General features: G+C 50.8%; 5 protein-coding genes across 6 annotated transcripts; 4 read left to right on the top strand and 1 right to left on the bottom strand.

The window, feature by feature from the left end:
* Nucleotides 1–557: 557 nt before the first annotated feature.
* On the top strand, nt 558–22426 carry LOC117059451 (zinc finger and BTB domain-containing protein 4-like). Of its 2 annotated transcripts, none has more exons than XM_033171196.1 (2): nt 558–878; nt 18689–22426. In XM_033171196.1, the coding sequence occupies exon 2, from the start codon at nt 18704–18706 to the stop codon at nt 22409–22411; it is 3708 nt and encodes a 1235-aa protein (XP_033027087.1). In that variant the 5' UTR covers nt 558–878; nt 18689–18703; the 3' UTR covers nt 22412–22426. The 2 variants fall into 2 exon arrangements, with proteins under 2 accessions (XP_033027087.1, XP_033027086.1); XM_033171195.1 differs by lacking the exon at nt 558–878 and adding an exon at nt 12545–12624.
* Nucleotides 22427–32219: 9793 nt separating this feature from the next.
* LOC117059454 (sex hormone-binding globulin-like) lies at nt 32220–47304 on the top strand. The gene is made up of 8 exons (XM_033171199.1): nt 32220–32440; nt 34957–35072; nt 36641–36830; nt 38445–38606; nt 41302–41470; nt 44351–44484; nt 45182–45401; nt 47091–47304. The coding sequence occupies exons 1-8, from the start codon at nt 32234–32236 to the stop codon at nt 47267–47269; spliced, it is 1377 nt and encodes a 458-aa protein (XP_033027090.1). The 5' UTR covers nt 32220–32233; the 3' UTR covers nt 47270–47304.
* Nucleotides 47305–54086: 6782 nt separating this feature from the next.
* On the top strand, nt 54087–61389 carry LOC117059455 (sex hormone-binding globulin-like). The gene is made up of 5 exons (XM_033171200.1): nt 54087–54271; nt 56861–57029; nt 58485–58618; nt 59263–59482; nt 61171–61389. The coding sequence occupies exons 1-5, from the start codon at nt 54113–54115 to the stop codon at nt 61347–61349; spliced, it is 861 nt and encodes a 286-aa protein (XP_033027091.1). The 5' UTR covers nt 54087–54112; the 3' UTR covers nt 61350–61389.
* A 4328-nt stretch (nt 61390–65717) lies between these two features.
* Nucleotides 65718–79438, bottom strand: LOC117059453 (rhodopsin kinase GRK1-like). Its single transcript, XM_033171198.1, has 7 exons — nt 78749–79438; nt 72464–72591; nt 71364–71521; nt 71041–71124; nt 70758–70882; nt 67690–67891; nt 65718–66013 (listed from the first exon to the last, which is right to left on the bottom strand). The coding sequence occupies exons 1-7, from the start codon at nt 79436–79438 to the stop codon at nt 65718–65720; spliced, it is 1683 nt and encodes a 560-aa protein (XP_033027089.1).
* A 35270-nt stretch (nt 79439–114708) lies between these two features.
* ATP1B2 (ATPase Na+/K+ transporting subunit beta 2) lies at nt 114709–132392 on the top strand. Its single transcript, XM_033170177.1, has 7 exons — nt 114709–114855; nt 123060–123188; nt 124109–124213; nt 125820–126022; nt 127145–127201; nt 129886–129984; nt 131062–132392. The coding sequence occupies exons 1-7, from the start codon at nt 114744–114746 to the stop codon at nt 131224–131226; spliced, it is 870 nt and encodes a 289-aa protein (XP_033026068.1). The 5' UTR covers nt 114709–114743; the 3' UTR covers nt 131227–132392.
* The last annotated feature ends 6771 nt before the right edge of the window (nt 132393–139163 follow it).

The raw sequence follows: 139163 nt of genomic DNA, 5'->3' as shown, positions 1-139163 counted from the left end.
TTTACACTCACCCCCGTTTCTTTTCCTTTGTATCCGCATACGCCAGACAAGTTTGTGTCGTCCTGACGCGTGAAGGCGGAAAGGAACTCTGCACATGCTCAGTGGCACCTCCTAGAAGCCCTACTTGCTTCCGAGTAAGCCCCAATTCACAGTATATTTGCCCCCCTCCCTCTTCTTTTGTTGGCATCGAGAGGTGTATGCGTTGTGGTTACGCGCAAGGCGGAGGCGAAAAGGCACTCTGCACATGTTCGGCGACACCTTCCAGAAACCCTACCTACTTCCGAGCAAGCCCCGTTTCACAGTATCTCCCGCCCCGCTCTCCCCTTTATTCCGCTGCTATCCCCAGAGTGCGTTGTGCTTACGCGCGAGGGCGAAAAGGCGCTCTGCACATGATCAGAGGCGCCTCCCTTTGCAGGGACGAACGCGGGAGGGGGGGGCAGGAGAAAGCCAGCGTTACGTGTGATTCAAAAGCGTGTGTCTTCTCTTCTTTCCCCCGCACCGCAACCTCCCCAGACCCGGGATGTAGACAAGCGCTCCCGACGTGCGCGCTCGCTCGCTTGCTTCTCCTGGGGGGCGTCCTGGGGGCCGGAGGGCTGGCCCGCACCGAGGGCGAAGTTGCGTGCGGCTGCCGTGGCGGCGCCGAGGCTGAGCCGCTCCGACTCGGCTGAGCCTTCGATGATGTCAGAGGGGGAGGCAGCGGCGGCGGCGGCGGGCTGAGCGGAGCGCCGGAGCCAGAGGAGAGCGCGGAGCGGCGGCGGCGGCGGCGAGCGAGGGGAGCGGCGTCCCGTGCCAAGCAGGCTGCGAGCATGAATGGCGGGGCGAGAAGACTCCATCTTGGGCTGCCTCGCCGCGCCGCTGCAGCAGCAGCAGACACGCAGGTAGGAGCTCGCCGACCCGACGGGGGGAGCCTCCCACCCGAGGCGCCCCGGTCCCGTGCTCTGCCCTCGGGGCGCGCAAAACAAGGGCGAGGCTGCCCGCGGGCGCCCGGAGAGGGCCCCGGCCAAGCGCCCTTTTCCAAGGCGGCCTACTCCCCGGGATCGCCAGCTGGGGTGGGGTTGGGGCCGGACGGGGATCGTTCCGGGGCCCCGTGGTGTTTGGGGAGGGGTGTCCAAATGGGGCGCGCGGCGACGGCACTTTTCTCCCCGTGACGCGCGCCAAGATCGCCGCCGGGGCGCGCCGCCCTCCAGCCAGCTGCGTAATTGGGCATCCGGATCTCCGGAGCTGGGAACGGAGGGAGGGGGGTCCTTGCCAGTCCCGGGAAAGAACCAAGGGACATCCCACCCCCCAACAAACACACCCAGCCACCCAAGAAAAGGAAAGTTTTTTTCCCCTTCCAGGGCGGGGGTTCTAGAACTCTCCAGACACTTGGAAAGTGGTCGGCCCGGGGATTCAGGAACGGGGGTGCGGGGTGGGGAGAGCCTGCTTGGCAGGGTGTTATTTTTTGGGGGGTGGGAGGGGTTCAGCGAAAGAGCTGGCGAATCTGCGCATTTAGCATCCTCGCCACGAATTGCTTGTTTCGATCTCTCTCTTTTGGAGGGGGCGGCGGGGGGAATGGATGGGAGACCTTGAAGGGTCCTCCCCCCCCCCCACACACCTATTCCGGAAATGACCCCTGGGCGATCCGGGATATTTTTGGGACCCATGGGCCGAAAAGTCGGGCCTGTGGTAGTGGATCTGGCTTTCTTAATTTTAATTCTGGAAGCAACCCTCATATATATAGAGAGAGGGGGGGGGGATTCCGCGGATTTCCTGCAGCCATCCTATACACTGGATCTGGGATCCTAGCGAGCGGAGCTGCGCGCTTGTGCGTGCCTTAGCGCGGGGTGGAGGCGAGTAGCGCTGGGTGCCTCCGGCGGCTTTGGGCGATTCTCTTCGGGTGCTGGGATGGCGCGAGGCTCACGCACTCCTGTGCTTCTCATGGGTTAATAGAGAGGCGTTGGATCTCGGCGGGGGATCCTTTTTTGGAAGTGTTCGGGGCGACCTCGATATTTGGGGTTTGGATATTTGCATGCGAGTTTTTTCCATCACAGCAGTAATACAAAAATACTGGTAAAGGGCCAGTTTTGAAGTGGGTGGGGATGGGCAGCCTGGAACAGCACCCCCCACCCCAACATTAAGGGGGGGGGAGGCTGTGAGGGTGACCTCATTAGGAGAAGGGATCCTGTTCATCCTTCATCTCTTTGCTTGGTCTTCTCCTTGGTTCTCTCTTCTGCAAGGGAACGCTGAGGGTTAACGTGGCTGAGGCTCTGGTTGTTTTCCTGACCCAACAGTGCTTATCCTATGCCCAAAACAGCACAGGCTTGGTGCACCTCAGAAGTTTGCCTCCCGCCGATGGTCCCTGTTTTTCAGGCGCTGAGCACCCTGCCTCACGTACATGCCCATGTGCCGTTTCTGAGACCTGCCTTTGCCAATCTGGTGCCTCCTGGATGTTTTGGACAACGGCTCCCACCAGCCCTTACGCTGCCCTCAAAAACCCGGAGGGCACCAGGTTGGCAGAGCCTGCCTTAGATCCCTGCATTGCAGGGGGTTGGGCTAGAAGACCCTCGGGGGTCCCTTCCAGTCCTACCATTCCATAAGGAAAAACACTGCCTGTTAATGAAACTGACTCCTTTCTTCGTAATCTCCTGTTTACCTCCAAAAAAACACCTCGCGTGTCTTGGATGTGCGTGTCGCTATCCGGTGCTGTTCAGTTCCTCACAACAACCTCGCCACACGCCTGTCAGTTCTTGTGCGCACCACATTCAGCAGACCCTTTCTGTTTCCTGTCATCCCCTCTCTCTTCGCCTGCCTTTCTTGTGCGTGCCTCAGACCTGTTTTCCCTATATCCCTTTCTCCCTATATCGAATTTCTCTCGGTGTCTTAACTCTATCCCACTCCTGCGACGGACACAAAAATACGTGCCAAATCCTAAACAGAAACCTCCGAGCCACCCAGGACAATATTCTAGGCCTGAGGAAGAAAATCCAAACTGGGTGTCACGGCAATCTTGGCTAACATCATCATTCTCTATTCACGTTATTAATTGATTTATATTCCGTCTTTCCTCCAAGGTGGCGTACGCCATCCCTTCCCTTTTGTTCTCACAACAACCCTGTGAGGTAGGCTTGCCCGAGAGCCAGCAACTGTCCCAAGGTCACCCAGCAGCAAGCCTTGCGACTGAGTAGGGAGTTGAACCCTGCCGTCTCAAGCCTTAGTCCGGTACTCTAACCACTATACCGCACTGTGGGGATCTCTGCCTTGTGTGAGGGCCCTGCTGTTTGCAACCGGCTTAGGGCAAGGCTGCCGGCCTGCTGTTCGTTCCTCCTCAGCCGAAAACACAGGACCGTCACACTTCCGTATGCTGTCATCCCCTCCTCAGCCAGGGCTGGGGAAAATACTTCACATTTTTGGTGGCCGGTTTCAGCTTTCAGCGGGAAGCAAAGTGGGAGGGAATATCAGGGTCACATCCAGATTCCTTTTAGCGGCGCCGTTACGAAACCCTGAGGCTGGGGATTCCCCCCCCTCTCGAACTGGCTTTAATAACCCCATATCCCTTAGGCCATCGTTGCAGCCTCATTTCCACACACACGGCCACATCTTGCACGTACGCTTACACACAAACACACAAAAAAATTCTTCCCCTCTCATATCTTCTCTCTGCCACCGAACACACCCTCTCGACACGCCCCCTGCCCTCATCCACACATGTTTATTTCTCTTGTTTATTCCCCGCCTTTTTCCACCCCGCCTTTCCTTCCGAGGAGCTGAAGTGCATGGTCCTTCACCTCCCCAGTTTATTCTTACAACACCCCTGCAAGGTAGGGTAGGCTGAGAGAGGCAGCGGCTGGCCCCAAGGTCGCACCCGGTGAACTTCGTGGCTGTGGGGGGAGGGGGGAGGATTTGAACCCTGGCCTCTTACCCTGGCTTCCTCAACCTCGGCCCTCCAGATGTTTTTGGCCTACAACTCCCATGATCCCTAGCTGGCAGGACCAGTGGTCAGGGATGATGGGAATTGCAGTCTCAAAACACCTGGCGGGCCGAGGTTGAGGAAGCCTGCTCTAACCACTGCACCGCACTGTTTGTAAGCATCGTCCTCACCCGCGTCCCCCTCTCGTTGGCACCTGCCGCAATCCCTTAACGCTCTTCTCTGCCCCTATTCGATGCCCTTGCCTGCATCAATCACTTAACGCTTTCTCCTCTCACGACCTGGCCGCCTCTTTCGCACCTGGGGCTCTGCGCGGGTGCAGAGCGAGAGGCCGTCAAATGCACAGGCGCGTGAGGTGACACGTATGAGGAGGCATGTTCCCCTCTTGATCCCGTAAGAGCAGCCCTGCGCATGCATGGGAGAACGTGGCTGTGAGCGGATGTCCGTACTTAGTGCGCAGCCGAGAGGCTTGTTTTGTGGGCGCACAGAGCTCTCTGGTGCGCACATGCTTACGAATGACGGTGTGCCTTTTTCCCCTGCCGCCAAAGCACAGTGTGATTCTGGGTGCCCCGAATGCCATTGTGAGAAACGCCTGGGGGGGTCTTGAGATACTGTGCGGGGTTCTCCGTGATCTAAGCATGTCGGGCGGCGAGGAAACGCAGCGCAAAAATGGCACTGTCCCTCGAGGCAGTGCTGTGGAGACCCCAGCTTCTGTGTTTGTCTGTGAGCTTTTGAAGGGTCTGCGATGCAACGGGGGAAGATGGATGCATGCAAAACTACACCCCCCCCCCATTTTTTTAAAAAAAGGACTTTGGGTTAGCTTCTTGGAATATCGGTAAAGGGTAGAAAACAGCCGCTTGCTTTCCTTCGTTTGAAGGGGCCTGTTTTTAAGATGCATGTTGTTGAGAATGGTTTGCCATTTTTCCGGGGGTAGTGTGTGGCCCCTGCAGACCTGCTCCTAGCCCTATCATGGCCCACTCCCCGGAGGACTGCAGGGCTGGCCCAGGCCGAGCGGCAAGCGGTGAGGAAAGGTTTGCCAAGGCCAGGCGGCTCGGCTGTGAAGCTCTCTGGGTGACCTTGGGCCCATCCCTCGCTCTCGGGCTAACCTGCCTCTCGGGGCCGTGGCGAGGATGTCACGGCAAAGAGCTGTGTGTGCCAGCTTGAGCTCTTTGGAGGAAAGGTGGGATCTAGAGGCAATGAATCGTAGTATTGCAGAGTTGGAAGGGACCCCCGAGGGTCATCTAGCCCAACCCGCTGGACACTTTTGCCCAACGTGGGGTTCGAACCCAAGATCCTGAGATTAAGAGTCTCGTGCTCAACCGACTGAGCTATCCCAAGTAAACAAACCTGACACAGCCCCTTTTCAGCCCTTTGGGTTCAGTAACATTTTTTTAAAAAATCATTTTAAAATAGGAAAAAGTATGCTTTAGAAATAAAGGGCCGTGCTATAATTCTCATGAAAATGTTGCTGAACCAAACAGATACACATGTGAGGTAAGTCGCTATTATCACTTTTCCTCACCCACCCACCCCCATTTTGCAGGTGGGAGGACTGAGGACTGAGAGAGAGAAGGGTTGGCCTAACGCCCCCTCTGAGTTCATGGAAGAGGCGAGATTTGAACCCAGGACCTCCTGATCGTAGCTCAGTCGGTCGCTTAGCCACTACACCGGGGAAAGGATGGGTGCCAAGCAAGCTGGCCTAGTGAGGGGTGTGGCCTGGAGAAAGGGGGTGTGGCCTGGGGAGCGCTTTGTGGGCCACACTGGAGGACTGGAGGGCCGCATTCGAAGGGTAGCTCCCTCATTTCCACGTACTACCCGTTTTCACAACAGTATTTTGGGGCCAAACAAGGCCCAAGACCAGAGTAGGAAACCCGGCAATCTTACCAGTGTGTGTGTGAATATTTCGTAGGAAGAATAGGCCGGGTCCCACAAGATTTGCCCGTGGTTTCCATTTTACACGGACGCCCTCCCTGCGAGGGGCCCTTGCGTGGCCGGCCAGCAGCCATCTTGTCCCGGTGCCAGCCCTGGCAGAGGGCATTTCCAGGGGACACTCGGGCTGGGCTGGGCTATGTTTTCGCTGGAGGGATTCCAACGTCCTCCTGATCTCCATTGTTATGCTGGCTTCTTGTTGTTTTTCTCCTCTGCCGTTGGTTTCATGCTGCTGCGTGAGGCAGGCAGGCCGGCCGGCCGGCCGGCCTCCCCGTTGCTTGTTTGCATGCTAGCTAGCAGGAACCACGCTCTGCCTCTCTCCGAAAAGGTCATTCTTCCAGGAAAAGCATTGGGGTGTGTTTGTTTCCAGGCCTTCGCTCAAAACCCAAACGTTGCATGACGGGCCCCTAGGACAGGGGTCAGGAAACTTTTTCAGCCGTGGGCCAGTCCACCATCCCTCAGACCTTGCGGGGGTCCAGACTGTATTTTGGGAAAAAAATATGAACGAATTCCTATGCCCCACAAACAACCCTGAGTTGCATTTTAAATAAAAGGCCACATTCTACTCATGTAAAAACACGCTGATTCCCGGACTGCCCGCGGGCCAGATTTAGAAGGTGATTGGGCTGGATCCGGCCCCCGGGCCTTATTTTGCCTACCACTGCCCTAGGACATGGAACACAACTTTAAAGCTGGGTGTAAGAGGATTTGGTGCAGATAAGGCACTCCAGAACCAATCTCCCTGCTCCAGTGTGGTGTAGTGGTTAAGAGCGGTGGACTTGTAATCTGGGGAACCGGGTTCGTGTCTCCACTCCTCCACATGCAGCTGCTGGGTGACCTTGGGCTAGTCACACTTCTTTCTCTGAAGTCTCTCAGCCCCACTCACCTCACAGAATGTTTGTTGTGGGGGGAGCAAGGGAAAGGAGAATGTTAGCCACTTTGAGACTCCTTCGGGTAGTGATAAAGCGGGATATCAAATCCAAACTCCTCTTCTTCTTCTTCCTGAATCTACGTGCTTCTGAATCGGAGCACCTACTCCCAGAACCGCTGCAAGATTGGAATTTGGGGTCCGTTGGGTCATCTACTCCAGCCCCCTGCAATGCAAGATCGTTTCCCCCGGGGATTTGCCGCTCTTCCACACGCGCACGCTGGTTACCCTTAAAAAAATTATTTTAAAAGCATTGGGTTTCACACACATGCACCCTTCCTGTCATCAGTGTGTTGTTTTTTTCTTTTTTGTGGAGAGAGCTGGGAGGGTTTGGGTTTCAGAATGGCGAATCTGCTTGCAGGCTTTCCCATAGGGAAGAGATTTGGGGAGACTGTGGCCCATCCCTGACTATGGACCACGTTTTGGGAGGCAGTGCCCCACAACCAGTGTTAGTAATCAGCCCGGCTTGTTCTGCGACTGGCGTGGGTCCAATTGCGACCTGTGGAGATCTCTGGGTGCCAGGTTGGCGACGGACATCCCCCTCTGGTTGGCCCCTCCAGGTTTCTTAAGCAGGTGAGCAGAAGAGCTCATTTACTGTGTCCCCCGTCCCCCCGATCAGTTAATCCTCACAACGACCCTGTAAGGTAGGCAAAGAGGCTGCGACTGAGTCCCAGGTCACCCAGGGTCCCTCGTGACTGAGTGGGGTTTTGAACCCACATCTCCCAGTTCCCAGTCCGACACTCCAACCCAGGCTTCCTCAACCTCGGCCCTCCAGATGATTTGAGACTACAATTCCCATCATCCCTGTCCACTGGTCCTGCTAGCTAGGGATCATGGGAGTTGTAGGCCAAAAACATCTGGAGGACCGAGGTTGAGGAAGCCTGCTGTAACCCATGGATAGGCAGATTAAGGCCCAGGGGCCAGCTGCAGCCCAGTCGCCTTCTCAATCCGGCCCACGGACGGTCTGGGAATCTGTGTTTTTACATGAGTAGAACGTGTCCTTTTATTTAAAATGCATCTCTGGGTTATTTGTGGGGCATAGGAATTTGTTCATTTTCCCCCCCCTTCAAAATATAGTCCGGCCCGCCAAAAGGTCTGAGGGACAGTGGACCGGCCCCCTCCTGAAAAAATTTGCTGACCCTTGCTCTAACCACCCCACCCCACTGCCTTCCTAGAGTCCTTCTGCTGTTGGGCAGCTCTATAAAGTAAGTCAGTAAATGAATATGGGGAAAGCAAAATGCCACTTAGAAAAGATCTGGAATATTTTCCTTGACGCTTGCATTTGCTTTACTCCAGATGGTTTTATTTGATGTTTAATGTGCTGCAAACCGCTTTGAGATCGTTTCTTTAAACTATACAGCAGTATACAAATGAAACGAACAACAACAGCAACGCTTTGGGGCTTCTGTTTGTGTGTTTATCTTTCAATATGGTTGCGCTGCTTTAGTGGCTCTCACAAGAACAAGAAGAGAAAGACCTACTCAGAGTAGCCCCATATAAATTACTAAACCCAAGTCAGCGTTGTCCCTTAATTCCAGCAGGCGGATTCTAAGAAGCGTTGGCTGCCACCCAAAAATACAGAACGAAACAAGTCATTTTTACTTTAAAAACAACCTCTGTTTACAAAACAACAGGCTTTGTTACTTGCAGGTATAGTTGTTAATGGTGCATAGCCATTGCTCAGAGGGGCAAATCAGTGCATTATTGAGTTGTGTATTTTGGCCAGGGGTGTGTGTGTGTGTAACCTGGGCTGGAGGAACCGGGAGGCGACGATTTTCCTTGAGGGGTTTGTGGTCTTTGCTGTTTTAAGGCCCATGCCTGCCTCACCCCCACCCCCCAAAAAAGCATCTGGTTGCGCGAGGCAGCAGGTTGTAGCTCAGCCCCAGCCGCCTTTACGGAGCATTTCTGGGTCACTCTCCTTCGCTTTATTCCCACGCCCAACGAAGGAATGCATGTTTCTGCATCCGCGTGTGCTGTGCTAGCGCATTACCGCTGGGTTAAGATTTTGGGTGCTGCAAGCATCTTAAGACATTCCAGTAAGCGACAGCATCATCTGCGGGTGCTCGGAAGACTTTTTTTGCGCGAGAGAGATCTTGCAATCCCTGGTTTTTATTTTATTTTTATTTTTTTAGCACATTCTTTGCATTGGGTTCGCTGCGGGGATTGCCTGTGGAAATGTGCAAACAGGCCTGTTGGTGCGATAGTTATTTTTAACGGCGTGCGCATCTGTAGAACGTCGAGTGTGTTTTCTTAAGGCAGTTTTTCTTGAGTCCCTGCAAAAAAACGGGGGCTGTGGTGGTGTGTTGCGTTGGAGGAGAATGAAGGAACCGGCATGACGTCATGGCCGACTTGGCCAATCGCAGCTCAGGATCTCTTCCGTGCCTTTGCTCTCTGACGTACCCATTGGCCACGGTTGTCGTGAGTCTGCGCTTGCAATTGTTTTTATTTTCCCCCAAATAAGCAGTTGTGTCAATATCCTCCGCCCCGGGATAAAAGAAGGGAGCCTTTCCTCCCTTTTCCCAGGACCTGAGTTCAAGATCTGGCAGCTATGCCGCAGGACCTCTCCTGCCCCCTCTCAGAGCTGCTGGATGGAGCTGGCCGTCGCCCAGGAGGACTCCCAAGCCTCTGTCAGGGTCGTCAGCGACTTCCGAAGTGTTTGGCGTTTCTATGGCGACGCCTGGTGTTGTTTTTCGGTTAATGGTTTGCGAGCGCTTGGCTACTTCCTTTGGCTTTGGAAGCGATTTTCTTGTCTTTGCTTGAAAGGGAAAAATAATCCGTCAGAGTTATTTATTAGCTCCGTAACGGCATCGCCTGGACTCTGCCTGACGCACAGTTACGTCAGGCGGCGGCTGTCCGTCACCCCCCCTTCCACCTTAACTACAGCTGACTTGCACCCCTTGTTGTGATTTCCCCTCTGCCGCATGCAGATGCATACTTGTTTTTTCACACACACACACACACACACACCGATTTGACTCGGAGCTTCGCCGAAATTGTACCCGACTGCGCCACTTAACAGCTTTTCTGAACCCTTTCACTCTGTTCTGCAGCGATCTCTGGCTCTATCCAAAACCTCTCCCATCAGACTGTGGCTGTAAGATGCGCAGAAAAAGTTCCCGACTGCCTTCATTTCGTGCGGCTCCGATGATGCACATAGCGCCATTGTATTTCAGATTTCCTGCAAAATCGACACAGGATGCACCCTGCCACCCTCCTCTTTTCCTCCAGTCCCCAGAAGCGCGCCCTCCGAGACATCTGCCTGCACCCAACACACTCCATGCCGGGCCGCCGTCATCTCGCGCTCCTGACCACATTGCCCGTTCTGGAACCGCATCGTGCCTGCTGCACGCCGGGCGCAGAAACTCGCTGCCGAAGGCTCCCCGCACAGGCCGAATCCAATTGGGTGACTCCTGTCGGCCTCTCGGCCTGACCCACATACCCAAACAGCGCCTGGCTCGCTCCTGGTGGACACCCGCCATTTTGCAGAGGAATGCGCACCCATGCTGTTATGACAATTCAGCGGAGCAACTGCTGCGCAGAAGATACGCTGAGGAAACGACACGTATTTAAAATAATTAAGAGGATGCAAAAACAGGTCCTTTGCTTGGTTTTTAATTATAGAAAAAAGAAGTTAACGCTAAGATTACAAAATCCCACAAACCGTGACCCAACCAGTGACCCACCCACCAAGGGACAGAGAGGAGTACACAAGGCTCCTTATATACTACATTTACAGCTCAATTTACAACGCCTGCTGTACCCTCTCACATCTGCAAAACTAGGTCATGAGATTTACAGCAACTTTTAAAGAGGTATACATTTTGTGGAATAATAACGAACCTTGATATCTGAACTAATCAACACACGCAGCGCCCCCCCCCTTCTGCAGCTGACACCCAAGACACCTGAAGCCCATTTCGGCCCGACGGTGTTGGTGTGGCGGATCGCGTCCCCGTCTTCGGTTACGCTCATCTGTAACACCCGACAACACGCACTCAACAGGCTGCAGATCCCGACACGCGCTGACGCAGGCCGATCGCAGCGATCCTCGCGCCCCGGCCCTGTTGCGCAGCAAAGGTTACGCTGCCTGGACCTGTCAGGCAGCGACTCTTGGAGGCTGTGGCCTCTCGGGCAGCCAGGAACGCTTTTTATTTCTCCTCTCCTCTCCTCTTCCGCCCTCTCTGCCCTGCTGCATTCTTCTAGTGCTGAGCTTGAGAGGAGGATGTTAACACAAGGATGTCCGCGCTGCTGAGATCACAGGCTCTCCGGAAATGGCAGGGGATCGGGTTCCTTTGGGTGTGCAAGCTCGGAGGCTCAGCTCTCCCCACCGCTCCTGGGGAAGCATGGTGGGGGCTTCGATTCCGGGAGGGGAAATCTGTGGGGTAGGCTACTAGGATATTCCTCGACTTTGGGGTTTTTCTGAAAGCGGAGTGGGCGGTTTTCTGGTGGGAAGGGAGCCAGGCCTTGAGATCCCGCATCGAAAGGGAATGGCATCTTGTGCTTAGAAGCAGAATTGAGCCCAAGCCTGCTGGAGTCGCAGCAAGGCCGCCTTCTAAGGGTTCTGGATTCGAATCCAGGACTTGGTTTTAGAGGGGCAGGCAGGCGTTTGTGGCCCAAAGCTAGTGAAAAACTGGTGCCCCCTCCTCTGAATGCTGCACGGAAGAGGCAGCCAGCAAGATGGGAAAAGGGAGGGCCGATTCACCCCCCCCCCCAGCCACACAACCTTAAAAAAAAAAAAAACCTCCGCAAATCTGTGCTCAAAGGGGTACAGAAATAGCAGCTCGGCAAGCTGGTGACATCCTTTATTTTATTTTAAGGTTTCTGGATTTTTCAGGAGGCGTAAGAGCAATTGAGGCTTCGAGCCTCTCTCGCTGTTCGCTCCCGTTATCTGCCATTTAATTAGACATAAATATATGTGACTCTCTCTTTTTTGTAATCTAAGTGTACTGAAACCTGTGAGTTTGGGCTGGAAGGTGTTAATCACAAAGTCCTTTTTACTGTGCGAATAGGGGCAAATTTTTCCATGATGTACGTATGAGGAACGGATGCAACTTTTCTGCCGAAATGGCGGGCAAGCATTCAGGGAAAGGTGATTAAAGCTATGGTTGGTTGTTGTTTTTATTTTTATTTTTAAAAAATGGAATGACGCTGTGGAAAAAAATGAGCGTTTAAAATATTTTTAAATGCAGTGGGTATTGTTTTCGATCTTATTTCTCTCTTCAGTCAGAAGTAACAGGAATGGCACATTAAAAACATAAGTCCTGGTTGATACTGCTATCTGTCTTATTTGACAGAGGGGAAACTGAGAATTTCAGACCTTCTTAAGCTTTTTCTTCCTTGGAAGGATAATCAGTCACCCACTCGGGGTTTATTTTTTATTTTTTAAATAAAGCAAGTTTCTAGTTCTGATGAATGGCGGCGGGGGGGGGAATAATTGAATTCATTCCTGCGCCTTATAGAATCAAAGAATCGCAGCTAGATTGAGGGATGGGTGTGTTTTATGGAGAGTGAAGTACCTATTGAGGCCTGGAATCCTGTTTCTGACCCCAAACGCAACACAGCCTCAACTCTGCCCGCCATTTGGCCATTTCTGCCCTCTTTTTTTTAAAAAAAAATCCAAAACCGAAACGAAAAGCTGCATGAGTTGTAATGGCTTGGCTGCGGAAGGTTCCTTTTCCAGCGGCAAAATTTAAGGTGTTTTGGGCCCAGGGATAACAAACAGTTTAAATTTGGGGTAACGCGTCGTCTCTTTCTTCTTCTCCCGCCCCCCCCCCACCCAGAGGGTCCCGCTCAGGCAGATTTGGAGACGGCGTCTTGAGCAACAGGGACACAGACACCCAATAGATGTGGTCTACTCGTGTAGGTAAGGCTGGCGTCCATCACCCTACCTTTCCTTTCCACTGGGTCTCCTTGGGGTGCTGTCAGAGGGAAAGAGGTGCTGGCTGGGGCTTATGGGAATCGTAGTCCAAACCACCTGGAGGGCGCCAGGTTTGGGGTGGGTCTCCATGGAAACGCCACCATGTTTCCCTGTCCCGGTCGCCATAGCGACACCGGCTGTTATCTAGGCCAGTCACCACCCCATCTGTGTCTCCGCGGCAACGGTGCCTGGATCTAGGCCAGCCCCTAACTTCTAGCTCTGGTCCCCATGGCAACCGCCGCCGGGTTGCCGTGACTCGGCTCGGCCTCTTTCTAGGGCCTTCGCCTTGGCTCGTTGCCCCCTTCTAGAACGTTCCGTTTGGCTCGCCATTTTTAACCCCGTGGGTTTGTTTCCAAGTCCTCCCGGCCTGAAGGTTGCCTTGCAAAGCAAAAGTCTCCTTGGCTGGGTGGTCTAGGCCAGAGAACCTGCTCTGCAGACACTGCCAGACGCCATCTTCCTGGGCCGCACTCCCGCGGGAGCCATGCCACTCGCATTTTGTGACGCCATGCTTTTCCGTGCGGGAGAGCACGGTGCCCAGAATGAGCCTCTGTGCTCTCGCGGGTTTTTTGTCCAGGACAGTTGTCGGGTATGGACTCCAACTCCCATCAGCCCCATGGCCAGTACAGTAGTTAGCAATGATGGGCCTTGGAGTCCAGCCATATCTGTAGGGCCACACATTCCCCGTCTCTGGTCTAGAAGCGTTTGCTTCTCGAGGTTGGCTGGGCCAAATTTGGATTAACGGGAGTCCTGCCTATGCCCTTCCAGGCATCCAGCCCCTAATATATTTCCAGCATTGGGACCTCAACCCTTTTTGCTGGCCTTCATATTTCCATGGAGACTGAATTGTCTGGTTCTTCGTTGAACTCTGAATCACTCACAATTTTTTTGGTTTTTTTTTTTAAGAAAAGGATGAGGCGCAAAAGTGCTTTTACTGCTTTTCTGTGCCCTTTAATTGCTCAGACATAGAATCCTAGAATTGGAAGGGACCCTGAGGGTCATCTAGCCCAACCCCCATGCAATGCAGGAATTCTGCCCACAGGTCCCTTTCCTGGGTGGGCTCGAACCACCAGCCTTCTGGTTAACAGCCAGATGTGCTGACCCACTCCACCACTGCTTTTTTTGTTTCTCTGCCCTAGAGGGTCCCCACCCCATGTTTGCAGCCTCTTAATATTTGTCCAGCCCCATCAGCATACAAGCCTGGTCTGTTTCCTCCCGGATCTAAATGATCTCTTTCCTCCCGGAGCTAAATGGCAAACAGAAATAGACTTTTAACGGGAGGAACCTATACAAATTAAATGTTTCTTGTGGGACCTAGTGAGGTGTCCACAGGCTCTGACTCCAGTCTCAGGCTTCCTATCTTGATGAGACATAAGGCCGTTTGGCAGCCATTTTTATTGATCTGTTTTGGTTGTCATGTGGCTGGCTGCGATAGCCATCTCAGCCCTTCCCAATTGCACAAAGAGCTAGCCTTTTCCTTTTAAAAAAAAGAACGAGACCTCGTTGCGTTTGGGAGGAAGACTGCTACATTTGGGGGGGGGGGGTTGTTTGTTTTTAATGGGGGAAACTGAGGCAGAGAGTGGAGAGAGGGCAAATGAATTTTGAGACGGCAGTAGCAGGAACTTGTCCGAAAGGCTCTTGAATTTGCCACCTCCTGCCAGTAAAGCGAGATGAGCGCCGCAACCCCAGAGTCGTCCGCGACTGGACCTAATGGTCAGGGGTCCCTTTACCTTTTTAAGGCTGCAGGGTGGCTTGTGAAGAGGGCCTCTGAGCATGTGTGAATTGCATTTCCCATGACCACAAGCCTGCGCATATCTGGAATTTCTAGAGGGCGAGGCTGCCTCTACCAAGACACTTGGAACAAAATACAGACAGATTTTTCCTGTTTCATCCTTGCAACTTCCCTGCATGGCGGGCTTGGCACAGAGAGAGAGAGAGACCTTAAGTGGCCGAAGGTCACTAAGTGGGGATTTCAAACCAGGCTCAAGAACCCAACATTTTAGGAGATTAAAATTTGAGCAGACATTTGGTAGCAAGCCTCAAAATTCCTGCAGCAGAACGTAGGAACCTATGGGTTTTCCAGCCTTGGGACAGAGCGCTTTCCCCTGCCTCCTGCCACGGAGCGGGGTGACTTTGGTAGGTTTTTGGTAGTCGGTAAGGCAGATTTGCCAACTCGGTTCTCATCGCGGGTTTCGGACTGCAACTCCCAGCCAGCACAGTGGACGAGAGTTGCATTCCCAAAATATCTGGAGGGCACCAGGTGAGCAAAGGTTGCAGCAGTAGGCTGTTCCAGATGGGGGTCTTTTTTCTATCCTGGCCTTTCTCTCTCTCTCTCTTTCTCTCTTTCTCTCTCTCTCTTTCCAGTGCACAGACCCAACATTGCAGTCCCCCTCATTCCGCCTCCCCCTCCAGCCTCTTCCAGGCTGCTGTGCTGTTTCCTGCAATCTGCTGACCTCAGCCTTCGTGACTCACGGGGCCCGCAGAAATCCATCGTGCCTCGCATCTTGTTTACGACCCGCCAGCCTTTCTCTCTCCCCACCAGTTTCAGAGCCCTGTTTCGGTCGCAGCACCCTGGACTGCAGGCGGACGGAAGTGGCGGGCGAGGCAAATCAAGTTTTTTGCTCCCCGCTTCCCTTCCTGTGACCGTTCCATTTTTTGGGGGGGGGGGACACACACGTTCATTTCCACATTTGGGGCAGAGAGAAAATGCAGTGTCCATGGAAGGGTCCACATCAGTCGCCCTCCGGATAGGATGGACACAGGGACCCTACCCAACCTCATTAAATATATGGACTTTATTCTCCTATACCTTTCTCTCTCTCTCTGGTGTATTTACAGATGTTCTCGAAGCTTCAGGTTTCAGGCGCTGCCAACATAATGGCATGTTCCGACGGGCATGTGCAGAGTGTATTTCAGCTGTGAAAGCAAAGCCTCCCAGCTCCTGTGGGGCAGGGCTCAGGGAGGCAGAGTGGTTCTGTGTTACTCTTGCCCTAGATCTCTTCAACATTATTATTATTATTATTATTATTATTATTATTATTATTATTATTAATTTTTTCCTGGCCATCTGGGGTGGTTTCAAGCACATATAAAGAACTTAATAGAACATCAAACCTTAAAAACCTCCCAAAACAATAATAATTTTAAGACCCAGGACGCGATTTTGACGCCATCTGGGGACCCGCTTCTTAAGCTTTTGCCCACATATATTTGCCAGGTGCTCCTATTGTAACCCACCTTGGATCGGGCTGCAACCCGCCAGTGCTCTCAGTTGAAGGTGGGGATCAGGTTTCCCCAAGATAACTCTGGGATCTATGCTTGGACACTGGGGGACAGTTGGCCCCGGTACCAGAGCCTGTAGAGGATCCCCAGGGACCCATTTCAGGCTCAAGAGATGGGGATGAAGGGAGATGCCAAAGGACGTCTGGTTGACTGCAGTTCAGGTCCAGGTGGGGTCCAGGATCTCCGGGCCAGAGAGAGATCCTGGGTGCTGGACCTGTTGGGACTCCATCCCCCATGCCCCCTCTCTCTGCGTTTACCCACAGTCAGCCGGGCCCACACGTCTCCCCCCTCCTCAAATCCTTGCTCTGTGCCACAGAGCGCTGCCTCTTCCTTCTCCCTCCCTCCCCAACCCCGCTCTTTTTCTCTCCCTCCGTCATCCAGGCCGGTTTCCATAGAAACTCCCTTTCCGTTTGGGTACTCCTGTCGCAGCCGGGAAGGGAGTTTGTATATGTGTGTGTGCGTGTGAGCGCGAGAAAGAGAGACCCTCAAGGAATTGTTGCCGTTGTGCTATACGCACGCACGCATGCACACTCGCCGTGCATGCAGGCACAAGCCCATCCGCACACACACCCCGTGGCCTGAAATTGCGCCCGGCTTGACGTCGTCGGGACGGTCCCACCCAGGTCGAGGGAGGAGGGAAGTTTGTGAAAGGCGGGCTTTGAAGAAAAGAAAACAGGGTGGGCATCCCTATTGTTCTCTCTCTCTCTCACACACACACACACACACAATATTTTCTCCCACGCCTCTGCATCTCTGCAGCGGGGAGAGGGCAGAGCCTGCCTTCGGGGGCCAGCCCTTGACACGAGGGGGCCGGCCGGGCCAAAGGAGGCGCCTGATCGTCTGGGGGCAACGAGGCGAGCCTCTTGGAGCGGCTTCCGCGCTGAGCTCCGGAGAGCGGGCCGGGCCAACGCATCAGCTGCTTAATCCGAGCTGGCACCGGGAATTTGTTCCCTTCAGCCATTTTAGGCTTGCCAGCTGGAGGAACGAGCTCCTTGAGCAAAATGGCTCCCAAACGGGTGGAGTGGGGAGGGGGTGGGCGCCCGGGTGGGTGCTGCAAGCGCTGAGCCAGGCCCACTGGGGTGGGGGCTTCTCCGCTCAAGCCAAACAGGCCGCTCTCTCTTCCCCTGCTGGGCTTCGGCCTGCCCATGCCAGCTTCAACCTCGCTGCTTCCCTTGGTGTGACTCATGTCAACGGCAGCCAAGTGACATTTCGGGACTGATGGGAAGCAGAGGCCTGTGGTTCTCCTGCCCGCTGGGGCCTGGCTGCCTTCTCACAGCCCTTCCTATGCGGGGGTTCAAGTCCCCACTCGCTGGGGGGCCTCGGGCCGGTCGCTCGCTCTCGGCCTGACCTGCCTCGCAGGGTTGTTGTGGGGCTGATAATGGGGAGGAGCAGGAATTACGCCTGCCACCTTGAACTCCGGGGAGGAAGCGGTGGGATTTGAATGTAACAAATAGAGCAGGCGTTCCTAGCCGTCAGGCAGACCCCCTCCTGAGACCTCTCCCCCAGCTGTGGCGCCCCTCTTCTCGAGAGGTCAGGGGCCATGGCTACTAGGCACCATGGCCATGTGTAAGAGCCTGGACGTTTCCAAGCACAATTCAAAGTGTTGGTGCTGACCTTGAAAGCCCTAAACGGCCTCTAAGGCCCAGTACACCTGAAGGAGCGTCTCCACCCCCACCGTTCAGCTCTGACACGGAGGTCCAGCTCCGAGGGCCTTTTGGCGGTTCCCTCCCTGCGAGAAGTGAGGTTGCAGGGAACCAGGCAGAGGGCCTTCTCGGTGGTGGCGCCCTCCCATCAGATGTCAAGGAAATAAACAACTATCTGACTTTTAGGAGGCATCTGAAGGCAGCCCAGGGAAGTTTGTAATGTTTGATGTTTTAGTTTGTTCTGTGAGCTGCCCAGAGTGGCTGGGGAAACCCAGCTAGATGGGCGGGGTTTAAGTAAATAAATTATTATTATTATTATTATTATTGACAGCTCTGTTGGTTAGAGCGTGGTGCTCACCACGCCAAGGGTGGCAGGTTCGATCCCCGTATGGGACAGCTGCAGATCCTTGCTTTGGAGGCCATTGGATGAGATAAGCCTCAGGGTCCCTTCCCAATCTGCGTCTAAAAGCAATCCATTCAATGAGGTGTTGTCCTATTGTCTGCGCTTGGATCAAAGGAGCATCTTTCCAATGAGTCAATACCAGTCTTTTGACTACATGGAGCAGTTGTCAGGCCCCCTACAATTGGTATGTGGTTCGGGATAATGAATTAGTAATAATAATTTTATTTTTTGCACCCCACCCACCTGGCTGGGTTGCGCCAGCCACTCAGGGTGGCTTCCAACGCATATAAAAACATAGAATAATCATAATCATGCATAGTCATAGAATCATTGTAGAGTTGGAAGGGACCCTGGGGGGTCATCTAGTCCAACCCCCTGCAGTGCAGGAATAATATGCAGGTGGCCCATATGGGAATCAAACCTTGTTGTTACCAGCACCACGTGCCAACTAACTGAGCTGACTGGCTTCTCTGGCCTATCATATGACAACTTTAAATTCCCCACCCCACCCCACCCAAAAGTGCATAAACACGTTTCAAAGAGGCAGTCTCTCGATCTCAAAAAAAATCAGATTATTAATAATGATAACAGCAGCAGCAGCAGCAACAACTAAGCCTGCATGTTCCCCCTCTTTGTCGAGAACCTCAGACATTACTGCCCCCTTTTCTCTCTCCCTCTCTTGCAGGTCTGAGGCAGCTGAATGGCTGCAGCAATGGAGCTCACGGACATTGGCCACTCCAGCTCCCTCCTGGTCCAGCTGAACGAGCAGCGCCTCCGCGGTCAGTTCTGCGACATCACCATCATTGCTGAAGACACCAAGTTCAAGGCCCACAAGAACGTCCTCGCGGCCTCCAGCCCGTACTTTAAGGAGGTGCTGTCGGAGGAGTCCACCTGCCAGCAGCCCAGCCAGATCCTGGAGCTGCCCGACGTCCAAGCGGAAGTCTTCTCCGACGTCCTCAACTTCATCTACAACTCCCGGCTCTCCGTGCCCAGCCCGGCCGCCGCCAAGGAGATCGGGGCTGTCGGCCGCCGCCTCGGCATCTCCCGCCTCGAGGACCTGGACGACCCCTTGGCGGGCACCAAGATGGACGACTCGGGCGGGGCCTCTTCCAGGCCGTGCAGCTCGCCGATCGACCTCACCTGCCCTTCCCGCTCGGCGGAGCCTTCCAGCCCCCTCAGCTTCCACGATTTGGCCAAAGCCTCCAGCCCGGCGAGCGACGGCCAGCCCGACCCCGAAACAGAGACCGCCAAGATCCTGTACAACCTCAGCTCTGTCGCCGCCGTGCCGCCACCCCAGCCAGACCTGGCTTACGTGCTGAAGGGAGGCGTCAGCTGGGACCACGACGATTCCCCCGGAAACCCCTCCGCCGCCAATGGCGAGGCGGACCACCAAGGGCCGGCCTCCTCTTGCTCGCCCCCGTCCGGAGCTTCCTACCCGGCCGCCAGCTCCTTCTGCTGCGGGAGCTGCGGCCGCTCCTTTACCACGTCATCGGCGCTCAGCCTGCACATGAAACTGCACCGGACACGCCGTTCTCTCTCCTGCCGGCACTGCGGCAAGAGCTTCATCCACATCAAGCGGCTGCAGACGCACGAGGTCTTGTGCAAGGAGATGGAGAAGGCCGAGGAGGGCGTCCCCGGGGGTGAGGCGCTGCCCAGTCCCGGATTGCCTCCCAAGCCGCCGCCGCCGTCTTCCAAGAAGAGCGTGCTGTTCCGCCACCGCGGGCTACAGCGCATGGACTACATCTCGGACCAAGACCACTTCATCAAAGTGGTCGACGGGCACATCATCTACTTCTGCACCGTCTGCGAGCGCTCGTACATGACGCTCTCGAGTCTCAAGCGCCACTCCAACGTCCACTCGTGGCGGAGGAAGTACCCCTGCCGCTACTGCGACAAAGTCTTTGCTCTGGCCGAGTACCGCACCAAGCACGAGGTGTGGCACACGGGTGAGCGCCGCTACCAATGCATCTTCTGCTGGGAGACCTTCGTCACCTACTACAACCTGAAGACCCACCAGAAAGCCTTCCACGGGATCAACCCCGGCCTGATCTCTTCCGAGAAGACGCCCAACGGAGGCTACAAGCCCAAGCTCAATGCCCTCAAGCTCTACCGCCTCCTGCCCATGCGCTCCCAAAAGAGGCCCTACAAGACCTACAGCCAAGGCCTGGTGCCCGAGAACCTCCTGCTCCCGGCTCAGCCCATCCCCATGGCGCTGGGCGACGGGGACTCCTTGGATGGCAACCTGGTCTCCTCGCTGGGCAACGGCGACATTGCTTCCGTCTTCACTGCCAACGGCGGCTCCCTGGAGATGCCCGAGCCAGAACGCTTTCCACGGCCGCAGGAAACTGCGGCAGGCCCGGAGATTGCCGCACTCCCAGCTGCGGGCGAGAACACTCCTTCGGACAAGAAGCCGGGGCCCCTGAGCGCAGAGGCCGCCTCCGTCATTGCCTATGGCCGGCCCGCCTCCTCGGTCATCGTCCACAGCACATCAGTGTTGTCGCAGACGCCCTCGGTGATCACCTATAACAGCAAGTCTTCGGAGGCAGGGCCTCTGCCGCCGACACAGGTGCCATCTTCCGCCGTGGCCCGGCCTATCAAGAAGCAAGTGCTGAAGGAGTACATCCAGTCGCAGAAAGCAGATGAGCGGGCTCTGGAAGAAAGCGGCGAGCCCAGGGCCAGGGGGCCGCGGTCTGGGCGGACCATGACGTACATGGCAAAGCCGGCATATGTTGGGGCCGCCTCTGAAAGCCGCGCCGCGCCACTCTGCCAGATCACTGTGCGCATTGGCGAGGAAGCCATCGTCAAGCGGCGGATCTCTGAGACTGACCTCATGCTGGACAAGGGCGGCCGCGTCGGGGGCAAGCGCTTCGATTTCGGCAGGGAACAGAGCGGGAAGGAGGCAGCGTCGGAAGCCCCCCACGGCAAGCACGCCGGCAGGGGGTACGCCAACGAGAGCGGCGAGGAAGAGAGCGACAGGGGCGACGCCGAAGACCAGCTGTGGCGGCCCTACTACAGCTACAAGCCCAAGCGAAAAGCCGGCGCCGGCGCCAACACACTGCCCAAGATGAAAAAGTCCCGGTGGCACCGCAAGCTCCGCTCTCTGCGCTGGATGAAAAGGACGGAGAAGGCCGGGGAGGAAGAAGAGGAGGAGGAAGAAGAGGAGGAGGAGGATGTGGTGACCAGTGAGTCGGTGCCGGCAGAAGTGTCCGCCGGCCGCGGGGCCGTCTCTGAAATTGAGGGGCCGAGCCAGCCTCCCAAAGCAGTGCGCGGCTCTGAGTGGAAGCACGAATGTGGTGCCTGCGGCAAGCTGTTCTCCGCGCTCAAGAAGCTGAGGAAGCACGAGCGAGTGCACGGGCGACTCGCCAAGGACAACCCGCCCCTGGCGCCCTCGCAGGCCCACCGCGTAGGCCGCAAGCCCCTGGTCAAGTTCACCTGCGCCCGCTGCACCAAGGTGTGCAAGACGGCGGCGGCCCTCAGCCGCCACATGAAGCGCCACGAGGGCGAGCCGCCCGAGCCACCGCCCTTGCCAGCCCTCACCACCGTCATCACCTACTCCAAGAAGGCAGAGGCTCCTCCCGTGGCCGTCGTGCCGGCGCCTGTCGTCAAAGAGGAGACCATGCAGGAGATGCAGGTGTCGTCCTCCAGCGGCGAAGCACCTTTGTGCCCGCAAGAGGTCCCTGAGGGGGAGGGGGAGGAAGGGCCCGTGGCGGTGGACATGCAGCCTTACGGACGCCGCACCCCGGTGCCGGAAGAGGAGGCCGTGCCCCTGGCAGGAGGGAACAAGTCCCCGTTTCCGGAGGAGCTCAGTGCCCACCCGCCCGTGCTGGAGGCGGCCACCAGCCTCGCCGAGCTCCCAAGGTTACCGCACTCCCTGCAGGACCCCGTCATCTCGCACACGGGCCTCGCTCTGAAAGAGGCTTTGGCGCCCGAGCTGGAGGAGGAGCGATACCCCGTCCAGGAGTACCCGCTGCCCTTGCTGGTGCCAGGCAGCTGTCGGACCCGCAAGGACTTAGAGGACAAGCCGCCCTCGTTCCTCGCCTACCCCAGCGCCATCCAGTTCAGCGGCGTGGGCAAGGCGGGTGGCGGTGACGGTGGCGACGGTGGCAAGGTCTGCTTCTACCCGGACCCCTACCCCCTGATGTACGGCCACCAGCTGCTGGCGGCCTACCCGTACAACTTCACCCTCCCGGTGGCTCTGAACATGGTCGTCCCGGACGAGAAGGGGCAGCCGCTCCCGTTCCTGCCCGGCGTCTTCAGCTACTCGGTGAACCCCTGCCGCGGCGAGGTCCACGACGGCTCTGCCGCTGCGGCCTCCAGCGTGGCCATGGCGATGGGGGCTGGCCCGGCCCACGAGGGGAGAGGGGAGCTGCCTGCCCCAGAGAGGCTGAAGAAAGGGAGCCTTCTCTGAAGGGGGGGACCGAGGGAGGTTGGGGCGGAGGGGGGCAGCCGGAGGCAAGGGGTGGCACCGCTCCCGCCTCTCGGCCTCCCCCAAGATGGCACCCTCCCATGGCTTTGGACTCCAACTCCCGCACAGCCAGTGAAGGGATTGGGGCGCTCTGGGGTTGTGGAAGGCGCCCCCCTCCTCCTGGAGAAGGGATGTTCGGGGCGGGGGGGGGCAGAGTGCAGTGGCAGCGCTGTGGCAGAGAGAGAGACAGAGCTGTGGAATCCGGAGGTGAGCGTTGATGCCGTGGCGGTGGGGAGGTGCCACAGCGCAGCCACCTGACCCACAACTTCACATCCCAGCGGTTTGTGGAGTGGGACACATCGTAGATAAGACTTTTTTTTTTTTAACAAACAAACAAAAAAAGAAGTAGCAGCGAAAATAGGTACAGGGTAACCCCTCTTCCCCCCACTCCCCTTCTCCCAACCAGACCCCCATATGAATGTCTTCTTGCTCCGTATATATATTTCCAGAGTGAACTTGCACAAGCAAATCTTCGTTGTCGTCTCCCCCCTCTCCGTCTTGGCTCTCCCTGTTACCCCTGCCTGGGAAGGTAAGGCTGGGAGGAGGAGCCTCTGCTTTGGGGGGGCGGAGCTCTTTTTTGGCTCCTCCCACCAGCTGTTTCCCCCTTTTCTCTTTCCTTCCCGGGTCTCTTCCTTGCCTTCCTTCCCCAAATCGCCATTTCCCCCCCTGCCGAGGGGAAGAAGGTCTCATTCCGCAGAACTGTCTCCCCCACCTCCCTACCACCCTCTCTCCCCCCCTTTTTTGGGGGGGTGTGTGTGTGCCCTCTCAGCTCCCCCCTCCTCCGGCCCAGCGCCTCGGATCTCTTGCGCCTGCTTTTAACAGCTGCGTTATTTCTCCCTGTGTGTTTTTGTTTTGCAGCTTGAAGGAGATGAATCACATTTTCCTTTCGGCTGGATGGAGGAGGAGGAAGGGGTGGGATTGGTGGAGGAGGAGGAGGAGGAGGAGGAGGCAGGGTGTCCTGTTGAGATGGTGAGCAGCAGCAGGGAGAGGACGGTTCTGTAGGATCTGGTCTTCCAGGGTTTTTGCAACAACAGCTTTTGCATCGCATATGCACACACTTTGCAGGAGGGGAGGTGCCAAGTTTGTTGCCACCGTGGTAGCATGCCCTTCCTCCTCTCTCTCTCTCTTTTTTGGGGGGTGCCCTTTCAGCCGGAGTGGGGTGGGCGAACAGACCGGATTCCACTGTGTACTGTGATTTTAATTTCCGCCAAGCTCATCCCACTTACGCCGCCTTTGCAAAAAAAGAAAAGAAAAAAAGAAGGCCCATAACCCACCACCCTCCCAGTAACACACATTCCCTCCCACTTCTTCCGTACTGGGATCCCCCCCCCTGCAAAAACATACACAAATGACCTAAACTCAGCAATAGGGCAATTGAGTTGCGTTTCGCAGTCCAGGAATTAAAAACCCCAACCCCTCCTGTGCTCTCTCTCTCTCTCTCTCCCCCCCCCAATAAATAAATAAATTAGCCCTACCTAATGCAAGAAAGCATTTTCCAGCTGTGGCTTAAGCGATCTTTGAGCCTCCTGAGGATTGAAAGGCATTTGTCATGGCAATCAGCATTCTGGACCGCTTAGGTTTACATTTGCATCAGGGGAAAAAAAAACTCCTTTTTATTTTATTTTATTTTATTTAAAGCCAGCCCTGGCCATAAGGCAGTTGGGCAAGTCTTCAGAATGGTTTAAGATATGGAAAAGGTTCCCTTCCTCACCAGGAAGGCAATCCAATGCTGCCCCCCTCACTCTTCCCCTTCTCTTGCTACAAACCCAAATAAATAAGTAATGGAATATTTTTTAGGATTTAGGGAGAACTGAGTGCTGCATTCCAGAAGGCCACTCTGCATATTTTGGAGTGGGTTTATTATTATTATTTTAGATTAGAGAATATGGGCGGGGGACGGGGTAGGTATGGCAATTGTCCCGTTATTTTAAAAAAGCCTTAGGTGTTTTCTTAACCTGGAGGTAATGGGTTCTGCCTACTTCCAAGATGAAAAAGCAGAACAAATTTAAATTGGGGGGGGGGGGTTCATTTTTGTTTACGAAAGGACCAAAACAGTGGGGATTTTGGTTTTTTTTTTTACTTTAAAAAAATAATAATCCACCAACCCCTAATTAGAAGGTGGTGGAGAAAGAAAACTCACCCTTCTAGGCAAAACTGCATGAACTTTTAAAAAGCAAGCAGAAGGATTTTGAAGAAGCAATATGTGGAGGTTTTCGATATCAAAAGCTTTTTAAAGGGCCGGGCATAGTTTTGCCAAAAGGCTTAGGACAATAGGGATTCCGGGAAGAGGAGGAGAGGAGAGTTATGCATGACAGATGTTTTAGTGCAGGCATGTCCCAACAGGTAGATCGTGATCTACCAGTAGATCACTGGACATCTGCAGTAGATCACTGGTAGATCATTGGCTCCCCCCCCAAAGAAGCCGAACAACTGCGGCTCCCCTAAAAAAAGCTCAACAACTTTAACTTGAACCCCCAAAAAGAGGGTAGATCACTGCTAGTTTTTTAACTCTGTGATTGCAGTCTCTTGGGAGTTGGCCCCCTCTGTTTTAGTGCACCTTTCCCAAAATGGGCTGGTCCCCTCCAGGTCTTTGTGATTCAAAATATCTGAAAAGCCCCAGGTTGGGGACAGGCTCTTTTAATGCAGAACTCCAGAGGATAGCAGGGATCTGCTAGTAGATTTCTGGGTGTGATGAGGTTTTTGGCTTTCAAAGGTTCCTAATGAACAATAGGAACAAAGGAGCTCCTGCCCTCCCCCAAAATATAAGATAACCGTGATTACCCACATTGCAGTGGGTTGGACTGGATGACCCTTGGGTACTTTTGACAATTCTGCGCTTTCCATAAGCTTGCAGAAACAGAGAAAGTTCACCCAGGAGTGGAGTTTCCTGCAAAGAAAGGGACACTGCGAACTCGGTTCGTTTCTGGAATCGAAAACAAATTCCTGAGCTCAGAATCCGCTCACGGCTGAATCCGGATGGGAGGCCTTCCGGGTAAAAAGCAAAGTAGATCTGACCGAAATCACTCCTGACTACCTTCTTGCCATTTCCTTACTGCTAAAATGAGCTTAAACTTTGCCCCCACCGTGAAACTTGCAGCTTTTCCAGCGTATTTTTGCCTGCACAAGCTCCTTCCGGAAACTAGCAAGTTCTGGCGAAGGGAGGTGGCGGGGGGGGGGGTACCTTAACCCCCCCCCGCCTCCGCCAGCCTCAATTATCAGCTTTAAGTGTTAAAACCTCTCTAGACTTCCCTTGATATTTTAAGGGATGCAAAAAACGCCTCCTTCGTTGCCCCACAAGGCCTTTCTCTCTCTCTCTCCACCCCCCCAGTGCAACCGAGGCATCTCCATCCTCTGTGGGCCTTGCCAGGCCTGTTTGGAGACGGCGCTTGGGGGGGGGGGTGCAAGGATCAGAAGGGCTTCCAAAGAAAGGCTGGCTTCCGGCGGGGGGGGGGGGGGCGGATTGAGCTGGTGGCCTCTGACCCCTGTTTGGAGACTCCGAGGCGGTGGCAGCAGGGGGTGGGGTGGGGGCGTGGAGAGGGAAAATTGCGGCATGCAAAATTGCATTGACACGCGCGAGCTCCAGTGCAGGGAATGTGCTGCGGGCCGCCTCTCTCCCCTTTCCCCCCCTCCCCACGCACTGCAGCACAGCCAGCCCCCCCCCCACTTCTGTTTGCAGCAAGCCGAGATCAGCTTTGCTCTGCAAAAGGAAGCCACACTCTCCTCCCTGCAACAGCAGCAGCAGCAGAGCAGAAACACGCCATGCAGATTTCTCTTCTCTCTTCCACCCCCCCCAGCAAAACAACCCCAGTTTTGTCCAAGCAGTGCTGATAATGCCTCCTCCCCCCCTTCCCTCTCCCCATGCAGAGCTTCCTCTAACACCCCCCCCAGCACTTTAGCGCTGCAGCGCTTCCATGCATTCCACCTGGCCGCATCCCTACTGCTGCGGCTCACCTGCAATGCAGCAAATGCACATTCCTCCTTCCCGGCTGCTGCTGCGCCACCGATAAGAAGGCACTGCTTGGGGCAAGGGGTGTGCGTGGTTTTTTGGGGGGGGGCGGACGACTTCTTGACTCTTTCTCTCACCCCAAAACCCCACCCTGCACCCCGCTCACAAATTCCTCTAGCATCATAAAGGCGCGTTATTCTGGATACCTGGAGCCGACTCCTTGAAAGGGCAGGCCCCCTTCCTGTGTAACTCCCCCCCTTATGCTGTGGGGCTGCAGGGATACAGGGCCCCCCCACCCCACCCCAGCTCTGACCCAACCCTAGGATGGCACCCGGACAGCAGGCCTGGGGTCCTGGGGTCGTTTTCTCGGCCTGCAAAGGTTGAAAGGTCACGGGGGGGGGCAAAGCCTGCGCCGAGGGACTTGCCCCATGCATTGGCAGCGGGGCGCAACTCCCGCTGCGATCTAGCACTGGCCGCGAGTTGCCAGCGAGGACCCTTGGCATGCCTCGCCACAGATGCGCTGGAAGAGGTCCCTGCGGGTGGAAACCGGTCAGGGTTGAGAATGGGGAGATGGAGAGAGAACCAAAGTTGTTTTGGGGTCCCTGCGGCAGCGGGGGGGGGCACTCCGGGCCACCAGGGTGGGGGGGGCAGAAGGGCGGTCACTGGCGTGTACATAGCTGTCCGTCTCTCTGATCTTTTGCACTTTTTCGCCACTGGGGGGTGGGGCGCTCTCGGTGATTGTTGACCGTTTGCTACTGAATGTAAACTTGTCTCTCTCTCTCTCTCTCTCTTTGGTTTTTAATTTTTGTTACTCTCTAGAAGCACCTCTAGGTAGTTTTATGGCACTTTAGAAGATTTGCTGAAACCGTTTTAAAGGGGCGGGGGAGGGTGGAGAAAAAAAAACAGGATACCAAGGGTTTAAAAAACAACAGCAAATAAATACAGTATGCGGGCGGGTGGTGGGGTGGCCGGAACCGTTACAAAAAATGTTAAATGACGAGGATGAAATAATAATAATATTTTTTTTCCTGCCGCTTTCTCCCGGTCTCTGTTCCAAGTGTTCCAAGTGTGAAGAGTCCGTTAGACAAAAAAAAAAAAAAATACTGTATTTATCTCTCTGCATCTGTGTGTGTAACTCAAATAACTTCTTCAAAATAAAAAGACAATTATACGCTCCACGAGAAACTGTTAAGAAAGCAGCAGCAGCGAGCTCCTGTTGGCTACTCCAGTTTTGTGAAAACGGTGGGCACATTTCATTACCTTTCATTACCTCCCAGGGGGTGGTTGCGGCCAAGAATATAAATATGTAAATATTCCAGCTTTTTCTCCTTTAATCCCCACAACAAGAGCCCTGCAAGGCAGGCAGTGACTGGCTCTACAGGGGATAGAATTCGAACCCCGCTCTCCCAGGTCCTTGTAACCCGACACACTAACCCAGGCTTCCTCGGCCCTCCAGATGTTTTTGGCCTACAACTCCCATGATCCCTAGCTAGCAGGACCAGTGGTCGGGGATGATGGGAATGGTAGTCTCAAAACATCTGGAGGGCCGAGGTTGAGGAAGCCTGCACTAACCACTAACCCACACTGCCACAGTTAACATCACCTCCTGTGGCCTTGGGGGATGGGGTGGCCACCGCTGCTTGAGTGTGCTGCTAAAATCCTAAAAATAGGATTTTTTGGGGGGGTAGGAGGGGGCCTTATTCTTCAGAGTTGCGCTTGGCCTGTTGGAGAAGCGTTTTGGTGAACGTGTCGGACCCCCAGTGAAGACCTTGGGGTTGCAGGCTAAAAGCCGGGGGGGGGGGGCGAAGGCGCTGAAGGGTGTTGGGAGGCAGGAGGGGGACAAGACCGGTGTGTGTGTGTGTAGCACAGAGTATATAGAATCAGAATTGTAGGTTTGGCCCCTAGGGACCCCCGAGGGTCATCTAGCCCAACCCCCACTGGCCTTTGGGGGTCCCTTCTCCCGACCCTTTGATTCTGTAATTCAGAGGAGAGGGGCTGGAACGATGAAATCCTGCGTCGTTGCTTTTTCCTTGCAGGTTTTAAACCTGCTGGGATTTTAACCTTTTTGGGGAAATGGCAATCCTGTTAAGCAGCTAATGTCTCCTCTGGATTTCAAACTGACCCACCTTGGGGTGTTTGTTTGGCCTTGTTTTTTGGGGGGGGACTAACTGTGGGGTGGGTGGACTTCAGCCTGTTCCCCCCCACTCAACCACCAACCTGTCTCTGCCCAGAAAAAAAAATTAAATCAGATTCTGGGGCCTCTGGGGTGGGAAAAACACCCTCCTTTTGTGCCATAAGTCTGCTCCCTCAAGCCCCTGCTTTTAAGATTTGTTCCTGGCTTGCCGAGGACCAATCCTGCCCTAGATGCTAGATCTTTGCCCCACTGACACTTAATCCTTTGCTGCTGTTGCAACAAGGAGGTAGACAAACATAGCCTTTTACCTCTGCGGATGATGACCGATTCACCTTGCTGAGAAAGCAAGGAAGGTGTGGGGTTGCTGGCCCAGAGTTGGGGGCGGAGGGAGGGGGCACAGCCTGTCCATGCAGGGCAAGGGTCTGTCCCTATGTGTACTTTAGCCCTTGGGGAATCGTCTTCCAAAAAGGGAGTTGGGTGGGGGGTGGAGAGGAGAGGAAAGCAACATCTGACCGCTCGGTATGTTCGGAAGGATGAGTGAGAAGCAAGGTGCCTCTGGGCATGTCCAGAGAGCAGCGCTACACATCTGTGCCAGAGATCCTCTAGCTGTGATTCCTGCATCAGAGGAGGGCTTGGACCGAACGACTTCTTCCATCTCTACATTTCTGTGATTCTAGCACAGTCCAATTTCTGCCAAAGCCACAAACTCGTTATTTGCCCTCTCGCAATGTTGCGCCTTCACACAACTAGTTGGTTGATAGATCAAAAGGTAAAGGGACCCCTGACTGTTAGGTCCAGGCGCGGATGACTCTGGGGTTGCGGCGCTCATCTCGCTTTACTGGCCGAGGGAGCCGGCGTACAGCTTCCGGGTCATGTGGCCAGCATGACTAAGCCGCTTCTGGCGAACCGGAACAGTGCACAGAAACACCGTTTACCTTCCCGCCGGAGCGGTACCTATTTATCTACTTGCACTTTGACGTGCTTTCGAACTGCTAGGTGGGCAGGAGCTGGGACCAAGCAACGGGAGCTCACCCTGTCGCAGGGATTCGAACTGCTGACCTGATCAGCAAGCCCTAGGCTCTGTGGTTTAACCCACAGCACCACCCGCGCTGATCCTGGAGAAATTTGTGAATGGTCCACACTCCTCATCCTTATATATAGAGGCATTTTCTATACCACCCTTCATCTGAGGATGACGGGGCAGTTTACAGTTTAAAAGCACCAAAACAAACAAACAAACAACATCGTAACAAACAAAACAACATCTGCCACCCCCAAACAATTTTAAAGGTCATCAATGATTTAATTAACCAACAGCCTGGTTGACAAGGAATGTTTTTTCCTGGCGCATATAGTTGTACAGTATAATGAAGGCGCCAGGTGAGCCTCCCTGAGGAGAGCATTCCACAGATGAGGAGCCACCGCAGAGAAGGCCCCGTTCTTGTGTTGCCACCCTCCGGACCTCTCGGAAGAGGAGGCACACAAAGAAAGGCCTCCGAAGATGATCTCAGGGTCTGGGGGCGGTTCATATGGAAAAAGGGTGTCCTTGAGGTATTGCGGTCCTGGGCCATTTAAGGCTTTATTGGTTAAAACCAGCACTTTGAATTGGGCCCGGAAACTAATTGGTAGCCAGTGCAGTCAGGCCAGGATCGGTGCAATATGTTCCGGTGAGCAACCTGGCCGCTGAATTCTGCACCGGCTGAAGTTTCCGAACCGTCTTCAGCCCCAGGTATAAAGCGTTGCAGTAATCGAGCCTAGAGGTCACCAGAGCACAGACCTCAGTTGTTAGGCTATCCCTGTCCAGATATGGTTGCAGCTGGGCTACCAGCCAAAGCTGATGGGACACATTCGGGACCATTGAGGCCTCAAGCAATGGCAGGGGATCCAGAAGGAACCCCAGGCCGCATGCTTGCTCCAGAAGGCGTGTAACCCCATCAAGAGCAGGCCGACTCCCATCCACCATCCAACCTCTGCTTAAAAACCTCCAAGGAAGGAGAGCCCACCACCTTCTGAGGGAGACCGTCCCGCTGTCGAACAGCTCTTACTGTCAGAAAGTTCTTCCTGATGTTTAGCTGGAATCTCCTTTCTCGCAACGTGAGAAGCCATTGGTTCCAGTCCTACCCTCCAGAGCGGGAGAAAACAAGCTTGCTCCCTCCTCTATGTGACAGCGCTTCGGATATTTGAAGGCGGCTGTCAGATCTCCTCGCCCAGCTCCTTCAACCATTCCTCACCAGGCTCGGTTTCCAGGCCCTTGACCATCTTGGTCGCCTTCCTCGGCACACCACCCAGCTTGTCAACATCCTTAAATGGTGGCATGCCGAACGGGACACGGTATTCCCGGTGTGGTCTGACGCAGGCTGAACAGAGTGCTCCTGTTACCTCCCTTGAGTTGAACACTATATTTGAGCTTGTGGTCCACTCAGACCCCTAGATCCTTTTCACATATATTACTGGCAAGACTGGTGTCCCCCATCTTATATCTGTGCAGCTGGCTCTTCTGTCCTGAGCGCAGATTTATCAGTTGCCTAATCCTAGTGGAGGGACGCGGGTGGCGCTGTGGGTTAAATCACAGAGCCCAGGCCTTGCTGAATCCCCGCGACGGGGTGAGCTCCCGTTGCTCGGTCCCTGCTCCTGCCCACCTAGCAGTTCGAAATCACGTCAAAGTGCAAGTAGATAAATAGGTACCACTCCGGCAGGAAGGTAAACGGCATTTCCGTGTGCTGCTCTGGTTCGCCAGAAGCGGCTTAGTCATGCTGGCCACGTGACCCGGAAGCTGTACGCCGGCTCCCTCGGCCAGTAAAGCGAGACGAGCGCCGCAACCCCAGAGTCGGCCGCGACTGGACCTAACGGTCAGGGTTCCCTTTATCTTTAATCCTAGTGGGAGTATCCTCCATTTCCCCCTCAATGGGGAGTTCTCAGGGTCTCGCACTCACCCCAAACCATATGGGAGACGAGAGGGATCTATGACTCCTGCCCTCACAATACTATGCAAGAGGATGGTAACTCAGTTGGTAGAGCATGAGAATCTTAATCTCGGAGTCGTGGGTTCGAGCCTTGCACTAGGCAAAAGATTCCTGCATTTAAGGGGTTGGGCTAGATGACCCCTGGGGGACTCCCTCCCGGCTCTACAATTCTATGGGTCATGCATGGAGTGAGGCTTGCCTTAAACGGAGCAGCTCCCAACCCCCTGCTTCTTTCGCTTTTGTTTCGCGAGGAGGCCTTGCGACGCAGCTGCTTGACATTATAAGATTGCAGTTGTGCGTCTTGCTGTGTTGTATCGCGGCACCAATCCGCTCTCCAAACCAGCTTCTTGCAAAGCGCATCTTTGCAAAGAAGCTCTTTGGCTTGCAGGGGGGGAGAGGGAGGCCTTGCTTCTGGCTTGGCAAAAGCTCCCCTCCCGCCTCTTCGCTTGGAAGCTTGGACAAGGCTTACCTCTCCTATATCGTCTGTTCAAATAAAACAATTTGGAGCAAAAGGGAAAAAAACGCTGTGGTCCGGGGAGGCTGGCACACGGAGGAGACGGGTCCAGGTTGGCGATTTTTGGAACCAGGATGGAGGACGGAGGAGCACACCTGGCTGCGTCGAGGGACTCCAGAGAGCCGGGCTCAGGCTCCGGGCCCCCACATCCCGTCTCCCTCCCCCCATGGCCTGCTACGTCCACGCAAGCCTTGACCCCAATGAGTTTATGTCAACAACCTTTCCTGACAGTGCAGAATCACCGCTGTTTGCCCACCTCATAGCCCGGCTGGAGCTGCAGTCTCTGCCAGACCACTGCTGCGTCTTGACACCCGACGGAGACATGATCCCCATCTCGCCTTGGCTGGTCCTCCTGGTGGTCGCAGGACCCCCTCGGGCGGCCGGGGAGGGGCTGCAGGACATCCTGGGGGGCCGCGTTCCCAAGGTGAGTCGGGGAGCTTTGCCGGGTAGCAGGGAGCAACCGTCTGGGAGAGGGGTGTTTGGGAAGGTCTCGGGGGGTGCTCCTGGGCCCTGTATACCCCAGCCGTGCCTGGATCCGGCCTCAGGGCGTTTTGCGCCGGAGATCCCTCTGAGCATGTCCAGAGGGCTTATACAGCAATGCCGGAACCGGGGCAAATGCCGCCCGCGTCATAGGATGGCGCGACGGAGGTTTCTAAAAGTAAGCCTGGCCTGGAGAATTTCCTCCCTCCCGTCCCGTAACACTAGAACTTTTTGGCTACACATTGGAAGAGTCAGGCCAGGCCAGGCCAACGAAAGTCCCTTCTTCGTGCAGTTGAACTGTGGAACTCTCTGCCACAGGAGGAACTGCAGGATTCTTCTGATGGGAGTGGCGGACTCCTCCTTCTTCCCTGACAGAAGACTGGGCTCGGGGTGGGCTGCGATCAACCCCACATCTCCCACTGATCCTTTGGGTTCAGCCTCAGGGGACATTTCATGCTGGAGATCCCCCTGAGCATGTCCAGAGTGCCTACAGCAGCGCCAGGGAAAACAATGTCCGGCTTGTAGGATGGGGGGGATTAAGCTCTCTTTAAAGAAGAGAGGCACGTGAAATAAACATCGGGGGCTCCTCCGTAAAATGATTGTTCCGCCCTCACAAAACCCCCAGCGCCTTTTCACAACTGCGCCACAGGCAGGAGCCCGACAGGTGAAGTTTTCCCTGGAGGCTGTCTTCGCAAGGCATCATGGGGTTTGTAGTTTCCTCCCTGAAACGGAGAAGCAGTGGGTGATGGGAAATTACTTCCCGCCACTTTTTACTGCTGCAGGCTGAGTTTTTGTAGAGTTTGGGAAGGGTTTTCCCCACAGGTCTCCTTATATTTTGAAAGTAAAGAACTGAAATCCTTGGTCCCTGCCATATTTTTTTTCCCCTGACAGGGGCTCCTAGCCCCTTTCACAGCTGTGCTGCCCTTCATCTGAAGATCACAGGGAGGTTTACAATATAAAAAGACAAAAATACATAACAAACAAAAACAATACCCCCCCTTCCCCAAAAAACACTGTGTTTATTTTTTGAAATAATAATTGCCTTACAGCTTTGTGGGGGAGGAGAGAGAAGGAAAAAGAGAAGCGGAAGGAAGGAAGGAAGGAAGGAAGGAAAGAAGGAAAAAGAAAGAAAGAAAGAAAGAACGAACTAAAAATGTTAATTGAAGTGGTGGTATCTACCTACCTTTTTAAATAATAAAAGTAAAAATAAAAGGGTATATACAAAACCCCTTTGGGAGAATGAGGGGAAGGAAAAATCTATTGTTATTCACTAATCTGTTTTATTTTGTGTGTGTGTCTTTAAAAACAAAAAAAGGAAAGATAAAATAAAAACGACATTAGCAAAGACAGTAAGGTGAAATAGTAAAAAAATAGTGATGGTAATGATGGAAGGCCGGGGGGAGGACCCTGATAGATCCCCCCCACCCCCGATTTAATTTTAAAGCTAATGATAATAATAATAAATAATAAAAGGAAGAAGAAATCAGGGCTGAAGCTGCGGTCCCAGGAAGTGGCCTGTGTTGGTTCAGGCCTCCTTGGTGGAAGAAGAAGAATAGGAAGAAAAGTTTGGGTCTTGGTGTCCCTTCCCCCATTTCCCCCTCTTTTCTTCCCAATCCAATACTGCATGCAACACTAACGTCTCGCAACAAATGAAACTGATCTGTGGAAAACGCAATGCGCGTATTTCTGTAAACTAATAAATCTAATAATTATAATTATAATGACAACAACAAGGGCCTCTCGAGCATAGCTGCTCTTCCTCACAGCCGGAAGGGGCTTTGATTGACTTACATCTAGTGGCCTCTGTTTGAGGGGCAAGTATATTATGGGGCCCCTGGGCCTTCCACAGCTGTGCTACAGGCAGAAATTCAACAGGTGAAACCCGCCATCTCCACTTCCTACTGACGAAAGCTTTATAGGTTGAAATTGCTGCCTATTGCACAATTTAAAGGCGTAGAAGCCCCCTTCCGGGTGGGTGGGGTAAATGGAAATAAGGCGTCTTTTGTAGCTGTTTTGTTTGTTTGTTTGTTTGTTTGTTTGTTTAAGGCAAATAAAACAGAATTCTGCTTCCAAGAGTTAATTTTTCTTCCCCAGCGGAATTAACCCAGATTTCATTCCCACGAGACGCCACCGCAAGAAAGAAACGCCGGATTGACCACCACTCGGAGCTGCAGCGAAAACCGAGCCCTGCTATTAATTAATTACAATTCGTTTTCTAAAGGAGTTTACGCAAGAAAATAAAATGTACATATTAAATTTTAACGGGGCAACATCGCCACCTGGTGGCGTTGAGGCGTAATGACCTCTGAATATTCTTTATTTGCAGCAGCAGCAGCATCACCACCTACCGGTCAGTTCTGGTAATTCACCGGTTCCCTATCTCTTTTCCGGGTCGGTGCTGCCACCTAGTGGACAATGGTGGTTAATGGCCATTATCTCTCTTCCCTCCAGTACGGCCAGTGCTTCCAGTCCGTCTCTGGAGAGGCAGGTGCTTTGAACCTTGGGCAGAGATGGGGAGACCCCTCCCCAACAGCCACATTGTCCATCGATCCGCGCACGGTGACAAGGTAAGCGCTTGAGTCATGCCGCGAGGTCCTGAAAGCCATTGGGGCAGTGGCGTAGCAAGGTCAGGTGGTACCCGGTGCAGAAAATTTCGCTTCCCCCCCTGAAATTATTAAAATATTTTCAGTGCGTTTATAAAACTGGTGGAATGGGACTGGGGGGGGGGGCAGGAAAGCGCCTCTGTGGCTTTAACAAGGGCAAGAAAAACAGGCGGAAATTGAACGGGCGCAGTATCTTTTGCCACAAGGATGAACTGATATGGGGTGGACTCAGGCCGTAGCTCAAGTGGTAGAGCATCATGCAGAATGTCCCTGAGGGCTGGGATTTCTGAGAAAAACTCTGCTGCCAGTTAGTGTAGACAATACTGAGCTAGATATGGCTCTGCCTAAGACAGAAAGATAGGGGTGCCTGGCGTGCTCTGGTCCATGGGGTCACGAAGAGTCGGACACGACTGAACAACAACAGCAAAGACAGAGTCTTTGCACAAGAAGTAGCTGGTTCAGTTTTGGGCACCTCTCATTAAAGGACGGCAGGGGATACGGTAAATATCTCTTGGGAAATGTCTCTCAGGGAGACGTTAGGGAACCAATGCCAGTCAGAAGAGGCAATACTTGGAGAGATGGGCCAATGATCTGACTCGGAAGGAGAAAGCTTCATGAGGTTTGTGAGGCTTCACCTGTTGGATTTCTGCCTGCCTCGGAACAACCCTTTTTGTTGTTGTTCAGTTGTTCAGTCATGTCCGACTCTTCGTGACCCCATGGACCAGAGCACGCCAGGCACGCCTATCCTTCACTGCCTCTCGCAGTTTGACCAAACTCATGCTAGTCGCTTCGAGAACACTTTCCAACCATCTCGTCCTCTGTCGTCCCCTTCTCCTTGTGCCCTCCATCTTTCCCAACATCAGGGTCTTTTCTAGGGAGTCTTCTCTTCTCACGAGGTGGCCAAAGTACTGGAGCCTCAACTTCAGGATCTGTCCTTCCAGTGAGCACTCAGGGCTGATTTCCTTCAGAATGGATAGGTTTGGTCTTCTTGCAGTCCATGGGACTCTCAAGAGTCTCCTCCAGCACCAGAATTCAAAAGCATCAATTCTCCGGCGATCAGCCTTCTTTATGGTCCAGCTCTCACTTCCGTACATTACTACTGGGAAAACCATAGCTTTAACTATACGGACCTTTGTCGGCAAGGTGATGTCTCTGATTTTTAAGATGCTGTCTAGGTTTGTCATTGCTTTTCTCCCAAGAAGCAGGCGTCGGAACAACCCTACCACCCTTCTTAAAAAAAACAACAACCAAGAAAACAAGGGAGGACAATTTTAGAGTTGAGATAACTCCTGAACCCCTAATAATAATAATAAATAATAATAATTATACCCCGCCCATCTGACTGGGTTGCTGCAGCCACTCTGGGCAGCTTCCAACATATATAAAAACACAATAAATCATTAAACATTGAAAAGCTACCTGCATTGTAGGGGGTTGGTCTAGATGACCCTCAGGGGTCCCTTCCAACTCTAACATTCTAGGATTAAGTGGGGCCTAGCTGATCTCAGCAGCTTCTGATTCCGTCTCCCCAGTGCCACCTCCTATTTCGACTTCCGCACCTTCGACCCGGAAGGCGTGATCTTCTACGGGGACATGAGCCCCGGAGTCAACTGGTTCGTCCTGGCCCTGCGCAACGGCAAACCCGAAATCCAGATCCACAACACCGTGACAAACGTCACCGTTTCCGGGGGGCGGAGCATCAACGATGGCCAGTGGCATCGGGTATGGTGTGTGTGTGTGTGTGTGTGTGTGTGTGTGCTCCTGTGACAGATGCAAAGTTTAGGTAGACGAAGACGCAACTCGCTCTGCGCACACAGCCCCCCCCTGAAATGCCCCAAATGTTGGGGCACGACCCACAAGTGGTCTCGGACTGGGAGGTGCCAGGGAGGAATGGAGCCACTGTGGTGCCAGTTAACAGGAACTAAACCAGCAGTCCCCAAACCATTACGAGCCCCTGACCCCTTGGTTTCATAAACCAACCCCACATTTGTTCAGGTGAAGGTAAAGGGACCCCTGACTGTTAGGTCCAGTTGCGGACGACTCTGGGGTTGTGGCGCTCATTTCGCTTTCAGGCCGAGGGATCTGGCGTACAGCTTCCGGGTCATGTGGCCAGCATGACTAAGCCGCTTCTGGCGAACCAGAGCAGCGCACGGAAACGCCGTTTACCTTCCCACCGCAGCGGTACCTATTTATCTACTTGCACTTTGCGCTTTCAAACTGCTAGGTGGGCAGGAGCAGGGACTGAGCAACGGGAGCTCACCCCGTTATTGCAGGGATTCGAACCGCCGACCTTCTGATCAGCAAGCCTAAGAGGCTCCGTGGTTTAGACCACAGCACCACCCGCATCCCATTTGTTCATAACCCACTTTAAAACTGTTGAGTTTAACTAATTCAACAAAATGGATCCAGGGGTGCCAGCGTTTCAAAGCCTGGGTGCCACTTGCCGCCCCCTTGCTTCTTAGCGCCCCCCCCTAGGTAAGCCCACCGCCCTCCAGGGGGTGCCACCCATTTTGATCTAAAGGAAGGCGGAGGGCTGGAGCTCCGTGCGAGAGCATCTGGGTCCCAGGTTCAGTTCCTGACAACTGCAGGTAGGGCTGGGAGAGGTCTTGGCCGAAACCCCGGAAATCTGCTGCCAGTCAGTGTGTAGACAGTGACCTGGCTCTGAATAAGGCAGCTTGGCCCCTTTGCAAACACCCCAATAAACACAGCCCCTTGGCTATTTGCTTCTGATCAAAAAGCCTCTGAGTTAATTGAGCAACACTAAAGCGCATTGAAGGGCACGGTTCATATTAAAATCGGAGGACTTTTGTTCCGCTCTTCGGGGGGAAAGGGGGCTCCCAGAGATGTCTGCAAATGTCAGTGGCAAAGCGCTCCCTGTTCTTAGTCTTACAGTCTCAAGCTGCTTTCACAATTTTTGGGGGTCTGTTTTTGAAGTGGGATCTTTGCCTTTTGCGCACACGCGTGAATTCATGCGTAGTCTCTGCATGTCATAACTGACATTCCAGTCCATATCTCTCTCCCCATTTGTGCTTTAGTTCAGATCTCCCTTTTCTGGGGGGAACCTGCTACGATTAAAAAATAACAACAACCCATTTGCGACAGCTCAGCGACCTGTTTGGGATATTTAAGCCTCCCATGTGGAAGACATGGCACAAGAGGGAAAGGAGTGGGGAGGGAGGAGGAAAAAAGAAAACCCCAGCACTCTTCCCCAGCTTACAGAGTGACGACGCACCTATACAATATCAACCGCCCTTGTTCCTGCCAGGGGAGAGAGACAAGGAAAGGGGGCATTTCGAGCCTTTTCTGTTCCTAACGCCTCCCTGCTCCGCTCGACAGATCATGGCGAAGAACGAGGGGCACACCGTCCTGCTGGCAGTGGACGGCGATGACCAGCTGACCCTCAACCACGTCTCCGAAGCCATCGTGGAGGCCCCTGTCTTCGCCCTGCGCATTGGCGTCGGGGGCTTGCTGATCCCCACGGAGGAGCTCCTTGTCCCAGTAAGAGAGCCTGCCCCCCTCCTTGTACGCTAGAAGGGGCTGCAGGTGGTGGCCGGAGCTCCTTGGCACAGGTGTGGCTGGAGGAGCCAACAGTAGGTGGCGCCAGAGGGAGCGGTTTCTGCAGCAGGATCCCCGTCTCCGGCAGCACAGAGCTGAATGGTTTGCTGGGGCTGCAATATCTGGAGATTGGTCCTCTGGGCAGGGCCAAGCATCGCTGTGGAATTGGGGTGTGTGTGTGCTTCTTGAAAATATTGGGGGGCTGCCCCTTGGCCCCCCCAGATGGTGCCCCTGACTCCCTCTGGTGGTGGCGGCTAGAAAGAACATCAGGCATGGGTAGAGTCAAGAATCCTACACTGTTCTTCGTGCAAACAGATCCCAGGGCAGAGCGCAGGAACACCATTCCTATCCGTTTAATATTTATTTTTTTATTAAACAAAATAAAGCAAAGATACGGTTTCAACACAAGGTTGGACACATTATCTTTGAACTTGCTGTTCCAAAAGAAGTCCAAAAAGTACCCCTTTTTCCATAGCTCAGTCAGTGGAACATTTCGGAGTCGTGGGTTCGAGATCCACGTTGGGCAAAAGATTCCCGCATTGCAGGGAGTTGAGCTAAATGACCCTTGGGATTTTGTGATTCGTAATCCTGCGAGGCTGGTTTATACGTGTAATTTTGTAGTAAACCAGCTTAATCAAAGTTACTATGGGCCAAATTTTCTCAATCCATTCAGATATAGCAGGAAATACGCTCCCCCCCATTTTTATTTTTTATTTTAAGCTTTTACAATCTTAGCAGCATTTGTAAGGTTAAACATTATAATTGTACTAAAGCGTCATAATAAATCTGCTCACGTACCATCGGAGCAGCAGAAGCCAGATTTGACTTTCTGTCGCGGCAGCTGCCTCCGCAGAAGAAGAATTAGCTGCGCCCCGAGGCAGAAGAAATCTGGACGGCCATAACATTCCCTTAATCTCTACGGTGAAAAGCAAAACGCAATTTCCTCCACCAACGGTGCGAGAGACTGTTGCCTATCACAACAGTCCCACAAATAAATGGGGGGGGGATAGATTACGTGAAACTAGGAGCGCAAAGTAGTCTAGAAAACCCGCACTCAGAGGAGGGGTGGGTGGGTTATTTTGAAATGAATTGCTGCTAGCAATGCGCCCAAAGGTCATCCAGTCCAACCCCCTGCGATGCAGGAATCTCAACTAAAGCATCCCTGACAGGTGGCCATCCAACCTCTGCTTAAAAACCTTGAGAGCCGGCGTGGTGTAGTGGTTAAGAGCGGTGGACTTGTAATCTGGTGAACCGGGTTCGCTTCCCCGCTCCTCCACATGCAGCTGTTGGGTGACCTTGGGCTAGTCCCACTTCTTTGAAGTCTCTCAGCCCCACTCACCTCACAGAGTGTTTGTTGTGGGGGAAGAAGGGAAAAGGAGAATGTTAGCCGCTTTGAGACTCCTTCGGGTAGTGATAAAGCGGGATATCAAATCCAAACTCCTCCTCCTCCTCCTCCTTCTTCTTTGGAGTCCGTTCCACTGTCGAACGGCCCTTACTACCAGAAAATTATCCCTGGTGTTTAGTCAGAATCTCCTTTCTTGAAACTTGAAGCCACTGATTCGGGTCCTACCCTCCGGAGCAGGAGAAAGCAAGATTGCTCCATCTTCCATGTGATACACCTTCAGACATTTGAAGATGGATCTCATATCTCCTCTTGGTCTCCTCCAATCAAAACCACACCCAGCTCCTTCAACCGTTCCTCATCAGGCTTGGTTTCCAGGCCCCTGGTCATCTTGGTCACCCTCCTCTATGCAACTTCCAGCTTGTCAAAATCCTTCTTAAATTGTTGCACCCCAAACTGGACACAGGACTCCAGGTGGGGGTCTGACCAAGGCAGAGAAATGCAATATTATGACTTCCCTTGACCTGGACCAGGGGTCAGCAAACTTTTTCAGCAGGGGGCCGGTCCACTGTCCCTCAGATCTTGTGGGGGGCCGGACTATATTTTGAAAAAAATAATAATGAACGAATTCCTATGCCCCACAAATAACCCAGAGATGCATTTTAAATGAAAGCACACATTCTACTCATGTAAAAACACATTGATTTTGGGACCGTCTGCCGGCCGGATTGAGAAGGCGATTGGCCCGGATCCGGCCCCCGGGCCTTAGTTTGCCTTCCCATGGGTTAGAAAAGGCTTCCTCAACCTTGGCCCTCCAGATGTTTTGGGACTACAACTCCCATCATCCCTAACTAACAGGACCAGTGGTCAGGGATGATGGGAATTGTAGTCTCAAAACATCTGGAGGGCCAAGTTTGCTGATGCCTGCTCTAGATCAGGCTTCCTCAACCTTGGCCCTCCAGGTGTTTTTGGCCTACAACTCCCATGATCCCTAGCTAGAAGGACCAGTAAACAGGGATGATGGGAATTGTAGTCCCCGGGACTTAGTTTGCCTACCCATGAAGTGGACACGAGGCATTTGTTGATGCAGCCAAGAATAGCATTAGCTCTTTATGCCGCAGCACCACACCACTGTGATCCCCTCGGACCCCTGGGTCCCTTTCCTCACGCGCTGCTGTCAAGCTGGGTGCCCCCCCACCCTTTATCTCCACACCCGGTTCTTCCTGCCTAAGCGCAGAATCTGTTTCTCTCTCCCTGCCCTTCACTCTCTTTTGCTCCCTTTGCCCCCCCCCCCAGCTGAACCCGGCCATGGACGGCTGCATGAGGCGATGGAACTGGCTGAACAAGAGCACCGAGTGGCTGGAAGGGACGTCCCTGGAGGACAAAGACACCAAGGTCTGCTTCCCCACCGTCCGCAGGGGGAGTTTCTTCCCAGGGAATGGACTGGCCACCTTCTCTCTCTCAGGTACCAGCCGGGCAGGACCCCCCCCCGAGTCTCTCGCTCCCCCAGTTCCAGCCCTAGATCTCTGTTCCCTTGAGCAGCTGAACAGCAAAAGCCACAGAACTTCCTTGCGACGGTGAGCAATCCTGACACAGGTTGCCTTAAGACAGAAGTCGGCAACCTAAGGCCCACGGGCCACAAGCGGCCCACGGGGGTTGTTTAACCGGCCTACGAGCTGTCCCCGAACCAAGCCACCTGCTCGGTGAGTCCCCATGCACTGTGCTAAAGCAGAACAGCACAGCATGGGGGACTCACTTCTGCGGCACCGGAAATCGTGTCTGCACAGACGCCGGAAATCGTGGGCATGCACGATCTGGCCCATGGAAGGATCTCTGCTGGAGTGAACCGGGCCAGGCGAGGTAAACATTGCTGACCCCTGCCTTAAGACCAGGCGGCCGCAATGCCCTCACTGTGGGGCTTCCCTCGCACTCGATATGGAAGCTGGTGTGATTACGGGATGCTGCGGCCCGATTGCTGCCCGGAGAGAGGCCTTGTTAGCGTTTAACACCGACTTCAGGGTGTTCCTGTCAGCATACAGCTGTACCTTGGTTCGCGAACGCCTTGCGAGTCGAACGTTCTGGCTCCCGAACGCCGCAAGCCTGGAAGCAAGTGTTTTGGTTTGCAAACGTTCCTTGGAAGCCGAACGTCCGACGGGGCTTCTGATTGGCTGCAGGTGCTTGATTTCCGAATGTTTTGGATGTCAAACAGACTTCCGGAACGGATTCCGTTCGACTTCAGAGTTACCGCTATACAAATCCGCAAACAACTTGGGAACACTTTACCCGCGAGATTGCATGGCCCCCATCTCTCCTCACTTTTGGGATAGAGCCACATTATCCATTTAAAGCATAAAGGTAAAGGGACCCCTGACCATTAGGCCCAGTCGCGGACAACTCTGGGGTTGCGGCGCTCATCTCGCTCTATAGGCCAAGGGAGCCGGCGTTTGCAGACAGCTTCCGGGTCATGTGGCCAGCATGACTAAGCCGCTTCTGGCAAACCTGAGCAGCGTACAGAAACGCCGTTTACCTTCCCACTGGAGCGGTACCTATTTATCTACTTGCACTGATGTGCTTTCGAACTGCTAGGTTAGCAGGAGCAGGGACCGAGCAACGGGAGCTCACCCCATCGCAGGGATTCGAACCGCCGACCTTCTGATCAGCAAGCCCTAGGCTCTCTTCCCCCATTGCCTTGCTAAGGGTGTTGGGGACTGTAGCCCTGTGGGGGTAAACTACAGCTCCCAGAATTCTTTGGGGGAAGTTACATGATGCATGGATTTAGGTGGGTAGGAGAGGATATTTAATTTATCAATTACCATATTCTTCCTCTTTTTCTCACTTGTGTGAGAATTGCAAATGCCTATTTCAGCAGAGTAATAGCACCACCCATGAGCGGCTTATCCTTAGAAGCTTTTGGGACGAGTTGCCTAGCCTTCTAGAACAGGCATGACCAAACTTGGCCCTCCACGTGCTTTGGGACTACAACTCCCATCATCCCTAGCTAACAGGACCAGTGGTCAGGGATGATGGGAGTTGTAGTCCCAAAACATCTGGAGGGCCAAGTTTGGCCATGCCTGTTCTAGAACAATTATGCTATTCAGGGACTTGGATGACTTCTCCTTTCTACATGTCCCTCATAACAATGAGATCACTCTCAGGCTGCTTAAGCAAACGAGATAACACAAGGTTTACTCACGTTAAAAGTCTTGCCGGGATTCAGCAGTTAAAAGTTGCAAATGTCCCGTTCCAAGCAGAGAGCGCCCCCCCCCCCATTCCACCCATCCCATCGCAGGTCAGACAGGAAGGAAGAGGTAGAGATTAACCCATTGATTCCCCCCCACCAGGTTTGGGCATATGGCATCATCAAGTCTCCTCTGTGCAGGTCCTGAAACTCCATGGTGCCATGGCCCCAGTCTGGGACTGTCTAGCAATCATGCATTGCTGTGGGTTAAACCACAGAGCCTAGGGCTTGCCGATCAGAAGGTCGGCGGTTCGAATCCCCGCCATGGGGTGAGCTCCCGTTGCTCGGTCCCAGCTCCTGCCCACCTAGCAGTTCAAAACACATCAAAGTGCAAGCAGATAAATAGGTACCACTCTGGCAGGAAGGTAAACGGCATTTCCGTGCGCTGCTCTGGTTCGCCAGAAGCGGCTTAGTCATGCTGGCCACATGACACAGAAGCTGTACGTCGGCTCCTTCGGCAAATAAAGCGAGATGAGCGCCGCAACCCCAGAGTCGGACACGACTGGACCTAACGGTCAGGGGTCCCTTTACCTTTACCTTTATGCTTTGAATATATAGTGTGGATCTGCCCTTGGTTCAAACAAGATCGTTATCCTCTTTTCCTTTTGGGAATGGCTGCGTACTGTGTATCTCTCTCTCTCTCTCCCCACCCAATAATTTTTATTAGTTTTAAATTACAAAAAACCTAAACAAACCTCATGATATGCATATCGAATCATAATGCCAAATCAAATAACCAATTAATCAAATATCCAATTGTATAATTTGGATGGCCTCCCACTGGTGGGATTAAAGGTTCAGCAGTTATTTTCTCTCTTTTTTCTGCTTCCAAAGTCTTATTTATTCCAGTCTTATTATCTTATTCCCTTGCTCAACAGCTGCGATGTTTGTGACTTCCACTCGTATTAACCTATTCCATAATTGATTAATCCACCAGTGAAGATCTACATCCCTTCGTCCTGCGTGCAATAATTATTTCCCCATGTTTTTTCTTCCCCCAAAATGCTGTGTTGATCCAGTCGTTGTCTCTTCTCTCAATTATGAAGTAACCTGAGACTTCCTTATTTACCTCTCTTTCTCTATTCCCCCGCAACCCTCACCCTCCAGGCCTCCCTACCGGAGTCATCTCTGCCAACCGGAGCTGGTCCCTGACTGTGGAGATGTGGATCGGGGCCGCCCCGCAGTCAGCGCCCTTGCTGGCCACCTCCGCTTTCCCCCTGCACTTAAGCCTGCATCGCACGGTGAGACCCCTGAGGAGGGGGGGACGGGGACGGAAGAGGCAGGGACGTGGCCCCCCAAAACAGCACCGCCGGGACCCCAGAGACCATGAAATAATGGAAACATGGGTGTACGAAATGCAAAAGGCATTGGCCGCACGTGAACCGCACGTTCAACAAAGAGTTTTGATGCAGGGGGAACTGTCATGGCTTCCTTCTCCAAAGAATTCTGGGAGCTGTAGTTTCTTGAGGGTGCTGGGATTTGTTAGGAGGCCTCCCCTATCTCCGCTTGCAGAGCTACGTTTCCCAAAGTTCCCTGGGAAGAGGGATGGGTGATTAAACCACTCTGGCCAATGTGGCCATTCTCCCATCAGCCCTTGCAACACAGGTGTGCTGGCTCGGACTGATGGGAGTTGTAGTCCAAAAGGAATGGAAGACCCCAGGTTGGGCTGTGGACCAATCGCTCCGGTGTGACTCCACCAAGCATCTCGCCAAAGATGCACGGGAGAGCCTATGTGGGTTGGAGGGAAATTCTTTGGTCATAGTACCGGCCAACACCCACCTTGGGGAGGGGGGGGCATCAGCTGGGCCCTGGGATTTCGCCACCAGCCATCTATTTCCTGCCCGTCATGTGTTCATGAGTTCCAGAGATCTTTCTCGGATGGGCAGGTTCCTAACCTCCTGCCATTTCTCTCTCCCCCGCCAACGTTTTGTGCTCCAGGATCTGACGGCTCACCTGGGGAACAAGACGGTCCTTCAGGTGCCCTTCCCCCCGGGGGGCTGCCTAGACGCCCCCCTCCACCTGAGCATCACCCCGTCCCACGCCACGCTGCGCCTGGGCGACGCGGAGACCTCGAAGCCCACCCAGAAACTGGATTTCGAAAGCCTGAAGCACATCTGGCTGGGGAAAAAGGGGGGCTTCGTCGTCGGGGGGCTGCCTGGTACGTTTCCCCCTAAGAAGTGTGTGTGTCCCCCGCAAAGGGCAGGGAATCTCGGCTCCAGGATGTGGCCCCCCAGACCTCTCCACCTGGCCCTCCTAACCTTCCCCCAGGCTGCACCCCTTACCATCCCCCTGGAGGAGTTTTTACCTGGCCAGAAATGCCCCTTCCTTGCCGGAATGGAGGCTAGAGAAAGCTGTGCACAAAGGTGCAATTTGCATCCCTTGCTCCGCCCACATTTGCCTGTGGCCCCGCCCACCGCTGCCATGTGGCCCTTGGATGGCAGCCCAGGCGGGAACGTGGCCCTCGGTTTGCAAAAGGCTCCCCCGGGCTCCCTGCTTTACCGTTTTCGTTCTAGTCCAAACCCGCGCGTTGTTTTCCAGCATGCTTTTATATCCCGCTCTAATTTTTTAAAAAATAATATTACAGTGGTACTATAATTCTCACACGCCTTGGTACTCAAACAACTTGGAACCCAAACAGCTGCAACCCCGGAAGTAAGTGTTCCGGTTTGCGAACTGTTTCCGGAAGCCGAACTTGCTCCGTTTCGAGTGCCGCACTTCCGTTTTGAGTGTTACGCTGAGGTCGGCCTGTTTTTGCTATTTATTTTGCGTTTTCGTTTTCACGGCTCTGTTCTTGTGACCGTGTGGAACCCGGTTCATCCACTGATGGATTGGTTGTGTGACCGCAGCACATTGTTTACTGCTTTCATTTCATGGATCGGGGCCATTCCATTGTCACGGGCGGGACACTTTGACCATGTTTTTTGGTATTCACACATGTGTAACAATGTAAATATACATAAAAATTAACAACCAAAATTTAAACTATGTTCTTAATAAGATGCTGAACATTTTACTCATTTTTTATTATTTTTATGGATATTTTTGACAATTTTATTAAATGTTAAAAGTGTTGTCACGGGTGGGACAAAAAAAGGACATGGAGCTTGAGATAAGTTTGATTTATGGAAAAACTCTGTGAGTTGGGAGGTGAATCAATGATAAACTCAGCATATCTGTTTAAATCAATGTTTATTGGTTACAACTATGCAATCAGGAATTAAGTTTAAGAAATTTAACGATACAAAATTAAGGAAAAAATGCTGTCACGGGTGGGACAATCACCAGAAAACTTTTAACTTGAACACTTCTGTGAAGACTACGTGGGTGGACTTTTGAAAAGAAGGTCCATAAAATAAACTTCTTTTGTCTTAAGCTTTTAAAAAAAATGGTTAGACTTGCACGTTTGGAATCTTCCTCACCAAAGTCCAGCGCTCATCTAGCATTCTTATCAGGCTCATTTTTCAAGGAATGGCCCATCGGTGGTCTCGTTAGAGAGTTAAAATTCGTGTTTAAATGGCTGATTTTAGGGGTTGTTTTTAAAAGTCTGGCACGGATTAACCCGTTTTGCGGCACTTTCTATTGGAAAGCAGCGCGCCTCGGTTTTGGAACGCTTTGGTTTTGGAACGGACTTCCGGAATGGATCAAGTTTGAGAACCAAGGGAACACTGTACCCGTTTTTTGACTGGGTGCCCTCCTGCGGTGGCAGCCAGCTGATTAATAGGGCATTTGGTGCAAAAAAAAAAAGTGGTCTTTGTGGGGGGTGAATGGCATAGCCCATCGGTGTATATAAATAATCTTCCTCGTGATACCCATCCACCCACTCTGTTCCATTTCTATTCCGTTGCAGGACAGGAAAAATCCCCGCTGGCCCAGGAGAGGAATTTCTTCCGGGGCTGCCTGCGTGGGATCCAGGTTCAAGGCCACGAGCTGGACTTTGACGAGGTGCAATCTAGGAGCAACTCTATCTGGCCCCACAGCTGCCCCGGAGCCGACGTAGGCCAGGCCAAGGCAGACCAAGAGGAGTAGGGAGCACGTCGCCGGCGCATCTTTTCCCGCGGAGTCGCCCTCCTTTTCCCAAGCAAAAGCGCACCCGGCCGTCTCCTGCCCCCCGCCCCCCGCTCACTAAGGCCCCCTTTGCACATTTAACGCACAACCAGGCCTCTCTCAATGCTCATGGCTTCTTCCCCCAAGGGATCCTGGGAAATGTAGTTTGCCACGGGTGCCGAGGACAGGAGAGACAGGATGCCGGTGCGACATGTCCAGACCAGCTTCCTCTTCTCACGGCGGCCACGAGCAGGATCCGAGTGCGAGAGTCGCTATCCCTTTCTGCGGTGTCCAGATACCGGTATTCAGAATCCTTGCTAGGGCCTGTGGTGTCAGCGCATAGCCATTGCGGAAGGAGCCCTGGACAGCTCTCTCCTCCGTGAGGGTTGTGAAGGCCGTCTGTCATCGAATCCTAGAGTTGGAAGAGACCCCAAGGGCCATCCAGTCCAACCCCCTGCCAAGCAGGAAACACCATCAAAGCATTCCTGACAGATGGCTGTCAAGCCTCCGCTTAAAGACCTCCAAAGAAGGAGACTCCACCACACTCCTTGGTAGCAAATCCCACTGCCGAACAGCTCTCACTGTCAGGAAGTTCTTCCTTATGTTTAGGTGGAATCTTCTTTCTTGTAGTTTGAATCCATTGCCCCGTGTCCGCTTCTCTGGAGCAGCAGAAAACAACCTTTCTCCCTCCTCTATATGACATCCTTTGATATATTTGAACATGGCGCTCATATCACCCCTTAACCTTCTCTTCTCCAGGCTAAACATACCCAGCTCCCTAAGCCGTTCCTCATAAGGCATCGTTTCCAGGCCTTGGACCATTTTGGTTTCCCTCTTCTAGACATGTTTAGCTTGTCAGTATCCTTCTTGAACTGTGGTGCCCAGAACTAGACACAGTATTCCAGGTGAGGTCTGACCAGAGCGGAATACAGTGGTACTATTACCTCCCTTGATCTAGATGCTATACTCCTCTTGATGCAGCCCAGAATTGCATTGGCTTTTTTAGCTGCTGCATCACACTGTTGACTCATGTCAAGTTTGTGGTCTACCAAGACTCCTAGATGTCATGGATGGGATTCCTGCATTGCAGGGGGTTGGAATAGATGACCCTCGGGGGTCCCTTCCGACTCTACGATTCTATGATTCCAAGGAGACCCTATACCCCTCAGAGACTTACAAATCCCATAGCTGGTGGTTAAACTACTCTGCGAATGGTTGCTCTGTGAACAGAGGTCCCTCCTTTTTCTTTTTCTTTAAATTTTATTTTGACAAAGTAATCATCATAAATAAATGAGAATAAAAATGTGCACCCCACACCCCCGAGGCCGTTCCGTTGTAGCTATCCAACCTCCCAAAATTTCAACCCCTCTTGCGATGGTTTGACCCCTTTCCGTTTTGACGCTACAAATTCTACAAACATCTTCCGTATCTCCTCGAAATCATTTCTCCTGTGTATTCCCCGTCTTACCTTAACGGCGCATGTTAAGTTATCATAAATAGCTGTACCCCACACCTCTTCATACCATTCTTTCGTTTTATATTCCCCTTGGCCCTTCCGCTTCCTAGCTATAATAATTTGTGCAGCTGTCAATAAATTTGTGAGCACATCCTTCCTAGCCTGTGAACCTCCCCATCGTAAATTAATAATAATGCTATTATCGTAAATTGATAATAATGCTGCCTCTGTACTTTCTGTCATTTTTAAACCAGTGATTTCCGTTATCTCCTTAAACACCCTTCGCCAAAAAAATTGTACATATTTACGCCCCCACCACATGTGAACGTAATTCCCTGTTTCCTGGCACCCCAGAGGTGTCTCCGAAGGACTCTCAGCACCCTTAACAAACTACAGCTCCCAGGATCCTTGGGGGGGGGCACTGTTTAAAGTGCCATGTTTCTGCATTAAATGCGCAGTGCAGACGAGGACTCGGTCCGATGCGTTGTTGTGCGATTGCTGAGTGGCTGGGAACGGCCTGACCAGATTTCGGTTGTGATTGTGGGCAGTTGTGCGAGGTTTTGCGTGTGTGTTGTGTGTAGGGACAGGGCGGCGATTGAATCTGGCAGTCTCAGCTTCCTTTCCTTTCATGGTTTCCCCCCACCCCCCCAGTCCTAAACTCGGTGCTACCCATGTTTACGGCGGTCTGCCATTTTTTAAAAGAAAAGAAATCCTTGTGGAAATTCATCAGCATCTCGGTGCAAATTTAATTTCATGTACACGTTTTTTTAATGCTGTTTTGCTTGATATAGACATTTTTGCAAAGCGAATTCCCCTAATTTAGTGCAATTTGGTGAGATAATATATATATATATATATATATATATATATATATATACACACACACACACACACACACACACACACACACACACACACACATATATATACACACACACACACGTTTATGTATATGCATTTATATGCACAATTTAGCTTAGTACAGTATGTACGCATTGTTTCTCCTGTACACATTTCTTGGCTGGAGAGAACGGCATTGCAAACTCAAAAAGAGAAATACAAATTTCAAAGGATGGTTGTGTTTTTGTTTGCATAGCATTTTTGCAGTAGCTAGGTTCTCCTTTGAATTATAGTGCTGGAGGAGACTCTTGAAAGTCCCATGGACTGCAAGAAGATCAAACCTATCCATTCTCAAAGAAATCAGCCCTGAGTGCTCACTAGAAGGACAGATCCTGAAGTTGAGGCTCCAGTACTTTGGCCACCTCATGAGAAGAGAAGACTCCCTAGAAAAGACCCTGGTGTTGGGAAAGATGGAGGGCACAAGGAGAAGGGGACGACAGAGGACGAGGTGGTTGGACAGTGTTCTCGAAGCGACTGGCATGAGTTTGGCCAAACTGCGGGAGGCATTGGAGGATAGGCGTGCCTGGCGTGCTCCGGTCCATGGGGTCACCAAGAGTCGGACACGACTGAACGACTGAACAACAACAGGTTCTCCTTTAAATGCAAACTGAATTGAATCTCTCCCCAGTCCCTTCTGGGTGTGGGAACTAGCCCCTGGCAAGTGAAAATTTCTCCTGGTTTTGACTGAACTTAGCCTACCCAAGAGAGTGACTGTATAAAAAGGACGCAGAGGGCCGCCGGAGATCATTCACCCCACTCCTATTTACTCAGGAGTAAGCCCTGCTGTTCTCAATGGGATGCGTAGGATTGCAACTCGGCCCTCCAGCTGTTTTGGGACTACAACTCCCATCATCCAGTGGCCAGGGATGATGGGAATTGTAGTCCCAGAACAGCTGGAGGGCCGAATTTGGGGATGCCTGCGCTAGGCAGCGCAATCATATTGCCTGTTTGCTCAGAAGTAAACCCTGGAGTGGGGCTTTAAACCCCCCCCCCCCAGTCACAATTCTTGGTGACAGAATGGGAGTCCCTTTGAAAACCTGAGAATATGCTGCGTGGACCTGCTCTGTCACTGTGGACAACCCCGCAAAGTTGTTGTGGTCGGGACCCAGATGTGCGATTGCAGCCGAAGTCCCTTTTGATTCAAACTCTGCATCTTTGCTGGGACTGCAGCATTTAACTGTGTACGTAATAGGAATAACAGATCCGTTGCAAGAGTGTTCCCAATTAACTGGGCTCTTTGGTGCCTTTTAAAAAAACAACAGCAGCACCCAATTGTTTCTAATACAGGTCCTTAAATCAGAAGAGCCTGTTGAATCAGGCCAGCAGGCCATCGAGTTCAGCATCCTGCTACTCACAGTGACTATTTTGGGAAACCCACAAACAGGATTCGAACCCAAGATCCCTCTCCCCTCCTGTGGTTTGCAGCAACTGGCTTTCAGGAGCATTGCCGCCTCTGACCGTTGAGGCAGAGCGTAGGGACATCCTGGCTTGCAGCCTTCGATAGCCCTCTCCTCCATTAATTTGTCCAATCCCCTTTTAAATCCATCCGAGTCGGTGTCCACCCATGCAGCCTCCTGTGGCAGGGAGTTCCACCGTTCAACTACATCCCGCGTGAAGGACTTTCTTGGAATCTTCCAACAACAGGAGAACGGAGGGTGCCTTAAAAAGAGTAGGGTGCCTCTAATGTCTCTCACACACACAACAGGGCACTGCTACCCCTCTAGGTAGCTCCATGAATGTGTGACCCCGAAATTCTGGATCCCCCAAACCAATACCCAAATTCAGCGAACCCCGCATTTCGTGCCGCCGCCCCCAAACTGCGTAATTGACAAATCAGGGTCACACGTTTAATGCCAAAAAAATTCCAAACTTACCGGATCGACTCCAAGCAGGTGCCGAGGTTTTGTGTTAGTTCAGTGCCGCAAACCCTGCTTTCGATGCTGCCCCCCCCAAAAAAAACTGAGCCTGTCTATGTTTTGGACCACATCCGCCAGGCCGAGAGGCGAAACCGTCGAGCTTATATGACCCTCGCTGTCCCTTCCAACTCTACGACTTGTGGGGAGAGGCCGGGAGCTTTCTAGGGCCCAGATTCCCTGCCCTGTTTCCGCCAGAGATCCCCCCCCCCCCAAACCGGGCTTTCCGGCTTTGGAGAGGTCAGCAGACATTCGCCGGCAAAACTCAAAGCCCATGAGGACTAGAAACCTGCGTTGAAAGGGAGGCGAGAGCAGGGGCGGAGCAAGGTGGGTGTGGTGGATGCGGGCGGCCCTGGGTGTCATCTCCGAAGGGGGGTGACATTCGGCGCGCAGCCCACCCGCGACTCCCACCTACCCCAAGCCGTCAGGGGGGGGGAAGGGGGGAAGTTGCGCTGCTTTTCACGGCTTTGTTTTGACAGTCCCACGCTCCCGGAGGATGGAGGGAAGGAGAAGAACAGAAGCTCTCTCAGCTAAGGACCCAAACCCTGCTACCCCCCCCCCAAAATCCTCAACTACTTTGGCCAACCCTCCCCTAAAAACTCAACAACTTTGGTCAATCCTTCAACAACTCCTGGCAACGGCAATGGGTAGATCTCAGCCAGTCTTTTTATACTGTGAATAGATCTCAGTCTCTTGGGAGTCTGACTAGATTTCATAGAATCATAGAATCCTAGAGTTGGAAGAGACCCCAAGGGCCATCCAGTCCAACCCCCTGCCAAGCAGGAAACACCATCAAAGCATTCCTGACAGGCGGTTGTCAAGCCTCCGCTTAAAGACCTCCAAAGAAGGAGACTCCACCACACTCCTTGGCAGCAAATTCCACTGTCCAACAGCTCTCACTGTCAGGAAGTTCTTCCTAATGTTTAGGTGGAATCTTCTTTCTTGTAGTTTGAATCCATTGCCCCGTGTCCGCTTCTCTGGAGCAGCAGAAAACAACCTTTCTCCCTCCTCTATATGACATCCTTTTCTACATTTGAACATGGCTATCATATCACCCCTTAATCTTCTCTTCTCCAGGCTAAACATACCCAGCTCCCTAAGCCGTTCCTCATAAGGCATCGTTTCCAGGCCTTGGACCATTTTGGGCAGTCCCCAAACCATTACGAGCCCCTGACCCCTTGGTTTCATAAACCAACCCCACATTTGTTCAGGTGAAGGTAAAGGGACCCCTGACTGTTAGGTCCAGTTGCGGACGACTCTGGGGTTGTGGCGCTCATTTCGCTTTCAGGCCGAGGGATCTGGCGTACAGCTTCCGGGTCATGTGGCCAGCATGACTAAGCCGCTTCTGGCGAACCAGAGCAGCGCACGGAAACGCCGTTTACCTTCCCACCGCAGCGGTACCTATTTATCTACTTGCACTTTGCGCTTTCAAACTGCTAGGTGGGCAGGAGCAGGGACCGAGCAACGGGAGCTCACCCCGTTATTGCGGGGATTCGAACCACCGACCTTCTGATCAGCAAGCCTAAGAGGCTCCGTGGTTTAGACCACAGCACCACCCGCGTCCCATTTGTTCATAACCCACTTTAAAACTGTTGAGTTTAACTAATTCAACAAAATGGATCCAGGGGTGCCAGCGTTTCAAAGCCTGGGTGCCACTTGCCGCCCCCTTGCTTCTTAGCGCCCCCCCCCTAGGTAAGCCCACCGCCCTCCAGGGGGTGCCACCCATTTTGATCTAAAGGAAGGCAGAGGGCTGGAGCTCCGTGCGAGAGCATCTGGGTCCCAGGTTCAGTTCCTGACAACTGCAGGTAGGGCTGGGAGAGGTCTTGGCCGAAACCCCGGAAATCTGCTGCCAGTCAGTGTGTAGACAGTGACCTGGCTCTGAATAAGGCAGCTTGGCCCCTTTGCAAACACCCCAATAAACACAGCCCCTTGGCTATTTGCTTCTGATCAAAAAGCCTCTGAGTTAATTGAGCAACACTAAAGCGCATTGAAGGGCACGGTTCATATTAAAATCGGAGGACTTTTGTTCCGCTCTTCAGGGGGAAAGGGGGCTCACAGAGATGTCTACAAATGTCAGTGGCAAAGCGCTCCCTGCTCTTAGTCTTACAGTCTCAAGCTGCTTTCACGATTCTTTTTGGTCTCTTTTTGAAGTGGGATCTTTGCCTTTTGCGCACACGCGTGAATTCATGCGTAGTCTCTGCATGTCATAACTGACATTCCAGTCCATATCTCTCTCCCCATCCGTGCTTTAGTTCAGATCTTCCTTTTCTGGGGGGAACCTGCTACGATTAAAAAACAACAACAACCCGTTTGCGACAGCTCAGCGACCTGTTTGGGATATTTAAGCCTCCCGTGTGGAAGACACGGCACAAGAGGGAAAGGAGTGGGGAGGGAGGAGGAAAAAAGAAAACCCCAGCACTCTTCCCCAGCTTACAGAGCGACAACGCACCTATACAATATCAACCGCTCTTGTTCCTGCCAGGGGAGAGAGACAAGGAAAGGGGGCATTTCGAGCCTTTTCTGTTCCTAACGCCTCCCTGCTCCGCTCGACAGATCATGGCGAAGAACGAGGGGCACACCGTCCTGCTGGCAGTGGACGGCGATGACCAGCTGACCCTCAACCACGTCTCCGAAGCCATCGTGGAGGCCCCTGTCTTCGCCCTGCGCATTGGCGTCGGGGGCTTGCTGATCCCCACGGAGGAGCTCCTTGTCCCAGTAAGAGAGCCTGCCCCCCTCCTTGTACGCTAGAAGGGGCTGCAGGTGGTGGCCGGAGCTCCTTGGCACAGGTGTGGCTGGAGGAGCCAACAGTAGGTGGCGCCAGAGGGAGCGGTTTCTGCAGCAGGATCCCCGTCTCCGGCAGCACAGAGCTGAATGGTTTGCTGGGGCTGCAATATCTGGAGATTGGTCCTCTGGGCAGGGCCAAGCATCGCTGTGGAATTGGGGTGTGTGTGTGCTTCTTGAAAATATTGGGGGGCTGCCCCCCGGCCTCCCCCCCCAGATGGTGTCCCTGGCTCCCTCTGGTGGTGGAGGCTAGAAAGAACACCAGGCATGGGCAGAGTCAATGTTGGATGGATGGATGGAGGGTTTCTGAGAATCCTACACTGTTCTTCGTCCAAACAGATCCCGGGACAGAGCGCAGGAACACCATTCCTATCCGTTTAATATTTATTTTTTTAATTAAACAAAATAAAGCAAAGATACGGTTTCAACACAAGGTTGGACACATTATCTTTGAACTTGCTGTTCCAAAAGAAGTCCAAAAAGTACCCCTTTTTCCATAGCTCAGTCAGTGGAACATTTCGGAGTTGTGGGTTCGAGATCCACGTTGGGTAAAAGATTCCCGCATTGCAGAGAGTTGGGCTAAATGACCCCTGGGATTTTGTGATTCGTAACCCTGCGAGGCTGGTTTATACGTGTTATTTTGTAGTAAACCAGCTTAATCAAAGTTACTATGGGCCAAATTTTCTCAATCCATTCAGATATAGCAGGAAATACGCTCCCCCCCATTTTTTATTTTTATTTTAAGCTTTTACAATCTTAGCAGCAGTTGTAAGGTTAAACATTATAATTGTACTAAAGCGTCATAATAAATCTGCTCACGTACCATCGGAGCAGCAGAAGCCAGATTTGACTTTCTGTCGCGGCAGCTGCCTCCGCAGAAGAAGAATTAGCTGCGCCCCGAGGCAGAAGAAATCTGGACGGCCATAACATTCCCTTAATCTCTACGGTGAAAAGCAAAACGCAATTTCCTCCACCAACGGTGCGAGAGACTGTTGCCTATCACAACAGTCCCACAAATAAATGGGGGGGGGGGATAGATTATGTGAAACTAGGAGCGCAAAGTAGTCTAGAAAACCCGCACTCAGAGGAGGGGTGGGTGGGTTATTTTGAAATGAATTGCTGCTAGCAATGCGCCCAAAGGTCATCCAGTCCAACCCCCCGCGATGCAGGAATCTCAACTAAAGCATCCCTGACAGGTGGCCATCCAACCTCTGCTTAAAAACCTTGAGAGCCGGCGTGGTGTAGTGGTTAAGAGCGGTGGACTTGTAATCTGGTGAACCGGGTTCGCTTCCCCGCTCCTCCACATGCAGCTGCTGGGTGACCTTGGGCTAGTCACACTTCTCTGAAGTCTCTCAGCCCCACTCACCTCACGGGGTGTTTGTTGTGGGGGAGGAAGGGAAAGGAGAATGTGAGCCGCTTTGAGACGCCTTCGGGTAGTGATAAAGCGGGATACCAATCCAAACTCCTCCTCCTCCTCCTCCTTCTTCTTTGGAGTCCGTTCCACTGTCGAACGGCCCTTACTACCAGAAAATTATCCCTGGTGTTTAGTCAGAATCTCCTTTCTTGAAACTTGAAGCCACTGATTCGGGTCCTACCCTCCGGAGCAGGAGAAAGCAAGCTTGCTCCATCTTCCATGTGGATACACCTTCAGACATTTGAAGATGGATCTCATATCCCCTCTTGGTCTCCTCCAATCAAAACCACACCCAGCTCCTTCAACCGTTCCTCATCAGGCTTCGTTTCCAGGCCCCTGGTCATCTTGGTCACCCTCCTCTACGCACCTTCCAGCTTGTCAAAATCCTTCTTAAATTGTTGCACCCCAAACTGGACACAGGACTCCAGGTGGGGGTCTGACCAAGGCAGAGTAATGCAATATTATGACTTCCCTTGACCTGGACCAGGGGTCAGCAAACTTTTTCAGCAGGGGGCCGGCCCACTGTCCCTCAGACCTTGTGGGGGGCCGGACTATATTTTGAAAATAATAATAATGAACGAATTCCTATGCCCCACAAATAACCCAGAGATGCATTTTAAATAAAAGGACACATTCTACTCATGGAAAAACACGCTGATTCCCGGACCGTCTGCTGGCCGGATTGAGAAGGCAATTGGCCTGGATCCGGCCCCCGGGCCTTAGTTTGCCTTCCCATGGGTTAGAAAAGGCTTCCTCAACCTTGGCCCTCCAGCTGTTTTGGGACTACAACTCCCATCATCCTTAACTAACAGGACCAGTGGACAGGGATGATGGGAATTGTAGTCCCCGGGACTTAGTTCGCCTACCCATAACCTGTCCTGGACACTAGGCATTTGTTGATTCAGCCTAGAATTGCATTAGCCCTTTATGCCGCAGCACCACACCACTGTGATTCTCTCGGACCCCTGGGTCCCTTTCCACACACGCTGCTGTCAAGCTGGGTGCCCCCCACCCTATATCTCCACACCCGGTTCTTCCTGCCTAAGCGCAGAATCTGTTTTTCTCTCCCTGCCCTTCACTCTCTTTTGCTCCCTTTGCCCCCCCCCCAGCTGAACCCGGCCATGGACGGCTGCATGAGGCGATGGAATTGGCTGAACAAGAGCACCGAGTGGCTGGAAGGGACGTCCCTGGAGGACAAAGACACCAAGGTCTGCTTCCCCACCGTCCGCAGGGGGAGTTTCTTCCCAGGGAACGGACTGGCCACCTTCTCTCTCTCAGGTATCAGCCGGGCAGGACCCCCCCCCCGAGTCTCTCGCACCCCCAGTTCCAGCCCTAGATCTCTGTTCCCTTGAGCTGAACAGCAAAAGCCACAGGACTTCCTTGCGACGGTGAGCAATCCTGACACAGGTTGCCTTAAGACAGGGGTCGGCAACCTAAGGCCCGCGGGCCACAAGCGGCCCACGGGGGTCGTTTAACCAGCCTACGAGGCGTCCCCGAACCGAGCCACCTGCTCGGTGAGTCCCCATGCGCTGTGCTAAAGCAGAACAGCACAGCACGGGGACTCACTTCTGCGGCACCGGAAATCGTGTCTGCACAGACGTCGGAAATCGTGGGCATGCGTGATCTGGCCCACGGAAGGATCTCTGCTGGAATGAACTGGGCCAGGCGAGGTAAACCTTGCTGACCCTTGCCTTAAGACCAGGCTGCTGCGATGCCCTCACTGTGGGGCTTCCCTCGCGCTCGATCTGGAAGCTGGTGTGATTACGGGATGCTGCGGCCCGATTGCTGCCCGGAGAGAGGCCTTGTCAGCGTTTAACACCGACTTCAGGGTGTTCCTGTCAGCATACAGCTGTACCTTGGTTCGCGAACGCCTTGCGAGTCGAACGTTCTGGCTCCCGAACGCCACAAACCCTGAAGCTAGTGTTCCGGTTTGCGAACGTTTTGGATGTCGAACGGACTTCCGGAACGGATTCCGTTCGACTTCGGAGGTACCGCTGTACAAATCCTCAAACAACATGGGAACACTTTACCCGCGAGATGGCATGGCCCCCATCTCTCCTCACTCTTGGGATAGAGCCACACTATCCATTTAAAGCGTAAAGGTAAAGGGACCCCTGACCATTAGGCCCAGTCACGGACGACTCTGGAGTTGCGGCGTTCATCTTGCTTTACTGGCCGAGGGAGCCAGCGTTTGTCTGCAGACAGCTTCTGGGTCATGTGGCCAGCAGGACTAAGCCGCTTCTGGCAAACCAGAGCAGTGCACGGAAACGCCGTTCACCTTCCCACCAGAGTGGTACCTATTTATCTACTTGCACTGACATGCTTTCGAACTGCTAGGCGGGCAGGAGCAGGGACCGAGCAACGGGAGCTCACCCCGTCGCAGGGATTCGAACCGTTGTATAATTTGGGTGACCTCCCACTGGCGGGATTAAAGGTTCAGCAGTTCTTTTCTCTCTTTTTTCTGCTTCCAAAGTCTTATTTATTCCAGTCTTATTATCCTATTCCCTTGTTCAACAGCTGCGATGTTTGTGACTTCCACTCGTATTAACCTATTCCGTAATTGATTAATCCACCAGTGAAGATCTACACCCCTTCGTCCTGCGTGCAATAATTATTTCTCCATGTTTTTTCTTCCCCCAAAATGCTGTGTTGATCCAGTCGTTCTCTCTTCTCTCAATTATGAAGTAACCTGAGACTCTCTTTCTCTGTTCCCCCGCAACCCTCACCCTCCAGACCTCCCTACCGGAGTCATCTCTGCCAATCGGAGTTGGTCCCTGACTGTGGAGATGTGGATCGGGGCCGCCCCGCAGTCAGCGCCCTTGCTGGCCACCTCCGCTTTCCCCCTGCGCTTAAGCCTGCATCGCACGGTGAGACCCCTGAGGAGGGGGGGGGGCAGAAGAGGCAGGGATAATGGAAATAATGGAAACATGGGTGTACGAAATGCAAAAGGCATTGGCCGCATGTGAACCAAGAGCTTTGATGCAGGGGGAACTGTCATGGCTTCCTTCTCCAGAGAATTCTGGGAGCTGTAGTTTCTTGAGGGTGCTGGGATTTGTTAGGAGGCCTCCCCTATCTCCGCTTGCAGAGCTACGTTTCCCAGAGTTCCCTGGGCAGAGGGATGGGTGATTAAACCACTCTGGCCAACGTGGCCATTCTCCCATCAGCCCTTGCAACACAGGTGTGCTGGCTCGGACTGATGGGAGTTGTAGTCCAAAAGGGATGGAAGACCCCAGGTTGGGCTGTGGACCAATCGCTCCGGTGTGACTCCACCAAGCATCTCGCCAAAGATGCACGGGAGAGCCTATGTGGGTTGGAGGGAAATTCTTTGGTCATGGTACCGGCCAACACCCACCTTGGGGAGGGGGGGACATCAGCTGGGCCCTGGGATTTCGCCACCAGCCATCTATTTCCTGCCCGTCATGTGTTCATGAGTTCCAGAGATCTTTCTCGGATGGGCAGGTTCCTAACCTCCTGCCATTTCTCTCTCCCCCGCCAACGTTTTGTGCTCCAGGATCTGACGGCTCACCTGGGGAACAAGACGGTCCTTCAGGTGCCCTTCCCCCCGGGGGGCTGCCTAGATGCCCCCCTCCACCTGAGCATCACCCCGTCCCACGCCACGCTGCGCCTGGGCGACGCGGAGACCTCGAAGCCCACCCCGAAACTGGATTTCGAAAGCCTGAAGCACATCTGGCTGGGGAAAAAGGGGGGCTTCCTCATCGGGGGGCTGCCTGGTACGTGTCCTCCTAAGAAGTGTGTGTGTCCCTAACGCAAAGGGCGGGGAATCTCGGCTCCAGGATGTGGCCCCCCAGACCTCTCCACCTGGCCCTCTGAACCTTCCCCCAGGCTGCACCCCTTACCATCCCCCTGGAGGGGTTTTTACCTGGCCAGAAATGCCCCTTCCTTGCCGGAATGGAGGCTAGAGAAAGCTGTCTACAAAGGTGCAATTTACATCCCTTGCTCCGCCCACATTTGCCTGTGGCCCCGCCCACTGCTGCCATGTGGCCATTGGATGGCAGCCCAGGCGGGAACGTGGCCCTCGGTTTGCAAAAGGCTCCCCCGGGCTCCCTGCTTTACCGTTTTCGTTTTAGTCCAAACCCGCGCGTTGTTTTCCAGCATGTTTTTATATCCCGCTCTAATTTTTTAAAAATAATATTACAGTGGTACTATAATTCTCACACGCCTTGGTACTCAAACAACTTGGAACCCAAACAGCTGCAACCCCAGAAGTAAGTGTTCCGGTTTGCGAACTGTTTCCGGAAGCCGAACTTGCTCCGTTTCGAGTGCCGCACTTCCGTTTTGAGTGTTACGCTGAGGTCTGCCTGTTTTTGCTATTTATTTTGCGTTTTTGTTCTCACGGCTCTGTTCTTGTGACCGTGTGGAACCCGGTTCATCCACTGATGGATTGGTTGTGTGACTGCAGCACATTGTTTACTGCTTTCATTTCATGGATCGGGGCCATTCCATTGTCACGGGTGGGACACTTTGACCATGTTTTTTGGTATTCACACATGTGTAACAATGTAAATATACATAAAAATTAACAACCAAAATTTAAACTATGTTCTTAATAAGATGCTGAACATTTTACTCATTTTTTATTATTTTTATGGATATTTTTGACAATTTTATTAAATGTTAAAAGTGTTGTCACGGGTGGGACAAAAAAAGGACATGGAGCTTGAGATAAGTTTGATTTATGGAAAAACTGTGAGTTGGGAGGTGAATCAATGATAAACTCAGCATATCTGTTTAAATCAATGTTTATTGGTTACAACTATGCAATCAGGAATTAAGTTTAAGAAATTTAACGATACAAAATTAAGGAAAAAATGCTGTCACGGGTGGGACAATCATCAGAAAACTTTTAACTTGAACACTTCTGTGAAGACTACGTGGGTGGACTTTTGAAAAGAAGGTCCATAAAATAAACTTCTTTTGTCTTAAGCTTTTAAAAAAAATGGTTAGACTTGCACGTTTGGAATCTTCCTCACCAAAGTCCAGCGCTCATCTAGCATTCTTATCAGGCTCATTTTTCAAGGAATGGCCCATCGGTGGTCTCGTTAGAGAGTTAAAATTCGTGTTTAAATGGCTGATTTTAGGGGTTGTTTTTTAAAGTCTGGCACGGATTAACCCGTTTTGCGTCACTTTCCATTGGAAAGCAGCGCACCTCGGTTTTGGAACACGCTTTGGTTTTGGAACGGACTTCCGGAACGGATCAAGTTTGAGAACCAAGGGAACACTGTACCCGTTTTTTGACTGGGTGCCCTCCTGCGGTGGCAGCCAGCTGATTAATAGGGCATTTGGTGCAAAAAAAAAGTGGTATTTGTGGGGGGTGAATGGCATAGCCCATCGGTGTATATAAATAATCTTCCTTGTGATACCCATCCACCCACTCTGTTCCATTTCTATTCCGTTGCAGGACAGGAAAAATTCCCGCTGGCCCAGGAGAGGAATTTCTTCCGGGGCTGCCTGCGTGGGATCCGGGTTCAAGGCCACGAGCTGGACTTTGATGAGGTGCAATCTAGGAGCAACTCTATCTGGCCCCACAGCTGCCCCGGAGCCGACGTAGGCCAGGCCAAGGCGGACCAAGAGGAGTAGGGAGCACGTCGCCGGCGCATCTTTTCCCGCGGAGTCGCCCTCCTACTCCCAAGCAAAAGCGCACCCGACCGCCTCCTGCCCCCCGTCCCCCGCTCACTAAGGCCCCCTTTGCACATTTAACGCACAACCAGGCCGCTCTCAATGGGCACGGCTTCTTCCCCCAAGGGATCCTGGGAAATGTAGTTTGCCACGGGTGCCGAGGACAGGAGAGACAGGATGCCGGTGCGACATGTCCAGACCAGCTTCCTGTTCTCACGGCGGCCACGCCCACGAGCAGGATCCGAGTGCGAGAGTCACTGTCCCCTTCTGTGGTGTCCAGCTACCGGTATTCTGAAGCCTTGCTAGGGCCTGTGGTGTCTGCGCATAGCCATTGCGGCAAGGAGCCTTGGACAGCTCTCTCCTCCGTGAGGGTTGTAAGGCCGTCTGTCATAGAATCATAGAATCCTAGAGTTGGAAGAGACCCCAAGGGCCATCCAGTCCAACCCCCTGCCAAGCAGGAAACACCATCAAAGCATTCCTGACAGATGGCTGTCAAGCCTCCGCTTAAAGACCTCCAAAGAAGGAGACTCCACCACACTCCTTGGTAGCAAATTCCACTGTCCAACAGCTCTCACTGTCAGGAAGTTCTTCCTTATGTTTAGGTGGAATCTTCTTTCTTGTAGTTTGAATCCATTGCCCCGTGTCCGCTTCTCTGGAGCAGCAGAAAACAACCTTTCTCCCTCCTCTATATGACATCCTTTTATATATTTGAACATGGCTATCATATCACCCCTTCACCTTCTCTTCTCCAGGCTAAACATACCCAGCTCCCTAAGCCGTTCCTCATAAGGCATCGTTTCCAGGCCTTTGACCATTTTGGTTGCCCTCCTCTGGACACGTTCCAGCTTGTCAGTATCCTTCTTGAACTGTGGTGCCCAGAACTGGACACAGTGTTCCAGGTGAGGTCTGACCAGAGCAGAATATAGTGGTACTATTACCTCCCTTGATCTAGACGCTATACTCCTCTTGATGCAGCCCAGAATTGCATTGGCTTTTCTAGCTGCTGCATCACACTGTTGACTCATGTCAAGTTTGTGGTCTACCAAGACTCCTAGATGTCATGGATGCTTTAGCTGGGAATCCTGCATTGCAGGGGGTTGGATTAGATGACCCTCGGGGGTCCCTTCCGACTCTACGATTCTATGATTCCAAGGAGACCCTATACCCCTCAGAGACTTACAAATCCCATAGCTGGTGGTTAAACTGCAAATGGTTGCTCTGTGAACAGAGGTCCCTCCTTTTTCTTTATTTTAAATTTTATGTTGACAAAGTAATCATCATAAATAAATAAGAATAAAAATGTGCACCCCACACCCCCGAGGCCATTCCGTTGTAGCTATCCAACCTCCCAAAATTTCAACCCCTCTTGCGGTGGTTTGACCCCTTTCCGTTTTGACGCTACAAATTCTACAAACATCTTCCGTATCTCCTCGAATTCATTTCTCCTGCGTATTCCCAATCTTACCTTAACAGCGCATGTTAATTTATCATAAATAGCTGTACCCCACACCTCTTCATACCATTCTTTCGTTTTATATTCCCCTTGGCCCTTCCGCTTCCTAGCTATAATAATTTGTGCAGCTGTCAATAAATTTGTGAGCACGTCCTTCCTAGCCTGTGAACCTCCCCATCGTAAATTAATAACAATGCTATCATCGTAAATTGATAATAATGCTGCCTCTGGACTTTCTGTCATTTTTAACCCAGTGATTTCTGTTATCTCCTTCGCCAAAAAAAATTGTACATATTTACGCCCCCACCACATGTGAACGTAATTCCCTGTTTCCTGGCACCCCAGAAGAGTCTCCTAAGGACTCTCAGCACCCTTAACAAACTACAGCTCCCAGGATCCTTTGGGGGGGGACACTGTTTAAAGTGCCATGTTTCTGCATTAAATGCGCAGTGCAGACGAGGCCTCGGTCCGATGCGTTGTTGTGCGATTGCTGAGTGGCTGGGAAAGGCCTGACCAGATTTCAGTTGTGATTGTGGGCGGTTGTGCGAGGTTTTGCGTGTGTGTTGTGTGTAGGGACAGGGCGGCGATTGAATCTGGCAGTCTCAGCTTCCTTTCCTTTCATGGTTTTTCCACCCCCCCCCAGTCCTAAACTCGGTGCTACCCATGTTTACGGCGGTCTGCCATTTTTAAAAAGAAAAGAAATCTTTGTGGAAATTCATCAGCATCTCGGTGCAAATTTAATTTCATGTACACGTTTTTTTAATGCTGTTTTGCTTCATATAGACATTTTTGCAAAGCGATTTCCCCTAATTTAGTGCAATTTGGAGAGGTATGTTATATATATATATATATATATATACACACACACATATATACACACACACATTTATGTATATGCATTTATATGCACAATTTAGCTTAGTACAGTATGTACGCATTGTTTCTCCTGTACACGTTTCTTGGCCGGAGAGAACGGCATTGCAAACTCAAAAAGAGAAATACAAATTTCAAAGGATGGTTGTGTTTCTGTTTGCATAGCATTTTTGGAGTAGCTAGGTTCTCCTTTGAATTCTGGTGCTGGAGGAGACTCTTGAGAGTCCCATGGACTGCAAAAAGATCAAACATATCCATCCTTAAAGAAATCAGCCCTGAGTGCTCACTGGAAGGACAGATCCTGAAGTTGAGGCTCCAATACTTTGGCCACCTCATGAGAAGAGAAGACTCCCTGGAAAAGATCCTGATGTTGGGAAAGATGGAGGGCACAAGGAGAAGGGGACGACAGAGGACGAGATGGTTGGACAGTGTTGTCGAAGCGACTGGCATGAGTTTGGCCAAACTGTGAGAGGCAATGAAAGATAGGCGTGCCTGGCGTGCTCTGGTCCATGGGATCACGAAGAGTCGGACAGGACTGAACAACAACAGGTTCTCCTTTAAATGCAAACTGAATTGAATCTCTCCCCAATCCCTTCTGGGTGTGGGAACTAGCCCCTGGCAAGTGAAAATTTCTCCTGGTTTTGACTGAACTTAGCCTACCCAAGAGAGCCAAACGCCACGTGGTGAGTAACTTTATAAAAAGGACGCAGAGGGCCACCGGAGATCATTCACCCCACTCCTATTTACTCAGGAGTAAGCCCCGCTGTTCTCAATGGGATGTGTAGGGTTGCAACTTGGCCCTCCAGCTGTTTTGGGACTACAACTCCCATCACCCCTAGCTAACAGGACCCAGTGGCCAGGGATGATGGGAACTGTAGTCCCAGAACAGCTGGAGGGCCAAATTTGGGGGTGCCTGCGCTAGGCAGCGCAATCATATTGCCTGTTTGCTCAGAAGTCAACCCTGGAGTGGGGCTTTAACCCCCCCTAGTCACAATTCTTGGTTACAGAATGGGAGTCCCTCTGAAAACCTGAGCAACGGGCTAATTGAATATGCTGGGTGCTAAAGAGGGCAAAAGATGAATTAAGCACCCTGCAAAAAAAGAAAAAGTGGTCCAATGACCTCCACTGGCAGGATCCGAACCAGTGGATTCATATTATAAGGAAGGAGATTCCGACTAAACATCAGGAAGAACTTTCTGTTTGACTCCTGCAGGAGGTGGCAGGCTCTCCTTCCTTGGAAGTTTCAAAGCAGTTGCACGGCCCTCTGTCGGGATGCTTTAGCTGAAAACCCCTGCATTGCAGGGGGTCGGACTAGATGACTGTTGGGGGTCCCTTCCGACTCTACGATCCTTCGCCCGTCGCAGGGCCCACGCAAAGAAGCCCACAGCGTTCTTCAGCTACACAGCAAACCCTGTTTATTTTCGTCGGGTGTGAACTGCGGCTTCACAACAAAGAGCTACCTTGCACACACACACCCCACCCCAGCTGGACTGGAACCCCCAAACTGCCACCATTGTGGGTGTCCCAGACCCCTCCCAGATACCACCCCTTCTCCCTAACCTCTTCCTCTAACTCTTGAGGGGGGGGATAGGCGGGAGAAGAAGTTAAACGAACGAAGATAAATGCCGGTGATGGGATCAACGGTTTCGTGAACCCCCTTGCAGACTGAAATTTTAATTAAAATAAGGGAGGGCCTCCCGGGTGTGGGTGCCCCAGCTCTAGGAAGGTTGCAGAGCCTAGTGGTCAGAGCAGGCCAACCAGAACCCAGTTCGAGTTCCCTGTTGCCCCTGCCACGTAGAGAAGCAGAGTCCGGTCTCTCGTAGAGAAAATGGGGCCCTGACGACTTGGCTTCTTTCCGCCACCCCCCAGCTCTGTAAGGGCAGTGCTGCCTAGTGGGCGTCGTCCGCCAGCCGGAAGCCGGTCCCTCTTGCGTGTCCGGCAATAGCCGCCACAGCGGCCGGAGTCCTGGTGTCCAGGGACACACATACACCCCCCGCCTCTCTTCAGAGCAGCAGGCAGGTCCCCGACTTGCTGGAGGTGGTGGTGGGGGGAGCGTTGCGGTCCAGATCCTTGGGGGTGGTGCCCTTGGCCCAAGAGACGTTGAGCTCTCCGAAGACGCCCGTCTCGACCATCTCCTCCTGCCAGGGGATGGGGATGTTGCCGGTGGAGAAGTCGTCGTAGAAGGCCTTGTCCGTCTCGTCCAGCACAACGCCTTTCACCGTGGAGAAAGCGCCCACGTCGCCAATGTCTTTGGCGTAGACCACCTTGGGGTCCGGCACGAAGGGGGGCTCCACCATTCCTGAAGGGGAAGGGAGAGAGAGAAAGGAGTCGGAGAGCTCGCCTCGGGTCCCTTCTCGCCTGGCACTCGTGCCAGGGCTGCCCCCCCAGGCGGAAACCGTTCGGTAGTCTTTCTGTGAGCAAGGGTATGGCTGGGGGGTCTCTAAAAAGTCTGACCCCTAACTCAGGCAGTGCCGGATTTACGTATAAGCTAAACAAAGCTGTAGCTTAGTGCCCCACTCTCTTGGGGGGGCCCCCAAAAATTTAAAGGGGAAAACAACTGGATGTACCGCATATTTCCAAAATAAAGATAAAAAACAAATAAAATGAAACCTACAGGCAGCAACAGTGTTTTGTGTTGTGTAGGCTCCTAGGATGTAAGTCATGGGTCCTGCCTGCTAGATATCCCAGGTTTGCTCCTTTCTATATATAGGGTGCCTACATTCTGCATGGACTGGTTGTAACAACTACTTTGATAAAATGCATATTTTGTTACTTGCAAATGGCTTTAGATACCTATTAGGTCCATAAATTACCTGAAGAGGCTTGCCGATCTTGCAGACAAGTCTAAACTAAATTATCTCCTCTTAGGCAAAGACCTGATTCTGTGCCCAGATTTGTAGGCACAGATCATTCTCTAGAATAAAATCGCTTACTAGGGAAAAGCCGAAGTCCCTTTTTGGGGTGCCTTAGGATCAATTTTTAGGGTAGCGCAAATCTCGGTCGTGCGGATATATGTATATATTTCAATTTTAACTCATGAGCTATTGCTGCAATCTATTCTAATTGTATATATATATTTTATGAATGCTGTCACTATTGTGTTATGCGATCTGCTCTTTGACCGTAATAAATCACCATATATATATAAATATATATATGATCAACACACACACAAAAAACAGTGACCATTTGTTCTTGACAAAGGACAGCTGGACATATAGAGGGCCCCATTGCCTCCAGTAGCTTAGGGCCTTATCCAGCCTACCGTAAATCTGGTAACACCCATGCTGCATTTATTTGCTTACTTGATCCCATGAAATTTGCTTGTTTGTGAAAAATACCCCAAAGCAGTTTTCATTATGTGTTTTCGGCTTGTATATTTATGCCGCGCACTGCCCCGAGGTCTTCAGGTGAAGGGCAGGGAACAAATTTAATGAGTAATAATAATGCGAGGAAAAACCAAGGAAAGTTCACAGCCGTACTTTAAAACATACGAAAAGTTAAAATGATAAAAGGGATTAGAGTCACCTCGGCTTCCTAAGCACCCGGGGAGGACTGCTGGAACAAAATTGTTCTCAGCAGGCACCGAAAAGAGCACAGCGAGTGTGCCTGCTTGAAATCAAGAGGCGGGGAGTTCCAAAGTTTAGGTGCTGCAACGCTAAACGAATGTGTCCTTGCAAATGCGAAATGGGTATTTTTGGCAGCTGTAGCGGTGCCAATTTGGCCGACTGGAGTGGCTCAGTGGGCACACATATTTGGAAGAACTCAATCTTTCAGTGTGGTGGCAACTAAACTTTGGAACTGCTTGCCGATTGACACCAGGCAGGCACCTTCACCGAACCTTTCTTGGCGCCTGCTAAAACTACGCTTCTCCTAGATGCTTAGAAAGTTGGTGCGAGTTCTAATCTAAGCCTATTGCACTTTTAACTCCTGGAAGTTTTAAACCATGTGCCCGCCTGGCCTGGAGGTCGTTACCTGCCTCGAGGCGGCCCCAGTTTATCTTCTGGAAAACGGGGTGCTTCTTCAACTCAGCGCATTCGTTGTCCTTGAACCCCAGGCGAGCGGCCGGGTCTTTCACCATCAGCCCCTCGCAACAGGACTTGCACTCGGCGCTGAACTTTTCCGGGTACGTGACAGGATCGTTCAAGATGCGACGGGTCACTTCCTTGTTCTCTACCTGTGGCAGGAGGGAGAAAGGTGCTGGGCCTTTTTTCTAAAAAAACTTTTTCTGCCCCCCCCCCACCCCATCGCATGCAGACAGGCGGAAAATCTTTATGCAGGATATAAAATAAACACGCGGTCTCATTTTTTGTTAATAATAAGTAGAATAATATTTGTACCCGTTTGGGAATATTAAGGTGCAGTGCTTTTTTTCTGGGGGTGTGCATGGGTATGCATACCCCTAAACATTTTGTGAATCTAAGTTTGGCCTCATTGAGGGGCAGTATTTCCATATGGTAAAGGTAAAAGACCCCTGGACGGTTAAGTCCAGCCAAAGGTGACTCTGGGGTTGCGGCGCTCATCTCGCTTTCAGGGCGAGGAAGCCGGCGTTTGTCCGCAGACAGCTTTCTGGGTCATGTACCCAGCAGGACTAAACCGCTTCTGGCGCAATGGTACACCGTGGCAGAAACCAGAGCGCACGGAAACGCCGTTTAACTTCCTATTAATCTACTTGCACTGGTGTGCTTTCAAAGTGCCAGGTTGGCAGAAGCTAGGACCGAGCAACGGGAGCTCACCCCGTCACGGGGATTCGAACCGCTGACCCTCCGATTGGCAAGCCCAAGAGGCTCAGTGGTTTAGACCACAGCGCCGCCCGCATCCCTAATTCAAGAAAAATGAGAGTACCCCTAAACATTTTTTTAAATAGAAAAAAAGCACTGTTAAGGTCCCAATGATTATCACACTCTTTGTACACGTCCAAAATCTTTTCTTCTTTATTGCCTAGTAATTCGTAGAATCATAGAATTGTAAAGTTGGAAAAAGCCCCTGAGAGTCATCTGGTCCAACCCCCAAGAATCTTTTGCCCCATGCGGGACTCGAACCCATGACCCTGAGATTAAGAGTCTCGAGCTCTACCAACCGAGCTTTGCAATAAACTTGGGCACCGCTTCTCATTTATGGTGGGAATGTAAGTTGGTGCGAGATTTCTGGAGTTTAGTTTTGATGCTAAACATTACTAAAAGGAGCGATTTGTTTGTCGTCCAAAATCGATGCCGCTGAATATTTTTGACGTAGGCATGTTGTCAAAATAATTGATCGTGTATATATGATCTTGGCAGCTGAAATAGTAATTGCGACTCAACGGAAAACATACCAAAATGCCCCTCACTCTGGAATAGAGCAATAATGGGGGAGAAAAACTATGCACGTTTTGAGATTTTGACGACTGGGAACCTGCAGACAATTTAAAGATGGTTTGGCATTCCCTTCACATATACAGAGGAACTATTATTTTCAAGACGAGCTTTGGAAATCTGGAACTAGACTTGATATCTAGAATAATAATCTGATAATCTTTATTTGGACTTTGCTATTTTAACCCATGTGCGTCTGAATTCGTTCTTTGCGCTTGTTTTACAGTTTTGTTTTTCATCTGTTGTTACAATTGTTAGCTCTGTTTTATATACATTATAACATTAAGAAAAATAAACCTTTTTGGGGGAAGGGGGAGATGCTATTGACTAATATCAATAACTGTACACTTTAAGTCTCAAACTTGTATGTGCGGCACAACGTAGTGCGATCACACAGCAGCCTTGTCGTATTTGCACGGGGCTCGCCTGTGAAAATGCGATTTCACATCGTAAGATGAGGCGAGGCTGTGCTATCACTCTGTCAAAGCAAAGAAGCAAATGGAAAGGAGGATATTTAAGAACCCGCAGAGTTTGCTATTCCACCCAGTGGCCATACACCCACCCCTTCTTACGTTTACCGTATTTTTCGCTCCATAGGGCGCACTGGACCATAGGGCACACCTCGTTTTTAGAGGAGGAAACAAGAAAAAATAATATTTTTCTGGTTTTCCTCCTCTAAAAGCCCTGTTTTTTTGAGGATCAGCTAAAAGTTTTGCAGCTTTTTTTGCAAAGGAAAAGCCCTGTTTTTTTGAGGATCAGCTAAAAGTTTTGCAGCTTTTTTTGCAAAAGGAAAAACCCTGTTTTTTTGAGGATCAGCTAAAAGTTTTGCAGCTTTTTTTGCAAAGGGGGAAAAGCAAAGCTCCTTTTGCAAAGGGGGAAAAGCAAAGAGGAAAAGCCCCGTTTTTATGGGGTTCAACTCACATTTCTGCAGCTTCTGAAGGAAAGGGAGCCTTTTCTACAGTTTCCAGACAGATAATCTAATCCGCCAGTCACATGTTGCTGGGGAAACAAACAACCTCCCTCTGCAGCACATTCAACAATGGAGGCCTGGGCAAGAGGGTGGGGCTGAAAGGGAGCTGGGGACTCTTATCTCTCTCCCGATCTCTTGCTGATCAGCTGCTGAACGGGGTCCTTTCAACACCCCCTTTTCTCTTTGTAAAATAAAAAGCATGATCCTCTTTTGGCCCCTGGGAAATTCAGCTCCAGGGACCACCATTGGCTCCATAAGACGCACAGATATTTCCGCATACTTTTTAGGAGGAAAAAAGTGTGTCTTATGGAGCGAAAAATACGATATATCCCAACATTTTCTCTCCCCCTCCTCCTTGGAGAACAAAGTGCCAATCGATCAATAAAATAAGATCAGCTTTTAGTGTTAGTTCAACTTTTCGATAGTCTTAAATTATCGCCTTCAAGTCTTGCTGTTGTTGTATCCTTTGTGTAAATGAGGGTTTTGGCCAACAGAACCAGGACGTGTGTGTTTGAGTACCATTCTGTGACTTTTTTTGGTGCGAATTCTAACTTTTGAGCTTGACAACTTTTTGGGCGATTTCCCAACAACTTTTTTGTGTGCAGATTTTTCACTTCTCGAAATATGGCAACCCTAACTGCCATATTTGATTTTCCGTTTCCCCGCAGTCAAGCGAGTGCATAAATTTGATGACACATAAAACGAAACAAATGCCGTACTTTCTCCCCGCGGCTGCGGAAAGGTCCTTTCGCGGCGACCATCTCAAAGAGGGTTACTCCCAGCGTAAAGTAATCCACGCTCGAGTCGTATTCCTCTCCCTTTAGGAGTTCCGGGGCCATAAACCCTGTAGGGAAAGGAGAGAGGAAGAACCGCAGAATCACAGAGCTGCAGAGCTGGGATACCCCAGCGGTCATCTAGTCCAACCCCCTGCGATGCAGGAGTCGCAGCTAAATCGTGGGAACTGCAGCTGAAGGGGAGGACCCTGAATAATGGCGTGCCCACCTGGCGTGCCCGCATAGCCCTTGGTCTTGTCTTTCCCTTCTGCCAGTTCCACCGCAAGGCCCAAATCTGACAGCCGCACGTGCCCTGAATGGGGAGGGGATGGGCAGAGAAAGAAGAAGCCGTCATAAGGAATCCAGGTGACAGGTTGGGTGCTACATTTGGAAACGGGAATGAAAAGTTACACTTATTTGGAAATGTTGGAAGCCACCCGGGTTGGAGGCCAACCCCTGCCTCCTGTGGCAGGGAGTTCCACAGTTTAACCACACATGGGAAATTCCTCGCTTTTACCGGTCCTGGATCTTTCAGCGTGTGGCTTCCCTTACCTGCATCGTCCAAAAGGACGTTCTCTGGCTTGAGGTCGCGGTAGATGATGCGGTTTTGGTGCAGGTGTTCCAGGCCGCAGATGATCTGAGCTGTGTAGAAGATCGCCCTGGATTCCGAAAAGCCGGGGTTTTTCTCGTCGACGTTATAGACGTGGTACCTGGGGAGGGAGGCAAAGCCCCAAATCAAATCCAGTCGCAGGTTTCCAAAACGCGGGATCCCCACAGGGCAAAATATCTGTCATTTGGGTCAGAACTGAATACAGACTTCCAGAGTTAACACATTGCTTCTGGTAAATGAGCCACCCTAGCCGCTAGAGGGCCGTGAAAATTTCATAGAATCCTAGAGTTGGAAGAGACCCCAAGGGCCATCCAGTCCAACCCCCTGCCCAGCAGGAAACACCATCAAAGCATTCCTGGCAGATGGCTGTCAAGCTTCCGCTTAAAGACCTCCAAAGAAGGAGACTCCACCACACTCCTTGGCAGCAGATTCCACTGTCCAACAGCTCTTACTGTCAGGAAGTTCTTCCTAATGTTTAGGTGGAATCTTCTTTCTTGTAGTTTGAATCCATTGCTCCGTGTCCGCTTCTCTGGAGCAGCAGAAAACAACCTTTCTCCCTCCTCTAGATGACATCCTTTGATATATTTGAACATGGCTATCATATCACCCCTTCACCTTCTCTTCTCCAGGCTAAACATACCCAGCTCCCTAAGCCGTTCCTCATAAGGCATTGTTTCCAGGCCTTGGACCATTTTGGTTGCCCTCCTCTGGACACGTTCTAGCTTGTCAGTACTTTTAAGGTTCGTCTTCCCATGTACCCAGCCAGATGGGTGGGGTATAAATTATTATTATTATTATTATTATTATTATTATTATTATTATTATTTACCACACACACCCCGGCAATCCTACCGCACTAATCTGACAGCATTAAGTTCTCCGGTGGCAGAATCTGTAAAAATGACCCGGCAGTTCAGGATTTGCCCCGGGACAGAAGAGGTCTGTGTTGTATCTCTGCGTCGGCTGCACTACAGGCAGAAAACCCAGCCCCGGTTGGGAGAGCACCACCCTGACATTTTTGTCCCGCAAAAGGGTCTCCCACCTGAGGTCGCCGCCGTTCATCAGGGTCATGACGAGACAGAGGTCAGTCTTGGTTTGGAAGGCGTACGCCAAGGTGACGATGAATCGGCTGTGGACTTTGGCGAGAATCCTCTTCTCCACTATGGCACCCTGGGAGAAGATGGGCGAGAAACAGGGGACGCCGGTCACTGAGGGTGTGTACACATGCTTTGGCTCAGACTTCAAGTCTTTGTATTAATAATAATAATAGTAATAGATTTCTTTATTTATATCCCACGCTTTCTCCACACCAGGGCTCAAGGCGGCTAACGCGAATTCAAAAAACAATGCAAATGCAATGTAGAAAGCTAAGAACATACAAAGGGAACGACTAAAAATCACTTTTGCAGAATCAAAATGATATTTTTTAAATTTAAGAATCTGTTAAAATGCAGATTATAGCACAGCACTTTTAAAAGCCGTTTTCTTAAAAAGAAGAAGAAGAAGAGCCAGTTCCCCCAACGGCCTGTGGGAATAAAAGCATCTTCTCCTGCCAGCAGAAGGACAGCAAGGATGAAGCCAGTTTGGCTTCTCTCAGAAGGGAGTTCCAAAGTTGTCTGGGAGGAGCCACCACTGAGAAGGTCCTGTCGCACGTCCCCACCAAGAGAGCCCTGTGAGGGTGGTGGGACTGAGAGAAGGCCTTCTCCTAGAGACCCCGGATCCCAGGTGGGTTTGTTGTCCTTCAAATAGTCTGGGCCTCAGCCCCATTTCAGGATTATGCTCTGCGACCCACAGAATCAGGCGGCAAAGGGGGACAAGTAGGTCCAATGGACTGGTTCCAATGGACTTTACCACTGGGGAAGCCCAGCCAGATAAATGATAAAATTATTATTATTATTAATTATTCTTCCACAGCTGAGAGTTGGGGTACCGCGGCCCATATGAATTACGTAGATTAAGAAAGCTTCCATAATTTTAATCTGATTCTGCCACTCATGGGGTGGCGAGACCAGAGTCGCCTGAAATAAAGGTAAAGGGACCCCTGACTGTTAGGTCCAGTCACGGAGGACTCTGGGGTTGCGGCGCTCATCTTGCTTTACTGGCCAAGGGAGCCAGTGTACAGCTTCTGGGTCATGTGGCCAGCATGACTAAGCTACTTCTGGAGAACCAGAGCAGCGCATGGAAACGCCGTTTACCTTCCCGCCGGAGCGGTACCTATTTATCTACTTGCACTTTGACATGCTTTCAAACTGCTAGGTGGGCAGGAGCAGGGACCAAGCAACGGGAGCTCACCCCATTGCAGGGATTCGAACCGCCAACCTTCCGATCGGCAAGCCCTAGGCCTAGCGGTTTAGACCACAGCGCCACCCGCATCCCTGCTTAAACATTCAAAGTGTTCTTTAAATGTATGGCGTGGGTGCTGCCCTGCGTTTGCAATTTGCATCCGTTGACTGCTGTTAATTAATTTGTGAAAAGGAAGCTCTTCTGCAGGGAAATAGCCCTGGAGAGTTTTCTGCTGGGGCCGCACTCTTGGGTGAACCGCGGGTTAGGAAGGAGGTCCGGTGCCACTTTGCAGATGGTCACCTGTCAATCATCCGCAACCCAGTGTCCAGGATCTGTTCTGGAGTGGCTGATCCCTCTTCCCAGTTACAGCACCCACTTCCTCTGCTGCAATACTGTCATTTATTTATTTTTTTGTGAACTGCCACCATATCTATGGGTGTCTTGATGGAGCAAGGGTCATGGGTTCGAGTCTCACCCTGGGCAAAAGGTGACCCTCGTGGCCCCTTCCGATTCGACATGTCCAAGATTCCTATCTCGCACCACCCTCCCCGCCGTGAAACCGCTGACGCTGATGTTCTCTGACACCTCTTTCGCCAGATCCGCCATCGCAGCCAGCAAGCAGCTAAACGGCAAGCTTCTTTACTGGGGAATAATTGGCCGGGGGGGGGGGGGATTAAGGTGGCTAATTTGCTTCATCTGAAAATAATCCCGGGATGGGAAGCAGGGGGGTTCGCCTGAGAGAAGGAGATACGGTTGTCGTGAGCCGGCCAGGCACGTGCCTCACCCCACGGGACACCCGGCCAGGGAGGAGATCACGCGCACGGCTGCGCAGAGGCCGTTCCCAACGCCTCGCACAGAATTGCCGAGCCGGATGGGACCCCTGAGGGTCAACTAGTCCAACCCCCTGCGACGCAGGGACACGTGACTTCACTCATTTTGCACACCTTGGATGGTGTGGGCATGCAATGGCAAAGCTAGAAATTCACCTGTGCCCAGTGCCGGATTTACGTGTAAGCTAAACAGGCTATAGTTTAGGGCAGGGGTAGGCAACCTAAGGCCCGGGGGCCGGATCTGGCCAAATCGCCTTCTCAATCTGGCCCGCAGACGGTACAGGAATCAGCATGTTTTTACATGAGTAGAATGTGTCCTTTTATTTAAAATACATTTCCAGGTTATTTGTGGGGCCTGCCTGCTGTTTTTACATGAGTAGAATGTGTCCTTTTATTTAAAATGCATCTCCGGGTTATTTGTGGGGCCTGCCTGGTGTTTTTACATGAATAGAATGTGTCCTTTTATTTAAACTGCATCTCCGGGTTATTTGTGGGGCCTGCCTGGTGTTTTTACATGAGTAGAATGTGTGCTTTTATTTAAAATGCACCTCTGGGTTATTTGTGGGGCATAGGAATTTGTTCCTTTTTTTCTCTCTTCAAAATATAGTCCGTCCCACCATACGGTCTGAGGGACGGTGGACCGGCCCATGGCTAAAAAAGTTGCTGACCCCTGGCTTAGGGCCCCACTCTCTTGGCCCCCCCCCCAAAAAAAAATTAAAGAAAAAAAAACCCTGGATGTACATTTCCAAAATATAAGATAAAAAACAAATAAAACCTACATACAGCAACAGTGCTTTGTGTTGTGTAGTCTCCTATTTTGTTATGTGCAAATTGCTTTAGATGCCTATTAGGTCCATCAATTGCCATATAGCGTATATTCAACACAAAAAACAGCGACAATTTGTTGTTGACAAAGGGCAGATGGACATATAAAGGGCCCCATTACCTTCAGCAGCTCAGGGCCTCATCCAACCTAAATCCGGCCCTGCCTGTGACGTGATGGCACCGCACAGCTGCCAACTGCTCTCGCACTTTCCCCACAATTTGCTGCGCGATACAGCAACAACAATCTAGGCATTCTGGGGTTGTAGCTCTGCAGTGGAGCGGTTCATTTCCTTCTCCTTCCTTGGAGAAGGAGGTCGGGCAGCCATCTGCCATGGGTGCTTTAGCTGAGATTCCTGCATTGCAGGGGGTTGGACTGGATGATCGCTGGGGTTCCCTTCTAACTGAAGTACTATGGTTTCTGGCCTTGCTGGGACAGCATCCTGGGACAGCATCCTGGCTGAAACCCAGTACCCCAGTAGCCTTGGAGGCAGCCTATGCCTCTGAATAACGGTTCCAGGGATTCACAGTAGGGGAGAGGAACTCTTGAACTCGGGTCCTGCTTGCAGGCTTCTCACTGGGGGGGGGGGTCTGGTGGGCCTCGGTGAGAACAGGATGCTGGAATGGACGGGCCTCGGGCCTGATCCACTCAAAGGGCTCTGCTGTTCTCATGCACTGTCTCCCAGCCTGGTCTACCTCAAAGGGTTGTTATCAGGATAAAATCGGAGAATGCTTGGCCCCGAGTTCTTGGGAGGAATAAGAATTTCACACACAACATCCCACACATTTCTGGTACATTAATTCCTCGCCTCTTCTCTCACTCCTGCACCTTTCAAGGACCTTTTTGAATCGAGGGCTGGGGTTGCGCAGAGGAAGGAGAAGGAGGATATCGAAGTGGGTTTTAACATGTTTTTAATTTATTATTGGTTGATTGACTGAATTTATATACTGCACTATACCCGGGGGTTTCAGGGCAGTTATCGCTGGTGACTAATTTTTTTTTTTAATGTTCTAATAGTTGCTTTTAACTGTTTTCACCAATAATGTTATTTATTTTATCTTGCAAGCACAGGTGGACTTGGTAATAAGGTGCCCTGACCAAGGACAGCCCCACCCTAAATATTTATTAATTTCCTAATGATTCCTTTGAGTACAGTTGCCTTTTTAAATAGATTCTTCTCGGTAAGCACCTGTATAAGTATGGGGTTGCTGTTTTGCAACCCCTCGGCCGCCCTGGGTTCAGGGGTGCCAGCCAGCCCCCAGCCCCACCTTGCTGATGGCTCCCCACAACCAGAATGGCCACCTTTGGGCCAGACCCAGGATATTTATACAGGGCTCTCAGCCAATCAGAAGGCTGGATGCCTGGGAGCCAATCAGGGCCTTCAAGGAAGACGCCCATTGCTTTTTTTGATTCTCGGTGGTTCAAGAAATGAGTAAAAATGTGCACCGAGGAGCAGATACCACGCTGTGAATTTTGTACCCACTTCCTGCCTGCAGGAAAAGGATTTATCACCCTTTTCCCGATTCTGCCTGCATGCTTTCAAGGCGATAGTACCCTCCGCGCTCCTGCAGCTGCCCGAATTTGAAGCCAGGTAGCCTTGAGACAACCTCACGACTACATTCACACAACCAAGTGCAAAATGCAAGACCCTGGAGTAGGTTTGTGGTAGGCATTTTTTGCACTGAAAGAGGACGGGGAGAAAGAGCTCAGTCAGTAGATCATGAGACTCTTAATCTCAGGGCTGTGGCTTCATGCCCCTAGTTGGGCGAAAGATTCCTGCATTGCAGGGGGTTGGACTAGATGACCCCCAGGGGTCCCTTCCAATTCTACAATTCTGAGATAAGGCAAACGGACAGCTTACTAAAGAAGAAAGGTTTTCAGTAGCTCTCAAGGAAGCCTCCCCTTACTTCTTGTCCCACTGGTCTCCCAGGACCAGGAGAGGCGTGAAAAGGGCAGAGGAGAGCTTGGCTGCAGGCAGGCACAGTCTCCGATTGCTTGGGGAAAGCCCTGGAGAGGAAGGGAGTTAGGCAGCTGTGGGGAGGTGGGCGCCTTCATTCTCAGCAACTGCTTCATGGGGCGAGTTGATGAGTTGCTGTGAGGTGCTGTGCTTACTAGGCCTCACAGCCCTGCGTCAATTGTGTTTTGGCTAATAAAGACTTGCACATTGTGATCTACTGCTGCCTCGCTCCTGACACTATGTAATTTTTAAAATATGCTGCAAGCAGCCTTTGGCACGGTTCTAACTTTGGAAACCACAGAACCTAGGGATGGCCGATCGGAAGGTCGGAGGTTCGAATCCCCACAACGGGGTGAGCTCCCATTGCTCGGTCCCAGCTCCTGCCCACCTAGCAGTTTGAAAGCACATCAAAATGCAAGTAGATAAATAGGTACCACTCTGGCAGGAAGGTTTTCCCAGTAGTAATGTACGGAAGTGAGAGCTGGACCATAAAGACTGATCGCCGAAGAATTGATGCTTTTGAATTATGGTGCTGGAGGAGACTCTTGAGAGTCCCATGGACTGCAAGAAGATCAAACCTATCCATTCTCAAGGAAATCGGCCCTGAGTGCTCACTAGAAGGACAGATCCTGAAGTTGAGGCTCCAGTACTTTGGCCACCTCATGAGAAGAGAAGACTCCCTGGAAAAGACCCTGATGTTAGGGAAGATGGAGGGCACAAGGAGAAGGGGACGACAGAGGATGAGATGGTTGGACAGTGTTCTTGAAGCGACTGGCATGAGTTTGGCCAAACTGCGAGAGGCAGTGAAGGATAGGCGTGCCTGGCGTGCTCTGGTCCATGGGGTCACGAAGAGTCGGACACAACTAAACGACTAAACAACAACAACTGGCAGGAAGGTAAACGGCGTTTCCGTGCGCTGCTCTGTTTCGCCAGAAGCGGCTTAGTCATGCTGGCCACATGACCCGGAAAAACTGTCTGCGGACGAACGCCGGCTCCCTCGGTCTAGAGAGCGAGATGAACACCGCAAACCCAGAGTCATCTGCAACTGGACCTAACGGACCTTTACCTTTAACTTTGGAAATACAGCATGCAAATAAAATGATTGATTGATTCAGCGCTGTCAAACCAGAGGGGTATGAGGGCCTATGTGTGCCAATATCTAAGATGCAGTGGTTAAAGGTAAAGGTAAAGGGACCCCTGACCCTTAGATCCAGTCGTGTCCAACTCTGGGGTTGCGGCACTCATCTCGCTTTATTGGCCGAGGGAGCCGGCGTACAGCTTCCGGGTCATGTGGCCGACATGACTAAGCCGCTTCTGGCGAACCAGAGCAGCGCACGGAAACGCCGTTTACCTTCCCGCCGGAGCGCCACCAGGAACATCTCTAATTTACTCCAAGGCCACCAGGAACATCTGCCACCTAGCAGCCCCCCTCACCTCGTATCCCTTGCGCTTCTTTAGCCTCTTCTTGTTGAGTTTCTTGTTGGCGTACATTTTGCCCGTGGCCTTCATCTGGCAGGCGCACACCTCCCCGAACCCCCCTTTCCCCAGCACTCGGAAGTCCATGAACCACTCTTCCGTCACGCTCTGGGCCTCCAGCCACTTGAACTGGAGGAAGCGGAAGAAGAAGAGGCTCTCCTTGTAGGGGCCGAAGGCCTTCTCCTCCAGGTGCTTCAGCAGCTGCTTCTCGGACTCCTTGAAGAGGTCCCCGTGGCTGTGCTTGCTGTCTTCCTTGACCCTCATGATGGCCTTCTCCTCTAGGAAGGGGCAGAACTCCTTCGAGGCCGAGTCGAAGTATTTGTTGATGGTCACCTGGGCGGTGGAGCCCCTCATGGCCTCCTCGGCCGTGTTGTACTCCTCGATGCTCTCCCACAGCCCCGCCGCCGCCATGAACTGAGGCGTGTCCTCCAGGAACTGCTGGAAGATCCTCTTCCCGATGGGCTGCCTCAGGCAGGTGAATTTGAAGTCCAGGTCCAGGGTGTCCTTGAGATGCTCGCACTGGGTGATGTGCGGCAACTTCAGCTTGGCCCGCATCTTCTTGTCGCGCCCCGAGGACGGGCCGCCGTCGCCCCGAGCCGACACGTAGGCCGAATTGGCCACCACCGTCTCCAGGCCTCCGATATCCATGGCGGCTTCGCGTCACCTAGCAAAGCAAGGAGAGAGGGTGAATTCCAGGCCCTCCAATTACTGGGGGACGATATATAATGAAATGAAAAGGACGTTCAACAGCCTTCAGAGGGGTGAAGGTACATGGATCCACATGTGGTGGAAGTGTAAAAAGATTATAGACCAAGGAACCTTTTTCAGCCATGGGCTGGTCCACCATCCCTCAGACCATGTGGTGGGCCAGACTATATTTGGGGGGGGGGAATGAACGAATTCCTACGCCCCACAAATAACCCAGAGGTAGATTTTAAATAAAAGGACACATTCTACTCATGTAAAAACACCAGGCAGGCTCCACAAATAACCCAGAGGTAGATTTTAAATAAAAGGACACATTCTACTCACACGCTGATTCCCGGACCATCCGTGGGCTGGATTGAGAAGGCGATTGGCCCTCATCCAGCCCGCAGGCCTTAGGTTGCCTACCCCCGTTATAGACCATTTTGGGAAATGATTTACAATGAATTGAAGAAAATGTTCCAATGTTCCTTCCCTAAAATACCCCGAAGCCTTCCTGCTAGGAATTATGGGTAATGAAATCCAAAAAAAAAAAGTTTAGGAAAATCTTCAGGTACGCTAGTAGCCGCCAGAATTTTAATTGCAAAAGGTTGGAAGGGAGAAACTGGCAAAACAAACTAAGAGAATATGTAGAATTAGCAAGGCTATCAGCAAGGATACGAGACGTCACCGGGGGGAAATTTGCCAGAGAGTGGGATATATACTGTTAAGTAGTGGGTGGACACAGCGGACGACACAGTGATTTTCAAGCAGCTCTTGTTTATTTTCTCAGACTGAAACAGAAGTGGAATGAAGGGCTCATCAGCCTGCTTATATAGAACTCAGCTACAAGCAACAGTAACAACTTTCTGTAGTTACCCAATCCCTGAACGTCACTTTCAATCCCTCATTTGCATGTCCGGACCTGAGTGAAAACTGCAGCAGAATGAACTATATACACACACCCCTGGTGTCCTAGGGTGAGAACTTCAATACATATGTAAAACAGGGGTCAGCAAACTTTTTCAGCAGGGGGCCGGTCCACTGTCCCTCAGACCTTGTGGGGGGCCGGACTATATTTTGAAAGAAAAATATGAACGCATTCCTATGCCCCACAAATAACCCAGAGATGCATTTTAAATAAAAGCACACATTCTACTCATGTAAAAACACGCTGATTCCCGGACCGTCCGTTGGCCGGATTTAGAAGGCGATTGGGCCACATTACTTGCCTAAAATGTTGTATGTCGCTTTGAGTCGCCATGGCCAGAAAAAGGGACCGATGTGTTTAATCAAAAAATAAAAAATAAAAAAAATTCCTTCCAGTAGCACCTTAGAGACCAACTAAGTTTGTTCTTGGTATGAGCTTTTGTGGGCATGCACACTTCTAACTAATAATGAGAGTAGCAATAATAAAATGCTGATGAATTTATATGAGAATTTTTTATTTTTATTTTTATTTTTATTTTTTTGCAGGAGCAGAAATGCAAGGAACTGAATTTCATATTGGGGACGTGAGAGCCCGAGAGCAGCGAAAACGGACAGCTCCTTGTCTCCTTGGCTCAGAAGCAGATTAGTGGGCGAGAGAGGGCAAAACAGGTGAGGCTATAAGGCTGCCAAGGAAGACCATAAGGAGAGGAGGGGTTAAAGGAGGTGGCAGGGGAGGGTAGGGGAACAAGCTGCTCCAGGACTTAGGAGATTGGCATATTTCCTTACGCTTCCGGGCTTCTCAAGGATACTTGCCAAGCGATGGCTGACATCCCCACTGCGCCTGCATTCCGGGGAGGGAGCTGCACCGGTTGAACCTCGGCCCATCCCGCAACTGCCAAAAGCAGCCTCGTGCATGCAGAACTCTCCCCCGAGGCCATGCTAGCACTCTCACATTGCCCTAAAAGGTCCCCCAAAATGTCCCTAAGAACCAGGGCTTAATCCCCCAACAACAACCCAGCGAGGTAGGTTAGGCTGAGAGAGGCAGTGACTGCTGCCCCGAAGTCACCCATTGAGCTTCATGGCCAAGTGGGGATTTGAATCCTGGTCGCCCAGGTCCTAACAATCTGACACTCTAACCACTATGCAACACCGCCTATTGGGAGTTGGGAAGGAAGGAAGCACAACACAACACAACACAACACAACACGGCATCCTGTTATCACAGGAACAGTCTCCCTTGGGCAGATCAGAGGCGAAGGAAGCCGCTTGGTCATTCGGGGCGGCAAACCTGGGGGCCCGGGGGCGGCGCGTGCCGCAGAGCAGCGTGCATATGCAACATAGCTCCATACAGTGCACAGAACATGCACCACTGTGCACGGTGCATGCCGCATGCGTGTCATGCCGCTACATAGCACCGCCGGGCCGCGGGCTGGAGCGGCCTCGCTCCGTGGCTTGCTCAGGGCCCGCTGGCGGGGCTCGGCTCAGGTAGGGCGGTGCGGGGCGCATGCCAAGTGTCACTCCCCTCCCCTGGAACCCAGGGCGCCCCCATCGCCCCCATCTTGCTACGCCACTGGGGCAGGTGTCGACTCTCCTTCCCTGGAGGGTCATCTGTCCGGAGTTCTTCAACTGTAATTCCTGCATCGCAGGGGGTTGGACTAGATGACCCTCCGTGTCCCTTGCAACTCTATGATTCTATGAGCCTTCTGAGACCCGCGCACAGCATAAGAGTCACAGGGTGCTTTGACCCTGGCGGCCCTTTAACTCTGCTAAGACACTGTTATTTCACAAGGAAGGAGAATGAATTTACCATCTAGCAAGGCCCACAATGTCCTCCTCAGCAAAGATCCCCTGCAACATTAGTTAGGAGCTTCCTCCTTGCATTTTCTATCCCATCTATTTATTTCTACTGGTTCTCTTGATTGCTGCTGAACACCTTCTTAATCATCCCAAAGTCAATTTATGAGGTCCATAAATGACCATACAGCATATATTCAACACAAAAACAGCGACAATTTATTGTTGACAAAGGACAGCTGGACATATAAAGGGCCCCATTACCTTCAGTAGCTTAGGGCCTCATCAAACCTAAATCTGGCCCTGGGTGCAGCTTTGATTCCCTACCACCTCACCCTCATTTTATTTTAATTCTTTTCATAGTAAAAGCATTGTTGTTTTGCGGGAAGAAATAAAACAGTCAGAAGTTTCCAGGAGAAAAAAAAAACCCAAAGGGCGGTGAGGAAGCTACTAACTAAAGGTACAGGAGGGATGAAGAGGTTCGGTAGCAATTTGCCTGAAGACACTCGACAGGGTGCCACTGGAATCAGGTCTGGAAAAAGGCAGGAAAAGAAGGTAGAAGATTCTAGAATGCAACAAGCTGGAAACAATATCAACTAGATTCGCTGGGGGGGGAGTGGATGAAGGATATTTGTTCCAGATTAAATGGCTGATGCGGAAGCAACCATTCTTGGGTGTAAAAGAGTCTCTCCGACTGATGGTTCGCCTCAAATACGGCCCCCCAATCATCTCTATCAGGCCCTCGGGACTTTCTCCAGGCCACACCCCCTCTCCCCTCCTTGAGTGTTTCTGCCTGGCTGGAATATGCATTGCTCCGCCCACACCCACCTCTGGCCCCGCCCACCACTGGCATGCGGCCCTCAGAAGCTTGCACAGAAGGCAATGCGGCCCCCGGGGTGGAAAGGGCTCCCTGCCTCTGGCACAAACAAGCATTCACACCCAAGTCGGACGTCTCCCTGATCTGGGTTTTGGAAAAAGACCATCCGCCAGGGGCTCTAACCAGCTCTTTTTGCCTCCCAGAGCTAAGCAAGGCACAAAAACATTTTCTGTCTCAGAAATAAATGTCATAGAGTTGGAAGGGACCCCGAGGGTCATCTAGTCCAACCCCCCCCCCCGCAATTCAGGAATCTTTTGCCCAAAATGGGGCTCGAACCCACAACCTGGAGATTAAGAGTCTCATTCTCTGCTAACCGAGCTCCAACAAGATTTACTCCCAAGTAAACAGGTGCAGCATTCAGCACGGGCAGAATGACATCCACTTGCTCTCGCCAACCCGGCCCCTCCAGATGTTTCGGACTACAACTCCCATCATCCTGAACGAAAGGTTTGATTTAAGCCAGCCACCCCCAAACTCGGCCCTCCAGATGTTTTGGGACTACAATTCCCATCATCCCTGACCACTGGTCCTGTTAGCTAGGGATGATGGGAGTTGTAGTCCCAAAACATCAGGAGGGCCGAGTTTCGGGGTGCCTGGTTTAAGCAGAAGCACTGGAAGTCGCAAAACGAAATGGGGCGCTATCTCCATCACACAAAACCACAGGAAGAGTTCCTTTCCTGCCCTGCGACTTCCTGAAATTCCCACACTTGTGGGGCTGAGATCCCAGGACAAAGGCTTAATTATTCCCCCCACTTCCTTGGGGAAATAGGTACAGTACTTTGGAGAATGGCTGTTAACCCAAAGGTTGGTGATTGGAGCCCACCCAGGGGCGGCTGGGGGGCAAGGTTCTTGCGGAGCGAGGGGTTGGGCTTGATGACCCCTGGGGGTCCCTTCCATCTCTGCGATTCTATAAAAGCACAGAAAGCAGGGAGATCAAACCGGGGCTGATGTGGGGAGCCAAGGACAGGGTGTGGACCACGGAGGCAATTGTGGGTTTTTACTTATCTTTTTGTTTCTGAGGGTCAAAACAATCGGTCGGGGTGGGGGGTGGGGAGGCAGTTGCCTTTGTCGAGTTGAGTTGGCACCGCTCTGTCTTGAGAGACAATGGAGTGCGCCTCCAGGGGTGAGGTCAGACTGCTGCACCAGCAGCACTGAAAGGATTTCCTCAGGTGCAAGCCTGGGCAGTGTGTGTGGAGGTCCTGGGCTGCCCAGACGACAAGACCCCCCCCCTCGGCCTCGCAGGTGTGGCCCAAATGAAACCAGAGTAAGATGCTTGGCACCAGTTTGGCTGCAGGAGTTGCCGGAAGGAGGTGTACAAGGCCTCATCCAACCGCCTTAGGGATTCTGCTCTGTGCAGGGTTTAATCCAGAGCCTTTTATTCTCCCAAACATGTCCCGCAAGGCAGCAGAGGTTTAGTGTGAGGGCCGGATTTAGGTTTGATGAGGCCCTAAGCTACTAATTTCGTGACTGCTGTCACCATCTGCAGTGATCATGGAACCCAAGAAAGTGAAATCTCTCACTGCCTCCATTTCTTCCCCTTCTATTTGTCCCATCACCTCCTGGCAAATGGAGGCAGTGAGAGATTTCACTTTCTTGGGTTCCATGATCACTGCAGATGGTGACAGCAGTCACGAAATTAGAAGACGTCTGCTTCTTGGGAGGAAAGCAATGTCAAACCTAGACAGCATCTTAAAAAGCAGAGACATCACCTTGCCGACAAAGGTCCGTATAGTTAAAGCTATGGTTTTCCCAGTAGTGATGTATGAAAGTGAGAGCTGGACCAGAAAGAAGGCTAATCGCCGAAGAATTGATGCTTTTGAATTATGGTGTTGGAGGAGACTCTGGAGAGTCCCATGGACTGCAAGAAGATCAAACCTATCCATTCTCAAAGAAATCAGCCCTGAGTGCTCACTGGAAAGATAGATCCTGAAGTTGAGGCTCCAGTACTTTGGCCACCTCATGAGAAGAGAATCATAGAATCATAGAATCATAGAGTTGGAAGAGACCACAAGGGCCATCCAGTCCAACCCCCTGCCAAGCAGGAAACACCATCAAAGCATGCCTGACAGATGGCTGTCAAGCCTCTGCTTAAAGACCTCCAAAGAAGGAGATTCCCCTACATTCCTTGGCAGCAAATCCCACTGTCGAACAGCTCTTACTGTCAGGAAGTTCTTCCTAATGTTTAGGTGGAATCTTCTTTCTTGTAGTTTGAATCCATTGCCCCGTGTCCGCTTCTCTGGAGCAGCAGAAAACAACCTTTCGCCCTCCTCTATATGACATCCTTTTATATATTTGAACATGGCTATCAGATCACCCCTTAACCTTCTCTTCTCCAGGCTAAACATACCCAGCTCCCTAAGCCGTTCCTCATAAGGCATCGTTTCCAGGCCTTGGACCATTTTGGTCGCCCTCCTCTGGACACCTTCCAGCTTGTCAGTATCCTTCTTGAACTGTGGTGCCCAGAACTGTACACAGTATTCCAGGTGAGGTCTGACCAGAGCGGAATATAGTGGTACTATTACTTCCCTTGATCTAGATGCTATACTCCTGTTGATGCAGCCCAGAATTGCATTGGCTTTTTTAGCTGCTGCATCACGCTGTTGACTCATGTCAAGTTTGTGCTCTACCAAGACTCCTAGATCCTTTTCACATGTACTGCTCTCAAGCCAGGTGTCACCCATCCTGTATTTGAGAATACTCCCTGGAAAAGACCCTGATGTTGGGAAAGATGGAGGGCACAAGGAGAAGGGGACGACAGAGGATGAGATGGTTGGACAGTGTTCTCGAAGCTACTAACATGAGTTTGGCCAAACTGCGGGAGACAGTGAAGGATAGGGGTGCCTGGCGTGCTCTGGTCCATGGGGTCACGAAGAGTCGGACACGACTGAACGACTGAACAACAACAACAACAAAGCTACTGAAGGCAATGGGGCCCTTTCTATGTCCAGCTGTCCTTTGTCAACAACAAATTGTCGCTGTTTTCTACGTTGAATATATGCTATATGGTCATTTATTGACCTCATAGGTATCTAAAGCCATTTGCAAATGGAGAATGTAGCCACCCTATATGTAGAAAGGAGCAAAGCAGTGATTTTTTAAGGGAGCAGGCTAGCAGGCAGGGCCCATGACTTACATCCTAGGAGCCTACACAACACAAAACACTGTTGCTGTATGTTGGTTTTATTTGATTTGTTTTTTATCTTATATTTTGGAAATGTACATCCGGGTTTTTCCCCCTTTAAATTTCTTGGAGCCCTCCAAGAGAGTGGGGCCCTAAGCTATAGCTTATTTAGCTTATACTGTACGTAAATCCGGCACTGGTCAGAGTTTTCCTTCTCCTAGATGGGCTCCCTTCCCAGGTGGATGAGCCCCACAAGCCCTTCTAGGAACAATTTTTTTTTTTATAAAGGGCTTCCGGTTGGTCGCAACTCCATTAAAGGATGAAAATTCCTTCGGCTGAAGGAATTCCAGTACAGTGGTACTTCGCAAGACGAAAAACTCGCTAGACGAAAGGCATTCGCTAACGAAAGGGTGACTCGGAAGACAAATTTCCCTATGGCCGCGACTCACAAAACGAAAAGGTTTTGTGGTTTGTTTGTTTTTTCGTCAAACCGCGCTTCCTCCGACCGTGCTTCGCAAGACGAAATTTCCGCTATATGACAGCACTCGCGGAATGAATTAATTTCGTCTTGCGAGGCGCCACTGTATTATAAAGGCAAGGGAGAACCACAAGGGCGCTGTGGACTCCTGGGAAAAACCCATTTTGGGGATTCGGCAGATTCCTGTTGCGACTCCCGAGAGCGAGAGGGGTTGGAGACGTGGGAACAAAGGATCAATTGCTTCTTTTGTTATGCAAAGCTCCAGGTCTTTGGGAGGCAAGAGGCAAATTCTCCAAAACAAAGAAAGCTCTGAAATCTTCAGTAATCAAGATTTGGACTTTGATCCTAGCAATTAGGACACAAAGAGATTAAAAAAACGGGGGCCGGTCTCTCTCGCTGAATAAATTGGATGGCAGTTGTAATAGAGCCGAAACCAAAAGACTGAGAAGTTAAAGGTAAAGGTAAAGGGACCCCTGACCATTAGGTCCAGTCGTGTCCGACTCCAGCGCTCATCTCACTTTACTGGCCGAGGGAGCCAGCGTACAGCTTCCGGGTCATGTGGCCAGCATGACTAAGCCGCTTCTGGTGAACCAGAGCAGTGCACGGAAACGCCGTTTACCTCCCCGCCAGAGCGGTACCTATTTATCTACTTGCACTATGACGTGCTTTTGAACTGCTAGGTGGGCAGGAGCAGGGACCGAGCCACAGGAGCTCACCCCGTCACGGGGATTTGAACCGCTGACCTTCCGATCGGCAATCCCTAGGCTCTGTGGTTTAACCCACTGTAGGGAAACTTGCCGTTTAGGCGTATATGACACAAAACCACAAACTGCCCTTATCAGAAAGACCATGCACCAACGTGTACCACACCTACTAGGCGCAGTGAAAATCGCATACACACAGGCCCATTGATTTACGTAGACATGGCATGTTGAGCTACGTAACCAGAAATAGGTCCACCCTACCCATATATGGCATTTCCATATCCTATGGCTGATGCAATGTAGTCCAAATATGATGAAATATTTCTGTATGCCTTTTTGTAACTGCCCCATAAATAAAGGCTCTTGCAGCCCTAAATTTATCAGACCCTTTGAACCCACACTGTTGCGAGACTGATCATTTCGCCCATGACGGGCTGGCTCCCGTCAACGCACAGCGCCACCTGCATCCCAAGGGCTTGCTGGTCAGAAGGTTGGCGGTTCGACTCCCCATGACGGATTAAAAAATGGGCCCTGAAAACTGTGATGGGGTGATCTTAGACACTTGCTTTTGCAAAACAAACCTGGTAAGTCTTCAGATGTTCAGGACGGCAATGCCCATCGGCTCTGGCCGGCTGAACATCTGGAGGGCTCTGAGTTGGGTGGGGGGAGGCTGTGCCGTGCCATCAACTCGGCGCAGGACTTTGGTCATTTCTGGGATGTGGGCTAATTTTTATAACAGGCCGAAAGGCACTCCTTTCAATGGGGAGCTAGAATTGGCCTTTGCTATAAACAGCCTCTAATGCAAATAGACAACCTGGGCTGGTTAAGATTAGCCTGTTTCTATTCCGTCCCCCGCGCATTAACAGGACTAACTCCTCATGGCAAAAGACCAGGGAAGATTATTTCACATCTTTGGCCCATGCCCCGACGTCTGAAGCCTGCTTAGAGATCTGGGTCCAGATCTTCTGATTTATTAATAATAATAATAAATTAAAAGAAGGTTTAAAGCGGCGACCAGAAAAACCAGTGGGACCAGAAATTCTTGAAAGATTGGAGTAAATACCAGTATACAGGTTACCTGAAAGGCAATTGTAACCAACTGACTACGCTGGTAGGAATACAAGAAGTCTTGTAAGGAGAATTATGTGAAATATTGCAGAGAAGATTTATGAGAATGGATTTTAAGCTACGGATCATTAAAAGTAACAGGATAACAAATGTAAGGTTAAGAGATGAGGTTTGAAAATCATTAGACGTGGCTGATGGAAGTCTCAAGCTAAAATAGCCAAAACGTTGTATGAGATGAGATGAGATATGTTCCGTTTGGAAAATATATGTTAAAAACTAATAAAAATGTATTTTAAAAATAAATAAATAAATGCCCATATTATGGGATGCCTGGAAGCAGGATTCGAACGCAAGATCACCCCCTCCCCTCTGCGTTTTCCAGCAACTGGTATTCAGAAGCAATCCTGCCTCCGATTGTGATGGGAGAGCGTCGCCACCTTGGCTGGGAGCCACCCATAGCCCTCTCCTCCTCCAGGAATCTCCCTGATCCTCTTTGAAAGCCAATCAAGTTGGCGGCCATCCCTGCCTCCAGTGGAAAGGAGTTCCATAGGATAGCTCTGCTCTGCGTAAAGAAGCTCTTCCTTTTACCCAGCCTGAAACTTCCAGCAAGGTATTGAAGGTTTGGAGCTACTTCCTCCAAGCACAAAAGTGTTTTGCGCAAGAGGAGGGGGAATCTAGCCAGGAATGTGGACTTCTGGGTTCTTCCAAAGGGCTAGGCTACTTTTGCGGGTCAGAGGTGATGGGCCCCCTATATGGGTTCTCTACCCCTATATTACCGAAGCGTTGCAGGAAGAGCAGGAAGGAAAAGCTGTCGGGGTTCTAGGATACACTAAAGAACATCTCCTTAAACGGTTCTAGATTTATCCTCTAATGCTTTGGCGAGCTAAGAGCTTACCTCGTGCTTAGACCGGGGTCTCTGAACGCACATATTATTGGGTTTTTTTTTTTTAAGAAACAAGGAGATGCTGAAAGTTAAATGTGTTTGGGACCTGAGAAAATGCGCTCTGCGGTCGCATGATGTGGGCGGCAATGGCTTGAGAAGCTCATTCCCCACACAGAGTAGATTATAATGGCATGATGCGCATCGGGTGGGCGAGTAACATGGGAATCAGGATGGCATGGGGGTGACATCATGCGCACAGCACCCCCCCAAAAAAGGTATCTTCACCCAGCACCACTTGCGAATGTTGGGCAATTCAGGCCAGATAAATGAATTTCTTCACGGAGCACAACTATGGAACTCCTTTCTGCAGGAGGCAGAGATGGCCACCGACCTAAACGCCTTCAGGAGAGGATTGGGCTGCTATGCTATGCCTCCACACACACACACCCTGGTTCAGCCCTCTGAACGACTGCGCTAACTGTTACACCGCACTGCCTGCGGTCTGGGCAATGTGAGAACAGGATGCTGGACTAGGTGGGCTACTGGCCAGATCCTGAAGGTTGTTCTTGTGTTCTTAATATGAAAGAACCGGGCAAATTTGGAAGCCTTTGTACCATTTTGTATCGATACCACTCTCTTTTTTCGAAATATTGCAAATATATATCTATATAAAGCTAAAGGGACCCCTGACCATTAGGTCCAGTCGTGTCCGACTCTGGGGTTGCGGCGCTCATCTCGCTTTATTGGCCGAGGGAGCCGGCGTACAGCTTCCGGGTCATGTGTCCAGCATGACTAAGCCACTTCTGGCAAACCAGAGCAGCGCACGGAAACGCCGTTTACCTTCTCGCCAGAGTGGTACCTATTTATCTACTTGCACTTTGACGTGCTTTCAAACTGCTAGGTTGGCAGGAGCAGGGACCGAGCAACGGGAGCTCACCCCGTCGCGGGGATTTGAACCGCCGACCTTCTGATCGACAAGCCCTAGGCTCTGTGGTTTAACCCACAGCGCCACCCACGTCCCTTTAGATATCTATATAAATCTACACAAATCTGTATAGCCTGAGAACATGCCCTCTGCATACAGACAACGCAGGCAGTTGCCGTTTTAGATGACGTTGCCATGGAAAAGCACGTAAAACTGCAAACCACTGGGTCACAAAAGCTCACTGTGAAAAAGCAAGAGACCCTGTACATTTCGAAGGGAGAGCATGGGGTTTGGATCCCCACTCAGCCACAGGGAGCTCACGGAGAGACCTGGGGCCGGTCACCGACTCTCTGAGCCTACCTCACAGGATTGTTGCGACAATAACACGGAGAGCTTGAGGACGGTGAGCTCTCTTGGAGAAAAGGTGGGAGCAAAGGAGCCGTCTTCCAATAACCGAAGGGCCGTTGAGTAGAAAAACCAAAGGGCTGTCAAGCAGAAGACGGAGCCAGCTTGTTTTCTCCTGCTCTGGAGGGTAGGACTCGAACCCGTGACCTCACGTTACAAGATCAGAAATTCCGACTAAACATCAAGAAGACTTTTCTGACAGTAAGAGCCGTTCAACAGTGGAACAGACTTTCTGGTCGGAAGGTGGGGGACTCTCCTTCCTTGGAGGTGGGATGGCTCTCGGCCAGGGCTGTGATTCCTGCATTGCAGGGGGTTGGACTAGAAGACCTTTGGGGTGCCCCTCAACTCTATAATTCTATGAAATGCGTGTTTTCATAGGCCTTGCTCCTTCCCTGTGTCCCTTTCCGAGCGCTGGCTGAGATGGTCACCGGTTTGCTGCCCCACCTCTCTCTCTCTCTCGTTTTCTCTGGGGGGGGCAGCTGCAGGAGACCCTCACGTGCTGATCTTGGTGCCCCATGGACAGGGGAAGGGGAGATCAAGGCCACCCCCAACTGCTTCAAGCCTCCTACACCTGAGATGGAGGTTGAGAAGGAGCTGTCCAAACCCATTATCTTACAGCCAGCAAAATGTTTGATAATCCCCACCCCATAAGCCGCTTTTGAGGCGTAAGCCTGGCTCACGCCCTCTCCGGGGGGGGGGGGTGCTACGGGACCCCCCCAGTTATGGGATTGCCTCCCTGGGCGAGGTCTCCTACTGAGTCGCTCTTGCAAAGGGTTCTGGGGGATGCCCGCCTCGAGTCGCCAGCAAGGATGGCCTGCGTCCGACAGAGACCCTCTCCTGCTTCTCTCTGTAGCCCAAGTACCGCTGCAAAGGCTTCTGGGAAACTCCCTCCTGGCTTTGCATCCCATCCTCAGTCGCTTCTGCTCTCCCTCTTTGTGGGAAGAAGGGGCTGCCCTGGAAAAGGCCGCTCTACCCAGCTCTTGATGCCCTGGAGGACTAAAGGTGTATCAGAGCAAGGCAAGAAGTGAGGCGGTTGCCCACTGGGCGGGCAGCAGGTTCTGGGTTCGAGAAAAGGTGGCACAGAGAGAGAGAGAGAAAGAGAGGAAAATGCAGATCTGGCTGTGGCCGGGCGCACACACTATCAGAGTGCTCCCTCCCTGGCCTAGTTGAAATTATTTTTCATTTATTTATTGTGGTCAAGGGTTCGAATCCCACCTTGGGCAAAAGATTCCTGCATTGTAGGGGGTTGGACTAGAGGGGATCACCAGGGTCCCTTCCAACTCTACAATCCTGTGATTCTATTGCATTTATAGTCCACCTTTTTTCAATATTAATTTTTTTTAAGGGAAATGTTTAATGCATGTTTTTCAAGCTTTGTGCATAGGTTTTTACATTAGCAGAACTTTTAAAAGTCCCTTGTAATCAGATGAATAAGGTTTAAAAATCGGGTTGTTAAGAATACAGGGTGTCATAGACGTGCGTGAATAAACAAAAAACAATGGAACCGAAAGGGGAAGTGGAGGGAAGTCCACACACATGCACACATGCATTTAAATGCATGCAAATTTAAGAAGGAGGAAAGCATTCGTTCCGAGTGACGGCTGGCAGAAGGAGGTGGCTGCCGGTTCCCTCTGTCTCCTTCCTCGTTTAGCCTTGCTGGCAACCCACCCTCCTCCTTCTCCCCCATTCCCAGCAAATATCTCTTTCTCTCCTACTCTGACCCACTCCTGTCAATGGGTGCTCAAGAAGTCTAGATGGACCCAAGGAGCTGACAGTGGCACACATGGTTCTCCTCCAAAACAACAACCCTGCAAGGCGGGCCAGGTGACACCTGGCTTGAGAGCAGTACACGTGGAAAGGATCTAGGAGTCTTGGTAGACCACAAACTTGACATGAGTCAACAGTGTGATGCAGCAGCTTAAAAAAGCCAATGCAATTCTGGGCTGCATCAATAGGAGTATAGCATCTATTCAGGCCCCGCAGCTGCTACCCAGCCTGCCAGTCCGGCCTCACAAACCGTTCTGCACAAATCTCCCCTGAGTTAGCGAGGCTCCTTTGACAGCAAAGAGAAACCAAACTTGTTGCTCCATCAGACCAGCCTTGTGGAATATGCCACCAACCGAGATCCAGCAAGCGCCTTTTAAATGCCCGGGGGGGGGGGGGAACTTTTCTGTTCTGCCAGGCAATGAAGACTTCATCTTTCCATCCTAGTGAGCTGATTTCTGATTTTAACTTTATCTCCCTATCTATCTGTATGGTTTTAGTGCAGATTTTTTTATAGAAAAAAAATTAAGACAATAAAATAACTCTGAGCAGCTTACGACATCGCTAAAATGTGACATGTATAATCCCAGACATACAGACACGCAAGGTTTCTTTCCAAGGACTCACAAGGTATGCTGGGAGTTGTAGTTCAAGAGATCCGGAGGGCGCCAGGTTGGCAAAGGCTGCCCTAGGCATTCGCTCGCACTCCTCAGAAGTCTGGTGCCTTTTTGAACTGCTGCCATCCCTTAATTTTGCTTGATTTTGCCAAAAAACACCCTTCTCCAATTCCGCAAGCCCCCCCCCCCAACTGAAAAAGAGTGGCTGGGGAAACCCAGACAGATGGGCGGGGTACAAATAATAAATTATTATTATTATTATTATTATTATTATTATTATTATTATTATTATTATTAAATTAAAATACCTGGGAATCCCCACCCCACCCCAACCTCTCACCTGACCCACACGCCCAATAACTCTACCATAATCCTCCCCCCCCAAAAAACCCCATTTCTCCCCAGTGAAAGTCCCTGCCTTTCATAGGAAATCTGCCCCCCACCCGTGACCCAAATGCACAGGTAAGGGTCTCTCCAGAGAAGAACCCGGGGGGCGGGGGTGTCTCCAGAATTGCTTACCTGTCAGGCGTTGCAGGGAGAGGAATCGGCCTCAGATGGGGAGCCCTGCGTCGCCCCCCCCAGCCCCCACCCCGGGGTGTCTCACGCTTTGATAGGTGCCGGGTCCCAAGTGTCAGGCTGCATCTCAGGAACGCCCGGCAGTCGGTCTTTGGCGGGTGGGGGCCCTTGCAATCCTCCAGGGCTAGGATTAGCTCCCCCCCACCCCACCCCACCAGCCGCTGTGCCAAGGCAAGGCTGGGAAGGAGCATGGTTTGGAGGGGGGGGGGAGGAGAGAGAGGCAGCATGAACACATCACCAACCTGTCAGGGAGCATTAAGCAAATCCACCTTTCCTTGTCAAAGAGTCAAAGGGCATTTGCTGCACAGCGGGCAGCTCTGAAATGTTCCCACAGCCCAGGGATAGAGGCCTGGATTTGGGCCTTCTCCATAGGCCTTGCCCCCACCCCCCCACTTTCCGACTTGGAAGGGACCCCCGGGGGTCATCTAGTCCAACCCCCCTTGCAATGCAGGGACTGCGGCTGAAGAATTCCCCGACAGCAGGCCGCCCGATTGCCGTCAGAAAATCTGCAGCCGAGGAGAGGTCTTCTGAGGGAGTCCGTCGAGCGGCTCTCGCCGTCGGAAAATTCTGATGTTTTCGAGGAGCTGTTGCGACTTTCCCTCGGTCTGGATTACCCTGGGCTGCACGTGCTCTGCTCAAAATACAAAGGCCGGGGAAATGCGTTTTTTAAAAACCGAGGGCCTGAGTTTGCGCGGGAGAGGCAAGCTTTTGAGTTCTTCATCGGGCAGAAAAGGAGTTCTGTGAGACTCAAAAGTCTGCATCCTGGGCACAAGAGCATGGGATTTTGCCTACATTGTCTCTCCTGAGTTTGCGGAGCAAATTCATCCATCAGAGAACAGTGGCTTAGATCAGGAACCACGAATCCCTGTGTCCCTTCCTCAGATCTTGGTGGGGGAAAAAATCCCAGTTGGTTATAGGGTTGCCAGATTTCCCCCTCTCAACCAGCTCCTGTGCCTTTATCAGCAGCAGGTCCAGTGAAGAAAAGCTCACATTCTTAGCTAGCCAGCGCTGAAATTCAAAAGCACCCAGATCTCCCCATTTCTCCCTTCCAATCTCAAAAAGCAACGTTACTTGAACCTGAAACCCATGAGTTCTTTAGACCCTCTCTGGCAACTCTCGAGTATGCAGATTTCGGCCAGGTCCAGCTATAAGAACTCACCAGACACGAGATTTTCACGCATCAATTGAAACTGTGCGCCAACCGCGAAAAGCCAGAGACTGCATGCCATTGCATGCCAACCATGAAGAGCTAGGTCCCAAATGCCATTGCATGCTGCTCACCAAAGACACGAAGTCTCCCTTGCTAGATTTCAAGCTGCGGAATGAAACGGCGTTGAGTGTCGAGGACAGAACAGGAACTATCCAGAGACTGTAGGGCTATATTTGCAAATACCTGACATTGCCATTTGCCATTTTATTCCTCTTGTTAATTACGCTCTTTTAAATGTGCCTTTTATATTTGCCTTCACTTAGCAATGGTGGGTTTAAAAAAAAAAACGCTTAAGGTTTTTTGTTTGTTAACTTTGTTTGTGTTAAATATGCATTTTGTAGTTGACCTCCTTTGTAATGTTTTATTTTGAAATATTTTAAGATAATATTTTAGTTATAGTTACAGGTAGGTAGCTGTGTTGGTCTGCCATAGTCAAAACAAAATAAAAAAATTTAAAAAATCCTTCCAGTTGCACCTTAGAGACCAACTAAATTTGTTCTTGCTTTGAAAAGTATCTGAAGAAGTGTGCATGCACACAAAAGCTCATACCAAGAACAAACTTAGTTGGTCTCTAAGGTGCTACTGGAAGGATTTTTTTAAATTTTTATTTTGTTTTAGTTATGTTATGCTTTGACCGTATACTCTACATTTGACTTTCTTGGGATTGTTTCATCGATGCTTTAATGTGCTGCAAACCGCTTTGAGATTTTTCTTGAAAATTCAAAGCGGTATAGAAATGAAATAAATAATGACAGATAATAATTCTCCCTGACATCACCCCGTCCTCTATTTATAGGGTGCCATTCCTCCTGCTCTCACCAGGGGGCATGTCGACACCCTGCAGTGACGGATAATCCTGCCTCTGCCAAGCAGCGCCTTTAGATGCTGGGCATGCAAGCGTTTGGCCGGGGAGGGGGGCAGATTTGGCCCTGGCGCCCAGCCCAGCCTGGCCCCCTTCCAGGGACAAACAGTCATCCTTAGCGAAGGCAGATGGTTACCTGGGAGCCCGGAGGAGGTTGAGTCTCCCCCGCAGCCTCCCTCCAAGCTCTAGGGAAACCCTGATTTCCCGTGGGACAGGTCCCTGCACGTCCTGTGTGGCAGGCAGAAATGCAACAGGTGCAGCGCTGAAACACCCACCTGTTGGGTTTCGGCCTGTCCTGCAGGCACCCACGCCGCGGGTGCAGATTCAGAGGAGGCCGTCGATTTTTTCCACCCTGTTCCCATGCTAGGGGCCCAGGCCCAGCCACAGAAACGACAGCCTGCATCGAAACGCAGTTAGTTGTCCTCAACCTCAGAAGAGCGAGGGAAGGAGACGGAATCGGAGAGAGAAAGAGAGAATTCTCCAGGCCTCGATAATTCTCTCCTCCGCTCCTGTCAGATGCATTTCTGAGGTCGGCTGCCCCAAAACCAGCCTGGCAGCAATCCTCAGATGAATCGAGAAGTCTGGGCAAGGCTCCATCCTGTTTCATAAGAACCTTGGAAGGTGGGGCGGCAGCGCTTTGTTCTGGTTTTTTTCCTGGGGAGCGTTCTGGAAAATGTGTTGATCTATCAACACCCCTCTCCTCTCCTGTCCTTTGGGCTGATTTTCACTTCGGGGGCCGGACCCAAGGCACAAAACCGGCCTTTGGCAACCCGGCGCCCTCTCCAGGTGTTCTGGACCGATCGAAACGCCCATCCGGTGGTCCAAAAAGATAGCAACTTCTGCTGGTTAAGTTCAGCAGCACCCCAACATTCACCGGCACCACCTACCACTTTTCAACATCTTTTTTGATCTGGGTACTTCCGGACCCAGAACCCCCCAAGCCCACCCCTTCCTTGCCCGCTGCCTTCACACACACACACACACACACACACACACACACACACACACATATATATATAAACGTATATATATATAGAGAGAGAGTATATTACTGTAACAGTTAACATTTAACCATTACAATTCCATATACGCTTACCAAATATAGATATCATCCCAATAGATACATATAATTTTTCAACCTACTGCATTTTGTATAAGTGGGTTCCAAATGTCATTATACTTGTCTCTGCATAGCCTGCGCCTGTAAGCAACCACGCCAGATGGGCGGAGTATAAATAATAAAATTATTACAATTATTATTATTAGAATTATTGAATTATTATTAAAATATTATTATTATTATTAAAATTATTATTATTATTATTAAAATTATTATTATTATTATTTGTAGGTGTCAAGTGTAGTCAGGCCTTCAATTCACTGAATAAATAGAGCTGTGCATTTATCTTTCAATGCATTTATCTGTCAGTCTTTTGGCCACAGCACGGGCACACCGAGACTCCATTCACGTTGTCCAATTCCATGCAAACTGTAGCTTTTTTTGCACCATCATATTTACATAATCCACTACCTTCTCCCCCCCTCCCACCTAAAAAAAACTTAGTATCACGTCTTATCTTCTTCTTAGAAGCCATAAAGGATAATTAACAGCATTTGTTTTCAAGCCAAACAAAGAAAGACGCTGAGATCTTTCCTACCTCTGAAGCTGTGGGGCTGTCTGGATTTACAAAAGCCCCTGCATGTGGGGAGAGAGAGCAAAGGCATCGTAAGATTTTGTGTTTGGGGAACAGATTTGACGGGACTACTGGGGCAGGGCAGAAGAAAGCCTGCGCTTCAATATTTTGTTCTATAATCAGAGGCGACATGATATAAATTCGTACAATTATGTGTGGCGCGGAGAAGATGGGGAGAGGGGCATTTTCCCTCCCTCTCTCGCAACGCTGAAATTCGGGGACATCCGTTGAAACTGAATGTCAGGGTGGATAAAATAAAATCTCCCTTCACGAGTTAAACCAGGCATAGGCCGACTCGGCCCTCCGGGTGTTTTTGGGACTACAACTCCCATCATCCCCAGCTAACAGGACCAGTGGTCAGGGATGATGGGAGTTGTAGTCCCCAAAACACCCGGAGGGCCGAGTCGGCCTGAGTTAAACTGTGGAACTTCCTGCTGGAGGAGGCAGTGGTGGCCACCAAACTAGATGGATTTAAAACAGGATTGGACAGATTCGTGGAGGAGGAGAGAGCTACCGAAGGGTAAAGGTAAAAAGACCCCTGACCATTAGGTCCAGCCGCAGACGACTCTGGGGTTGCGGCTCTCATCTCGCTTTACTGGCCGAGGGAGCCGGACTAGGCAGGGAAATCTGTTGCTGGACATTGAGACCCCCCTCAAGTTGGCTCCAAGGCCAGGTCACCTTTGAACTCCTGCCAGCCGATCTCCTTTTAAGACTTAGCAAGATAATTTTTGCACCCATCCGTTCTCTTCCCTGGCTGTTTATCCTTTAGCCAAGAGCTGGTCTCCTGACCTCTCCACCCCGGCCCCCCAGTCTCCAAGCAGATTCTGTAGACTTTGATCCAAGGAGCCTTCTTCCCTTCGAGACCCCCCCCCCACACCTCTTGAACTTTGCAACATCCACCCATTTATTGAGGCCGAACTTGTTTACTCTGAGTTGGGGCCACACGGAGAGAAGCCTATAGGCAGGATCTGAAAGGAGAAGGGGGGATCTCTTAGGGGGAATAAACAGGGAGGGACGCAGGCCCAAAATATGTTGTCTTCGCAGACACTCCTTCGTAGCGTGATGTGCAAAACCGAAGCAGGCTCTCCCCCGAGTGCGGAACTACGCTTACATATACGGTGAGAAGCAGAGAGGGCAGACGAGAAGATAGCGCCTTTATTGGGAAATGGAGTTTTTTTTTTATAATGTACCGCAAGAATAAGGGACAGGCTAATGTAAACCCATTTGTGTTACATGGAACCTGGTCGTGTTTGATTTTAGTCTGGAAATTTGTTCCGATACAGAATCCTAGAATTGTAGCGTTGGAAGGAATCTCGGCTAAAGCATCCATGTCAAACGGCTACCCATTTGCTTCTACTGTCTACTTTCATCTCGCTTGGCATCTGTTATTATGCTGGTTAGGTTATAAAGAAATATATGGCAATTTTAAAAACAAAAGACTTTCTTCGAACATTTTATGGCAGAACTGATGAAAACAGTATTCCCCAACTTTAAAGAATCAGACGAGGGAACAGTTTTGCTTCACCCAAAAGCATATAGCCTGGTTCTGATTCCTCTCAAGTTTCCCAAATCTGAGGAAATTGTGTTGGGGGGGACTATTATGGGTTCGTAAAGGTAAAGGTAAAGGGACCCCTGATCGTTAGGTCCAGTCGCGGACGACTCTGGGGTTGCGGCGCTCATCTCGCTTTACTGGCCGAGGGAGCCGGCGTACAGCTTCTGGGTCATGTGGGCAGCAGGACTAAGCCGCTTCTGGCGAACCAGAGCAGCACACGGAAACGCCGTTCACCTTCCCGCCGGAGCGATACCTATTTATCTACTTGCACTTCGTGCTTTCGAACTGCTAGGTTGGCAGGAGCAGGGACCGAGCAACGGGAGCTCACCCCGTCGTGGGGATTCGAACCGCCGACCTTCTGATCGGCAAGCCCTAGGCCCTGTGGTTTAACCCACAGCGCCACCCGCGTCCCCACAAATTCCTGCCTTGCAGTGGGTTGGACTAGATGACTCTGAAGGACCCCTTCCAACTCCGCAAAATGTTTCTCATCAAAACTCAAGCTTACAAGGGTGTGGGACCTGAAGGGTTAAAGATGAGGAGGCGGCTTTGGGGAGCTCTGGGTTCCAATCCTGACTCCCCTCCCCACCCCCAGGGAACTGCAGTCCCCAGAGGGCTTCCTGATTCCTCCGTAAGGGAGAGGAGGGAGGGAGCCAGCGTCGCAAAACGCTCGACCCAGATTCCCCTGGAAGGAAGCTCTTTCCCTCCACGTAACTGGGGAGCCTGGCTGAATGTGGGTCACCCTGTGTGCTAAATGCAGCGTCGCTCCAGGCACCCTAAGCCATTGCTCAGCTCCAAAGGCCTTTGCGAAAACAAACACCGGGAACCTTTAGGCTTTTGCAAGACAGCCGGTGTGGTTCAAGAGACCCAAATTCCAGCCTCGGATGCCTGGATTCAGATTCCTTGCGTAGGCACGTCGGCAGGCAGGATCTGGGCAAGTCCTCCTGACTGCCTCGTGCCGCACATTTCTCATACCGCTTTGAGCACTTCCCCTTAAAAAACAACAACCACATCCTGGGAACTGTAGTTTAAGGGCGCCGGGAGTTCTCCCAGAGCTACAGTTCCCAAGATTCTTTGGCGGTTTACAGTGGCATGAGAGTGTTTTGTTTATTATTGTTGCATTTATGGAATCATAGAGTTGGGGAGGGACCACGAGGGTCATCTAGTCCAGCCCCCTGCAATGCAGGAATCTATCGCCCGACTTGGGACTCGAACCCAGAACCCTGCTCAAAGGTCCAAGCTGCAGCCTTTCCCCCAAGGAGTTCTCCTCCTACTCATGTCATCCTAGCAACAACCTTGTGAGGTAGGAGAAGCTGAGCGAAGGCAACGTCTGGCTCCCAAGGTCACCCAGTGAGCTTCGTGGCCGAGTGGCGATTTGAACCCGGGTCCTAGCACGACACTCGAACCCAGCCCTTCTCAACCTTGAGTCACCGGACCTTGTGGTGTCAAAAACCCAATATTTCCTGGCCGTTGGAGTTGTGCGCAGGCAGGTTGGGGCTGATGGGAGCTTTTATTTGTGAATCTAAGCTTGGCCTCATTGAGGGGCAGTATTTCAACATGAGTAGGAAAATGAGAGTAAAAACACTTTTTAAAGAAAAACACTGATTTTTTTAAAAAAATATTTGATTTATCGAAAGATCTCGTGGCGGTTCAGAAGATAAAAACGGGTAGTACAAAGACACCTGAAGACCCTAGGGTGGGAAAGACAGCTCTAACCACTGCGACACACTGCCTCCACTAAAACCAACACCCTAGCAAGACTCCTGTGCTCGTTAATAGGTGAACCAAACAGGCATGTAGGGAGAGGAACTGAGCCAGTCTCTCCTCTCTGCCTAACCCCTATAATCAATTTTTCCAGTTGGCCTCTCTTTTCCCCATCTGCGAAATGGGTTGTAAGGAAGGACGTAGGCGGCAGAGAGATTACGACTCAAGCCGTCTGGCCCAGTGGCCTGACCTGCTTGGAGCAGGCGCCTTCCGAAACAGAGTTTCTAGGTGAGGGTGACACAATTGAGGGTTCGGAAACACACGCCTGCACACTGACTCACCTGCCACTGAAGAGTCCCTTTCGCAAGGGACACCTGTTAAAATGAAATTATTCTTTTTTTCTTCTTCTTCAAAACAAAAGACCTCGCCCATAACCCAGCAAGGATTCAGACCCACCCACCCACCCAGCATTTCACTGTTTCATTGCCAAAATAACCTTCGGCCATTGGAATATCCATCCGTCTATCTCCCTAATCTACCAACTTCCCGCCCAAAGGTGTGAAATCCACGCCTGGAGGAGAAAGACCTGCAGGTGGAATACGCCTCCTTTTTCCTAGCCGGAATGAGAAACAGCATAATAAATTTGAAATTAAATAACCCCCCCCCCCCACCGCCTTCTAATGGAATGAAATTGGCATATAAATCTTTACACTGCAATTTTATTGTTTTTTAAACTGCATGCCATTTGCCAGACACACTTAGAATAATAGAATTGGGGAGTTTAGAAAGGATCGCCCCAAACTCATTCTGTCCAACCCTCTGCAGTGCAGGTTGTTGTTGTTGTTCAGTCGTTCAGTTGTGTCCGACTCTTCGTGACCCCATGGACCAGAGCACGCCAGGCACGCCTATCCTTCACTGCCTCTCGCAGTTTGGCCAAACTCATGTTAGTAGCTTCGAGAACACTGTCCAACCATCTCATCCTCTGTCGTCCCCTTCTCCTTGTGCCCTCCATCTTTCCCAACATCAGGGTCTTTTCCAGGGAGTCTTCTCTTCTCATGAGGTGGCCAAAGTACTGGAGCCTCAACTTCAGGATCTGTCCTTCCAGTGAGCACTCAGGGCTGATTTCTTTGAGAATGGATAGGTTTGATCTTCTTGCAGTCCATGGGACTCTCAAGAGTCTCCTCCAGCACCATAATTCAAAAGCATCAATTCTTCGGCGATCAGCCTTCTTTATGGTCCAGCTCTCACTTCCATACATTACTACTGGGAAAACCATGGCTTTAACTATACGGACCTTTGTCGGCAAGGTGATGTCTTTGCTTTTTAAGATGCTGTCTAGGTTTGTCATTGCTTTTCTCCCAAGAAGCAGGCGTCTTCTAATTTCGTGACTGCTGTCACCATCTGCAGTGATCATGGAACCCAAGAAAGTGAAATCTCTCACTGCCTCCATGGCTAAAAAAACAAAAAACCCCAGACAGATGGCCATCCAACCTCACTTTCGAAACCTCCAGTGAAGGAGAAGCCACCAGCTTCTGAGGCCACAGTAACATACAATTGTAGAGTTGCGAGGGATCCCCCAAAGGTCATCCAGCCCAACCCCCTGTAGTGCAGAAATTAAATAATAATATTTATTATTAATAATAATTTATTTATTTATACCCCGCCCGTCTGGCTGGGTTTTCCCAGCCACTCTGGGCGGCTTTCAAAAAAAAGATTTTTTAAAAAATCATTAAAACAGCAGTCATTAAAAACTTCCCTCAACAAGGCTGCCTTCAGATGTCTTCTAAATGTCAGATAGCTGTTTATTTCCTTGACATCTGGTGGGAGGGTGTTCCACAGGGCGGGCACCACCACCGAGAAGGCCCTCTGCCTGGTTCCCTGTATGCTCACATCTCGCAAGGAGGGAACCGCCAGAAGGACGTCGGAGCTGGACCTCAGTGTCCGGGCTGAACGATGGGGGTGGAGATGCTCCTTCAGGTGTACTGGGCCTTTGAGGCCGTTTAGGGCTTTCAAGGTCAGCCCCAACTCTTTGATTTGTGCTCGGAAACGTACTGGGAACCTATGTAGGTCTTTCAAGACCAGTTTTATGTGGTCTCAGCGGCCATTCCCAGATCCCAGTCTAGCTGCCGCATTCTGGATTAGTTGCAGTTTCCGGGTCACCTTCAAAGGCAGCCCCATGTAGAGCGCAGGGCAGTAGTCCAAGCGGGAGATAACCAGAGCATTCGCCACTCTGGCAAAACAGTCTGCGGGCAAGGAGGGTCTCATCCTGCGTACCAGATGGAGCTGGTAGACAGCTGCCTTGGACACAGAATGGACCTGCGCCTCCATGGACAGCGGTGCGTAATGTCAAGGTTCTGTTGGGGAACATACAATGAGGACGGGAAGGTTCTTGAGAATGCTCAGAGTGCCTTTTGCTCATCGCCAGTTCACCCCTAGCTGGACCGGAGACATTTCAGGGCACACCTGCCACACATGGGGGGTGGGTGTAAGAAACTTCCCTTGCACATGGGCTGGGGTCTGTAAGCAACCAAGGATGTCAGCAGAGCCTGGCTGCCGGATCAGGCCAAAGGGGGCCCATCTAAGCCCAGCATCCTTGCTCTCCCAGTGGCCAACCAGAAGCCCCCAAGGCCGACCAGAAGCCCCCTCCGATACTGGATGTGGTACACAGCCATTGCGACTCCGCAGCCATGCATTTATCTACCGTAATTCCCTTTCGGAGCCATCTAAATGGGCAGCAGCCGTCACTTCCTCTAGTGGCAGGGAGTTCCGCAGCGCCAAGTGAAGAAATACCTGAATCTCTCATCATTCAGCTTCCGTTGGGTTTAGTCTCATGAGGGAGGGGGTAAGTTCTCTCTGTTTGCTTTCTCCACAGAGGGTGCAATTTTACAAACCGCTGTGTTTCAAAACTAAAAAAAAACCCCCCAACCCTACAGATTTTTCATAGGGGAGCTGCCTGCACCTTTTCTGCCTGTACAATATCCTTATTTTGAGGGCTAGTGGACAAGGAATATTTTGTTTATAACCCTTTGCAGAGTGTCGCTTGGGGATCTGGGGTTGGGATGGATGACCTCTGGTGTTTCCCCCTTCTTCTTCTTCCAAGCCTGTGATTCCAAGAGACCAGGAAGTAAGAGGGAAGGAATGGAAGCCTTGAAACTGGGGTGCCCAAAACTGTAACTTGGGTCACAGTTAATAGCAAGGACCAGTCTGACTGGCTTTGTATTGGAAAATATGAGGCAGGTACGATGGCTCAACGCTTAATTGGAAATAACAACCACACACCTGGAATTCTTCTAATCCCCGAGCTTCTGACTAGCTCCAGGAGAAATGAAGGCTGAAAAATGCAGGGGGCAGAACAGTCGCCAAAATTCCCGGGTCTTTCCCGGTTCTAGGAAGGGAGTTTTGTCAAAGTGTGTCTCGCACAGATTTCTTCTTAGGATAAGACATAGCAGATCATGTGGGGAACATGCATTTCCATCTCGCTCGCTGGTGTAACCCAAAAGCTTGCACACTTCTGCACCGACAGAGGCTGCTCCTTGTTAAACAACCACCCCTGCCTGTTTTGTCCAGCAGACAGGGCTGGATTTAGGTTTGATGAGGCCCTAAGCTACTGAAGGTAATGGGGCCCTGTCTGTGTCCAGCTGTCCTTTGTCGACAACAAACGGCTGCTGTTTTTTGTGCTGAATATATGATATATGGTAATTTGTGGACCTCATAGGTATCTCAAGCCATTTGCACACGCAGAATGTAGGCACCCTATATATAAATAAAGGAGCAAACCTGGGATATTTTAGGGAGCAGGCTAGCAGGCAGGGCCCATGACTGACATCACAGGAGCCTACACAACACAAAACACTGTTGCTGTAGGTAGGTTTTTATTTGATTTTTATCTTATATTTTGGAAATGTACATCCAGGTTTTCCCCCCCTTTACATTTTTCGGGGGCCCCCAAGAGAGTGGGGCCCTAAGCTATATCTTGTTTAACTTACAGTATACGCAAATCCGGCACTGCCAGCAGATCATGTTGGTCTCGAAAGACAGGAGAGGCAAGGATAATAATAATAATAATAATAATAATAATAATAATAATAATAATAATAATTTATTTATACCCCACCCATCTGGCTGGGTTTCCCCAGCCACTCTGGGCGGCTTCCAGGGGACCAGAAAAATCCAACTTTTGAACTATAATTGGTATGATTCTTCAGACGTTCGCCAGATCCTCACTGCAGGGGGTTGGACTGGATGACCCTTGGGAGCCCCTTTCCAACTCTACAATTCTCAACTCTCTCACTGGGCTGTAAATGAAAGAAGGGGTCCAGGCGTCGGAGTCCAAAGTTGCGGCTTAAACTGCAGCATAAGAGGTAAGCGAGAATCGAACCATTTTAACACCAGCGAAGTTACTCTTGATTTACAAAAGGAGGAAAGAGGACGGGAACAATTGAGTTGTAAGGAAAATAATAATAATAATAATAATAATAATAATAATAATAATAATAATAATAATATATTTATACCCCGCCACTCTGGGCGGCTTCCAACAGAATGTTAAAATACAATAATCTATTAAACATTAAGAGCTCCCTTAAAAGTACGCAATCTTTTCAGCTTCACGGGACTCTTAAAGCCAGCAGAAGAGAAACGGTTTCAGCCCGAGAAAAAGCGCTCTGTGTTCCTCAAAAGCGACATTCCTGCATCTAGGGTGGGGTGTTGTGAAAATGGGAGGGTAGGCGGCAACATTCCCAGATTTTGCATTCTGATAGCCATATGCCAAGCTATGCCAGATCCTAATCTGCCCACCCCCAGAGGGCGAAATGGGGACTTCAAAGCCCTTCTGCAAACAGACCCTCCTATAAACCTCAGGCAATGCAGATTCCAGCAGGATTGAACCCTGCCCTCTGTCAAGCAATGGGTCAGTGGAACAGTTGCCTTTGGCAGGTTGTGGACTCTCCTTTCTTGGAGGTTTTTAACCAGAGGGTGGGTGGCCACCTGTCAGGGATACTTTAGCTAAGATTCCTGCATTGCACGAGGATGGACTAGATAGCTCTGGGGGTCCCTTCCAACTCTACAATTCCAGGATTCTATGAATATCCCCTCTTCCTCCTCCCAAGGCACCTGGGATTGGGTTCGATTTCAGGTGGAGGGGTGGTGGAGGAAACTAAATGCCCAGGATTGTGTTGCAACTGAAGCAACAGGTTGTTTAAAACATTTGCAATGGTAATTTCTTTTAATGGTATCCTAGGGATGATACCAAGGCTATCAAGGCAGGCCAAACATTCAGCCTTTCAGAAAGAGAAAAATGCTTTTACCGATGTCTCACAAGAAAGAGAAAATGTGCGTGCTTTTGTAAACAAGGAAAATCTTTAATAAAAAATATTTTTTTAAAAAAATTAAATTGTTTTGTGTCTTTGGAACACATCTCAAGTACAAGGGTCTCTTTAAAACGAAGAAAGAGGGTTGTTGGGGCAGGTGAATTCACATACATAAATATATAATTTTATTTGCATGTCCCCTTTCCACAATTCAAAGCACGCTCAAGGTGCCACAAGGTGGTTCTTATTTATAATTTTATTTGCTTTGTTTTATTTGCCACCGATCACTCAAAACCGCCAGGCGCATCTCCCTGGGGACAGCGTGCCACAGACAGGGAGCCACCACTGGGAAGGCCCCGTTCTCAAGCAGTGCGGAGTTGGACTATGGAACTCCTTCCCACAGGAGGCAGCGGTGGCCACCAAGCTAGATTGTTTAAAAAGAGAAACGGGCTAAATTTATAGAGGACAGAGCTATCGGCCGCTATTAGCCAGGACGCTGCAGTCGGGGAGGCAGCAATGTTTCTGAATCCTAGTTTCTGGGAACCGCATTTCGGACTACAACGCCCATCAGCCAGCGCGACGCCCGAGGCGGACACCGATGCGAATCTCCTCCCAGGCAGTTGCAGTCAGGAGAGTCTCTCGCCCTCCTCTGTTATCAGCCAGAACTTTAGCCTCTGGACAAGGGAGCAAATTCTTTTTTTTTTCCACCATGGAAAGGGTGGGGGGGGTGGCAGTGAGGACGGATCCTGTCTGACTAGTCCTTCAGGGCTAAATACCCTCTCTGTGCGGCTGAGAGCGGACAGTCCCCTCCAGGCTGTTATCGGGCCTGTCTTTCCACACCTGCCCATTAAAGACGACCTGGCGGCTGCAGGTGAGCCTCAAAGCCCTGCTTCAGGGGGTCGCCCCCCAACCTTATCTTCAAGGGCGAGCGGAGGGCAGATCATTTGCGCAGCTCGGCTCAACCCTGCCAGCTTTGAAGGCTTGGCCACACGCAAATCTCTTCACGTGCCTTGCCCTCAGGAACCCCCCCCCCCCAGGTGGCTTTCTGTCCGCAACACCTCTCTCTTCGAAAGCGAGGAGCCGAAGGCGAAGAGTGAGGGCGCCTATGTTTTTCGCTGTTTCTTTCTCCAAAGACAAAACAAAATTAAAAATTAAAAAATTCCTTCCAGTAGCACCTTAGAAACCAACTAAGTTTGTTCTTGGTATGAGCTTTCGTGTGCATGTACACTTCTTCAGATACACACGAAAGCTCATACCAAGAACAAACTTAGTTGGTCTCTAAGCTGCTACTGGAAGGAATTTTTTTTATTTTTTATTTTGTTTTGACTATTGCAAACCAACATGGCTACCTACCTGTAACTTTCTCCAAAGAGTTCAGGGTAGTGGGAATTGGGGGGGGGGTCGTCATTCTGCTTTGCTTGCACAACGAGACAGGTAGGTAGGCCTCGGTCGACTCGGGGAGTAAGAGAAAGAGTAAAGGATAAAGGGACCCCTGACCATTAGGTTAAGGCGTGTCCTACTCTGGGGTTGCGGCGCTCATCTCGCTTTACTGGCTGAGGGAGCCGGCGTACAGCTTCCGGGTCATGTGGCCAGCATGACTAAGCCGCTTCTGGCAAACCAGAGCAGCACACAGAAATGCTGTTTACCTTCCCGCCAGAGCGGTACCTATTTATCTACTTGCACTTTGACGTGCTTTTGAACTACTAGGTCGGCAGGAGCAGGAACCGAGAATTGACGCTTTTGAATTATGGTGCTGGAGGAGACTCTTGAGAGTCCCATGGACTGCAAGAAGATCAAACCTATCCATTCTCAAGGAAATCAGCCCTGAGTGCTCACTGGAAGGACAGATCCTGAAGTTGAGGCTCCAGTACTTTGGCCACCACATGAGAAGAGAAGACTCCCTGGAAAAGACCCTGATGTTGGGAAAGATGGAGGGCACAAGGAGGAGGGGACGACAGAGGATCAGATGGTTGGACAGTGTTCTCGAAGCTACTAACATGAGTTTGGCCAAACTGCGGGAGGCAGTGAAGGATAGGCGTGCCTGGCGTGCTCTTCCATGGGGTCACGAAGAGTCGGACATGACTAAACGACTAAACAACAACAACAATTGATTCATCTGGCCGTGGACCAGCTTGGGAGTGGCTTAATACATCACCCCATCTGGCTAATAGCCCTCCACGCACCCCCAAGGTGCCCCAGTTTTCTCGGCTACCCTTTCCCGTTATCTACACCACAGATACCAGAGGCTTTTAATGGGTGGTGAAATAGCTGTTCCTCTTGATTTGCTTCGTCATCCTGCCACCCAACCTCTCCAGGTCCTTCTTGGCAGAATCCTCGGTGTCCGGCTGCCAGCTTTCCAGGTCTTGCTCATCGTCTTTGTTCAAAGATAACCAAAGAAATCCCGGAAAGGAGTGTGTGGGAGGCCATTATAGAAATCTCTCGTCCCCGTGTCGATGGCATAAGCCGGAAGAACGGGCGGAGTTTCTCCTACTCTTCCCCTGCAAGGTAGGCAGGAATGCCCTCGATTTCAATGGGTGGTTCCGTCCCAAAAGTGACCCCTGACCATTAGGTCCAGTCATGGATGACTCTGGGGTTGCGGCGCTCATCTCGCTTTACTGGCTGAGGGAGCCGGCGCACAGCTTCTGGGTCATGTGGCCAGTATGACTAAGCGGCTTCTGGCGAACCAGAGCAAAAGAAGAAGAAGAAGAGAAGAGTTTGGATTTGATATCCCGCTTTATCACTACCCGAAGGAGTCTCAAAGCGGCTCACATTCTCCTTTTCCCTTCCTTCCCCCACAACAAACACTCTGTGAGGTGAGTGGGGCTGAGAGACTCCAGAGAAGTGGGACTAGCCCAAGGTCACCCAGCAGCTGCATGTGGAGGAGTGGAGACACGAACCCGGTTCACCAGATTATGAGTCTACCGCACTTAACCACTACACCACACCGGCTCTGTGCAGCGCACGGAAACGCTGTTTACCTTCCCGCCGGAGCGGTACCTATTCATCTACTTGCACTTTGATGGGCTTTCAGACTGCTAGGTTGGCAGGAGCTGGGACCGAGCAACGGGAGCTCACCCCGTCGCGGGGATTCGAACCGCCGACCTTCTGATCGGCAAGCCCTAGGCTCTGTGGTTTAGACCACTTACCATATATTTTTTTTACTTTGCAACCCTATGGGGAAGTAAGCACCACTGAGTTTTCCTCCTTCGTGCCTCTCCATGAGACATGGCAGGGATTTGGGGGTGCCTGGAAAAGGATGGCCTCCCTCACCTGGAAGCCTTTCCTTTAAACCCGAGGTGCCTGGAGGCTGCAGTAGGATGACTGAAGGCACTCTGCACGTGCTCAGGGCGTTGTAGTACCTGCTAGCACCTTGCATTTGCCCACGTTCCGAACCTTAGCCTTGGAACAAGTCCGTCGTACTTCTTCATAGCTCAGTGGGTAGAACACGAGGCTTTTAATCTCAGGGCTGTGGGTTCGAGTCCCACCTTGGGCAAAAGAGTCCTGCATTGCAGGGGGGTTGGACTAGATGACCCTTGGGGGGTCCTTTCCAAAGCTACATTTCTAGGATTTTGTGATTCCTACTGCACGTAGAGTCACAGAATTGCAGAGTTGCAAGGGACCCCTGAGGGTCATCTAGTCCAACCCCCTGCAAGGCAGGAATCTCAGCTAAAGCATCCATGACAGAGGGCCGCCCGACCTCTGCTAAAAAACTTCCAAGGAAGGAGAGGCCACAACCTCCTGAGGGAGACCGTCCCACTGCTCTTACTGTCAGGAAGTTCTTCCTGATGATTAGTCGGAATCTCCTTTCTTATAACTCGAAGCCATGGGTTCGAGTCTTACCCTCCGGAGCAGGAGAAAACCGGCCTCCAGATGTTTTGGCTGGGGAAAGGGGTTGATCAACAGGCTGCAGGAAGTTGTGCTATTCAGCAGATCGACCTGGATCAAGACCGTGAAGAAATAAGAGACCAGGGATGTTGCAATCCCTGAAACCCGGAGCTGGTTCAGGAGAAGTGGCACGCCCAGAGCCCAGATGAACGGGACTCCACCCCAACAGCAACAGACCGTTGACCTCTCTGCTTGATGGATGTCAACTTCCTGATAGCCATCAGAAGCTTTCAGGACATCATGTTCCTATGCGCTGAAACTCAGAAGCCAGCCGCAGGGAAATGTGTGTCTGTGGCAGAGCAGATTCTGGCAACCTGGTGGTGCTCTCCAAACGGAGCGGCTCTCTTAAAAATCTGCCTTTCTTACGTTACTCTGTTTCGTCAGATTTATACCCATCTCGATCGTCCGGGGGGGGGGGGGGGTCAAAGCAGTTTGCAAAGAGAACAAAACAATGAAATTATCCGTAAAAAAAATAAAATAAAATCAACAATGAACTTTAAAAAGAGAGAGACTAAAACACACATCAGCACTGTGCATTTCTGGGTAGGTTTGTAAAGCAAGAATGTTTCCAACAGGCTCCGAAACAAGCGTTTTGAAGGCGCCGGCTTGGTATCAATTGGCAGGGAGTTCCAGAGATCGATTCCTTCACAAATGCCAAATGGGTATGGACCTGGAACAGGGCCAGTTCTGCTGCAGGTCAAAGCGGTTGACTGGGCATTTTTGGGAGTCAGGCAACAACAACAACAACAACAACAACAACAACAACAACAATTTATTTGTACCCCACCCATCTAGCTGAGTTTCCCCAGCCACTCTGGGCGGCTCCCAATCGAGTGTTAAAAACAATGCAGCATTATTGTTTTAAAAACTTCCCTAAACAGGGCTGCCTTCAGGCATCTTCTAAAAGTCAGATAGTTGTTTATTTCCTTGACATCTGGTGGGAGGGCGTTCCACAGGGCGGGTGCCACCACCGAGAAGGCCCTCTGCCTGGTTCCTTGTAGCTTTGCTTCTTGCGGGGGGGGGGACCGCTAGAAGGCCCTCGGAGCTGGACCTCAGTGTCTGGGCTGAGCGATGGGGATGGAGACGCTCCTTCAGGTATACTGGGCCGGTGCCATTTAGGGCTTTCAAGGTCAGCACCAACACTCTGAATTGTGCTCGGAAACGTACCGGCAGCCAATGTAGATCTTGTGGTAAAATGATCCCAAGACGTTTAGGGCTCTATATACTCATTGAACTTGGCCAGGTAGTAAGTTGGCAACCAGGGCAGCTTTCGCACCTTATATAAGGATTTCCAACCTGTAAGTCCAGGCAGGAAGTAAAGGGAGGCGAGAGAGAAGTGAAACCCATCAGATTCATCAAAGGATATAAGGAAGGATCTATTGACTTTCCTGCTTGCAAAATCTCCCATTTCCTCCTAGGTGAGCGTAGGCTGTACGAGAGAGCAGGTTTATTACTTCATCTTGCCGGAGATAATTATATCGTGGTTGTTCAGTCCCAAGATGCTTACAGGACCCACACTTCTATCTATCTATCTATCTATCTATCTATCTATCATCTAGTTTTTACATATATTTTCCAAACATCATTTAACATTCCTTCATATCTTAGACAATATTTTTTGGACTGCCATCAACCACATCTAAAGGTTTCCAATTTTCATATCTTAATCTTGTATTTTCATAGTTTCACTATTACTTTTAATAATTGAATTATCATCTTCCTAATTTTGTGTGTGTAATATTTCACATAGTTCTCCTTACAAAACTTCCTGCAAACCTACTAGCGTAATTTGTCGTTTACAATTGTTTTTCAAATAATTCCTCAAATTTCTTCCAGTCTTCCAAGAACCTCTGGTCCCGCCGGTTTCGAATTCTCCCTGTCATCTTGTCCAGTGCTGCGTAGTCCATTAACTTCATCTGCCATTCTTCCTTCGTCAGTAATTCTTCTTGTTTCCATTTCTGTGCCAATAGTACTCTTGCTGCCGTCGTCGAATATAAAAACGTGTTTTTTTAATCTTGTCTACTAATATCTTCACCAACAATGCCAAGTAATAAAACTTCTGGTCTTTTTATAAATGTATATTTCAACATCTTTTTCATCTCAGTATATATCATTTCCCAAAAGTTTTTCCCCACTTTCTTACATTCCCACCACATGTGATAAAACGTTCCTTCTTTTTCTTTACATTTCCAGCATTTATGACTTACTGTATTTTATACATTTTAGCAAATTTCACTGGTGTAATATACCATCTATACATCATGCTTCGAAAGGAAATATAATTAAAATGATGTATAGGACCCACACTTCTTGTGCTGGTTGCGCCACCAAAGAAAGGTCCTCTGTATATGCTCAGGAGCACCCTTTCTCTCGATATAAAAGCGTCAAACCACATAATAATGGCCTCAACGGACCAGGCCAGTGGCTCTTCTAGTCCAGCGTCCTGTTCACACAGGGGCCGGCGACCGTATGCCTCTTCTGGAAAACCCCACAAGCAGGACCCGAGTGCAAGTTTCCTGTGGTTTCCAGCAACCGGTATTCACAAGTATCTCTGCCTCCGACTGCAGAGGCAGAGCATTGCTGCTGCGGCTAGTAGCCACCGAGAGCCTTTTGAATTTGTCTCGTCCTCTTTTCAAGCCCTCTATTTCATGGCTGCCTCCTGTGGCAGGGAGTTCCATAGTTCAACTCTGCTTTCTTTCCCCTGCCCCGAATCTTCCCACATTCCGCTACAGTGAATGCTCATTACAACAGAGGGAGAAAAAAGAACTTTCCTGTCTCCACTTGCTCCATGCCAGGAGTCATTTTGATAAGCTTCTACCCCGACGCGGCCAGATTTCCTCCCAGCGGAGCGTCTCTCCATCCATCCCCGGGATCGTTTGCCCTTTTGCAAAGCATCAAAGCCCATTATGCATTCATTTAAATATTAATAAACTGCACTTCATAAATAAAAAATAACCAGGTGGCATATGACATTAAAGACAACAGAAACCCATAATCTTACCAGTATAACGTTCAGTAAAAAACAACAACGGCTCCAGGTTAGCAAAAACTGAGTGTTAAAGAAATGTCTTCTTCCCTAGGCCAAATCGTACAGGTTTCCTATTTGCCAGAACTCGGTCTTTCAGTGTGGCAGCAAAAGTTGCACTTTGGAACTCCCTGCCAATTGATATCAGGAAGACGCCTTCAACACACACTTTTCGACGCCTGATAAAAACATTGGACAAGCCTACCCAGATGTTTAGAAAGCCGATGAGAGCTTGAATCTGTTTCTTATTCTTATTTTAATCATTTTGGAAAGTTTTAGGTGATTGTCTCTTATTGATAATTTCATTGTTTTATCTTTTATTGGGGTTCCCCCACCCTTACAATCAAGCGATATATATATATGTAAAGCAGTGTGGTGCAGTGGTTAGAGTGTTGGACTAGGACCTGGGAAAGACATGGGTTCCAATCCCCTACTCAGACCCGAACATCTGTGGGTGACCTTGCGCCGGTGATTGCTTCTCTCAGCCTGACCTGCCTCACAGGGTTGCTGTGGGGGGCTAAATGAGGAAGGGGGAGAAGCATGTAGGGCAGAGGGCTATAAATGCAACTATAAAAATGTCAGCGACGTTCCTGCTTTGCAGTATAGGGCAAAGCTTTTGCAATCTGCTTCAGGGCTCAGAGAGTTTTGCCGCTAATGTAGGACCAAGAGTGAAGGGAGTACGTCCTGGCTGGGTAGGACCTTAAGGTCCTCAAATAATAACTTTTTGGAGGTCCAGAGCCATAAGGATGCTAGGTTGGCTTCAACTAGGGCCAGGGCCTTCTCAGTACTGGCCCCGACTTGGTGGAACAGTCTGGCACAAGAGACCAGGGCCCTGCGGGATTTGGCATCTTTCTGCAGGGCCTGCAAGACGGAGCTGTTCCACCTGGCCTTTGGGTAGGTTTCAGTTTAACCCTGATGTTTCATTCTTTTGGTGTGGTTGGTGGGCTACTTAAAAATGAGGCTGCAGTCTAGATTAAATTTTAAATTGTATTTTAATGTGTATTTTAATGAATTGATTTATGTTTTTGTTGTGATTTTATTGGTGTTAGCCACCCCGAGCCCGGTTTGGCGAGGAAGGGCGTGGTATAAAAAAATATTATTATTATTATTATTATTATTATTATTATTATTATTATTATTATTATTATTATTATTATTATTAGAAATCGGGTTTTTTTGTTTTTTTCCCCGGCACATCATGTGGCAGAGAGTACCACAGGCTTCTGTCCTGGATGACAAGGAGACGGCAAAGTGGAAATGAGTTTGCCCACAGCACTTCGGAAAGGTGGCAAGAAATGCCCTGCCTATTTGCAAAAGGCAATAAATTCCACGCAATGCAAATCCAGCAAATTCCACGCAATGCAAATAAAAAAGAGCGCATTTTCCCACCCGCTCTCTAATTGGGGGTTGACCAAAACCTAGCAGACCTGAGAAACTCCCCTCCCCACATACCCTTCCCTCTCCAAATGGGGCTTAGCCCAGCATCTCTTTCAATAACACCGCCCAGCACCGATGGGAAAATCCTGAATGGGGAAAAGGCGACGGAGGATGCGCCCCCCCCCGGCGTGCTTGCATATTCATGAGCAGGGGGCGGGACGGGACAGGAGGGGGGCGGGGCGAGGGCAATAAATAGGATCCCTGCCTCTCCGGCAGCCTCTTTCCCTTTGCACCAGAGGAGGAGCCGCTCTGAGCATCCTTGCAAAGAAGGCAGCCTTTTTTTGCGCCTGCCTCTCTTTCTCTCTCTCTCTCTCTCCAGGTAGCTCTCCTACTCCCTGGGCATCGTTGTGGGGAGACCTCCGAGGATCAGCCCCCTATTTCCTCACTCTGCCCCCTTTCTCTGGCTTCTTAGCCAGGATCTGACCCCCCCCCCCCTTTGAAGCCCACCCACCATGGCCGTCGAGAAGGAGAAGAAGACCTGCGGGCAACTCATGACGGAGTGGAAGGAATTTATATGGAACCCGCGCACGCATCAGTTTATGGGGCGCACCGGGAGCAGCTGGGGTGAGCCTGTCTGCCTGGTTTTTTGGGGGGGGCGGCGCACACAGGCAGGGAGTGGGGTGGGGGGGGCTGATACTGCATCTTGAGCCTGCTCGCCTCCTCTTCCTCCCCCATGGCAGGATTTAATGACAAGATAGTTCAAGGACTCCTAGCCAAGGGAGATTATTTAAAGGGGGAGATTAGTGGAGATGGGGGGGGGGAGAGCAGGGCCACGAAAGGGATTATTTTAGGGATCGGGTGGTGGGGGGGACTATGAGAGCCACAGCTGCTGAAAATAGGGGTCCCCTCCTTGGAAAGAGATTCTGAGTATTATTATTTCTGCCCCTTATTTATTTCTTTAAAAGGGGGCATCGCCCTGTAAGATTTTGTTCCTTGGAGAGGGGCGCTTTTGGGTGGGTTATGTAAGTTTTGTGATGGGAATGTGGTGGGGGGGGCGGTCTTTCCGGAGGGGAAAATGAGAAATTTCTCTAACAGATAAGAGTCCTTTTTGGGGGGGAGAGGAATTAGATAAAAAAGGAGGGAGTTGTGATGGGTGATGCGATCCTGGAAGGGGGGGGGCATGCAGTTATGGCGGACTTCTGGAGTGCCACCCCCGCCCCGAAAAGAGAAACTGCAGACCTTGGGTAAAATAGGAAATGCAAGGGGGGGGGGAATTGGGTTTCATGTGGATTTTGTTTGGGGAGTGTGATTAATATGGCAAAGGCCGTTGTGAGAGATTTCAGTAGGGGTTTATCAGGCGTCTACGTTAAAAAAAATTAAAAATAAAAATCTATACCTGTATATGTTATAGATTAGTATTTAGGGTTGAAGGAAAGCAGGGGCACTGGAATTCAAACAGGGCCCCCACTTCTAAAATAATTCTCAATTTTTGAATTTGAAGGGTTTTTTTTTTTGAGATGATCTATGTCCTTTATTAGCAGCCAAGGCTGTTCCCCAAAAAGGAAAGGGGGGGGACACATTGGGTTATTTACACCCTGGGCAAAGCACCCCCAAATAAACAACCCATCGCCACCCAGGCCATGAAGTGAAATTTTAAGATGGATAAAACTGTCTGGTGCTGCTATGGATTTCCCCTGGGATAGAGTGGAAATGGAGAGGATTTCGCCTTTGCCATGTTCTAGAAGGAGGGTTGATAAAACAGGGGGGAAGGGGTGTATCTGGTTCTTTGGTCAAAGATTGACCCCCCCCCCAAAAAAACCACACACAAACATAACGTGAAAAACCGAGAGATCCGAGACTGTTAGACATGCAGTGGTCATGAACGCAGGTGCAGAAGAAGATTAATCCTGGGGATCCAGCTGCAGTTTTTACGAATTGGGAGGGGGGACTGGCACAGCACCCCTTGGAGATGGCAGATTTGGGGGGGGGAATGTGTGTGTGTGTATGTGACAGACATTAAAAGAGCTAAAAGACCCCAGTTTGAAAGAACAGATCAGAGCGTGGAGTCTGCCCAGGAAGCAAAATCATTATCTGCTTTGAAGAAAAAAAATACTGGGGGGGCATTTGCTGTGTTTGGGGTGAGGGGGTGGGGAGGAGAAGTGGGGTGTCTAGGGAGGCAGAGGCACTGCGTCCTTGTAGATTTGAGGGGGCGATCATTTGCTCAGGATGAGAGGCGATATTAAATGTGTGGGGGAAATGTGGCAGTAATGATAGAGTGGAATAGGCCTGAAAATATATATATATGGGGGGGGGGGAGCTTATGGTCCCAGCTATCAGGTCCTTTATAGGTTCTGTGGGCAAAAAAAAAAAGAGGGCAGAGATTGTATGGGGCTTTCTGTTTCCTGATGCTCTTGTTTCTTGGGGGGGGGATGACGGTGGGCTCTCTCCTCCCCCCCCCCAATTTTTGATATTGATTGATGCATGCAAGGAAGAAGGTGGGCGGCAGCCGAGGCCGGAGCAGCAGGAAAAGTAGGTCATTATTTGCCTTCTGTGGAGTTGGCTTGCGAAGCCCCCCCCCCACCGCCTGCCCAGTCTGTCAACAAGCGCCCCCCCCCAGTCTCCTGGCACCAGAGAGAGAGGAGGGGGATTTGCCATGGCTGCAAAACAGCCTCTGTTGCTTTGTCCTGCTTTGAAAAATAACCAGGCTTGCAAAACGTTGATTAAAATGCCCCCCCCCCACCTTCCTTGGCAAAATGTGCTGGTTTCTATCATCTGTATGCCACCCCCCCAAATAAAAATCAGATGCATTTCCAAATATGTTTTGAGCAACGGACCCTCCCTTCCAATTGTGACCCCCTTGATCTGTGAGACAGTTGATTTATAGATCTCTCTCTCTCACTCCTTGCCCCCCCCCCCCGCAAGCTGACATTATGAGATTCCTTCTTCAAACCACCCCTGTAAATGTGGCCTGGCCTTTTTAGATCTCCCACCGCAGATCCTTGAACTCTGGGAATTCTCCCCTTTGCAGACTTCCTAACCCCCCCTCCAAGTCTGTGTACCTCTTGATTTCTCTGTGCCCCCCCCAATTTTACCCACCTTACTGGCACCCCAAGTTGCCCTTTTTGGGGTGGGGGCAATTGCAACAAGGTGTGGATGGCTGGGATGTTAGCTGGTGGTTCCAATTGGGAATGGGGCAGCGGAATAATTTCTGGAGGGTGAGAGGAAAGAATTTGGGGGGGGGCGGAGAAGGACTTGCCCCCCTCCCCGTTCGACAGAAGTCCAACCTTTGGGTCTGTCGCATTGCAACTCCCGAGGAACCTGGCACGCTTTCCTTCTCCCTTGGACGCCTTGTTTGCCTGTGGGAAAAATTCCTTTTCCCAAAGCTTGCAACCTCTCTGTCAGGCTCTGGGGGCCCCCATGCCCTCCCCACAAATCAGCCCCCCCTCTCTCCTTGCTTTTGTCATATCCCACAAGTCTCCTACTCTCTAAACTCCAGCTCGAATCTCTTGCAGTTTTCTGAAAATTGCAGCATCTCTGGTTCAACAGCAGCCTTTTCTGCTCTGGGTTTTTTTTTTTCTGTGGGGGGGTCCCCTTTGATTGTGAAACAAAGCTGCCTTGATAATCTGGTTCCCTTCCCCCCCCCACTGCACCCCCTCCCCCAAATGGTGGTCTTTCCCTTTTATTGCAATTTACGACTCTCTGCTTTTATGCGCTCTTGGGTGGGGGGATGTGTGGGGTGGTTTGGGGGAACCTGCTTGGCACAAGACCCCCCCCCCCTCCTGAGCCTGGCTTGCATTTCACGGATAGAACCTCACCCCGCTGCAGTAGCTGAGGAAAGGAGGCCAAGATCTGACAGCACTTTTTTTGGGGGGGGGGAGTTCCCATCTCAGTTGCCTTTGGCACCGCAGAGCGAAGACATTGGCAAGGGGGGGAGAGAGAGAGAGAGTTGGCGCAGGCTTCGCCCTGTCTAATACCGTTGGCAGAGGAGACATCGCTGGCTCGATTTCTCTCTCGATGGGGCAAAAGGCAGTCTTTGGGGGGGGGGGGACACCATTCCCAAGTGCTTCTTTGCCGATTTGAAAGCATTTTAGCGGCAGGTGAAAAGGATGCAAGCTTTGCTTGCGGGGTTTACTCTAGGGGAGAGAAACAGTTATCTCCGCAATAAGGGATCTGTTGAGGGTTAAGGAACCTCATCACAGTCAGATATGTGCCCCCCCCAGCCCCACCCCATGCCATGTCTGCGGGGGGTGGGGGTGGTGGTACCCACTGGTGCCAGGAAGCGGAGGAAACTGCAGCAGGAGGGTGAGTTTTGGTGCAGAATACGGGCAGTCGATATCGGACACCCCCCCTAATATTGGGGTGCTCCTTAGGCAAAAGATCTGGGGTGGGTGAGCCTGAAAGAGTTATGGGGTCTTCTCTAGGGTGGAAATGAGGCCTGATATTTCAGCATTGGGTGAGGGAGAGAAGACCCACACGGCAAGCAATGGGAGCTCAGGATATTAATCCGAGACAGTCAGTTTGCGATAGTGGAGGTGTCTAGTTGTGAGTGGTTTTTCGGGGTGAAAAGGATCCGGGGGGGTGGAGGTGGACGGTAGGAGGCCTGATCTGAGGGGCTCGACATTTCTGGAAGTAGAAGGAGGGCATTTGGGGGCTCGTGGCAGGATTTGGCCCAGCATGGGGAGGTTGGGGGGCGGGAGAGACAGGGCAAGGCAGGTGCTTAAATGTAGCAAAGAGAGAGAACGTGGAGGAAGGTGGTAAAAGGGGACAGCTTAGGACATGGGGGGGCTGCCTGTGGATAATTTAGAGGGGCTGTTTAGAGGGCGGGGGAAGAGACAGTGGATTCTTCGAGGGAGTAAAAAACCCATCATTTTTTGTAATCTAATTGTAATTTTGTAATCTAGTTTCTGGGAATATACAGGAATTTATTTGGGGTGTGTGGAAGTTTTTTGGGTGTCAGGCAAAGCCAAATGCCGAAAGGAGGGACAGGCACATTTCTCACAAAAATGGTCAGGAGTGGCGGGCTTGCACATTCTGCCTTATATCTTGGGTTCTACAAATGCTATAAATGCATTATAATGAAAAGCTGGGGATCTGGGGGGTTGTGTTTTTGTTTGGGGAGGGGGGGGACAGGCTCCCCCTCTGTGGATGTCCATATTTCTTCTGCTCTCCTTCTGATCTTGCTCAGCTCTGATCTGTGTGTATATATATTTGGAGAGAGAGCAAGAACTCCAGACACAGCAAACAGGATTATCTCGCAACCCTTGTCTGTCAGCTTAGCTTTGGCCTTGCAAGGCCCAGAGGTTCTGGAGTTAATTTCTTGCAAGCTGCAGGCATCACAGCTTCTCTCTCTCTCTCTCTCTCTCTCTCTGTCATTGGAGACGATGCTTCAGAAGTGCACTTTATTTCTTATTTATTGCACTGGCATCCCAACTCTCCTTCCTCCCCCTTCCTCCGGAGAGCTGGTTTTCCCCTATCCCCATTCAATTCCACAACAACCCTGCGAGGTAGGCTGGGCCCAGAATGACAATGACTGGCCCAAGGTGGCTGAGTGTGTTTGTGTGTGGGGGGGGGGATCTGAACCCTGCTCTTGCGTAGTCCGGCTCTCTAACCCAGGGGTCAGCAAACTTTTTCAGCAGGGGGCCGGTCCACTGTCCCTCAGACCTTATCTGGGGCAGGACTATATTTTTTAAAAAAATATGAACGGATTCCCATGCCCCACAAATAACCCAGAGATGCATTTTAAATAAAAGGACACATTCTACTCATGTAAAAACACGCTGATTCCCGGACCGTCCGCGGGCCGGATTGAGAAGGCGATTGGGCCGCATCCGGCCCCTGGGCCTTAGTTTGGGGACCCCTGCCCTAAACTATAGCTTGTTTAGTGTACACGTAAATCCAGCACTGGGCACAGGTGGATTTCTAGCTTTGCCATTGCAATGTCCACAGCATCCAAGGTGTGCAAAATGAGTGAAGCCTTAGTTTGGGGACCCCTGCTCTAACCACTCACCGCACTACTTGATGCCTGTGGAGGTGAAGGGAGGTCCAGTTCCAGGCTTGGTTCTTGAGTAAATTTAAGCGTTTAAAGGGTCTCTGTGTGTTGAAAAAACGCCGCAGGGTTTGTGCGAGGATGACCCCTAGACCCCGCTGCCAGGAGTTGCTTATTTTAACACTCAGCTGAGAGCGCTGGGGAGGGGGGGGGGGTTGCAGGTTGAGCTGTGGGTTCCTGATAAAAATTTGCCCTGAGATTTACTGAGTTTGGGTCTTTGAATTGCCTGGCGAATTTCAAACAAATAGGGATGTATTTGAAACAAAGCATCGGGCATCTCTGATATTATCCTAAGTGTCTCCTTGTTTTCATACACAAGTTTGAAGCTCCTGCACACAAACACAAGGTAGTTTCTGTCCCTCTTTGCCTCTATGTTTACTTTCTGACTGCCGAATTGTGTCTCTTGCCTTTGGCCCATGATGGCTCCTTCTGATAGCCTGCTTATTCCAGCTGTGTGGCCTACATTGAATGAAGGTGTTGCAACTTGGATCTGGGTCGGAGTCTCTCGCCGGGTGGAGTCTGTAGCTAATCACTTCCTCTTGGCCTCAGTTCCCCAGTCTGTGAAATGGCAACAGCGACCCACTTCAGTAAATTACATAGTAAACGGAGAGCTCCGCTGACCTGAGCTCAGAGTCATCTTTGGGATTTATGCAACTGCTTGTTTCCACAAAAGGGCCTGTGCTCTGGAGGAGCTTGCAACGTCTTAGGAGACCTAGGTGTAAACTTTGAGTAAATGCCGTGTGATTCTAGAGAACAGCTTGGATCCCTCCTGGCTTTGTAAGTCAGGCCGAAGGCTTCAGTTTGCAAGACCACAGCCTGGACTCTGGCCTTTTTTCCTTCGCTGACTGTTTTGGGAGACTCTCCTTGTCTTAAATAATGAGATAAGGAATAGTTGGAAGTTAATAAAAAAACAAACAAAACCCCTGATCATTGGCTCCAGGGGGATTTTTTAAAAAAACAGCCTGGTTACTTGAATGTTCAACCATGTTGTCAGCTAAGACTTATGCTACAAATTAGCAGAGTGCCTGTAAAGTTGGCCACCTTTTGCACTTTTCGGGGGCTTCCAACTGATTATGAATATTCCCCCCCCTTCCTCCATGCATTTGCCTAATCCCCTTTCAAAGCCCCCCTCCCAAGTTGTTGGCCATCTTGTGGCAGGGAGTTCCATAGTTCAGCTATGCACCGTGAGATTAAGGGCCCTGCCCATTGCAAACTCCTTGTGCCTCCTCGAATTTGAGTGGTGCCCCCCCCCAAACTCCTGCCACCCCACACTTTCCCCTCCCTATGGTGGAAGAACCCCGAAGATTTGAAAAACCGAATAGCTGGGAATCTGCGGATTTAGGGAGGTGAAAGTGTAGGGAAGCGGGAGGGAGGAGAACGAGGGTGAATTAAAGGAGACACAAATGGGCTCATAATCCACATTAAGCAGAAAGGTACCACTGAGGGAGAGCCCCTGGGCCGTAGTAGGAGGGTTTGCCTAGCAGTGGAGGAGAGAGCCATTTGGAGAGGAGAGGAGGGAGATGATATTAGGGGCAGGTCTGCTTTGGCTGGCGTTGGGACTTTTCAACGAAGAATATACCATATTTACTCGGATCTGGGATTTAGAAACTGAGGTTCGGGGCCTGGGGAGCGTTTGAAACGTGCCCGGCACATTTTGCCATTGGTCACTTGCGACCAAATGAAAATGTTCCTTTTTGGAGTTTCAGGCAGGGAGGGTATCTCCTAGCCGGACCGGGAGATTATTGTGGAATTGGGAACCCCGAGGGTCATCTAGCCCAACCCCCTGCCATGCTGGAGTCTTTCGTCCAACGTGGGGCTCGAACCCATGACCCTGAGATTAAGATTCTCCTGCTCTACCAACCGAGCTGTCAAGAATTGATCCTAGGGCTTTCTGCAGGCGCTCTCTCCTGTGCAACACGCATGCTAAAGGAATATCAAAGATTTTTTGGGGGGGGTTTCAGGGGTTCATTGCAGCCCCCCCCCTTTAAATTCCCTGGCCCTAAAGTCTGCCAGCCATGGATAGCCCAGCTGCCCTCCCACTGAACCTCGTGGGACTGTGCCGAGGGTGGGGGGGGGGGAGAGGAGGGCCATCTCGGGTTTCCTTTGCTTCGTCAATCATCTAATTAAATTGGCACAACGCCCTTGTGGATCTAACGAGGCAGGTGCTGCAAAGGAAAATTTCGGGATGGGCGGAAGATGCTACGATTTCGTAGGCGTTTCAAAGGCAGGGCAGATTTTCAGGCTCTTTCTGGAGCGACCTTTGTCGAACCGGCGCTCCTTTTGGACTGTGAATATTTTTCACCGGAAGTTCTTTTCATCTGGATTGTGTTATTTGACATTTGTGTGTGTGTTGAACCGCTTTGAGATTTGTTCTTTAAAATATGAAGTGGTATAGAAATGAAATATAATAACAATACTACTAACTAACTAACTAATATTCAATGAGATAACTTGCTGTGGCAACCGAAACCTAGCTATAAGGTTTGCGATTAGCTCATATATCTGAGTTTCTAATGCTGGTCGCAGTCCAAAATGGCAGTTCTGGGTGGAGGCTGGTGAGTCCCAATAGCCCTGGAGAGCGCCAGGTTGGCGAAGGCTGTTCTACAATGTTCAGGCCTATCTAAGAACAGCATCCCCTCTGGCAGGGGGGAACATGAGGTGGGGGCTGATAAGAAAACAGAATGGGGCCCAATCCTAATGGCTATAGTTTTTGGACCTCACTGCCTGACTCTCTTTCCTCAATTTAATCTATTTCCCCCCCCCCTTCCTGCCCCACCTGCAGCTCTGATCCTGTTGTTCTACCTGGTCTTCTACGGCTTCCTCACGGCCCTCTTCACCCTCACGATGTGGGTGATGTTGCAGACGGTGGACCAGTTTAACCCCAAATACCAGGACCGCCTCTCCATCCCAGGTGAGGCCTTGGATTCCAAAATTCACCTGCACTGTGCGGCCCAGGAAAGAGGATGCAGATCGCGCACAGAGTCCCCGCAGGCAGAAAGCAGATGCAACAAGGAGAGGGCATTCTCCCTGAGGTGTTAGCTTTCTGCTTGAAGGGTGGTTTTCATATGGGTGGTGCTTTGTGGAGAGGGGCATGGGTTCGCTGCAACCTCCAACGCAGTGGGTGGGTCAGGCAAAAGTCAGGGTTTTTGCATGAGGCACTGGTGTCTAAAGAAGTGCCTGGCCTTTGAAGAATCGTAGAGTTGGAAGGGACCCCGACGGTCATCTAGTCCAACCCCCTGCAATGCAGGAATCTCAGCTAAAGCACCCATGGCAGATGGCCATGCAGCTTGCCTAGGAACTGCACAAATGTGCAGAATCTGGCTAGGGTCATTCATTGAACTCTGTACATGGTCAGAGATGCGGGTGTTCTCAGGTGAAAGGTCCCCTTCTCGCCCCATGGTACCACCAAAATAGAAAAGAAGGCTAACTTCAGACTTAAAAGCTGGTTTTGAAAGTCCTTTTCAAGCCCAGCTGCTTGCTAAACTGGCTTAAATTAGGGGCTCCCCACTGGTCTTAGCTTGTCAGACATGAGGGGTTTACTGGGGCCATCTAGTCTGACCCGAAGATCTTTCCCGCCAGATGGGAGTTGTAGTCCAGAACACCTCCAGGTGGCCTAGTAGACCGCAGCTGGCTTGAAGAGGTGGCCCCCTGGTGTTGGCAACACTTTATCCATCTCTTGCCTCCTTTCCAAATAGCTGGTTTCTCCGAGGAGAGAAACAGGCAAGTTTCTGGTCCTCAGCGAGGAGTGTGGGCAGACGGAGCACCGAAACTCAACCGTTTCTCTCTTTTTCTCCCTCCCTGCCCGCTGGCGGCTTCTTGACCACCTCTCAGGCGTGATGATTCGCCCCAAGACGGACGCGCTGGACATCACTTACAACATGAGCCAGACTGAATCCTGGGAGGAATATGTGAGGATGCTAAATAAGTTTTTGGAGGGTAAGTAAAATGGGGGAAGGAGCAACACCTTTCTGCCTAATGATGCTAATTAACCACTTAATTAGGAACAGGGAAGGAATGGCTGCATGCCCCCCCCTTTTCCACGCTTTTGCAACATTCCCTGTATCCATCCTTTCTCAAACGTGCGTCGCCAGATGTTGTTGGACTACAACTCCCATCATCCCTGGTCCGGGGAGGAATGGATGATGGGAGTTGTAGTCCAACAACACCTGTGGACCCACGTTTGAGAGGGGCTGGGACAAGCGTGCGCAGCTGAAGCCCCCTAGAGGTGGCACGTGTGAAAAACGAGCTGGGCGCATTAACCGGCAGAACTCCTTGCTGGGTGAAACTCCACGATGCCCTTTGGGAAACTGCCCTAGACTCCAAGACGGTGTCCATCTAGGCCAGTGCTGTCTACACTGGCTGGCAGCAGCTTTCCAGGTTTCAGACGAGAAGCGAAACAATCAAATAGGCGCGTAGAACAATGCAGTTGCAAGTAGTTTAAAATAGCAATGTCCAGGTAAAAGGCTATCTTATTATCAAGTCTAGTTCCAGATTTGCCAGGCTTGTCTTGGAAATGACGGTTCCTCCGTATATGTCATAAAGGAATGCCAAATCTTATTAAAAGGTGTCTGGAGGTTGCAGCCCTTGTCGAAATCTCAAATTGTGTGTAATTTTCTCCGTTAGATCTGTATGCCAGAGCAACGCGAGGATAATATTTTTTTAAAGGGTCTCGCTATAAAATGCAAAGTGCTTTTTGGAGCTGGCGGCTGCAAGCATTATTTAGCCTTTTTTGATCTGTGCTTCAGTAGACATCTGGACTGTCGATTCCCATTTGTTAGTGGATGGGGAACGGCTTCAAAGACACGGTTTTTGCACCACAAACAGCCCCCACCAAACCTCATTAAGATTGAACCTGGCCTGTTTGATCTGAAGGATGATGGTTTTTAAAATTTGTTTTAGTCTGCGTTCGGTGGTGCACCTGCAGTCCTTCCAGGTGATGTTTTGTGGCCAGCCTTTATTGATTTGCCTACAAGACATTTTTTACACGGTGAGATGTGGAGGCAATCGGCCCTGTCTTGGATGTGTTTTTAAAAGGGGCTTAGGGTGGGGGAAAATATTAAATGAAGACAGTAACAACAATGGCCTACCTGGCAGGTTTATTGCGCTGATAAAAATGAAAATCCTGGGAACTGTAGTTTACCCCCTCGTAGGACTACATTTCCCAACGCCATCGGCAAACTACAGTTCCCAGGATTGGGGGGCTGTGGGCGTATGAGCTTTAAAGGAAGCTCACTGAGTGACCTTGGGCCTGTCGCTCAACTCTTGGCCTAACCTCACAGGGTTGTTGTGAAGCATAAAACTAGGCTCCTTGGAGGAAAAGTGAGATAAAAATTTTACAAGTACCCTCGCTCGGCTGCTATGCCAGAATTGTCTGCTGTGGAGTCTCAAAACGGTCTTTCCCTACCATGGAGCACCCCCGGGACTGGGTCAAGGAGATGCTCTGTCGCCGAGCTACGTTTTCCTCCTGCTGCATGGCTGGGGGTTGGACTAGATGACCCCTAGGGGTCCCTTTCAAACTCTACGATTCCTCCTTCTCTTGCAGTTTATGACAACGCCAAGCAAGTGGCCAGCAACCGGGACTGTATCCCGGGGCAGTACAACGAGCAGGTGGACAACGGGGTGCTGAACTACCCAAAGACGGCGTGCCAGTTCAACCGCACCATGCTGGGCGAATGCTCAGGCCTCAACGACACCACTTACGGGTACCGGGACGGGCGCCCCTGCATCCTCGTCAAGATGAACCGGGTAGGTGGACCCTGCGGATAAGCCCTGACTCCTCTGTCGGTTGAGGGTCTGTCAGTCTGCAGAAGGGAATAATAATGGGACGCGGGTGGCGCTGTGGTCTAAACCACAGAGCCTAGGGCTTGCCGATCAGAAGGTCGGCAGTTTGAATCCCCGCAACTGGCTGAGCTCCCGTTGCTCGGTCCCTGCTCCTGCCTACCTAGCAGCACGAAGTGCGAGTAGATAAATAGGTACCGCTCCGGCGGGAAGGTAAATGGTGTTTCCATGCGCTTCTCTGGTTCGCCAGAAGCGGCTTAGTCCTGCTGGCCACATGACCCAGAAGCTGTACGCAGACAAACGCCGGCTCCCTCGGCCTATAGAGCGAGATGAGCGCCGCAACCCCAGAGTCGTCCACGACTGGACCTAATGGTCAGGGGTACCTTTACCATTAATCATTTATTTCTTATACCCCGCCCATCTGGCCGGGCCTCCCCAGCCACTCTGGGCAGCTCCCAACAGAATATTAAAAACACGATAAAAGACTCGAGTTTTTCATTATTTCCTCCTGCTCCCCGCGGGCAGGCCTGAACCGACGGAGCCAAACGGCAAGAAAGGAGAACTAAACATTTGCAAGAGCTTTCTAAGACAGTGGAACAGACTCCCTCAAAAGGGGGCAGCCCAGGCAAGAGCTGAGAATTGCGGGCCCTCTAATGATATTTTTAAAAATTATTATTATTATTATCATCATCATCATCATCCCCACATCTGAGGATTAGAAGGATAGGTCCCAGGAGCACATAAAAAAACCTTTTCCTCTGCGGAGATGGGAGGAATTTTCTTGCCGGTTCTGTTGAATAGCAGCCTTCGCCGACCCGGTGGTTTTGAACTATAACTCCCTTGGGAGTTGTAGCGTGAAACTACCGGACGGCACTAAGTCGGTGAAGGCTGGTGTTTTCAAAGCAGAAGTGTCAGTCTTTCCCAGAGTGTGGCAAATGCTTCCCCGTCTTTTTGCAGACGGTGGTGTCCTTTCCACCAACATCCCCCACCTCAGCTCAGTTCATTTTTTGTGGGGTGGGGAGGACAGAGCGAGAGCCACTTGAAGGTCCTGAACCCTTTTCTCCCCCCCCCAATCTTGTCTCTTGGCAGGTCATCAAGTTCTACGCGGGAGACGGCAAGCCCATCAATGTCTCTTGCACGGCAAAGGTAAAAGCCACTGCTCTGCGGGTTTTCGTCTCTCCTCCTTCTCTTCTTCCTTGTTTTTTTCTTTCTTGTTCTTTTTCATTCCGTTTCATTAACGCTCCACTTTCCCCTCTCTTCCTCCTCCTTGTCTCTTTCAAAAAAAATAAAAAAATTATTCTGTGCATTCAGAAACCCCGGTCTAAGCATGAGGTAAGGTCTTAGCTCGCCAAAGCATTAGAGGATAAATCTAGAACCGTTTAGGGAGATGTTCTTTGGTGTATCCTAGAACCCCGACAGCTTTTGCTTCCTGCTCTTCCTGCAACGCTTCGGTAATATAGGGGTAGAGAACCCATATAGGGGGCCCATCACCTCTGACCCGCAAAAGTAGCCTAGCCCTTTGGAAGAACCCAGAAGTCCACATTCCTGGCTAGATTCCTAGTCTCCTCCTCTTGCGCAAAACACTTTTGTGCTTGGAGGAAGTAGCTCCAAACCTTCAATACCTTGCTGGAAGTTTCAGGCTGGGTAAAAGGAAGAACTTCTTTATGCAGAGCAGAGTTATCCTATGGAACTCCTTTCCACTGGAGGCAGGGATGGCCGCCAACTTGATTGGCTTTCAAAGAAGATCAGGCAGATTCTTGGAGGAGGAGAGGGCTATGGGTGGCTCCCAGCCAAGGTGGTGATGCTCTCCCATCACAATCGGAGGCAGGATTGCTTCTGGATACCAGTTGCTGGAAAATGCGGAGGGGAAGGGGTGATCTTGCGTTCGAATCCTGCTTCCAGGCATCCCATAATATGGGCATCTAGCTGGCCACTGTGAGAACAGGATAATGGACTAGATGGGCCAGCAAGTTTGTCTTATATCCCCCCAACTCAAACCTTTTGCGAGAATATCCCGCAAAAGTATTAACTTCTAAAGGGGAGACATTCTCCCTTGCCACTAGCTATGAATATTGTAGAATTCTGTTGAGGGTGCCTCTTTTTTCATGTTTAGCAGGGGTAAATCCATATCGGTTGGGGTTTTTTGAAAATTTATCCAAGGACACTTCACAGCCTCCTGTGAAAGAATAATCCTAAAAAATAATTGTAATCATAACGGCTTCTGGCAAAATGTAAGGAACACAACGAAACCTTCTGTTGTCATCCTGACCCCAGTAAATTCAGTGGACTTACATCTGAGCAGACGTGGCTTAGGACTGCAGCCTTAGTTTGTTAGGGCTGGGGGGTTATTTAAAAATGTTCATTTGTCAGCCTCTAAATTCATTTAACATTGCTATATAGGGGTCACAAAATCACGTATAAAACATTTATCCAGGTCAGTTCCATCATTTGGTATCCCGATAGACATCGGGATAGCTAGCCTACCAAGGGATGGCTAAAAAAAAAACCCAAAAAATCCTAAGCGATATTTAACAGCTTGGACGGTGCATTTAAATACTGCTTGTCATGAAGTTAGGAACGTGGGGAACTGCCTTGTACTGAATCAGAGCATGAATCCACCTGGTTCAGCGCTGGCAGTGGCCCCCTGGGGTTTCAGAAAAGGGCCTTTCCCCCAGCTCTACCTGCGGATCCTGTCGGAAATTGAATTCAGGACCTTTGGCATGCAAAGCAGATGTTCTCCCACTCAGCAACTTCCCTCTTGCTTCCTGCAGTAGTTTTTCCCTTTGTGAGTAATCAAGGCAAAACTAGTTAAAACTCTTGCACCAAGGGATGTTGAAATTTGCCGCGCCTTTATGTCAAGCAATGTCGAATGACTTCCTTGTTTTTGCAATATGAGGAAGAGGCGGAGAGGTAGTCCGGACTCCGAGTTTCTTTTCCTTTTCGCTATCAAATCATGGATCAGCCCCCAGCGCCCAGCTTCTGAGATTTGTCACCAGACTTGCATTCAGCTTCATCTCCAGAGCCTTTTGTTGAATTTATGAAAGCTGGAGCTTCCATATATCTTTTGTTTGAGTGTACAATTCAGATTTCCGGATGGTGCAGAATACAGTCTTTTTTCTTTTTTTAAAAAATGATGTTTTACTGATTTTTCAAAAAGAGAAGACATTTACATAAACAGTATCATTTGATTTCCCCCTCCCACCTTCCCTATCAAAACTTGAAGTTGTCCCGTCATCGTAAGGCAATAGAGATAGTGCAAGAAAAGGATCACGGTCGTGTAAAATACAGTCTTAATGGTCCTTGGTTTTGTTCGTTCCTCTTACGTTTTTTGTAAAAAATGGCTGCCTCCCTCCTCGCACGCCGTCTGTTCATTTAGCCCTTCCTTCGTTCACTTTTTTTCTTCTTTGTCTCTTCACGCGTTCACTCTGTCTTCTTCTTCTACGTTTCTGTCTTCAGAAGAAAAAAAACCCTAAGGAAGATCTCATAGTAAGGACAACGTTGGATGCGGTTTGGGAAAAGCAGGGGCAGGGGGTGGCGGCTTTGGAGGTTTTGGAGGATATATCTTAGTGGGAGGGGAGATTTTTGATAATTGAATGCACACAGCGGATGGCAGAAGAGTTGAATGGGGCAGCGAGTGAGCACCGGGAGTGGGGGGCAGAATGATCATTGGTGTAGCCAGCCAATAGGAAAGGGAGATATCATAGTTAGTGAAAGTGAGTTTGGAATAGTGAGCGTAAGGTGAATGGGGGTGGCATGTTGCTAGCCGCATGTCAGGGAGGGGGGGAGGGATAAAATATGTATTGACCCCCCCCTCTTTTCTTCTCCCACAGAAAGAGGAGGATGCCCAGAAACTGGGGGAGATAACAATGTTCCCTCCCAATGGAAACATTGACCTAATGTACTTTCCTTACTACGGCAAAAAAATTCATGTAAGTATTGCCTTGGCTCAGCACAGTCCCCAAACCCTGCGACGCTTTTTTTCCCTTCCTCTTCAACCCTAAGGTGTATTTCTTGGGGCCATCTTTTGCTATAGGGATGTACAAAGATTGGGTGGGAGGAGAAAGGCATGTCGCAGGCTTGGACTGAACATTTATTGTTCCAAAGTTGAAAGCGGAAAAGCATGAAACCCCAAAATAGGAGGAAGCGCTCCAAGTATTCAGCCATCGTATTCAACGATCCGTTTGCAATATTGTATTTCAGATGGGCTGTCGCATATCGCGTTGTTTATTTCTATAGCCCTACATACCATTTTGACTCGATTGCTCCGGCTCGCGTTGTTGCGGGATGTGTGATTTCCGTTGTGTATTTTGCCATCCCAGTGGCTCGTAAACTGCTTCGTAGATAGCAGTACAGAAAGGCTGTGTACAAATTAAAAATGAAATGGGAGCAAAGTAAAGTGATAAAGCATGGGTTGGCAAACTGAGGCCCGGGGGCCGGATCCGGCCCAATCGCCTTCTCAATCCGGCCTGCAGACGGTCCAGGAATCAGCGTGTTTTTACATGAGTAGAATGTGTCCTTTTATTTAAAATGCATCTCTGGGTTATTTGTGGGGCATAGGAATTCGTTTATTTTCATTTTCATTTTCAAAATATAGCCCGGCCCCCACAAGGTCTGAGGGACCGTGGACCGGCCCTCTGCTGAAAAAGTTTGCCGACCCCTGTGCTACAGTCTCTCAAGTATTTAGCAGCTAGGCAAGAAATATAAATCGACATGAATTCAGTTTTTCCCCCAAAAACCGGTTTGTGGTTTAGCAAGCTGGGGGTTTTTTGGTGCTGAAATTTTCCGGTAGATTTGGAAGCCCCTCGCGAGTCGGACCTCTTAACTTTTGCCAACCCGGTGCCGTCCAAATGTTTCGGGCTGCCACTTTAATCCGAGCGCAAAAGCTGCCGTGGTGTTTTTGGAGGAAGAGCGAGAGATTTGGGGGGTGCGAGAAGAGATCCGCGGGTTGGTTTAACGGCGCCTTCCCCCCCGACTGATTTTGCCCCTCGGTCTCCCCCCTTCCGCAGGTAAACTACACGCAGCCCGTCGTGGCCGTCAAATTCCTCAACCTCACGTTCAACTTCGACCACCACATCGAGTGCAAGGTCAACGCCGCCAACGTCAACACGAACGACGAGCGGGACAAGTTTGCCGGCCGAGTGGCTTTCAAGATCCGGGTCAACAAAGAATGAGGTCCCCCGCCCTCCGCAGTCCGTCCTCCCCTCCGCCCATCCCCTTGCACCCCAGCACCCTAAAAAAAAAAAGGAAAAGAAAGCTAACTTTTTTCTTCCATGCTCAGATGATTAGGGTGGTGCATTGATGTTGAAGGAAGAGCAAGGCGGTTGTGGGGTGCAGGGGGGGACACCCCACTGCTGCTCATCCTTTAGGGTTGCTAACCGTTGCTGTTAGACAATCCCCGAACCCCGAAATCGAAGGCTTTGCTTCTTCCACCTGCACCCCTTCATCTGGCCCGCATTTGTCCCCTTTACCTCTCTCGAAATATTTGGGAATGCTGCTCTGGCTTGTTCTAACAACATTTCCCGCTTTCTCCCCCTTCCTGCCCCACATATGTGGGGAGCTCAGAGGCTGTGATACCCCCAAGTCCCACGAAACTCCCCCCACCCACCCTTTCCCTTCCCGGAGATATTTCCTAATATAATAATAAATGTATATAGATATTTTTTATATATATTAAAAATTAAGGTACTGCTGAGTCCTCTGTATTTTCATCCTTTTCCAGAGCTTTTCCCCTTCCCCCTCCTCTTCACCCTCGCCTTCTTTTCTACCAGTTTCGCCCCTGCCGCGAAACCCTTGTTATGAAAATGGCTTCGGCTATGGGGAGGAGCGCAGGGCCATCTTGGTCCCTTGGGGGTCCCAATTGGGGGGAAATTGCTGTGGTTTGGGGCCTACGACTGTTGACCGCTGGGAAGCCATTTTGTCTCGGCCGCTCCGAAAGCTTCTGGCTGCCGTAACTGCGCGAAAGAACGTCAAAATATGCGTTAAACATGGGGTTTTGGGGTTGTTGTTTTTTTGCTGCGCTCTCTAAATACACTTAATGAAGGATTAAACCCAACTATTCCCTCAGAATGTTGGCCACCGAGCAAAATGGCTGCACTCTCTCTTAGTTATGCATGATGGACAAAATGGCCGCCGCTCTCTGTTTTTGGATGGCAGCCATTTTCCTGCTGGCCGGTCCTCTCAGTAAATCAGTAAACCCTTATTCCTGGTTTTAGAAAGCGCAGAATCTGGGGCAACCATCCAAAATGGCTGCAGGGGTTGAAGCATCCCTACTACTACTTTTGACTTCTGTGTGGAAATCGCTTGCCATCTCTCTCTTGACTCGCAAGCAGCTTTTTTTTTTTTAAATGGCAGACAAAAGGCTTATTTTGGGCATGGCGGCTGTTCTGATTCCCTTGCAGAGGAAACAGTCGCGGCGGCTGTGAAAAAATGCAGCTTGTCAGTCCTAATTGTCTCACCCCGCCATTCCCCTCTCTCTTTTCTCCTAAATAGGATCTACTCTGACCCTGTTCGTCCTTTAGTGTACAGTTGTTTTAATCTGTTATAATAGTGGCACACATTGCACTAAGATGATGGTAGAGAAGAAATTAAAAAAACAAAACAAAACCACTGGTTCTGCCATAGTTGAGGGGGAAATATTGACTGAACCCAATAATGCCTCTTTAGTCACTTTAATTAACCGATGGAGTTTTTTTTTAATTCTATTTTGTTTTCTCTAGAAGATTCTTGCTTGCCTCATCCTCTCACTTCCCGTTAATATTTGTTGGAAGGACAGAAGCATTGTTTTAAAACGAAATGGAACTTTTAATTTTTGGCAATGGGTGTTTTTTTTTAAACAAAAACAAAAACAAAACCTCCCTTGCTTCTTATTTTTCAATAGTTATTAAATTTCACCCCTTTACCTCTTTAAGGCTTGCATCGAAGTCGATTATTATGTGTATGAATGGAAGACATAACTTAAAAATTATTTGGCTTTTTAACTCTTTTGTTTTTATCTTTTGTTTTTATTTGCAGAATTATTTAATTGCCTGTATCAGATTTACTGTAAAGATGAGAAATAAATAAATAAATAAATAAAAACTTTAAAAACTTGGGTTGCCTTTTGGGTTGGAGTTTTTGACCGTGCATTTAGATACGTTAAATGTTGCTTGCAATGATAGGATGTGGAGCTGTGGGAAGCTTTCCCTCACCCTCCCCGGAGAATAATAATAATAATAATAATAATAATAATAATAATAATAATCTTTTTATCAGTGGTTGCTGTTATTTTGTATTAAAGCAGCTCACAAAGCGCACATATTCCTCCCTTCCTCTTCATTTAGCCTAACAACAACCCTGTGAGGTCGGTTTGGCTGGGAAAAGGAGTGAGTTGGCCCCCAAGGTCATGGAATGAGCTCTATGGCCAAGTAAGTTGGGGGATTTGAACCCGGGTCTCTCCAGGGTCCTAGTCCAACCTTGGCTCATCTTCAGAGTTGCCCACCCATAATTGGCAGCAAACGCCCCTAAGAGGCCGAGATGTATTTTGCACTTCTAATTAAAACGTGGCCTTTTCTTCCTAAATGTGCATCTGTCCTTAGAAATTAGCATATGCACAGCTCCAAATTTTGGCCTTTTTTCTGGAGGGAGGATAATGCATTTATTTTTCTTTCTTTTTTTGGTGAAAAATCAGAATATTCCAAGTGGACTGGACTAGATTGGCAATTCTGTGAAATCAGGGAAGCCCTTTCGAAGAGAGGGGCATTGATGGGGGGGTAGGGTTGCCAGGTGTCCACTATTTGAGTGGACAGTCCACTTTTTCACATTATGTTCACTATTTTTTTCACAAAATAGTGGACTTTTTTTAATTCAAAAGCTTTATGATGAAATGGTATTTTAATTTAACACCCCCCCCCCGCTTGTCCGCTATTTTTTGGAAGCAGACCTGGCAACCTTATGGGGGGGGGGAGCAAGGAAAAAGAGGGTCCTTTTTCATTGAACGCATAGCTTTTTAAAAATCTGGCCAGGTTGAAGCCAGGAGTGGCACAATAAAAAGCCCCTTGGTAATTTGGGGCTGCCCTTCTGGGGCATCCCACCCCCTAAATCACTTGGGTGAAGCTGGCACGTCATGGGGGGGAGACATTGGCAGAGGCACCCTCGTCCCCTCCGAGCCAGGCCGAATGAATAGCTTTCATTAAGGCCTTGCTGCAGCCCTTTTCTTTTCTTTTCAGTGAGCTGACGGGGGGGGGGGGGGAGCCACCGGCCTCCGAAAAAGCAGATTCCTACCCCCCCACTGCCAATGCAAAGAGAGACTGTGACAGAAACTGTGTGCGCCAAAGCAAGTGAAGGGAAGTGTGTGTGTTTTTTTAATGGGGGGGGACACCCCTCTGCTTTTTGCTAAGACAAGGGGATCTTGAGTGTGGGTGCCCTTAGCGGGAAAAGCTCGTTCTGCTGTGCAACCCCCATTGACTGTTTGCAAGGGAGTTTGCTTGCTTGCATGCATGCATGCATGCGGGGGGGGGGGGATGACAGTTCCCCACCCTATATCCACAAATATTGAAAAGCATTGAAAGCACTCGGTTATCTGAGGTTCTGCACCACCAGCTATTTATGGGCTATTATTACCTTTTAAAAGCTCAACAATTTTGGCTGCACACACACACACACACACAACAAAAATCCTGGTACAGTCATGCATGTATGTCCTGTGGGTTTTCCACTCGGGGGGGCACAGATATGTCATGAATTGGCACCTGTGGAGCGGCTATGCATGGGTACATGTGTCTTATTATTATTATTATTATTATTATTATTATTATTATTATTATTATTGATAATAATAATAATGATTAATAATTCCTCTGGGTTTCCCCCTGAAGGAGTCCTATTTAATGATGAGAAAAGCATCAGTCGTGAAGTGTCACTTTGTAATTGTAATAACAACAACAACAACAACAACAATAATAATATTTCGGCCCCGTCCATCTGGCTAGGTTTCCCCAGCCACTCTGGGCGGCTCCCAACAGAACATTAAAAACAGAATAAAACTTCAAACATTAAAAGCTGCCCTAAACAGGGCTGCTTTAAGGTGTCTTCTAAAAGTCAGATAGTTGTTTATTTCCTTGACATCTGATGGGAGGCATTCCACAGGGCGGGTGCCACCACCGAGAAGGCCCTCTGCCTGCTTCTCTCGCTAACCCATAGCCAGTTTTTTTGTGTGGCTCCATTGCTGACCTGGGCACTGGGACAGAAATCTCCAGGCATGAGGCTGGCATAAGCACGCTTGTGGATTACAAAGGATGCGAGAAATGAAACTATGAAGCAACCTGCCCCAGTCTGGTGCCCTCCGGATGTTTGGGGCGACATAGCCCACGGCTGAACACGAGGAGGGAAGTCCACGATTCTGGCGATAAACTTCTGGCTTCTCTCAGGGCAAACCGAGGAGGGTAGAACCACAGTATCATTCTGCTACTGCTAGACTAGAGCAATGAAATTATCTATCTCTTCCCCAGCACAACTAGCAATAATAAAATGTTCCTGAGAATTCCTACTTAGGGTGCAGGCTGCAGCTTTTGCAAAGTACTTCAGGGCTCAAGATTTTCTGGACTAAGACGGTCGCTCTGCAGAAATTGCTTCCCACCCCCCGCCGGCGCATCTTGTAGCAGGGAGTACCACAGGCTTCTGGCCCAGCTGATAAGGAGAAGGCTAGGTGAAAATGCATTTGCCCGCAGCAGTGAATGAGCCTGGGAGTCCACTGCCCCGAGTCAGAACATCCTTAAAGCACCTGTTTTTCGCTGTTCGTTTTGGATTACAGGGGCGAGGAGGAACACTGGGAGCAGAGTCAGGCCTCAGGACTATCTACCCTGGCTGGCAGTGACTCTCTGGGCCCACCTGGCGATGCCATGGGGGACCGAATCTGCACACACAGCAGCTGCCCAGGCCGTAATTTGTGCTGTGGGGCTGAGAGCCGGTGGCATGCAGAATTCGCTTGAGGCAGCAGCAACAGCACCTGAGACAGCTCCCCAAAGTGATGCAGTTGCCATGGCGACCGGGAGCCGCATCTCTGCAGAAGGGAGGGTTGCCGCGGTGACCGGGAGAGCTTCCCAGTTCATTGCAGAGGGAGCAAAAAATTGTTTGTTTTTCTCGAAAGACCTGCAGGTACCGCCCCCCACCCCACCCAGTGCCACTGGGAGTAACGAGCGTAAGAACAGAGCCAGTGTGGCATAGTGGTTAGAGTGCTGGACTAGGGTTCAAATCCCTGCTCGGGCACGAAGCTCACTGGGTGTGGCAAGGCAAAAATACCTCCTTGCACACCTAACCCCCCTCCTGGGGTCGACAGGAGGCAACCCCCACCAGCTGTTGGGACCCATTTCCATCATGTGAAAGCAGGAGCTGCAGTCTGTAGCTGCTAGCTTTCTTACAGCGGGGTTATCCAACGGTCTCATCTACCTGCATCCATTGCTTTCAGCACCGTGGTGGACACTTTTGTGGAGGGGGAGGGGTCGGAGAGAATATATCTTTCGCCAGCCTCCTGTCACTTTCCCCTAGTAACCTATATTTGCACAAACCCCTTCAGCTATATTAATTTATCTTCTCGCTCACCCCCCCCTTTCCCTTCTCCCGATCATTGGTCCTTTGCTTGCCTCCCCTTATCCCTCTCAAGGCCGGATCATCCTTAATCCTCCCCCCACCACACCACCCCGAGCCACGCCAGCCAGTCTTGCATCAGCTGCTGCTGCAACGAGACAGATTGTGTTCCTCTAATCTCCGCGAGTAATGCAGTATCTCCGTCTCTAGCACGACCAGCTTCTGGCGGGGCGCTCTCGGCAGCCCCAGCAAACCCAATTTTCAGGGTCCAGCATGTGAGCAGCTAGACATTATTTAGGCGCGGGGCACTCGGCGATCTGCAAGCCCCTCTGCAAAGCACTGTCTGCTTAAAAACATCTTAGATAGGTAGGTAAATAGGCAAACCCAGGAGCGAACCAGCAATAAATCACACTGTGCCAATTGGAGTTAACTCTTTATTAGCAAGAAAAGGATCTGCACAGACTTGATGGGCAGTCAGGCCTAATGAGCACAAGAACTGGCACCCCCCCCCCATGGATCAGTTGCCAAGATTATAGGTCCCCGCCTCCCCACAGCCATCTCAGTCCCCTCCTCTCCAGGGTTTCCCCCCCCAAGCATTCGGAGACTGCGCCTGCCTGCAGCCAACCTCTCCTCCGCCCTTTTCATGCCTCTTCTGGTTCTGGGAGACCAGAGGGGAGGGGAGGAGGAGACACCCGTGACTCTTCCCCAGCCAGACTCCTCTCTGCCTCCCTCCTCTCCTGCTTCGTTCTTCTGCCTCCGATTCCGGACTTCTCTCTGCCACAAACTCTCCCAGCTCACTAAGCCCAGCCACCTCTTCTGCTTCCTGCGTCTCCTCTTCCCAGTCTTCTCCCTCTGACCGCTCATCGCCATCCATGCCTTCGGCTATCTGAAGGCAGCTATCCTATCCCCTCTTAGGCCGCAGGATTGCCGCATTTCGCAAAGTGAAAATCCCAACACAACAGTTGCGGGGCTTTTCTTGGCAAAGCTGTTGAGGTTCTTCAGTTTTTACGGAAAATCAGCAAAAACGACACTGACATTTAGCTAACTTCCCAGACTTTCAGCCAATTTCCTCCCGGGCACTGAATACTGCAGTATTCTGGATATGTCTGGGAAATTCCGGACGTATGGCAATCCTGCCTGTGTCTCCTCCTGGCTGAAGACACCCCCAATCCTCTTCCAGGATATTCCATTACACCCACACACCCACACACACACACCCCGCTTCCTGCTTTCCCCTCTCCCTGCATTGGCAACAGACTGCATTCTGTGCATGCTCAGCCATCCTTTGGCCAGTCGGGGTTTCATTAGGACGCAAGGAGAGGCCTGCATCTGGATCAGGCCAACAGCACACCAGGACCAGCATCCTTTCCCCGCAATGCCCAACCAGATGCCTGTTTCGTTGGGAGTCTCCTTCCTTGGGAGTTTTCCGAGCAGAGGTTGGGTGGTCTTGGGTGCTTTAGTTGAGAGTCCTGCATCGTAGAGGGTTGGACAGGACCTTCCATCTCTACAATTCCACAAGAGTTTGGCCGGTGGCCTCCTGTGGCAGGGAGTTCCACAGTTTAACTGCACGAAGAAGGGCTTTCTTTCACCTGCCCTGAATTTCCCAACGTTCAGCTTCACCGGGTGCCCCCTTCCGAAACTCTGCCATTCTACAATCCTAGGGTGCGGGCAAGCTGGCGCAGGAGCGCTGCCCACTGCAAAATTTCGTTGCAGGCCTCGCTCGCCTGCAACCTTCCAGATTGCGAGACAGGCAGGCAGCTTGTGTGTGTGTTTGTTTGTGTGTGTGTGTTTTAATGCGGCTTGCGCTTTACCAACCAACCAGCCTCCCTCCCTCCCTGCCTGCCCCCAGCTTATATTCCCCAGGGGCTTTCAACCTGCATTTCTGTCCAACTGCCCAGCTGGCCCTTCGCCACCCTCTGCTTCTCAGCTGCGGTGCTGCTTGATGCCAGACTGGGGGGGGGGGGAAGAGGAGGAGGGGGAGGAGCTCTCTTTTTTGCTGCGGCCTCGCATGCCCTCGGCTCTGCGGAGTCATGAAATGCATTCCGGCTTGGCGCTGTGCCCTGCTGCTAGTCTCCCGTTGCCACAAGTCCCCCCCCCCTTCCTCCCCCAGATCTGTGCCACCAACATCGCTCCTGCATCAGACCCCCCCCTCCTTTGCAGTCAAAACTCCTGCCCCACCCAAACCCTGCAAAAACAAATAGAAATCTCCCCTGCCAGGGGCAGATCGATGCCAACATAAAGCGTCCTCGTTCATGAACAATTACCCGATCGATTAGGCCCCAGACTGGCTAGCAGGAGTCACCAGCTGCTATGGAGCCCATGGGAAGCGTAAGGCGGGTGGTCAACAAAAGAGGTTTAAAGACTGTCTCAAGGCAAAACTTTAAAAAAGGTATAAACTAGCAATTGGGAAACACTTGCCTGCGAGCGCTCTAATTGGAGAACAGCCTTGACCAAAGGTGTCGTGGGCTTTGAAGACACTCGAACTCAGGGCGCAAGGGAGAAACGCGCTAAGAGGAAGGCACGCTTGGCAAATCCACACCCTGATCAA

The sequence above is a fragment of the Lacerta agilis genome, chromosome 14 (genome assembly GCF_009819535.1).
Source record: "Lacerta agilis isolate rLacAgi1 chromosome 14, rLacAgi1.pri, whole genome shotgun sequence".
Lineage (NCBI taxonomy): Eukaryota > Metazoa > Chordata > Lepidosauria > Squamata > Lacertidae > Lacerta > Lacerta agilis.
The sequence above is the reverse complement of the archived record's forward strand: the minus strand, read 5'-3'. Positions and strand labels throughout refer to the sequence as shown.

What these genes read in the sequence shown, in the direction of transcription:
- LOC117059453 (XM_033171198.1), bottom strand. Translation starts at nt 79,438, where the DNA reads ATGGATATCGGAGGCCTGGAGACGGTGGTGGCCAATTCGGCCTACGTG. An exon ending in ATGAACGGCGGCGACCTCAG is followed by an intron (nt 71,522 to 72,463) that starts GTGGGAGACCCT and finishes CTCCCTCCCCAG; the next exon opens with GTACCACGTCTATAACGTCG. An exon ending in GGGCTATGCGGGCACGCCAG is followed by an intron (nt 70,883 to 71,040) that starts GTGGGCACGCCA and finishes CTTTCCCTACAG; the next exon opens with GGTTTATGGCCCCGGAACTC.
- LOC117059455 (XM_033171200.1), top strand. Translation starts at nt 54,113, where the DNA reads ATGGCGAAGAACGAGGGGCACACCGTCCTGCTGGCAGTGGACGGCGAT. An exon ending in CGGAGGAGCTCCTTGTCCCA is followed by an intron (nt 54,272 to 56,860) that starts GTAAGAGAGCCT and finishes CCCCCCCCCCAG; the next exon opens with CTGAACCCGGCCATGGACGG. An exon ending in CCTCATCGGGGGGCTGCCTG is followed by an intron (nt 59,483 to 61,170) that starts GTACGTGTCCTC and finishes ATTCCGTTGCAG; the next exon opens with GACAGGAAAAATTCCCGCTG.
- ATP1B2 (XM_033170177.1), top strand. Translation starts at nt 114,744, where the DNA reads ATGGCCGTCGAGAAGGAGAAGAAGACCTGCGGGCAACTCATGACGGAG. An exon ending in GCGCACCGGGAGCAGCTGGG is followed by an intron (nt 114,856 to 123,059) that starts GTGAGCCTGTCT and finishes CCCCACCTGCAG; the next exon opens with CTCTGATCCTGTTGTTCTAC. An exon ending in GGACCGCCTCTCCATCCCAG is followed by an intron (nt 123,189 to 124,108) that starts GTGAGGCCTTGG and finishes ACCACCTCTCAG; the next exon opens with GCGTGATGATTCGCCCCAAG.
- LOC117059454 (XM_033171199.1), top strand. Translation starts at nt 32,234, where the DNA reads ATGTCAACAACCTTTCCTGACAGTGCAGAATCACCGCTGTTTGCCCAC. An exon ending in CGGAGGAGCTCCTTGTCCCA is followed by an intron (nt 38,607 to 41,301) that starts GTAAGAGAGCCT and finishes CCCCCCCCCCAG; the next exon opens with CTGAACCCGGCCATGGACGG. An exon ending in CGTCGTCGGGGGGCTGCCTG is followed by an intron (nt 45,402 to 47,090) that starts GTACGTTTCCCC and finishes ATTCCGTTGCAG; the next exon opens with GACAGGAAAAATCCCCGCTG.
- LOC117059451 (XM_033171196.1), top strand. Translation starts at nt 18,704, where the DNA reads ATGGCTGCAGCAATGGAGCTCACGGACATTGGCCACTCCAGCTCCCTC.